The 143,585-nt window shown below is 43.8% G+C and overlaps 1 protein-coding gene and 3 long non-coding RNA genes across 15 annotated transcripts in view; all 4 read left to right on the forward strand.

The window, feature by feature from the left end:
• Window positions 1-6,735, forward strand: part of CPS1 (carbamoyl-phosphate synthase 1) — a 113,463-nt gene extending 106,728 nt beyond the window's left edge. For 11 of the 12 annotated variants that reach the window (XM_035331112.1, XM_035331113.1, XM_035331118.1 and 8 more), the window contains 4 exons: window positions 1,743-1,802; window positions 2,746-2,858; window positions 3,421-3,550; window positions 4,802-6,735. In XM_035331112.1, coding sequence (XP_035187003.1) covers window positions 1,743-1,802; window positions 2,746-2,858; window positions 3,421-3,550; window positions 4,802-4,900 — 402 coding nt within the window. In that variant the 3' untranslated portion in view covers window positions 4,901-6,735. Of the gene's footprint in view, window positions 1-260; window positions 1,535-1,742; window positions 1,803-2,745; window positions 2,859-3,420; window positions 3,551-4,801 lie in introns of those variants that run through there. The other variant, XM_035331121.1, reaches the window with a different exon arrangement.
• Window positions 6,736-21,545: 14,810 nt separating this feature from the next.
• LOC118170270 lies at window positions 21,546-51,165 on the forward strand. Its single transcript, XR_004752613.1, has 6 exons — window positions 21,546-21,668; window positions 23,472-23,716; window positions 25,136-25,334; window positions 32,867-33,057; window positions 44,229-44,338; window positions 50,497-51,165. It is a non-coding gene; the product is annotated as an uncharacterized LOC118170270 (long non-coding RNA).
• Window positions 51,166-52,054: 889 nt separating this feature from the next.
• Window positions 52,055-95,917, forward strand: LOC118170271. The gene is made up of 5 exons (XR_004752614.1): window positions 52,055-52,118; window positions 53,261-53,422; window positions 65,837-65,842; window positions 80,676-80,796; window positions 95,663-95,917. It is a non-coding gene; the product is annotated as an uncharacterized LOC118170271 (long non-coding RNA).
• A 12,310-nt stretch (window positions 95,918-108,227) lies between these two features.
• Window positions 108,228-143,585, forward strand: part of LOC118170269 — a 70,045-nt gene continuing 34,687 nt past the window's right edge. The window contains exons 1-4 of the long non-coding RNA XR_004752612.1: window positions 108,228-108,410; window positions 117,019-117,088; window positions 126,214-126,346; window positions 138,045-138,129. This is a non-coding gene — a long non-coding RNA (uncharacterized LOC118170269). The remainder of the gene's footprint in view (window positions 108,411-117,018; window positions 117,089-126,213; window positions 126,347-138,044; window positions 138,130-143,585) is intronic.

Below are 143,585 nucleotides of genomic sequence, written 5' to 3' on the forward strand. Positions count from 1 at the left end.
ACAATTCGGAGAAATCTGTGATGCTAAAACCCTGAGTCTGCCATCAAATAATTTATATTTTATGCAAGAGGAGTTGAAAAGCTCATTTTATTTTCTTTCCTGATTGGGCTATTCAGCGCTGTCTCTGGGAGGGAGTGCATCTGTCTTACATCTGTGCTGGTGACCACGAGATGCGGAAAACACTAATGGAGTATTTTATTTTTAAATCCCAGCACTCCGAGTCTGTTGTTTCAAGGTAACCTTCTCCCTTGGTTCCTTAGGTACGGAAAGCGTAGCATGCTCCACAGTGGATTTGGATACAGAATTAAAGATGAGCACAGAAAATGAGCTGGCTTCATTTTGAGCCTGATCTTAGTGAGAACTGGCGTAATGGTGTTTAAAGAACTGAGGATGTAGCCCTCTACAAATAGCAAGGCATGCTAGCAAACACGAGAGAGAAGTTATAGCAGAACTTTTGCTATAATGGAAAAAGAATACAATTCTTCTGCAATAAATATTTTCCCACTAAATAAATCTGCTTGTACTTTTCACCTTTAGTAACTAATGGCTTCTTACACAAGTTCTCTCAGTCAGCTTGTAAATCTGAGGCTGCTCGGATGCAAGCTGACAGCTGTAATTTCTTTTCATGGAGAGGCTGTTTTATGTGTCACAAGTGTTCAGTACATGTTTGATGTAAGTTTATAATACTGTTGTGAAAGCCAGCCCCCTGACCAGAAGGCAGAACGGTTCTCTCTGACTGGGAAGCTGCCAGCCCTGTCACATTGTATATTTATATTCTCCAGTTAGTGTAGAAAGCAGGATGGCTTCAGAACGAGGTTCTTTCCAAAGCCTGTACTGCTCAAAAAAACCCTGTTGACTCCTTTTCTTTGTAGAAAATAGTTCACCCTTCAGAATGTTGCACTCAGCCATAAAGGTTAAGCCATGAGTAGCTTGAGAGGGGAGCTTGCAGTAATCTGACTTGCAAAATGGTCAGATGAGGCTAAAGTTATAAGCGAGGTTCAGCCAGGCTTGGCAGTGAGTAGGGCGTGTGCTGCTGCTGATCTTTTCATGTCTGGACATTGAAGGTACAGCAAAAAGTTATGCTGGGATCAAATGTTTGCTCATCAGTTGCTCTAAAGTGGCTTGTTCATGTGCAGGTGTCTACAGGAGGTCGTCTTATCTCTATTTCTTCTCAATGATGTTAGGTCTAGGTGTGCAGCCTGAATCTTCCATGGGTGCCCTAAGTGCATGGCATTCACGTCCTCATGAGAACAGGGTGTTCCTGTCTCCTGAGTGGTTTTGTGTTTGCCATTTCCGTGTGGCCATGGGAGTTAAAAATGAACTTGTGTATATATAGGCTCTTTGTTGTGGGAATCTGCAGAGCACCCACAGGCAGCCCAATGCCTATTCATGCTGTTTGCCAGACCAGAAGGCCCAATGCTTGAGCAGTGTTAGGAAAGATGTTTAATTAAGAGTAGAAGAGCCTCTGGTTGGTGTACTTGAGAAGACAATTGCTCTAATATTTCATATACAGGGCAGTTTTGTAATTGCAGTAGAAATCAATATGGGAACACCCTGGTGTTGTAATGAAATATGTCTCAGCTGGGAGTGACTCTGGGCTTTGGGATCCAGACAGTTTCCTTGGAATGGTACTGAAAGGTGTATTTGTCTCTGCACAGGCTGAAGGAACTCTGCATTGGCATACAAAATCCTGTTTCTAAAGTCTAGCTTTGATACTTTATCTAATTATTTTCCTTTTTCAGAAGTCCTTCCGCCCCAAATTCCTCAGCGTAGCAGAACTGCTGTGTGAGGAGGGCTTCAAGGTAGGTGGTTTCAGTTATTGAGAGCTAGAGAGTTTTCAAAATTTGAAACACACTCAGCCTGCCATAGGAATGGGAGAACTTTGGAGTTTATTTGGAGACAAAAAAAAAAAAAGGAAATTTTCAAAGTACAACAGGGATTTTTGGCTGAGTGATCTGTCAAGTCAGTAGGTATCACCTAGCTAAAAGTTTTCATGGTCGTTTAATTGAACAAGCAGGCCTAAGTCATGAGTCGTGGCAAGAACAACCCTGGCTCTGCTATCAGCCAGCAGCCAGGATGTCACACTATACAAATAAGTTTTCCAAGAAACAAACAAAAAAAGCCAGGAGGAGGAAGAAAGACTTTCTTGTTATATGGAGAGAAAGTCTTCACAGTGCTTCATCTTCAGTGATGCTCACAAGCTGCGGACGTAGGAAATTTGAGGTGTTTACATCCCCTTTATACTTCTTGCATCATTTTGAATCCACATACTTACTGAAAGTTAACAACATGATCTCAGAAGATTGGGGAGAGGTTTATGGTATTAAGTATTTAAGCTCTATTTTCCTCAGGGGCATTAGTGTAACTACTGGATTTACAGTTTTGCCTTTCAAAACTTAGTGCCAGGCAGAAGAAAAAGGGGCAAAAAAAAATCATAACTGGTTGAACGTAAGCCCTATTGAAATTCAGAGGGATTTAGGTTTTTCTAAGCCACTTAACAGTTTCTGGATGTGTTACTACTATTCACTGACTGTCATCCATCAGCAGACTATAGATAACAGAAAGTTGGGAAAGTCATGCTCGTCTGTGTGTGTCTCTTTACGTGGAGAGTCGCCCTTGTGATGAAAAATGCCATCTGAAATCACCTCTGACAACAAGATTTGTGTGTTGGGTCATGCTCACATGAGTTAAATGAAATGTTTCCATATATGAGGCACACAGTAACCTTTTATTTTCCTTCAACAGCTTTATGCCACAGAAGCAACCTCTGACTGGCTCAATGCAAACAGTATCCCAGCAAACCCCGTGGCATGGCCATCGCAGGAGAGCCAGAATCCGAGCCTCCCTTCCATCAGGAGGTAGGAGTGATGCTCACCTTGTTGAAATTGCATTAGCATTCAGGTTATCAAATACAAGGGGCAGATTTCTGGTCATGTTGGGATCACTAATAGTGATTTAATGGGACTTCAGGAGTCAGTGCAAAAATCTGATCTGATTGTGCCCAGAATTGCAACAGCAGGAAGGTTTTAGTTTAATTAATGGACATCTCACTGAACAGTCCTATTTAATACAGCATGGATGTATTGCTCCATGTTACATTTTCATGCAAGATTATGTGGGATCTGGATATGTAGCCTGTAATAACAGTCCATCACACCTTTAACAGAGTTATGCTGAGCTGTATGAAGACTGAATATTGCTTTGTATCAATGAATAGAACAGAAATAAAGCCCAAATTCTCAAGTACTAGCTGAGTGCCTGATCCTCTCAACACTCCCTTCTTGGGATGTAAGACTTGACATCAAAAACCAAATGCAAATGAAAACTTTCAGTGTTGTTTACCTGCTTGCCTTTGTATTCACTGTAGTTTTTCATTAAGCAAGATGAACTGTGATACTATCATGTGCATTGTTTCTTCAGGCTGATAAGGGATGGGAAAATAGATCTGGTGATTAACCTGCCCAACAGCAACACCAAGTTTGTCCATGATAATTACGTGATCCGGAGGATGGCTATTGACAGTGGTATTGCTCTACTCACTAACTTCCAGGTACTTTCCATATTGTTCTTAGTCACAGGAACTTTCAGAGCTTTGAAGCACTTCCAACCAAGCACTAGGTTTCACTGTGTTTGGACCCTCATTATTCCTGATAAATAATATTGTGCCAGAAACTTATGGCAACACAATTGTTTGAGTATATTTTCCTTTTGTTATTATGCAAAATAACTTTGCTCAAAATGGAATATAGAAGAAAGAATTATCTTGGGTCCTGTAATGCAGCTGAAATTGTTGCTGTATCATTTTCAATTCAGAGCGAACTCTGCACAGGATTCCCTGCATCATGTTTAAATTATGCACAGAAAGAATTTTTTAGTGGGTTGTTTTTCTAGTTCATGGTTCTTAAAGCTTCAAGCAGGATGTAGTTGAGCTTTCTTGAATGACCTATGGGTCAATCCAGTTCCAGAGTACCATCCAAACGGAATTGCTGCCTGTGTATTTAGTCCAGTTGTGGTCCCCAGTTGCAAGCTGTTCTGTGTTTGTAGCTCCTGACAAAGCCCATTCTCATACTGATCGGGGAAGGGATATTTAGAAATGAAAGTGGGACTCCTGCTGCCAGGGGTAGCTGGACTTCCTTTGCAAGTGGCTTCAACTGTCACAAAAGGGCCTCATCTGGCTCTCATTAAACACAGCAGCCAAATTCCCCTTGATTTCACTGGGCACTGATGTAGAACCCAGTGACTTGAGCTGGTGTCCAGCTGTGCAAAATCTTCTGCTGTGATTGGAGTGAGTGGAGAGCCGAGAGAGTGCCAAGCTCTAAGTTCCTAGACAGGATGATGCCAAACATAATTAGCAGGAGCGGGGAATTGAAGACCCATCCTCTGCCTCCTAGCAAAACACACACTGACAGCCAGAGCAGGGCTCCTAGCCAAAATTTATTACCACACCTGCTAAATGCAGGTGAGCACTTTTGATTGCAGAGTTTGAATTTGAGAAGAACAGCACTGTGTTCTCTTAAAGGCTTGGGTGGTAGGGGGAACAACAGCTTTCACGGGACAGAACTGTCTTGCCAAAGCAGCCCAGCAGCTCTGCATCCTTCCAGATGGGCAGGAGGGCTCCAGTGTGCTGAAGCCACCAGCTATGTGAAGCCACCTTGAAATTGGTATTGATATGGGTGGACATAGAGGTATGGACCTGCACAGGGCAGTTCCAGGGTGACAGTGTAGAAGTCTGGAGCCTGCTCTCTTAGCCTTCTGCAGAAGGCTTTGCAATGCTCAGTCCTCTTCTGCTTTGTATTGACAGGTGACAAAGGTTTTTGCTGAAGCTGTCAAATACTCTGGGAAATTGGACTCCAAGAGTCTCTTCCACTACAGACAGTTTGACAATGGAGATGCTGCATAGAAGAGCTATGTCCAGCCTGCTGTCTTACTGCTTCTGGCACCATGGGAGAGGGGATCTCAGATCATCCACCTAACGGTGCATTTTATAGCATCTGCACTGTTTGTCTTTCCAGCTTACACAAACTAATTCCCAGTGAATACTTCTGATTGTTCATTGGAAACCCATCCTCTCCTCAGCCTCTCCACCATCTTGCCTCCATTTCCACTTAGGAACAAATATTACTTACTAGAGGGGTAGATCTGGACACCAGCATAGCAGAGGAGATGGAAGGAGATACAAACGGTCCTATATGGGAGTAGCTCCTTGTTTTGATGACCAAGCCTGTTCCTTAGAAAGACCTTTTTGGGTCCATACTCCCAGCTATTCTCATGCTGAACTGCTACAGCCTGCCCCCAGACTTCCATAGCAGGATGTGTAGCTCCTTTATATAACATATTAGAAATATTCCTGCTCAACTTATACCATGGACACCTGTCATGGTACAGAACTGCTGAGGGTGTTGGGGTGTGATAGAAGCTCTTTAAAGATAAAGGAATGCAAATTCCCCACGATTCCCTGCAGTAGCTAAGGGGCATGATTCGCCTACTTTTGTTTGTTTTATTAACCCTGGCTAAGCATCTTCTGCAGCCTGCAGATCTGATGAGAGACAGAGGCTACGTGTGCATACTGGAATTTCTTCCACATTTTGCTCAGTCCTTCAGGCTTTTATTAATACTATTTGAAAAATTCTGGCTCATCATTCTGAATTCAAGCTGCCATCACTGTATTGTAAAAACTCTCAGCTTTGTGTCTGGCTTCAAAAGTAGGGAACTCCCCGAAGACATCTTTGTACTGTGATTGTGGGCATTAAAATTGAATCTTCTCAGAATGAGGTGAAAGTGTTGCAGTGCTTTAATCCTTCCAGCTAAGCGACCCCTTCACTTTCACTCCAGCCTTCTCTGCTGCTTTTTCAGCTCTAGCAATGGCTGCAGATGCTGCCCCCAGAGCAGACTCCCGCTGTGCCATGTGTTGCACATTATCATGTACTGGTAGCACAACAGAAGGCTTTAGCAGCTCCATGGCCAACAGTGCTTCATCCTATATATGTATGCAGCAGACACTGTACCTGCCCCTCAGTGTTTACCAGCTAGGGACCACACGTTTGTCTTTTTTCCCCCATGTTGCAGTATGTGCACAGTATACCCTGGAGCTGGAAGATTCAAAGTTGGACTAATGCTAAAACATTTCAGGAAGGTTATTAAATCAGATGAGAGCTGTTATTGAAAGGTGCAAAGGAAGGGACAGAGGCTGTGATGACTTTGGGTACCCTGGGGATCTCCGAACAATTGATGCTGAGTGCCAGGACCAAGTTTAGAGCTAGGTGTAGACTTTATTTCTGATCTGGTTGATGTTCCAAGTGCTCTTATTGGGGGCTTGTCATCAGGACTAACTTCTGCGTTGAACACAATCCTGCCTGCTGTGCACAGGGAGAGCTTTTGCACTTTTAGAGTAGAAATGTTATTAAACAAACAAACAAAAACAAAATCAAAAACCAAAACCACCAATCCAGAAGAGGCCAGAGCCATCAACTGTTCACCCATTCAGCTGTGAAAGGAATGACTAATGGTGCTTAATGAAGCAGTACTCTCTAAATGCATCCTGCACTTTTTTTTTTTCCAGTGGCAAAAATCCCATTAACAACTGGTGTCATCACACATCTTCCCAGCCTGCCTTTACCTCTAGTACTGAACAAAGCGACATCTTCAAATGTCTGTATTTTCTTGTTCTTCTTTTTCTATTTTGTAACTTTCCTCATGAGCTGAAAATGAAATAAATGCCCTGGATTTTCACAGCCACTCATTCTTGATATCCTCATTTTTTAATAATAATAAAGAAAAAAGTTTGTTGTTTTTTAAGCACTGATGACAAAGCTCTACGTGTACATCTATCTATACAGTCCTGTTATTTATTGCAGCAGCTGCAGGTACTTAAACCACAGCTTCTTTGGTGTCCACAGACTCTCATAAAATTAGAGTGGAATTTAGTAGAGAAACACACCAGGGCTGAATATATGCTGAGTACTCTGTAATTTTGCATTAGGCTTAACATTTTACTGTTGGTGCTAAACACCAGTCCCTTCCCTGCTCCTCCAAAGCAGGTGTCACTAATACGCTCCCCACTTAAGCAGACCCATACATCATCCTGAGCTGTGCTTTCCTACATCTCCTTTTGGTGCCTCTTTTCCTTCCCCTGCTGAAGAAAAAAGTTCTTGTTTCCCCCAGCTGATGTAAGATAAACTGTACCTCGTACAAAGGTCAGGAGGAGCCAGGAAGTCATCCCCAAGCTTACCTCGTGCCAACGCTGAATGCTATTTTTTCTCTATGTCCTTTTCTTCTTTGCAGTAACAAAGGGGCCGACGCTATAGGAAAATTTTTAAATACTTACAGTTGTTGGAATCAATGCAGATGTGTAAAAAAAAAGTTACAATTAGTATCTTTTCTACCTTGCTTATCTCTGCTTTCAACAGATTCTGCCTTATAAATGTCTGTCTTATTAATCTTGTGGAGAGTGACAATGACTGATGAAAGAAGATACTGTTCAGAGCAAGAAAAGGCCATTTGCTAATCTATGAGCTGTCAAATCGTTTTATGCTTTTTTAGTGTCTTCAAAAAAGGGTTGATAAAGAGACACATGAAGGTATAAGAGACTGTGAAGCACAACTTCTGAGATCAGCGCAAGAAAAGGTGGCAAGAGTCATGCTGAAATATGAAGGAACCTAATTTTAATAACAGAGATGTGTTTTTCTCAGGAGTCCTGAGTTGTTCCCTGGAGCTGTATCTCTCCAAGGAGGCTAAGTGCTAGGAAGCTCTGGAGGCTTGACTTAGGGAGGTCAGGGTTATCACCCAGTTGTTCACCTCCCTGGATTTACTCCTCTGCAGCTGGCATCATTTAAATCACTTGGAGATTGGAGCAAAGATAGTTTGGCGTATTGAAAGAAAGAACAAAAGAATGTAAGAGAGGGAAGACAACTCAGTGCTATTACTTTCTGCTTTCTTGGCAGAGGTCTTAGAACACAGGGAAAGGAAGGTGTTCGCTTTATGTAAGTGAAACAAGCAGTGGAAAGCTTGAGAAACTTATTTGCTCCATTTGTAACTATCAATATCAGGTTTCTGAAAGTCATAGGAAGTACACAAGTAGGAAAGACTTCATGATCTGAAAAAGCGCGCAGAGCAATGCCTTGTTTGGCTTGCAGGTTTTGCTGGGCTGGATGTTGGGTTAAAAAGCCTGTTTGTGCATGGGTTCTCTGTGCTTGCATCAGAGGCATCTAGCAGTCTGGCTGGGAGCTTACTACCTCTGTGTCTGTATGGTAAAGTGATTCATAAAAGCAGGGAAGGGATTGTTAGCACTACACCAAAACCCACAGCTGCCGCGTGCAGTGTCAGCAACTCGGTGCGTGCCTTCTGCCCATACCCCAGCCAGATGGAAACAACCACGAGCAGGAAGTTGGGCTCATGCAACAGCTGAGGTGAGGTGGTAAAAAGAAAGAGCACCTCTGTATCGTCCTGTTTATAGCATTTATAACACCAAATCATAGTCGGAGCAGCCCTTGACCTTGGGAAGCTTTCAGCAGACATAATTACTGCTGTTGTCTCTGCAAGAACAGGAGGCACTGCAATGCCATATAAAGCATGCGAGTGCTACTGCTGTAGCCATCTGCAGGACGTTGAGATCTGCTGCCAAATATTACCCAAAGCTTCTGGTTTTGTTCCTACTGCATTTTAATATGTAACACTGCATAATGCAATTTATAGGGAATAATCTAGTTACAGTGGAACATTTGTTTCACTCTTACAGTTGAATAGAATTTAAATACGAACCTTTTAATTTGTCCTAATTAAATGGAGAACATGATATTTTGTCATTAGCTAGGTAGGCTAAACTCTACCTTATCCTCATAATTAAAATATATTGAATTCAGCAGAGTGATAACACCAGTTGAGATAAACTCTTTTTATTCAGGGAAGTTTACAAAGATGAAACTGAGAGACATTAGCATTTGTTGCAAATTATGTTCGAGCGTTATGATAATGTACTTTGGGAAAATGACAAATATTTGTTAGGGAGTAAACTAGTGCTTTGGGGTTATCACAATCTTGGATGAATGCTCTGGTTCATCTAAACCAGTATCCAAGAGCAGCAAGTGCCAGCTGTTTTACAGGGAGCTGCAAGGAGTGCTGAGAGTTTGTAGTTCTGGCACAACTCATTTTACCAGGGTAAGTTTCTTGTTATTAAAGGTCAAGGTTTTACTCCTGAAGCATGAAATTTCTTAAACACTCCAGATCTGGTTTCTGTCAGTCTCTACTGAGTTGCTAACACTAGTGCAAAGCCAGCATAATGTGCTGATTTTACGCTGCTTTTAGCCTCTGGTGTAAATGATTGCCCAAGTTATTTATTAAAGAGAATCAGATGCTTTTTTCAGGAAAAAAAAAACATTTGCTCTTCCAGTTCTAGACAATCTTGTTCTTTTTTCTGACTTCCTGAGCATTACTAAATACTGCCGAGCTCTTGTACTCCAAAATCTCTTATAGTAATGAGACCTCATTAGAGCTTAAAATGGCCCTCTGCTATTCACCATCTCTGAGAGAGGCATTGCAGTCCATCCCCTTATGACAGAAGCATCTTAGAGCAACTTTTGGAAAAGTGGGTTATGTTTTGACGAAGCACCATGTGGCATGGGATGAAATGGTTGCTGCCTTTCAGGATTTATTGGAGACAGAATGGTGAAGATGGGAAATAAGATGACATGGCCAAAAGCTGACCTTTGCTGAGGATCAAACCTGAGCCCTTAGTCAAATTTAAAATGTATTGATGTGGCCAGCTGAAAGCAAATACACAGTGTATTCTTACTGCAGGTAGGTCTGAGTTCTTCATGGATCCTAAAATAAGTGTTAAAGTCTTTCGTAGTGCTTCCAGCAGCTAGAAGGGTACCAGTGTTTATCTGTTTTGCAGCTTAGTCTGTTAATCCTGAACTGAATGCCTCAGCAATGCTGTATCATTGACATCTCCTTCTAAGATGCTACATGGACACCCTGCACATAGTGCCTCAGTAACACAGGGACTCTCTCCTGTGCACTGCTGATGGGGACAACAAAATATGGCTGTTAGATCTTGGCAGAGGTAAGCAAAGAAGTTCTGTAAAGGGGAAGAAGAGCAGGTATGTGCCCATGTTGTCATGGACACCTGTAACGTGTAGTACAGTAATTAACTATCTGAACACCATGCAGGCAGACAGAGAAAATACAGACTCCTAAGGGCACGTAGGCACAGGTCCCAGAGGGCATAGATAAAGAGTACTGGGGAGAAGGACTGACGTTTAAGCTACTGGGCAGATTCCAGGTTTGTTAGCTTACATTCATTAGTAAATGCTTTTAAGTCATTTCTGATAGACACCTTAGCATTACAGGTTGTTAGCCTTTGAAAGGTCTGGAAGATGCCTCAAGTGCAAGAGAAGTCTGGCTCTATAGGGATGTGGGAGAAAAAAAGAGTGGAACATCAAAATGAGACATAGCAGAGTTTAACTGATGGTCCTTCTCCATCCTCGTGCAGTTCAGACTGGGTGAGAGGAGATGTGCTGCTAGACTGAAGGGGAAATAGTTTATTTGAAACTTCTCAGTGGCATCAGGTCCAGGGAAAGTGTGAATGTGGGCCACAGCCCTGTCACCCCAGAGCAGGAGCTGCTTGGTTGTGCTGTGTTCCGGACTAGCAGCACTGTTAACTCCCCAACCAGAGCTCTCCTACAGCTCCCAAATGAGTGCATGACGAAAAAACACTTGCAATTTCTGTTCTTACTAGCATGAATGTAGCTGAAATGAAGCTGGAGACATCCAGCTGTTCTGAGATGGGAGGAGAGTACCTCTGAACATATAATAAAGATCTGAAACCTCGGCAGAAAGGAAAATGCCAATTATATGAAAGCATATCCAAGAGCTGAGTTGCTCAAAGATTGTTTTTTCTGTCCTGTGTAAATGTGAGTGCAGTAGGACCATTTCAGGTATTGGTGCAAGCATAGGCATCCTTAACTAAAAGATGATTTTTTTTAATTAACTGCAGGAAAACAGCCTCAACAAATTCTGTTCGCTATCTGCCATCAAGAAAAGCCTATTAACAATAATTGTTGGGTTTTTAGTTTTCAAAGAACCCATAATTAAATTTTATTGTCTCATAAATGATTAGAATTAATTGCTTCCACACGAGCTCTGGTGCTCATTATCTGCTTTAAACTGGGAGTGGCTTTTTGCAGGATTCCTTCATTTACCACAATGCCTTTCCGTTATGTTCCTCACAGAGTAAATCCATTGCTCTACGGAGTTACAAAAAAGTGGCAGGTGTTGATTTATCGTCTTCAACAGACCACAATTAACTGGACAGAGCAGCTTCTCCCAGTGTTTAAATAGAAATATTTTGTTTTACGGAGAAGGTGATGGAGAAATCCGCTGCCACATGGGTTAGACTTTCAAACTCATCCATTAGGACTGAATGCCGAATTTGAAGTCTCTTTTAAGTGATTTTTGTGGTGCTAATCTGTGGATTAATCCTGTGTAGGGGAGAGGAGGTTTGACACATTTGCTCATGAGCTGCAGTGTAGTAGTTGGCTTTAGCTGCTGTTGCACTGATGTCAGACCCCTTTCTCACTAGTTTGCTGGGCTTGACTCTGCCCTTCCAATCCTTAGAGCTGTGCTTTTTATTAAACTTGATTTTGGATGCTGGGTGGGACTCGCAAATCCTCCAGCCCTCCAGCGGCACCAGAGTGTGCCTTGGCAGAGACCAGCCACATCTCACTCTGTCCGTACTCACCCTTTGCCTGTTGGGGTTTACCTAAGCTCCCATTGCCCCTTGATTTGCAGTGTCCAGGGCCATTCTAGCCAGCACAAAGGGATCAGGGTGTAATTCCTGGTCTTCCCCTGTTGCATGGCATTCGTTTCACTGCTTGTGTTCCCATCTGGTAACTATTTATATTGGAAGGTGTCTGGAGAAGGAACTTGCTTTTATCCTACATTAGCTCTCTCAAACACTATCTGGGCAGGCCAGGGTCCCAAGCCTCTCAGCCAAGAGTCTCTAACCCATGTAAGCAGCTTCCAGGAGCCGCAGGCTGAGGGTAGTGCTCACAGCAGCGCTCCTGGGGCTCAGCTGAAGAGCAGGGCTCCTCATCCTCATGCTTCTTCGTGGGTTGCTCTCCAAAGCACACATCCTGCAGCCTTTCCCTCCACGAACGGTGGAACTGTTTTGGCATACATCTCTGATATTAAAGTTCAGCAACAGGGAGCTGTATCAAATCCATTTAAACAGAGAACCCAGGGCTACTCACATGTGGTTCTCCACTGCAGAGAAGACAACTTAAGGATGCCTGAACCATTAGAGGGCACTGCGTAAGGCATCTGGTGAAGGGGGTTGTGTAAGAATGGTATAAAATAGAATATTACCATGTTTAATACAGTGTGACTTCACTCTTAGACTGTATTTTTAGAGGGTTAGAGTGCTTTAGAGGATGAATTTAGAAGGAGATGTTTTCTCTCAATCCAGGATGCTGCTCTTATGGAAAAATGCTACACAATTTTCATACACTTGTCATTATAGGAATTATATGGGCTCTTTGTTACAGACAAGGAAAATACAGCAATGACTTCCTTCCTCTGAATTGTGGTAACTTCTGGAATTGAATAGATTTAATTTTATTATCTGTCCTGTAGAAAGTTATCCCTGTCTATTCAGCTCCAGGACACAGCAGAAGGTACGAGTGATTTGCTCTGTAGAAATGGGAGTATGAGGGGGTAAGTCGTGTAGTCACACAGAATTTATGTGGACAGCTTCCAGTCCAGCTGAATTACTTATGTGAAAATATTAATAAAACTGTTTTCATTATGTGTAAGAGGCAGCGAGGAGTGCCCTCAATTGCTCATTTCAGCCACTGATCTGTCTTCAGGGGCTTGGGTAAGAAGGAGCCTCAGGAAGACCAGGAGGTGATGTTCTGTAGGGAACCTTGCAAGGCTGTATGCAGAACATATATTTACAGCACTTTGTGATTTAGCAGCATCACACAATCACTTTGATCGCTGCAGGAGGGGAAAGAACAATAACCTGGAGCCCCTCCACAAGGAGCTGAGGTCTGCAGAAGTTACCAGGTGTCAGCTGGAGACAACCTGGCCTTTGTTGCAGTGCAGCAGCTGACAGAGTGTGTGTGCATTGCCCATTGAAGTGCCAAGGAAAAGGAGCCAGCTTCATTGACTGATGCCTTTGGGGAACACCCTGGCTGCTGGGACATGGCTCACGCTCAGTGTCCTCAAGGCCACTTACGGCTCAGGGCCAGCTCAGGGTAACTCCAAGCTCACTCCCTGGTGACTGCCCATCCCTTTTCCATGCCCCCACCTTTTTTTTTCCCCCCCAGGTCTGTCGGTTGTGCCACCAACAGCAATTCACTTTTCACTTCCCTACATGGTTGATAGTCGGCTGAATATGAGCCAGCAGTGTGCTCAGGTGGCCAAGAAGGCCAACAGCATCCTAGCCTGTATAAGAAACAGTGTGGCCAGCAGGGCCAGGGAGGTGATCGTCCCCCTGTACTCGGCTCTGGTGAGGCCGCACCTTGAGTACTGTGTTCAGTTTTGGGCCCCTCGCTACAAGAAGGACATGGAGGTGCTTGAGCGAGTCCAGAGAAGGGCTACGAAGCTGGTGAGGGGCCTGGAGAACAAGTCTTACGAGGAGCGGCTGAGGGAGCTGGGCTTGTTCAGCCTGGAGAAAAGGAGGCTCAGGGGTGACCTTATCGCTCTCTACAGGTACCTGAAGGGAGGCTGTAGCGAGGTGGGGGTTGGTCTGTTCTCCCATGTGCCTGGTGACAGGACGAGGGGGAATGGGCTTAAGCTGCGCCAGGGGAGTTTTAGGTTGGATGTTAGGAAGAACTTCTTTACCGAAAGGGTTGTTAGACACTGGAATAGGCTGCCCAGGGAAGTGGTTGAGTCACCATCCCTGGAGGTCTTTAAAAGACGTTTAGATATAGAGCTTAGGGATATGGTTTAGTGGGGACTGTTAGTGTTAGGTCAGAGGTTGGACTTGATGATCTTGAGGTCTCTTCCAACCTAGAAAATTCTGTGATTCTGTGAGACCTTGCTGCAGGCAAGTGAGTGCTAGCATCAGCTGGAAGAGCGACGTGCAGTTCCTAGGGCAGCAGGTACAGCCCGGCAGCTTGGCTGCCAAGAGGGGGCTATCTCTTTGATGACTTCATTACCTTAAGCAGGTCAAACATTTCAATTCGTACCTGGGGTCACAGGGATCTTTATTACCCCAGAGCGAAGCTGTTTTTCTGTTTTGCTGGCTGGATCCCAGGCACCCAGGGCACGTCTCTGTGGTCTTTCCTCTAGGCTGTGGTGCTGGCACGCCACAGCAGGCTCTGATCGGGGGAAAAGGATTCACACAGAAACCTTAACTCCTTCCAATGATTGTCTTTTTTTTTTCCTCCAGTGTCTCTGTTTTTAAAGAAGACAAGAAAACCAGGAAAATATTTAAGTCATCTTTTGAGGATCGTTTTTGTTTACATTTGTCTTAAAAACATAAAGAAGGAAGCTCCTAAAACCAGGCTCTTCACAGCAAAATGGGTAGCAAATAGTGCCACTTTAGTAAATGTTGCCATTCATTTTTCAATAAATTACCAATCTATACTTCTGAATGTGGTAATAAAAAGAGATAAAAGGCCAGAAGAAGGAGGAAAAACTTGGGAGGTTTATGTTTACTGCCAAGCATTTGGTTTTATGTTTATCTCATGGAAAGTAACTCCATATATCATGATAATTGACTTCACCAAGTACCTTTGGGGGGGGATGAAAAAACAAACCTGCTACAAAACAACATCTTGTGTGAGAGGAGACCGTGCATGGTTTTTCCACTAAGTAAAACATTCTCCTTTGAATCAATAGTTTAAGCTTTTTACAATGTTCCTATTTTGTGGTTCATTTGCCCAGTTGGTGGCTGAGAACAAGCAAGGTCATGGCATAAATATAAGCAAAATGTTTATAGTTCCCTTAAACCCCAAACAAATCATCGCTTATCTACCATCACTCCAGACTAATTGATTCCTGAGAACTTTATGAAGCGAAGGCATTTTCCCCCCACTGCTTGCTTCCAGCAATTTGCTTGTTCCCATTTCAGCTGCAGTGATTTGCAGGCAGCTCTTCAGTGCTCCCGACCAGGAATTTCAGACCAGAGTTGGCGGGGGCCACTCAATTTCTCCTTGGTGTCATGGGGCTGGAAACGAGAATTGTTGAGCAGCTGAGACTCTGAATTTTTCCATTGCTCAACACCACAAAAGCAAGATTCATTGCTGAGCTATTTTGGAAACAACAATTGTGGCAGCTCCTCTCAGAGTCAGGCAGGAGAGCAAGAGGATGGGATTGTGGCAGGTAATAAAAAATCCCTGCTGCTCCAGTAAGGACTTTAATTACTCACCTCGTTACAGGTGAGACCAAGGAAGGCTGGCAGCAATGCCAGCTCCAGCACAGCTGTGGAGGATTTATTTTTCTCAATGATGAGTGGAAAAGGCTGTAAAAATACTGTACAAGGTTGGCTAATAAACTGTATTTTATTAGCCATACTTATTATGAGTGTTTATGGGCTAGTGTGCTGATAGGCATTTTGATGAGGTAGTACTCCTTAATTGCAATCATTCTGGGAGTGCAAAACAAAGGCTGGAAAGCCAGAAAGCTGGAAAACATAGCACATGCATATGTCAGGTCAAGATTTATAGCCAGATAGTGAATAGCTAGCTTGGCAGCAGGTGTTTTAAATTGTTACAGCATTGGCTTCGTCAAGTCATTTGTGGCTTGTTTAAAGCAGATTGATGGTGCTGATGGGCAGATCTGTGTGATTGCAAGGCAAATGCATTTATCTGTGGGTCTCCTTGGAGCATCCTCTGGGGTCTTGAAGCAGACCAGTGAGCTGATAATGCTCCCTTGTTTGACTTCTGTCGTGTTCCTGGTTTCCCTTGGTGTTGTTGGGGAATGCAGGCAAAGAAAGGAAAGCCCTGGGCAGCCTCCCAGCCCACTTGATGCAATGAACCCCTTGCAAAGTTGAGAGTTAATTTTTTTGTTGTTGTTGTTCCTAGTCCAACACCACTGAGTTCTACCCTGCTTTTCCTTGTCTGGATTTATGGTACCATTTAGCTCTCTTAATTCCTGCTAGTGAGCTGGCCTCTGGCAGGTTGGAAGTGTTTTTTAGAGTGCTTCCAGCCCGTAATAGCAGCGAGCTTCCTGGAAGCACCGCTTGGTGAGGGGCTGTGGTGTCCTCACGTGCTGGCAGCGTTTTGTCTCAGGCTATGATACACCAATAGCAACAGTCCTCTAATCAAAGTAATGACGAGCTAGTGGGAAATGAAGATTAATCTGAGAAGAGGCTCTGTGAAAACACCTTCCTGCTTATTGTCTTTGGCTCTCTGCTTATTGCCTCTCAGTCACTCAACCAAAAATGCGCTCTGCTTGCAAGCACAGAGGTTTTACTGATTTTTTTCTCATTGTACATCCTTCATGCCCTCCCTCTTTGCTGGCAGTCCTGCAAATCCAACCTGAGCTGCCAGGCTCCTGCTGGTTTCTTTACTCTTTATTCCTAATCTTTGGTAGTAAATGTCCTGCAGGCAAGTGGCGCCCTCGGTGGCATCTCTGCAAGCCCATCGCAGGCTGACGATTCACCCAGTGCCCCCGCGTGGTGCTTAGGGACGAGCTGTGAGCTGTGCGGCCAAGGAGCAGCTCCCTGCTGCTGTCTTGGCCAAGGCAGTCCTGTGCTTCTGACAGCTGGCCAGGGAAAAGCGCTGCGGGAGCAGATAGCATTGGGGGCACTAGTCACCAAGGACCACGATTTTAAAGAAATGAGGTTTCTAAAGATGCAGATTGGTGGAAGTTGCATACTTTTGTAAATCCTAATTTGTATCAAAAGCTATTTTGGGTTTCTTAATCCCATTCAGATCTGTCTTTTCATCTCTGCTTCTCCCTGATAAAGAGGAAAAAGCAGGTATTCCCTGTTCTGCTGAAGAGTGCATCTGTGAGTATCTGTACTGGGGATGGAGTTTCTGACCTGAAGCCCAGTAAATCCCTGTGGAAGATTTTCCATTAATTTATTTGGGTTTGATGGGGATCTCAGAGGGAGACCTCCCCAGATATGAAGGGATCAAACAGATTTACAGCTTCTCTTCTCTCCTTGAGCTGATACTCCTTTCACTGTTTGCACCTGGGAAAAGAAGCAAGAACACATATATACATATTTATATACATATGTCCTAATATTTTAGGATGTAAGCAGTGGCTTTAGGCTGTCATGGGGATGAGCTGCATTCATGAATGGTGTAGTATGTGCTCAGCGTACTTTGCTGTGAAGCACATAGCACAGATGAGGTACTCATCCAGGTAAAGATGTGGCCATGCTACCAAACATCTCTGTGCTATGAGAGGACAGGCAGCACCCAATTTCTGGGTGAGCTTGTGAGGAAGTTTGCATGGGGTGTAATTATGCTAAGCAGATTTTCACCAGAAACACTTCTGCAGTGTTCAAGTGGCTGATCGATAGGATTTGTGTTGTGAAGGCTTTTTTGTGTGTCTAGTTTTGGCAACATCTTAGAGATTGCATGTGACTACTCTTACTTGGAAAAGAAATTGCTGTTCTCATTAAACTTCAGAAAGTGGTCTGGGAAGTGGGTTTGGTTTTACAAACGCAGCAGAAAAGTTCTCAAATCTCTTAGTAAGAGTGCTGCAAGATGGACTATTTTGAAAGCTGACAAATTAAGGAAAATTTTCAATAGCTTTATTAAAATTATTTCTTTTGTCCCTGCACTTTAGCATCAGATCCTCAAACAGTACAAATAAGCAGAAGAGCTGGACCATCTCATTGCGACTGTACCAAAACCAACCTCTTTCCTCCAGTCAGCTGCAGAATGGGCTATTGTTCCTCATTAACTCTGAAGGGGAAGGAGACACTTTATTGAATCATTGATATTCCATCTTTTCTTAAAGGTCACCTATCAAAGTATGGAGTAAGTACAACCTTGTGTATTTGTAGGGCAGCTGGAAGTTATTTTTTTGTGAGAACAATTCATAAAAAAAAGAAATCCAGCAGAACTGTCTGCATTTCTCACAAATCAGATGGATGCTCTTTTCCAAATGGACAGTCGTCGTGCTTCTCTTTTCAGTTCAGAGAGTGCAGCGGTCATTTGTCTAGCTGAACAGAGAAGGAAAATAACAAGAAGGGGAATTAGGGTTAGGTCTGTCAGCCTGGAAGTACTCTAAAACTTGAAGTTACGAGTGACTTGGTTTTGCTTGTTTGATGAGCATGAGAGGATAGTGGTCATATGTGTTAACATCTGCATGGGAAGATCAAGGACTAATCAAGCTGAATGAATGAGACTCATACACGTACAACTCCATCTCCCTCTGTATGCTGTGAGCAAACTTGCAAGTGGCCGTTATGTAGGATGTGCAGTAAGACTCAGTGATCTGCAGAGAAAGGGTTTGTTGGACTTTACATTTGAGAGTAGGAAAAGATTGAGACAAAACATCCAAAAATATAGATACCTTGTGGGGAAGGGGATGTTGCATGTCCGTGGAGTATGCTGTACTATATCTTGTGGTTTTTAGCACTGTTGACGGCAAGGGAAAAGAAGGAAAAAGTCTGCGTGGCCAAACTTCAGAGGGAGCTTGTCCTTTGCCTAGAGGAGGTTGTGCTGCTCTATGAGGTTCACATATGTGTAGTAAGTTGGAGATTTATAGTCCATAGTCCTAGAAACCATGGCACCCAAGTATGTGTCTGACTTCACTGAACTGCTTAAAACCTCAGCAGAACTCTCCCCATAAGGTCTCAAACCTGTCAAACTGAGCTGAGCTCTCCTAGTAGGCCACATTCTTTATGACCCAGCCTGTGCCTGAGAATTCACAATGGTAGTGCTAAAAATATCATGCCTCTTTCTAGAATGTATTGTCTTAAGGAAAAATAATACTGTTGAAGCCATGCTAGGATGTGTGCAGTGAAGGCAGGTATCTAAGATAAAACTTCCTGAGTGTAGCTTGCAGTCATTCACAATCGTTTTCAGCAAGATATAAAAGAGGAATTTGACTGGGAATCTGCAGTGCTTTGAGGCTACAAGTGGAGTAGAGATATTGAGAGACTGAATCTTGGGGCTGCTAGGAGTTATTACAGAGATGTCACGGTTGACATTGGCCTAGTGGGACAAACTGTGGTGTAACGGGACAGATTTCTTCTTCAAAGTGTATGTGACCTCCACGACAGTGAACGTGTGAGGACAGGACTTTGCCTCTATGAAAAAAGGTTATATACCAAACAGCAAGGGATGCACTGTTACAAACACTGAGGATTTGGAGAAAGTACAGAGAGGTCAGAGTGTGGCCCCTAGGCTGCAGCAGCCTTCTCTCTCTTTTTCTCTGTCACTCCAGCTTTCAGAAGAGTCTTGGGGCTACGGAGAAATTTTGAAGCTGGTGGTCTGATGAGCTTGAAATCCCTCCCCCAGCAGTGTCCCTGCTTACAATTCCTAGCTATCCAACAGCTACTTCCTCACAGATTATTGGCTTTTCGTGTTGCTTAAGTGCAGCCTTTTCATCAGATCGCATATGTTCTGATCACTTTCTGGCAGTTTTTCTTATTGTAAATAGAGCCCATTCAGTCACGGTTTATGTAACCACCATCCAGATAATACCCTCCTAATGACCACTTTCCCCAGAGAAACACAATTATATCTCTTTCCCCCTTTCTGCCAATTGCATGTGAGTTTGCCACAGAGCCAGACATGGCCCCACTATTGTCCTAGTGCAGGTGGGTGGGAGCCACAAAAGCCCCAGCTGGAAAATTCCCAATCTCTGGGCAAGAGCATTGGTTTCCTTCTTTCCCCTTTTGGGGTTCCCACTGAAAGAGCTGGACAGAAAAACCCTTCTGTACTTTCAGATTTCCTCACATGCTTGAAGGGACATGATTTCGGGGGGGTGGAAAATCGGAAGGCTTGTGTGTGGTCAGCATGCAAATAGGAAGCATACCCCAACGTCTGATGCTGTTTACGTGGACTGCGGGCTTGCTTTTGCCATAGGTATGCACTGCTTGCTTTGAAGACGGCTGCCAAATTCCTTGCCTGTAGATTTGGCTGCTTCAGAAGGGAGGTGAAATACTCCTGGGACTTCTGCTGAAACCTGTGTGATCTCAGGTCACCCAGAAGGCAGTGATAATTAGCCAAAATATCAAAAGAGGTGCGAAAATTTAGTTCTGTAACTTTCATGTGCAGCCAGGAAAATTGAGGGAGGAGGGCCAGAAAAGTCTCAGCGAGGGTGGTGCCTTCCCACGAGCAGTGCTGGGTGTGCTGGTACTGGTCTAATGCCATCCTTGCACAGGTAAATGACATTTGGCTGGTTTTAGAACAGGCACAGTGGCCTTTTGTCTGCTTGCAAAGGGTGATACAAATATTTTCAAAGAATGAAAATGCACGTATGCAGATACAAACACGTGATCGTGGACATTCAGAAAGTGAAGTGCCTCTCAGAGGAATACTGATGTGTTTAGATGTTATTTTGGTTTTAGAGAAGCAAGGCAAATTGGGCATTTTTTCCCCTCTCAAGTCGCTAAATGTCCCTGCTTAGAAAGTGCAGAGGCAAGCTCTCAGATAAAGCAGAACAGAAAGGAAGCGGGGGGAACCCAAAATGTCTTTCAAATGCCTTCATGTCAATCAGACAGTTAATTATCCTTCTCTCATTTTCTGGTGGGAATAACTTCTTTGCTACCTTTTTGTGTCTTTTTTCTTGTCTGCATGACCCCTTGCAGACAGTGCTTGTTGTCCTTGCTAGAAGAGCACAGATCGCTCGTTGCAGCAGGAAGCACGTGGACGAGGTGGAGCTCTTTGCCTCAGCCTGTGGATGCATGGCCCGAGGCTCTCTGTTTTGGCAGGGGGGGGCCAGGAACCATGGTACGACAAGGACTGACAGCCTGGCTGGAAGTAACTCACGACAGAGGTTTCCAATTAGCCAGTGAGAGAGACAAAGGGGAATCACATCTTGATGTCTTCACCAGTTGTTCATCACGAGTGCCCACTCTTCCTCTGCTGCTCCTCCTCGTGTTTGTTTCTTAGCACCCCATTGCAAGTACCATGCTGCGTGCCATGCCTGTGCCCCTGGGGAGGATCATTACTGCCCGCAACACGTGGGCAATCTGGAAATTACATTACCAGACAAATGTTCCCCCAAACCGAGCAAAGCGATTCACCTATCGACTGCTTTAGGCTGCAGCAGGAAGCTCGCAAATTGTCACCAATGAATTTTAATGTGAAATATTTATAAATTCTTTTATATCTTTAATATTCTGTGGAGATGTGGCTGATGCTGCAGTTCTTAAAATTGCACTGAAACGTGATATGTGGCATACACAATGGTCCAGAATATTTCACTGTGTCTCTCCGAGTCACTGCCAGCATGCTGGGGATGTTTTCAAGGTAAGTCTGTATGGGAAAAGCACTGCTGGCTCGGTGGTGCAAGTGTCAATGCCAAGCCTTGTGACATTGGATCACAGCTCTCATTGCTTCCAAATGTCCTGTTTCTGCTTTGTTCCATTGCCAGTGATGCCCCTGTGAAGAGAAATCAAGCCTGTGGCTCCTTCTTGGGCCAGATGGCCACTCAGACCTGAAGGTCAGGCTCTGATCTCAGTGCCACCAAGGCTGGATCCACCGTGGTGTCACGTCACCCTTTGTCTTGCTCGAGTCCCTCAGCTGATGCAGGTAGGTGACAGAGAGCCCCAGGTTTGGCTAAATGATCAATGAGGCCTTTGTGGGTTGCTGCAAAGCTTTAAATCCCTCTGTGGGTCTTGCAGTGAATAAAACCCTGGCAGGAATTAGCCCCAAATGAGTAATAGCAGCTGGCTCAGACAAAGGAGTCGGCAGCACTCGGACTCGCAGAGAAACAGCAGCAGGTTTCTGGTCCAGAAAAAAAAAAAAAAAAAAAAAAAAAAAGGAAAGTGAACCACAGGGCTCTGAGTAACAGGCTGGCAGAGAAAATATATCCCCAACAGCAAATGATTTAAACAGGCGCACTGATTTTGCTGCTCTCCTGTGTCAGCGTCATCTATCTGTTGCTTTAGTTATTTATTTATAAGGAAGGGGTTTGCAGGATAGCAGCCAAGTTGTAGAAGCTCCTGAAGCCCAGGGGATTGATTTTTATACTGCAATGGTTGCTCCCGGCAGTGGGTCCCCCCAGTTGGATCAGACTTCAGCCAGCAAGCTCCTGAGTAGTGTAAGCAGGATCTGACCTCAGGTTAGCTGGGCTGCAGCATCTCGCTCTGGGATTATGGCTTGGTTCCCAGTATCTGCCCCAAATTTCAGATTTAAGTGGAGGTAAGAGAAGTTCTGAGCCCTTATGTTGGTGGACAGATGCCCCTGCTCGAGGCTGTCCCTACCCAGGTGACTTTGGCGCAGTCACAGCTTTGTGCAGTGGCTCCCCAGGTTTGGGTGGAAGATGCTGGGCAGTGCTTTCCAAACTTTTCCAGAGTTTTCAGATCCTGTTCTGCACTCACATGGCTCTATGGCAGAATCACCCTATCTGGTCCTCTTCCAGCCATCCCCAAGCTGGCTGTAACAAACCAGCTTCACATGTTGCTACCAGTTAACACAGCAGCCCTGGAACTGCTAGAATGAGGTTTAACCTTAATTTACCCTTTATTTGTTAAAGTTTTACCTCTCACTGTAGTCAGAGTACAAAGCCCTGAGTACAACACCTCCAATAAATCCTGTTTAAGATAGGCACCTCTTCCCAGCCCAGCTCTGGCTGTAAGAGAAACAGGTGATGATGAAGCCTTGTGTTTGTTCAGCCCTGTTTGGAATTTACAGCACCATGTAAATGATTTATTGCAGCTGTAAATAATTGATGCCTCTGGAAATGGATTCCTGTCAACAATACATTCAGACCCAGGCCTTCATTTCAGCCTCATGGTGGCAATATGCATTTAATGGGGAAATTGGCCTGGTTGCTTTAGGTTCTTATTTATGCCTTGAGATGTAGTGCGGATAGAGCTGGTGGTGGTTCTGTCTGCTGTAAAAGGCAAGCTGTGGGGTGGGTGAACAGAGCCTGGGATGTCCCGTGGGTCATGGCCTGCTTTGTGGTGGCCTGACACAACTGCTGTGTGGGCTTCTGGCTGTTCTGTGAACCTGAAAAGTGGAGTCTTCCCCGGAAAGAGCAACCCCAGAAAGTCCTGACGGATGGGGGTGCACATAATCAGGGGAAATCCTTAAAGAAAATCTTTGCCTCTCTTCTTATTTCCACTCAGCCTGCCTAAGCTTGAGGTAGAAACTCCTTTACTTGCATTTCCCCTAAAAACTTCTAGTTTTGAGACTGTTTCATATTTGTCTTTTGTTTTGGTCATCTCGTGTTAAGGACGTTGGAGAAACATCTACTGTGTAGACCACGGCATGTCAGTGAGAGCTTCTGGACAGGAGTCTTTGTCGTGCAGGCCCAGAACTGTTGCCTTGTTACTAGATTTGGTTCCTATCTGCTTCTTGTGGTGCCAGCAACTTCTCGTCTGTTGACAGGCACTGGATGCTTCCTGCCAGTGTGCACCCAGGACCCTTGAGGACTGTGGAGGAGCTGGCTGTTCCCCTCTAGGGCAGCCACAGTCACTCCCACCAAGGAAGACATCAGCGTGGAAAATACAGGGATGTTGAACTCCTTAAGGAGTGGGCATTCATCTGCCAACTCCCCACCACCATGCGAACTGACCGCAGAGGAGGAATTCAAGGAAGGAAAGGTTCGTGGCCAGGAAGCACTGATGTGCTGGGTAAGTTTGGGTTTTGGTACTTACATTGCCAGCCACATTGAGCTGTGGTCTCAGCTGTGGCAGTAAGTGTAGTTCTGTGAAGTGAAACACACTGCTTATGTATTTTGGAAGCTAGTATAAAAAGCTTGTACGGATGTATAAATAAACGTAATATAAAAATAATTCAACTTATCCTCTGGAGTCAATAATCCCAAATAGCCAGAGGTTAGGCGTTTCACCTAGTGCCTGATTCCTATTTGCAATCATCTCATTAAATGCCTGGTTCTGCGGTGACTGCAACACATTATCTCCAAGGGGATTAGCACACTGAATACAGAGCAACTGAGGCCTTGCGATCATTCTATCACAAATATCAATGGAAGGAAGGAAAAACTTATTTTTTTTTTTTAAATAAGTTGCTTCAAGGGAAGGAATTGCCTTCCAAAAATAGAAGCCAACACTTTCAGAAGACACTTGCGATTTTAAGATGTCACTGTTTGATACATAAATTGGTACATCTTAAGGGCCGCAGATTTTAGAGAAGTGATGCCAGTTTTCACTGTGCTATTTACTGAGTTGCATGTAGGGACCAGCAAACAGTGCAGAGGGAATGTAAACTTCAAATTCTCTGATCCAAGGGCCCAGTTGGGAAGGGATGAAGTCTTCCCTGAGTGTGCCCCTGGAACGTGCCCTTGGACAAGCTGGCCTGGCCTTCTGAGATAGCACAATACCTTTTCTGGAGTTGTCTGAAACAAGGCAGAACAGACTTGATGCTCCAGATGGCTTTTTTGCTTTCTTCTTATCCACTCCAGAAGAGAGGATTTTTTTTTTTTTTTTAACTTCATTTTGCTTGCGGCTCAAAGCAAAGCCACCTTTGAGCCCAAAGCACGAATAGATCAGGTGAGATTGATCTGCTGGAGACTATTCTCCAAACACTTAGCCCTCCTTTTCCTTTGGGTAATTTTCTGGCTGACCAAGATCAAGTTTTCATTATTTTCTGTCATATGCATCATGCTGGTGGGTTTGTCTTTATTACAAGTCTTTCTTCTTGACCTCTAGGAACACTAAGGCACAGCAAAATGCTGCTAAAGTCTCTGCTAATCATATCATGCCTACAGCACAAGCTGAAAATCCCTCCAAATGCTAGCAAGAAGAGTCAAAGGGAATTCAGTACATTACCCCAATCCTAGCTGCAAAACAAGCAGGGTAAGCAATGCCTCAATAATTCAAGCATAAACAAAGCCGGACATTTGATGGCATTGTCACCCATGCAGCCTGCTTCTGACAGCTCACAGCCTTGCTGTTGTGTTTTGCTGTTTGCTGTGGTGTTTTTTTTTTTGTTTGTTTGTTTTTATTTCCAGAGATAGCTATGTAATTGTAAGCCTGTGGTTCCCCTGGGTGTTAGGTGCTCACACGTGTGTTCCTTGCTCCTATCTGCAGTGAGAAGACAGTCATGCCAGTCTCAGCAGACAGCTCCATGCAAGTATGGGGTGAACATGAAGCAAATCCATGAACGAAGCTTCCCCGAGTGGTGCTGGTAGTTCAGTGACTGCAGCTTGGAGCCACCGTGCTGCTGATAGCTTGGTGACAGTTTCACAGGCTGTCAGTGACCGTTGTGCCTGAGCGGGCCAGCTGAAGGGTAATGGGATTTAATTGCTCTTTGGAGCAGAGGAGAGAGGGATTTTTCTTTCTTTCTTCCTTTTTTTTTTTTTTTTTTTTTTTTTTAAGTTTTGGCTCTGTGGGATGCATTTAAAAGACTCTTAATGAGGTGAGGTTGGAAGGGGAGAGGGAGTGGAAATGGAGATAGGCCTTTGTGGAGTGGGATGGAGAAGCTTCAGAAAGCAAAGAGAATTTCTTCGATGCATTTGTAAGTGGCTTTGTGGACTGCAGGACTGGTGTTCAGCTGATGCAATTGGACCTGGAGAGTGGAGCAAGGCGGGTTTGTCCTGCTGAGAATCTGCCCCTCTTCTCTCTGCATGCCCCCTCCTTTTCACTCCCCGTGGCTCCCGGGAACCAGGCTTTCACCATGGGCACTGCATCAAGGCTGCAGGGGCCCTGCTGCCTTTGGGCTCCTGACTGGTTTGACATCTGGGGGACTCCGTGGGCCTGTTTTACACAGGTCCCACAGACCGTCTGTGCAAACCAAAGAAACCACATGGTAATTTAATTTGACTCCATGTCATGTGGTTTGGGTCTGTGTGCAGGCAGGAAACGCTGAGGGCATTGGCAAGGCAGCGCAGAAGTGAATCCGACCCAGCGGTAGCACGGAGCCCCTGTCTATGCGGAGTCTGGCACCAGCACAAGCTTTCAGCCTGCCCCTTAAAATTTCAAATCGAGGAAATAAAAAGAGATGTCTTGGCTCCTTTCTCCCCCAGCAAGCATGCTGGCAATGCAGAAAGGTCAGTAAGGGTTTTCCCTTCCCTTCGTCTTTCCTGTTCTTTTTGTTTGGCACAAGCAGCCCTGGCAAATTCAGTTTATTTTTTCATTTTTCATTCTTGGTGTTGCAGTTGAAGCACTAACTACTGCCATGGGAAACGAGCAGTGGTAGAAGCCTGTGAGGACCTGGGGCCACTGACAGATTGTGCAAGTCAGGAGAGTAAAGGAGCAACACTTTACATATTTAAAGGTACCACAAAACACACAGCTTGGGATGAAAACATCCACAGAGGTTTCTCATTGGAGAAATGTTCATCTTTGTGATGAATATTCTTGCTTCTGTGTTTTTCAAAACCCTTGCAATTTCCCTTTTTTAAGAGTGGGGTTAAAAGAAATTCATTATCGGTGTTTTAATATTTCTTCTAAAAGCACCTTTTGAAATGCAGGGCTGCATTTAGCTTTACCCCCTGGCTTCTAGGTAATGGTTGTATTGTGTTTTGTTTTGTGCTTGTAAAAAAAAAAAATCTACCAAATTAATCTCTCATGTTTCCATCTAGGCAGGAGATAACGAACTTGTATGATGGTCTTTTATGGTGTCTGTTAAATACTATTTTTGAAGCAAACTGTGCTAATGACACGGGTAATTAAACCTCACGCATCAGGATATAAGATGACTGGTGGCAGGCTCTGGATGGCTTTATTCCCACTGTCCCTGGGCCAGCGTGGCTATGCACGGATGCCTGGAGCCAGTGTATGGAGAAATGTCATCTTCCTCTGGAGCAGTGAGCTTTAGAAGAAAGTCTAGGGTTAACAGGGGCTAAGACATACCCCTGATCTGTCCCCATGTGCCAGATGCCATGACTTTTGGTTTCCTGAAAAGTCAGTCTGGGTCCTGGCAAGGGGATGCTCCTGCCTGGAGCAATTCCTGCACGCTTTACTGCCACGAAGCATCTTTGGCAGGGCCTTGAAATTAAAGGGTGGCTCTTTCCATGTGAATATTAAAGTCATCAGCTCTATTAGTCTATAGTAGCTGAAACAGTCTCCTTGGCCAGAATTAATGTTCACAGCCATACAGGCAGTGACAGGCACCAGGAGCATCCCTGCGCAGGTCAGGGATCAGTTGGCCCTTTGCTATCAAGAGCAGAGGGATGACAGTAATGAGAACTGGTGGAAAAATCTCACCCTGGATCTTCTGTTTTCTAGCTTCTTTGTCTGTAAAAAAGTGGAGCTCACTTTTTTTTTTTTTTTTTTTTTTTTTTTTTTTTTTTTACTGCCTAGTAAATAGACCAGATTAATTCCCATCCCACAAAAGACAGAGCTTCAGCTTAAGAGAAGAGCAAGCAGATCATGAGCTGCTAGAGATGGGATACATGACTTGTTGGGGAAAGTGATAATATTTCTTCCTTGACCATTTGCACACTTTCCTCCTACCCCCAGCCTTCCTCCCCCCAGATAGTTAAGACTGTTTAAGGGCAATTTGTGTCACCCATGTATGTCATTGACCCATGCTTGCTAGCACTGTGGGGCATCTATATATAACACATGCATGGGGCATATATATACAAGCTTATTTTACGCAATTCAGACTAACACCAGTCTGGCTGGGGGTATCTGTATCAAGTGGGCACTAACGATAGCATCATTTAATTGTCTGGAGCAAAGAGAAAAGCAATGAAAAAAGCAACCCAAGGGAAAAGATAAACTGTAGATAAGTTTGTATTTTCTATTCTGAACAGTAGATCAGAGACCTTCTGTAACAACTACATCAGCATTTATTGTGTCTCTGATCCAAAAGCAGTCTGATAAATTCTAGCTAATTTCCAGACTTGCTTTAGAATGAAGCAGCAATCTCTTCTGAACCTCTTTTATATGCTCATTTTTATTGTAAAGCTGTAAAGTAATTTCTTTTAAATTATTTTTATGATTTGCCTTCTAATGTCCTCCATCATTATGCCTTTGCCCATCGCATTAACTGCCACCCCGGGCTGCCACCCTGCAGCGTACTCTTCTATACTGAAAGGCAGCACCAGGCAGTGCCTCGGGAGTCACAGGGCTGATGGAAGCTGTCACCCCTGCACTACAGAAGGTGTGTAACCCTGATCCCCTCATTCTCTGCAGGGCTGGATGGCAGGCTTTCCCTGGCAAGGCCGTTCTGGCTTTATCTTTGAAGATACTGGCTGGAGTGGGAATTAGGCATGTAGATACCTTGAGGCGTAATGTTCTTTCCTTTGTAATTGAGTCCTGCCCCAGCTGAAGCTGCTAGACACTGTCCTCGTAAGAACTCAATAATATTTTCCAATAAAAATAGCTGTGGTTTTATCTTGTCATTATTTTATTACAAGTACTTGCAGCAAGCATTTTTAGACCATATTCTGCTTTTTTTGCAAGAATTTATTATTAATGTTGGGTATTAACTCTTGCTATGTATTCCCTTAAAATACTTTGCTTTTCGTAGTTATATCCCCTACACCTTTAAACTGCCACCGTGCTTTCAGTCAACAAATCTAACCAAACCCTGCCTGCTGGTTGTGAGTCTTGTGCATCCGCCCCTGCTTCAGGAGCCAAGGGGGTTTGAGAGCTGTAGTGTGAGGCAAACCCAAAGCCCCAGAGGCATGGATGGGTGCAAACTTGCATCCTACCTGAGAATGAGGTGGTAGGATCAGCTCTTCCTTGTCCTGCCAGGCAGAAAGATGGGATGTAGAAAGGAAAGACTTACCGAGTATGGAAGCCAGGGACAGACATGAGCCTCCTCTGAAACGAACCAGTGGGTTGTGGCCTTCTTTCTAAGCCCCAAACCTGCAAACTGAACATTGGCAATGCTGTGTTAACCACCTCTGAAGGGCTGAAGTCTAAAAACCCAGTCCTCCCACTCCCACACAGTCTCTGAATACTTTTACAGGAGATTCTTCAGTACTGGGGGGGAAAAAAGGAAAAAAAGAAGGAGCCCTTTCAAGGACTTTGTTAATGGCCCAGGGACTGAGCTATGCCCCAGGAGACAGAGCTGTCGTTTTTACACAAGAGCTGCAAAGGCTTCTGGAAAAGCACATGTACCCAAGAATAAATTCATTATGGCTTTATTATGCTCTGTGCTCATATGCTGAAAGGTAAGGACAGAGTTGTACTAGTTGTGATTTCTTATCCCTTGTCTCCCCTTCCTCTCACCTGTTTTTCCACATTGTAATCTGGAGTTCCTGGTGCCCACCAGCCTGGTGAACTTTAGAAAGTAGAAAAAGTGATCCTGTGTCAAACAGAAAAAATCACCTTCCCCCCAGTGGGAACTGCTGAGGATCTCCTGTCAGAGTGTATGTTCAGTGAAGAAATAGCCCCCGTGGTTTTGTAATATTTTGCTGGGAGAAGGGGGAACCACCCCAATGACACATCTCTAAAGATATGCAGCCTAATTAACTCCACGTCTTTCATGCCATCTGCTGAGCTGCAAAGGCACTGAAGCATTTTTAATCCCCCCCTCATGTTGCTTTGCAGAGTCATGGAGCCCCTTTGAACCGGGTGCTCTCTGGTGCTGGGGGCTGGCAGTATGATAGCACAAGCATCCACCTTATGGCTGCAAGCCTGGGGAGAGGTGTGTGATAGTTTTCTTCAGCTGTGTAAGTAAGAGATAAGTTATATATAAGAAAATCAGAGTGCTGGATGTTGTGAAGGATCATCCTTCGCATGTGGAGGTGGTGTCACTTTGTGATGAGTAGAAGCTTCCTCAGTTCTCACCAACAAAGAGCAGACGTTCACATCTCAATCTCGTTATAAACCATCTCTGATCGGATCAGAGGCCTGTGGCCAAGTGTCTCAGAGACGCAGTATATAATTAGAAAACACTTTTCTTCCCTTTATTGTGCTGGCTAATCAGTATAGCAAAAGGAGAAGCAGTTTGAAATGCTTTAGGCTGTTTTGTCATCATCAGTGGTGGCTATAAGATACCTACTAGGAAAAAAAAATGGATTAGGGGGACACTAAAAAGCCACGTGGTAGAGCAGGGGAGGGTTTCTCTTTTGAAGCATGGTAGTTTGGCCCCAGTGCCACGTCCCTAGGCTCAGGAGGATAAGGCTTAGAGACTTGCTATTTATCGTTGTGTGTCTCATGAGCATTTTTAAGTAGAATTAGTGCTGTCTGCTTCCAACGATGGGTCTTGGTTGCGTGGAGCTATGTGTGGGATGGGAGCTCCAGTTTTGGGGATGCAGTCTTATTTCCAGCTGAAGTTTAGGAAGCAGAGTGTGTTTCCTGAAGCTGTTACTTCCATAGATAATGACCAGGTCTCACCCAACTGAAACCTCCTCGTGCCTCAGCAACTGCCTTCCCTTCCTGGGAAATGATGAATTGAGTAATCTGTGTTGCTGTGCTGCTGGCTGCGAGGTCGTAAATCGCACGCGTGCGCTCCCAGAAATATGAGATCCCACACTGGTTTTTAAAGAACTGCCGCAACAGTAACGCTGATAAAATCTGCCTCTCGCGGGGAGCGCGCGCTGAGCCAGTCTGTGCTCAGACAGGCCCATGCATCAGCGGGTGACGAGCACACGCGTCCGACGGCAGACGCTTCCCTTTAAGGGCTGCTGAGCCGAGTGAAATATCTCTCCCCGAGACATTCTGCGGTAGGTTGGCGTGTTACTGTACGTGAACTATCGCCAAGGCGGTTGCAGGCAAACAGGAGCCATTTAGAAATGAAATGGGAATGAAACAAATCATCGAAACAAAGGCTTTCCAATTCAAAAGGATGCCTTCGTCTCTCGGCCCTGAGCGTCACCGCGGATCGAGTCGGTAGCTGCTGCCTTGTCCATCTTCTTGCTTGGCTTGGCACCAGTCGAGACCCGAGGTCAGAAATTCACATCAGCAAAGCCGTAGACGTAGCAGTGCAAGAGCAGCAAGCTCATTTTTATCACCCTCAGCAGCGACTTAGTGGGAAGTCGGCAATGTCTGCCTGGCAAGGCAGAGGCCCAGCCTCTGAACGGGTGCCTCGTGCTGACTGCTGGGCTTCTCTGGCAGAAAAAGTGAGCCTTGCTGCCTCCCACTTGTCCTCCAGGGGCCATGCTGTCCACTCATAACAGCTCAGTGATGAGGGGTGGGGGCATTTCAGTGACTTCCAAAGGTGTGTTATTTTTGTTTCATTGTTCTGGTTGGAGAAAACCCTGCAAGATGTTGTTCTGGTATAACTGGGGGGACTGGGAAGGGTTTGCCATGTCATCCTAGTGCCAGAAAGAGGACTAAATACTGACTCGAGCCCAAATGGAAAACACAAGGAGTGCTTAGCCCTGTAAGCCTCTCTCCAGGGATGGGCAGCTGCCTGTGTGCTGCCTTGCAGTAGCCCATTTCTGATGGAAGTGCTCTCTATCTGAAATGAGCTCCTCTTCCAGAGTCACCCATTTGGGTTTTTTGTTCACGGCTCCATCCGATTTTGTCGATGTGCTTGGTCTCCTAGATGCTAAATGCCCTGTGCCTGCGGTCTAGCCAGGGCAGATTCCTGTTCCAGAGGGAAGCGAAAGGCAGCAGTAACCCAAAAGTGGGGATGCCATTTCACTCTTGTTGGGCTGACAGAACTGTATTTGAGAGCTACTCACCTAGAAGAGAGCCCATTTCCATGTTGGAGGCTTGCAGGAGCGCTGACCTGGGCTCTGCTTCTGCTGGAGATGGTGTTGTGGGCTGGCAGCTGTAACGGGGCACACCTGGCAGCAGGGGGAAAGGTCCCCTCCTGGCACTCATTTCTGAAGAAAGGCTTTTCAGAAATGGAAAAATAAAGCAGCAGCAATGAGAATTGGCCCCAGCCTAGCTCAGTCACCACAAAGCTCTTTGTAGCTGGGATGCAGCTTAGGGATGAGAATGGGACCTGGACTAACAGGGAAAGGAAGGTGACACCGTATTCTGGAGGCTGCACGGTGTTGTTGCTTGGGCTGGAGGCTTGGCCTCACCTCATTTCTTCTGGGAATCATGTGATTTTGAACAAGGCCTCCCAGAGGTTGGCTGTCACCACCCAAGCATGGCTGGAGTCCTGCTCTGTCAGTCCCCTGAGGAGAAGCCCAGGCAGCCTCTTAAATGCTGATTTGGCAATACAGTCCGGAGGGGGACTGAAGGAGCCCAACAAACCCCTTGCCTGCAGTAGCAGCGCAGGGCGGAGCCTGGCAGCAGCCTGTGCCTGCTCTCAAACCACCACCGCCCCATCTGACGGCTGGAGAAGCCGCCGTAGCACTGCTAGAGGGAAAAGTGACAAAGCCCCCATCGAAATGTGGCTTTTTCGAGCTCTCTGAATGACAGAAAACACCTGACATCTTGCGCTGGGGAAGGCTGCCTCACTCTTTCAGCATTCTGACAGGGGCATTAAAATGTATTTATAACAGCTGGGGATGGCTTGCCCTGAGGAGTGAACTTAATTCTTAGTCTGCCAGGCACTCCATTGTGAGTGACAGTGATTTGTCCCCTGTGTGTTCATTCTCCTCCTTGCCCTCTTGCGTTCCCCTCGCGTTTTATGAAGCCGTATTTGACAGTCTAATTTCATATAACTAATAACATTATGTAGTGAAATGAGCTTGAATGTCCGTTTCTCTGTTCAGCACTGAACTACTTGATGAACACTGGTTTTCCCACCTCTCCTGTAGAGTCATTGCCATTGTTAAGTTTTCTGATCTCCCCTTAAAACAAATATTTGGATGAAAAAAGCACTTCGACTTCTTTCTTCCGCGCGACTGAACCAGGGATGTGCCTCACACAGCTGAGAGAGGCGTGAGCTTTGGTGACAAGCTGCAACAAGTAACTAAACGCAAAGCAAACCTAAAATTGGTTATTTTAATTTTTCAGGTAGAAATCTTGACAGTACATCACAACCCTAGTAGATCTCGACATGTGAACAGAATAAATGCAGAAATCCACTGAAAGCAGAGAGGGGGCTGATGCTGGCTTTGACAGGCAGCAGGCTGTGCCTCTGCAGCTTCTGGTCGTTCCTGGTCACCCCATCCTGCAGCCACAGAGATCTGGAGTGTTTTACCCAGGTGAGAGTGACCTTTCTTTACTTGGATGTGTGGTGTTACAGCCCCTGGGGAGCACAGGAACAGCTGCGGCAATGCAGAGCTTCAGGTTGGTGTGGGATGCCTGAGACAACTGACACTTCTGGTTGCCTAATTTAGAGGGATTTTCTTAATAAGACTCACCAGGAGGTTTGTTGCTGAGGATATATATTCCACACAGGCTCTAACTGCAGAGAAATGAGTAATGGTTTTTGTAACGGCTTTTTAAAAAGATTTTGCTCTTGGCCACCAAAATACCTTGGGGCAGTCCATTCCACTGACTGAGTCTATGGGGAGAAATTTTCTTTCAGTAGCTCATCTTAATATAGCAGGGAGATGAATCTCCTTCGTATAGTATGGAAAAGGTGCTAGCAGGAGCATATGTGTCATCTTCAACTTCTTTATCCTGCTCTTGATGCTCTAAACCTCAATCATTCCCTTATCGTCCTCTTTAGAAATCCCATCTGCATCCACAGTCCCTGCAAGGAAGTTTCAAATGCAGGTCACTTCTGAGGAATCAGAACTTGCCAGACCCATTTTGAAGCTAATGCTTTTAAAATCCACCCCTTCCCCCCCTTTTTTTGAATCCCCGAATCTTTACTTTTCTCATCACATTGCACCTATGAATAATTTGTTTTGATCAAATCTTCCTTCAAATTCTTTTTAGCTAGGTGCAACAAAGCTATTTGAGTGAAAAATGCCTTTTTTACAATGTAACCTTGGCCCCTGGCCTCATGGTTTCCCAGCCTGGCTTAGACATGGTTTCTGAATGTTAGCATGGATTTTCCTGACAAAATACAGAGAGGAAGCACAGCTCAAAGTTGGCAGCCTCACAGCCCTCTTCCATTCAACAGAGCAGGGCAAATGACTCTGCTTATTACCTGTTTTGCAGGATATCGTGGCACATCCTTCAGAAGTGGGTGAAAGATATCTTTTTCTACTCATTGCCTGTACCTTGCCATGAGAACACAAAGGGCTGTGGCTGGTAACTGTGCAGCGTGCCTTGCTCAGCTGTCCCATCTCAGCATGTGCAGGCACACTTGGATATCCACACTTGTATATACGAGGTGGGTTAGCCCTACGCTTTGTGCAACATGTGATAAAGAGAATTAAAAGCATGGAGGAGGGGATAGATGGGAGCACCCCAGCTGCAAAGCCGTTTGCCCTCTGCCTTGGCCTTTGCTCCTTGTCCATGTGGGCTGAGACTCAGAGAGAAGTGGTGGTCCCATCTGATGTCTTCAGCCACCCCTGCTCTCTGGCTTGTTTATAACCACAAAGGGTGTGAAATGAATATGGGATATAGCTGCAGGCACCAGCACTGGTTTCTCCTGAGCCACTGGATGTTTCCTGCTCATTGAGCGATTGGTGGGGATGGGAATGATAGCTCCTCAGTGGAATTTGGGCATGATCTGCCTGTATGTTGTCCATCCTCTGCAATGCAATAAAATGGCTTTAGCTGAGAAAGAAGATCCCATTTGCTAGGCATGCTCTAAACAAGTACCTGCTCCTGCACCTGGAGATTTACAAGTAGCCCAGGGACAGAAGGGGGAAAAACTACCCCAGCTTATGGTGAGGAAGCAGAATCCTAGCAAGAACAAATGTTATTTTTAATAATAAATATAGCCATGTGGAGTAATTATAAAGATGGCAAGTGCTAGACTGTGAAGAGGTTACTTTCTGATGTTTCCACTGACATCAGTTCTTTTGGCTGGCCTCAAAATCACAGTTTATATGGCCTAAATTAGCAGAATTGAGCTGCAAAACTGAGAAAAGCTGCAGATTTTTTTTTCCCATTCTAGCATTCTCTGTAAAGTTGGCTCAATGGTTTTTTCCTCTCACATTCATTAATATACAACCTAAATGCTTAATTTAGAAACAGACACAGTCCTTGATCACCGTCCTGTTTACATTTCGACATTGCACTCAGAGCAAAGGGACCCCTCTTGTACTTCTTCTCCCTCCTCCCCTCTCCAAGCTTTGTCACCCTCCTTCGGGATCTCTTTTCAAAAGATCAAGAGTAGAGAAAAGGCTTCAGATGCCATAAATATTGCAGGAACCAGTGTTCATCAGAGAACGGCCTCCTTCAAGATCAATATGTCTTCCTGAGGGGGCATTCAGTCCTTCAAAGTAAACAAGCTGGGAACATTAATTCAAATGCTTTTATACTAAATACATATACATGAATTAGCCTGTGTGGCTGTGATAAATAAGTGTTATATAAGTGAGGTACAAAGCAAACCACACGTGCGAAAAAAAGCAGACTCTGCAAATTCACTAGGCAAAGCCAATTTCTACTGTAGATCCGATGACCGAGATAATTTTGTTAAGGGGCTAAAGAGAAGTTCTCTTAACCCTTGTGAATAGATTGATCTGGGCTATCAGAATCTTTTCCTGAGAGGAGGAAAGCCATTATGCTGACGTGGAAGTCAGGATATTTGGCAAAATGTGCAGAATCTGCATTTTGCAGTCTGTCATTGTCTGTGTTTGGCAATGTGGTTGTTTCTTGGAGTGAGGATGGAGATGGGGTTATCTCAAGGAGGGAAGGAAGAGCCTATGTGTCTTTATTTCTTTCTGTGCCACAAATGGAAGACTGGCTCAGACTGAAGTCAGGATTTTTGAGCAGGTTTTTAGGCTGCCAGTCCTCCTGTGTGACTGCCCTGTGATCAGAACAGGAGACAGGAGCCTGGCATAAAGACTTGGCTTGAAGTGGAGTTGGGCTGTATCTTTTGATCCTTTCATGAATGTAATAGCAACTTCCCTCCTCCTGGGGTCACAAAATCCCAGGACAAACAAACCTCATTGGAGAAGGCTTCCATGGAAATTCAGGAAAATCAGAATGATCCTGAATGGACTTCTTGGGCCTGTTTGTGTTCAGGGTGGTGCATGTCCCTCAGTGAAACCCTGGTCTCCGGCAGCTCTGGAGGAGGTAAGTGTTCTTAGGCTCTGTGTAATTAACCCTAGATAATTGTTTCAAGAAAGTGCCTCCCTTCTAAAGTATTGCGGGGAGAAAACAAAGAGAAATGTTTTGGTAGGGACAATAGGTCAGTCAGAAAAAAAAATGTTATTAATTATGACACATTAAAAAACCAAACATTTTAGACATGAATCTAAATGAGTATGGGAATTAGCAGGAAAATAGCCTTGTGGCCATTACTTCAGATCAGGCACAGCTGTTTATTAACAAAACCTCACTTCATGTGTTAGAAAACATGCTGGCTGGTGGCTACAGCATTGGGCAAGAGGGGTATTTGTTGTTGTTGTTGCTGTTTTTTTTTTTTTTTTTTTTTTTTTTTTTTTTTTTTTTTACTGCTGTAGTCTGAGCCTGTTTTGGCACCCCTAGATTTACTTAATGAGCCACTAACATGGGAGTTTCAATTCATCTTAACTCTACCTTTAAACTAATAGGCTGAAATCTCCAAGAAGCTTTCTTCTGGTGTTTCCAGTTTGGGGCTGTAACTCTCTGAAAGGACGCCTAAGTGGATGAGGAGCTGCTAGCCAGGAGAGTCAGTTTTCATGTGGACATTCTGGTCCAGACATGCAACAGATACAATTCAAAGGAATTTCATACAGGAGGGATAGAGAAACAAGCGGTAAATCCAGCAGGTCTGGTAAAGCTGCTGTGAGTTATTCTTTGGCCTTGGGCAGCTCCACAATATAGATGTGCGTTTCGTTCATGGCCTTCCATCTCACAGATCCATCTGCGCTGCCTGCTGCGATGGGGATAATAAAGGCTCCTCAGACATTTCCCAGGGTCTGTGATACAAAAAGGCAAACACTCCTTCTCTCCATCAGCCTCGTTCGACACCAGTTTGTTGGAACTGGTCTGTTTGTTTAGGACTGTGTCCACTCCCTGCTTCTGAAAATGTCTGACAGTAGTGTTTCTCTGAAGACTGTAGGAACAGCCGCGTGTGCAGAATATGTGGAGGAGTATCAATTCAGACTAAAATCGGTATAATTACATATATTTCAATCAAGAACTCAGAAAATATTTGCAGTGTTGTAAAGAAGTGGGAGGGCATATTTGACTAGCTTTTGGACTTACTGAATGGACAGTATAATGGACATAGAGAGTATTTTACACTCTCTATGTGCATCTCTGGGAGATTGCTTGCTGAATTTACATCGTTCTCCTGCAAATAAACCTTGAGACAAATTAAAATAAAGTAAAAGCATCCAAACAACCTGGAAGGGAGGTGTCTACTGTACAACTTACTGTGCAGGATAAGCATACATGTCTCGCCAAGCAGTGCACCATCATTTGTTCTTTTGTTAACTCTAGCACTTATTCTGTAATCACTGTTTTACTTTAATGAAAGCCCTTGATAGCTGCAATTCTTCCTTCCCAAATCAAATTTTGATCCAAAGCCTCCTGCAGTCAATGCAAAAACTCTTGCTGACTTCAAGGGTTTTGAGTCAGACCATAGTGAGTTTTCTAGACAGAGAAAAGCAGTTACAGCTTCTCCATCCCACTCTTCTCCCATTATTTCTCTTGGCTTTCATGGTGATGAGCCTGCAGGTGCTTTTCTGATGTGATTTTTTTTTTTTATTTTCAGTGGATGAATTCCCTGTGCTCCATCCAAGGACAAAGAAACATGACATGTCCGTATGGTCAGTGCTGGCATGGAAAGCCAACTCTACCTGAGCGATGGGCTAATAAAATGCAAGCCACCTGCCTGGAAGCTGTGAAACAGGTTAGGCTGGGTTTGTGCCCAAGTGATTTAATTTGCTGCTAAAAATCTGTTTCTCAGGTTTAGCAGAGCAATGGGTTACTGGTACCAGTCCAGCAGGGAGCACATCAGGCTGCTGAAGGCAAAACGAGGCTTTGGAGAGCCTGAAAGCTTGATGACAACAGGCCAGATCACCACCTGGATTAGCTCTGCACAAAGCTACCCTCAAAAGTTAGTTTTGTCTTTTCAGTTTGGGATTTTCAGTCTATAGAGAGCTGAGCTCACCCAGTCCTCTGAGGCTATGTAAGCCAGGGCATTGCTTGGCAAATGGGACAGAGGAAATAAAAATGCAGCAAAGGGTTTCCTGGAACTTCACATTCTTTTGTAGTTCTGGTTTCTTCAGTTGGCTCCTGCTACGTCAGCGCTGTGACTACCGGTGTGGGAGACACAAGCAGGCAGGCTGCAATTTCAAAGGTTAGCTGCAGAAAGAGGTGCTGGTGTATGGACAAGCAGAAGCCAACACTAAAAAAGGTCAGCTATTTAAATGGCCTGATTTAAATAAGGCACACGTCAGGCTGTACTGCCCCCAGAGGAGATTCCTTGTGTGGGTTTATGAACTCTGGGAAAGGGGCCAAGTTAGCCCTAATTATATTTTGTTTAATCAGCTCTTTAAATAGCGAACTGTTTTCTTGGCTCTCTTCCCCCAGCGAGATCACATCTTTATACTCTTGACCTTTTTATTTTATGCAAGAGGCTCTCTTGTTGGTTTGGACCATATTTCTGAATCCAGACAAGTCAGCTGCACTTAGCTTGCTCTTATATCACCTTTCTTCTTGGAGGAGAGAAAGCCCAAGGTTATTTATTTCCCATGTTCTCACTATTCAAAAATACAGAATTTCATTTTTTTCCCATTTTCACTATGTAAACTCAGGAAGGCCCTCTGGATTAAAGGGCAGTATGTCTAAAGTTGTAAGATAAGTAGATTTCCAAACAATACCAGGAACATCTCCTATCTTTTGCTTTGAGCATTATTTGGAGAAAACCACAGCTCAGCTATGTTCAAATTAAGTATTACGCCTCCCTTCCAAAGCTTCATCCAGCTGTGAAGAAATGACAGAAGAGCAAAGGAATGAACTCTCTGAGACGTCCATGCAGTGTGCTTCATGGGAGTGTTCTCCATCATGAATACCGAGTTCCACCCAAATTCGGCAGGGTCTAGAGATATACTGGTTGAAGAATGGAAGACAGAAGTGACGTTCTTGCCTTTTCCACTCCCTGGTTTGGAAAGAAGTCAGACCTGGGCCCTGTGTAACTTTCTTTCCAAAGAGCTTAATAGTGCAGGTTTTATTCTGGAACCCACCCACTGGTGGATACAGATCTTCATGTTATATCTTCATGTTACATCTTCACGTTTGGAAGGTGGAGACAGTCCTATCACTGTTGTTGTAATCTCCTTCAGAGTATTTCTAAGCATTTCATTTACTTCTTAAGAGCTTGGAACACGATAACAATCGTGGATTTAACAAGAACAAGGAACTACAGAACAGCAGCCAGGTGGATTTTAATATGGTCTTTCAATTTATCTTATAGCTGGACTCTTGCTTAGCAATTGGAAGTGTTAGCAACGGCCTTTTAGATCTTTTGTCCTTGGCTGGGAGCAGTTCGTCTGGCTTTCCCTCTCTAAAAGACACATCCTTACAACAATTTAGTCCTCAAACCACCCAAAGAGATCTTTGCTATCTTACCTCTGTTATGATGTACTTCTGGTTACAGAAATTTTGAAAGTAGAGATGTCAGAAAAAGCCAACAGCTACCATCGATGCTGTGGAAACATGTCCAGCCAAACTCGGTGCCCTCTCTCTGCTGCCCTCTCTGCATTGCATGGTGTCGGGGAGGTCAGGCTGGTCTCTGGGAAGGCCACCACTCAGAGCGCTGTTCTCTCTGTGAGCTCCACGCCGGACTCAGCAGCTCACGTGCATTAAATCCTCCCCTCCGCAGTGCTGTAGGATGCTGAGTGGGGCGGTTTAGCCTCTGCTCTGGCAGCAGGGTGGGATCCTGCTTGCTCAGAAAGGGAGGCCACGGCTTGCTTGTGCACCAAAGCGATGCATGGCCTGAGAAGTAAGCAGGCTTTTGAGGAGGAATGAGCATCGCCATTTTAAGGTCAGGACACTGAGGTGCTCGTGGTACAAGTGCTGCTTTCTCAGCTAAGAGATCTAGGGTCTGCCATACAGAACAGCCAGTGAGACACCTGGGAGCAGAGGAGCCATACATGCCTGGCGCTTGGCCAAAAGGCCCTGATTTCCCCCTGTGCTTCCAAGGGGGAGCAGAAAGCTGAGAAGAGCAGCAGTGGCCTCCGAAGGCAGTCACTGCCACTGCCTTTCTTCTCCTTTCTCCCTGCCCTTCCTCTCGTGCTGATGTGCACCTTTGGGAGGCATCTCAGGGAAAGGCAGCATTATTTCCATAGGATTGGTAAATGCAGCTTTCCTAAGGGAGATGTCTGTAATTCTTCAGTACCAGGTGCCCCCGTCCCCTTGCCTGCACACATCCCATTTGCACTCTGCTCCTGAGGGGACAGACGGGCTGAATGGAAGGGACAAAGCAGCACCAATCTGTACTTCAGCAAGAACAGTGGAAAACAAAACCAGCCTGCACTGAAGGGGTCTCCAGGCAGGGGAGGAAAGTATTAGTAAAAACCATCAGCTTTGGAAAACAGCAGAGCTCCCCCTGCACTGCACATTCCTTTCCCTGTGTCTCCGTGTCCCAGAGGAAAGCGGCTCCACGAGGCTGAACCTGACTGCACCAGACCGTCCTCTCTCTCCTCAGCAAGGCAGGGCAGGCTCCAGGATTAGTTATGCATCTGACTGTGCCTCTAATAAACTAAATGTAATTAAAAAGTAGAGCAGGGCCATTGCATTTTAACAGCTTGGAGCTTTCCCTGTGGAAGGATCAGCAAACAGTGAAGGAATATGAAGATTCAGCTCCCTGGCACCTGCTGGGCAGCCTCTGTCAAGATTAACAGCATCTCGCCAGGTTATTAGAGTGAACATGAATACTTTGGAGGCTCTGTGGGTAGTTATGGTATCACGTTTTATTATCTTCCACTGAAATGAAATTACTTATTGTAATTGCTTGTCAGTCACAGGCCAACAAATCTGACAAAGGGAAGCTTTTGTGAGCGGGGAGCAGGAGACAGAAGGGAGAAGGTGGACTGAGCCAAATTCTGCTCTCATTTTTTTTTTTTTGTGGAAAGTGGGGAGAAAATATAACCAGGGAGGGAGGGAAAGGGGGTCTGTTCTGTTCCTTTCTTTACATAGTGAGCTGAGACGATTCTGACCAAATGACCTAAATCGAGCAAGCATCTGTGGGAGCTGGGAAGGGAAAGAGCAAGCTAACCCTGGGCTGTGCGTTAGGTTGGGTGGGAGCGGCTGCTTTGTGGGGAGTTCATCAGCCACAGCAGCCCAGCAGAGTTTCTTGATAACATCAAATGTTGTGTCTCTTGGAGGCACTGCTGCGGTTCGATGCTGGGGGAACACCAGGCAGCAGGAGGTGTACGCCTCGCACGTTGCAGAAATCCGAGTCAGACAAGAAAATGATCCGTTTGGATTTGCTTTTGGATGGCTCAGTCCATCCAATTAGACTTAAAGGAGGGAGCAGCAACTGGGAGCAAAGGTATTGGAGGCAAAGGGGAGAGCCAGGGAGCGCTGCAGCTATTTGGGAGTGAAGATTGCTGCTCCAGCAGATCCATGCGCTCCTTTGAAAATAGCTCAGGGAGCCAAGACTGCAGGAGCCCAATAATCACGCATTATCTGTTATGGTGCAAGGGAGAGATGCGATCATTTTAGCTGCAGGCAGTCAGCAGTTCCAGCCCTTCCTGGAGAGCAGAACTTGCCACAGCTGTCGAGGCAGCAGTCACCTCTGCCACGTGAAAAGCATCTCCAGTACTTGCCCCAGCAGAAGGCAAAGACCTCAAGGTGCAGTTGGGATGAAAATGTGCTGCTGTCAAGGCTGGTGGCCACAGTGCTAGCCATTTGCCAAGAAATTGCATAAATCTGCCAAGTAAGTAACCATGGTATTCCAGCCTTTTGAAATCGTTATAGTGAATTCTGACGTGTTGTAACAAAACAAAACAAAAAAATAAATATATATAGAGAGAGATTTGGAGGGACATAATAAAGGCAGGCCCTCCCTCCAAATCTCTAAATAAAAGGGTGGCCTTAGGAGGGCCCTGTGCCTTGTGTGCCAGCAGTAGCCACAGAAAAGGGTTAGGCCACAGGAACAAGGCAGTCATTTAGTATTTCCTGAGTCTTCGTGCTGTTTTTTTGCCACTTGCAGCTCCGACTTCCAAGTCAGAAGTACTATGTTTTTGTATTGATGATGCTGATATACCACCCCTTTATCCAGTCACTGTTGGAATGGGTTTCGGTTGTAGGATCTGTAGCTTTCTGCAGTATTTGAAGTACATGTCTCTGTTTATTCTAAGCTTGTTACTTCCTGACTTCATTTGATGCCTTTTAATTCCTTCTGCTGTGGCTCATGCTACTCTCAAAAGTAGCAATGGTCACCTAACTTTTGAACCAGTGAGATCAAACCAGTTTTAACCATGGGAAATGGCTGCTTCTGGCTTCACATGCACAGAAGCAAAACATAGCAGTGCACCTCACAGACTGTTGGAAGACCAGCATCATGCAGATCACCAGCCCCGATGGTTCTTCTGTGCCCCAGCTGAAGGATACAGGCCTGCATTTACAGAAATGTAAATGTACTAGATGCTGTTCTAGAAGCAATGTTCCAGAAGCTCTTTAATTATTGTTTTGTCTACTGTATTTAATTTCCTAGTACATGAATCCCTGTCTTGAGATAGTTTTTGTTATGTAATTGCTGTTAACGATTAGAGCTCAGCATTAATTAAACAGATCAGTTTTCATTCTCAGACATTTTAGTTAAGATGCCTTAAGGCTATTAGACTGGGAGGGGGTTCTTTTTTTTTTTTTTTTTTTTTTTTTTTAAGCATGTCTTCATTAGAGCTTATGTTTCTTTTATCTGCAGATGAGGCTTCTCTGCTTTGCACTGCAACATCAATCAGAGTACTATCACATCCTCCCTCCCCGCCCCCCCCCAGCAGAAAGCAGAAACTAAGCTCCAGTATTTTATTAGAGGCATAAAGGGTGCCTAGTGATACAGTTACAGCTCATACCTTTGTTATTTTGGTTCCTGTCCTACTGGCTGATTTTTGAATCATGAATGATAGTAGGATATCGACATACCAATTTTACATCTTAATCTTAAAACTAGCTGTATGACATGCACAGGTGTCTTCAGCTGAGCTCTGTTGTTTAACAACATCACTTCCTCCTTTAAAGTTTATTCTGTGATAAAGCCTCTAAATGGACTGCGTATCGTAACAATTGCAATTTTTCTTTAAATAAAAACCAAGGAAGTCATTGCATATGTTTGGATGTCATGTATAACACAGTATGAAAAATGTCATTTGATAACTCCTACTTGCTGCATGTGACTTGCATGTGAGCTACAGCAGGCCCTGATGAAAGTCATCCAATTCTGATATAAAGTGGTGGGAAATCCATCACATTCCTATGTTCCTGTAGTTAATTATTTTCATCGCTGAAATTGTGAATCTTATTTTGAATCAGAGACTATATGTTTTCAGATTTTTGGTCCCTGAATCTTTTTCTCTGTCTGATGTATGTAAAGTTCCCTATCCTAATGGAAATCTTCACTATCAGAAATAATTGTAGGTGCTCAAGTGTTATGCCCAATTTGAATTTCAAAATAGAAGTGATTAAAACTCTGTATGGGGAGGTTTGAATGTTCTAGAATTTCATGATTTTAGTAGGTAGGACATGATTTTAGAAGGTGGATTGCTTCTGGAATGAGATAAATGGTACAATCTTTAAAGGGCAGGAGTTGGCTCTGTAAGTGTACGATCAGAGGATCTCACTGAATGAGCAGGGCCAGGCTGATTACATGTCCTATGCTGTTTACACCATGCTTTTCCAGGAATGTAGGCTGTTATCTTCCTATTTCCTATTTTGTTGCTCATATTATTTTCCTATTTTATTTTTATTTCCTATTGATCTTTGGGGTAAAGATGATAAGGTTTGATGGATCATTTTGTGCTGGATAAAGTATATATAGCAATGTGGACATCTTGTTAACTGGGTATTGTGCTTTATAAGGTGATCTGATAGCCTGTTTGGTGTGAACTTGCTGACCATACTGTGCATGGCTGCTTAGAGTCTTGCCTTAAGTTGACTTTGAAGAAACTACTAAGAGCTTGGGTGTGGCTGTGAGTGTAGAAATGGGTCCAGATTTTCTGCTCTTTGCAGCAATATTTATCCTAAGAGTTCTCCAGCTGACACCAGATTCCCCAAAGTGCCTTAGCTCTTGTGGCTCATAGGGTATTGGGAAAGAAAAAAAATATAAAAGCAGCAACAAAATACAACCTTTCCTTGGTTTTCTGAATATCAGGTGACAGAGGCCACCAGCAAGAAACAAATAAGAGAGCTGACAAAGTACTCCTGAATGCCACTGTCCAGCCAGTTCCAAAAGTGAAGCATTGTCCTTGGCATTACACGTTTGTAAGTACTTTGTCTTCCTTTGGATGGCTGTAAATCATTTGGCAAAATTTTCCATTTCCTTACTGATTACTGATAAGACAGTTGGACTAGGTGATCTTTGGAGGTCCTTTACAATTGAACTGTTCCATTCCATTCCATTCCATTCCATTCCATTCCATTCCATTCCATTCCATTCCATCCTCCTTTTAGTCATGTTACATAATACAAATTACAATTTATCTCTTTTTAGTTTCAGTCCACTGCATCCTGCTACAACACGCAGAGCTTGGTCAGGTAGTGCCCCTATTCACCTCCTAAACACTGATGGCTACTTGTAGCTGTGCATATTTTTAACCTTCTCTTTAATATCCCCTCATGCACTGGTCTTTATCTCATAGAGGAGATTGTGTCAGAGTCATTAGCTAAATGTTGGGTTTATTTTTGTTTGTGTGGGACAAATACCCACACTACAAGGCTGGGTTACAATTTCATCTCTCTCATTACCAGTCTTGATGTTCACACTTTCTTCATTAGCTAACAGGCATGTGGTATAGTGAAGTTGAAAACGAGCTGAACTGGGATTCTGGTCCTCGCTTTGCCCAAATGCCATAACCAGGGCAGCCTTCACCGTCATGGTCTAACCCCAGGGGCCTTTTTTAAGGCTCAATTAAGTCAACTGGGACCATTGATCTAAAGTGATGAATTGGCTTTTCATTGCTCTTGTGGGTAAGGTTATTCAACTGCTTTGCAAAATAAAGTCCTCTGGATGGAAGTAATGGCCAGGAAGATAATCTCATCCTGATTCCCCGGTATCTCTTTCCTTATTTGAAAAGATTTATGTATGTGATTTTTTTTTTTCTTAATATCATTTCCCTCAGAAATGAAATTGTAACCAAATACATTGTGATACAGGTTTCAAGGCTCATTTCCTTGGTGAATAATCTTAAATCTCTATTGCTTTAATTCTTTAACACTTTCAGAGTCAGTAAATTACAATTTGGTGACAGCAGTTTTTGCTTTTTTTTTTTTTTTTTTTTTTTTACTGTAAGGTGTCTTCATAATGAGGGGACTGCAATGATAAAATAGTTATCTGGTATTTTAAAATGATCACTTATATGTGTTTTACCACATATTCAAATGAATTGATATAAACAGTGTTCTCTGTTTAAAAGGAGATATTTAAAGCTCTTAGGAGCACAGCTGGCTTTCTTTTTTTTTCTACCTAATCAGATTAAGTGTAATATACAATGCTTTTCTGTAAAGAAAATTGGAATGTACTTCTCATCAATTTAAGAGGAGCCTGTGGCAATGTTTAAAAAAATTAATTAAAAGTTGTTCTGTTTTGAGGAGCCAGCCTGAAGCATGGATCCTCCTACACACGTTTACATTTCTAAAGCTTGCCTGTGAGACAAGCAAGTACTTCTCTGAAATGCTGCAATCCTGTTCATTCACACCAGTGGTTTGCACTGTTGGCAGAGCAACTGAGAGTAGTGGGGGACTGGCCATACTTGAGAACACTCCAATGTTACTGATTTGGTATTTATTATAAGGCTGCATGTTGAGTTCCCCTCTTGGATCAGGAAATTTCATCAGGGGAAATCAGAGCATTTGTAATTAAGCCTCTTTAATGAGATCCATTGCAGGGGTTTCTAGGTGTTTGCTGTATCACAAAAGCAAACCAAACAGTAGACCAGGCAGAAGAACCAGAGAGGAAAAGGCCAGTCCAAAGAACAATGCAAGTTGCATGTACCTTTGGAAAATCAACTGGGACTTTGAAGATCTGCATTTCTAGTCTCAGTGCTTCTAGGACATGGGCAAAACATTTGATCCCACTGCTTTCAGTAGTACCTGTGTCACTGAAGATTGTGAGAAGCCATTGCTACCCTGTCAGCTGACCATTTGGTGGCCAGAAAAAAAAAGGGGCGGGGGGGGGGAAATAAAAAAGTTGTTCGTAAGGGCACAAAAGGAACTACTGCTCTCACAGGTAGTCAATGGTTATTAAGAAACAACATCTCTAATTTTTTATAGGGCTTGATGCTCTTTACTTGCCTGAAGACTTTTCCTTCCTTCCTTTTTATCCCAAGGAGTGATTGTGTAGTTGAAATGTGTGATGTCTTGCTGAGAGCAAGGGGACTAGACTATGTTTTCATGCAGACAATGCAAAGAATGCATGAAATGAGAAATCAAATAGGTGCTCTGACTAAATTCTGTAGGTCTAGTGAAGGATACTTCTTGAAGAGCAGTAGGTGAGGCAACAAAGTAAGAGCCAAAGAAATTGAGCAGCCTTGAAATTGCTCTACTCTCCTCTTCATGTTCCTGGGGCTAAGGACACTACATTTACACTGAGCAGTGTTCTCTCTAAAAGAAAACTAAATGGGGCATGAACAGCAATTCAAGTCCCCGGGGAAATATAAGGAAACTAAATCAGATTGAGCATGTAGGAAAGAATTGTCAAAACCATCCCAGGTGATAGAGTTATGGGAGAACAAGGAAGGACATAGACAAATGTGGAAAGGAGAAATAAATGTTGGGTGCTGGGAAGACTCCTGTGTCAATCCAATTGGTACCAAGGGCATCCTGACCTTCCAACGCAGGAAGAAAGTTGTTGGAGAGACTTGTGGCTCCTTGTCCTCAGCATCTTCAAAAAGCAAAGCTGAAAAAGAAGTAGGTAGTTAAAAATGAGAGCTAGGTAATTCTGACTGCTTACTAAATGAATGTCCTAGTCCATGATTTGCATGTGCCAGGTGAAGAAGCAGATGAGTGTATTTTCTGGTTACTGTGGAATGAGATGTTATGTGATGTCACACTGGCCATTGGCAATATGTGTGTGTACTCAGGTCAAGTAAACCCAGCCAAAACAGACTCACTCCTCTGCAGTCATTTCTGGTTTAGAACAAGGAATATTTTATGTTCCAGACAGGGGTCTCAGTTAAGGACTTCCTACTCATATGCTATCCACAGATCCAGAGATAGAAATCAGTGCATCATTTGTAGCTATGATTGTGAGCAAGTTAGACTGCACAACTGTAAGAAAAGAATTCTTTGTCAGTGAAGTGTATCCCTTTCTACTGGGCTATCTCAAGACCTGTATCTCATCTAAGTGCCACCTGTCTTTTGGCCTTTGCCAGTGGTGTGATTTTTCCAACAAATGCAGCTGTGAGTATTATAACTGAGAAAAAAAAAATACTTTCTGGGGAATGAGAAATCTCCCAGATGGATGACAATAGGTAGTCTGTTTTGTGGGAAGAGCATCACTAAATCATAAGGGAAACCTTTAAATGGTATCTTTGGATGAGAGGAATGTTGGGAACAAAAGCAGCTATGCCCTCCTTGTGAGGCTACTTAGAGATGGCATTTTGAAGAAAACTGCCTATAATTGAAAGAGACATAAGAGAATGATCATGAAAAAGGAGCACCCTGTATGTGTAAGCAAGCGGGTGCAAAAATGAGAGTGGCAAATTCCTCCTCCCCTTCTCTGCTCCTCTATCCACAAATAAGTTAAAAGATAAATTGTTTAGAAGGGAATAATGGACATGATGAATTAAAATTGAAGTAACAAAGATTAGAGAAACAGGGCACAGAGAGAAAAAATAAATTAAAAATACAGCTGACTGCCATTGTGTGAAGATCAAGATCCATCATCTAATTGTGTACTCTCTAATAAGTAGAAGGAGTCGTATTGCAGATGGGTCTCCAAGTTACCGTGTGATTATGTTCAGAGCTGGCTGCAAGCTGAGAAACCCCTCTTGCAACCAAGTCCATCTACAATGAGTTTGCATGGGATAGGTAAGTTTTTCTTTTCCATCTGAACTTGAATACATTATCTGACCTGTTATTGAAATGGAAAGGGAATTCCATTCCATTCCAAAAAGAAGCATCTAATCATCTTGGATGAACTGCAGTGACAGTTTACAGCTTTATGGTTCTCTTTCCGTTTCATGTCTCTAGGCAGTGTATAAGCAAGCCTTCTCCAGAATGTGCTTCTGCTACAGAAGGACTGGTTTTGTTCCCCACAGGAAATGGGAGAGTGGGGAAAAAAATAGTTACATTTGGAAGGGAAAAAGAAAAAAAAAAAAAAAAGAAAAAAAAAAAAAAAAAAAAAAAGGAAACTCTTGTTTTTCTCTGGTCAGGACACAGCATGGAATGGAAAAGGTACAAAAAAGGCAAAGAATATATACAATTCCTGCAGGATAAAGGTCTTGTCTCAGGCAACATTTACTCTCTGGATGAAGGAGATGAAATCATCCCAAATGTACACAGTGCTCTGTCTCTTCTTTATACCCTTTCCCAGAGGTGCAGTCTGAGGTGTTTCAATCCACAATGGTGGTATTAAATTGCAGAGTACAAGGATTTTCCTGTGCTTCCTTCTCTGGTGGAGAACAGTAGGCCACTGAGTAGGTTTTAGCAGCATGGATGAGCTCTTCAGTATCTTCACACAGCACTCTGAAAAAGGGGTTAGAAGAGGGAGAATCACTTCAATTGTGTTCCTTGTCTCAGATGGTTGATTGATTTACAAACACAGCAGATCACATCTGCCAGTGCCAGCCCAACAAGCAGTTGGTCCAGTTAGATGTAGAAGTGGCTCAAAATTACCAGTCTTCATGTTTACACTGATCGGTTTCGTTAAATATTTATGTCCAAGATGCTGTCCTCCTCCAGAAAAAAAAAAATAATAATAATAATAAAAATCAGCTGTCATTTTGATTGAAAATAGCGGGGGACTACTGTGTTTAACTGATGATTTGGCTAAGCAAATTTAGCAGTAAAGATTTTTATAATACTTCAACTTTTCATTAAAAAGTGGCAAATTAAAGGTGATGAAATCCTGCTGAACTTCTCCCCAGCTTTGCTGCTGTATTGCTTGGTTCTAGGAATTGCAGCGAAGTTAGCTCTAGGCCATAAAGCCCTCACACCACAGGGCTGGTGCAGGGCTTGTGTGTTCACCACTTGCCTTGTGTAATATAACTGCTGAATTCAAAGTCATGGAAGCATGTTTAGAAAAAATAACTTTGATATGTTTAGCATAAATCTGTGAACCAAATAGCCTTTCAGCTACATGTTGTCCAGGTATTTTAATGCTTTCATTGTATTTGAACTTGCAATGCAGTGCTTTGCTGCTTCTCTGTTGCTGTAGCTGTCTTGAAGGAAGAATTCAATCCAGCCTAAATTCTTGCTGTTGGTACATTGCTGATTTCTAAAAGGAGAGAGCAAAGGTTGTTTTCAGAGAGGTTTCAGAGGAGCGTGTTTATTACATGTATTTCAAGCAGATATTTGCAGCCAGTAATGCACCTGCTTACCATAAATACTGAAGTAACAAGATGTCCATAAGGCAGCATGATTTTTTTGTCCATAGTATTGTATAATCATAGAATGGTTTGGCTTGGAATGGACTGTAAAGATCATCTAGTTCCAACTCCCCTGCCATTGGCAGGGATACCCTCCACTAGATCAGATTGCCCAAAGCCCCATCCAACCTGGCCTTGAACAATTCCAGGGGTGGAAGTGTTCTCCTAGACTATGACTGTAACAGTACAAAATTGGCTGGCCTGGTGTTTGGGTAAGAACAGTATTTCAGCAAACGGTTTTCCTGAAAGCCCCAGCATTATATATTTAGTCCCTATCAAATCTCTGAGATTTTGTATATGCACAGATGCCTTTTAAAAAAAATAATCCCCCGAAACTGTCTAAATATTTCCCATGCTTGCTGCTTCCTGCATCCAGCCAGCCACTAATGCGCTCTCCTGCACATCGCCATGTTTATTGCAGCCAGTCTCCAGACTTCATCCAGAGAGAACATGCTGAGAACAGGCTGAAATATTTTGGAATGTGTACAGAGGCATGAATTAGATCGAACCAGACTACACAATAGGAATGACCCTTCCCTTAGAGAAGAGGGCTAACTGCTGTCTGTGCTGAGATCAAACAGCAAGAAGAGGGGTTAAGAAAGCTGAATTTTGAAGTAATGGGGTAATAGGAAAATATATTCAGAATTAATGTATTCATATAAATATTGTACAGTAAATTATTTGCCAAATAGCATTCATTACTCTGCAGCAGAGGTCAAATAATGGAGAAAATGTATTTGTGAATAAATTATTCAACAATTAATGCAAAATATAGTGGCTAAATTATTCACAGAGACTAATTCAAACAGTTCTAATTCATTTCCATTTTGAAAGCGTTTCTAGGTACATCTACATGAGCATTTCAGCTGGGGTCATGAGTGCTTTTATGAAGCATGCAGTTCCAGCACGTGTCACTGCATGGCCTCAGATCTGGATTTGGGGCAAGGTGGATTGGAAGATGCCCTGTTTTACCCACCCCAGCACGGTGAGCCCAAGTGATGGGAAGAGAGTTTGAATGGGAGCCACTGTCTGGAGCACTGCTGTGGTATCAACCCATGGCTCCTGCAGCCAGCAGAAGCCATTACTCCTGCCTCTGCATACTGCAGATTGCTGAATTTCATTCACTAAGACCTGCATGGAGCCTGATAACTTTTGTTTAACTACATAAATCCATAAAAGTGTTTATTCTTGACTTGAAGACACAAATAACCTATTGCTTTCCTGGGCCATTTCTCCTAGTGTTTGACTAGCTTGGTATTGAAAAAGAAATCTGCATATTATTCTTAAATTGAATTTTCTTTCAGGAATAGCTTCACTGGAAGTCATTATGCTCCTTCTTGTGAACCAATTTTTTTTTTTATTTTTTTTTTAGTGAACCAAGCCCTCTCTGCTTGTGGGTCTTAATATACCTTTGCAGTTGAGTAAGTGGTTTGACCTGTCAGCTTCAGCCTGCCGGATCATTTCTTGGTCCCCAAAATTATGGATCCTCTTTGCTTGGTGTGTTAGAAGGTAAGCAGACCTCCACAGGGTATTTAATTGTCAGTTTGACTGATAACATAGACCTGGAGTAGTGGCACTCCTTCTATTCTATATAGCCTCTTTGTTTTTTTCTAAGGTGGGGAATCCTCAGCCCCATTTGGATGATGTTGTAGCCAATCCCTTCACACAGAGCCCCCTGACTTCAGGTTGATTTTTAGGGGTTGGTGGAGAAATGCATGTCTGAAGGACTGCGGGAGGAGTGAGGATTCCCTGGTGCTGCTGTGATGTCAGTCAAGTTAATAGGATTGCAAGATGGAGATAAGAATTACATGTGTATTAAGGAGGTTAAGACATGTCAGTAAAGATGACTTAAAAAATGTCATTTTCCACAGTTAATTGCAGTTTATAGTAACAAGAAGCAGTTCGTGCTTCCTTGAGGTAAAATGTGAAGGCAGAGGAACACAAAAGACAAGCATTTTGTATTCACACATTTCAACACCCTGTTCCCCTTGGTAGCAGTGAGCAGGCTGTCCCACCAGCTATGCCCACAGCTCATAGGCACACAGCCGACATGGGGCACTGGTGGACTCTGGCTTGAGGCCATTTTTTGGTTTGAATTTTGTTGTGGTGAGTCAAGGTTTCTGGGCACCCTGCTGAGGATTTGGGCTCAGAAGGGATTTGCACACAGGTAGGCCCCACCACAAGGCTGGCGGCCATTTTGTGCTCCGCGCAGGGGCAGGCTGCATGCCGGGCCTGTTTGAGGAGGGGGGGACATGAGCAAGGCACTCCTGAGGTAAATGGGTGCCTTGGGCAGCCCATGCTCCATCTGCAGCTGCAGTGGGGTTGTTGTAGGGCTGATGGAAAGAAATAGAGTGAGACGTGACAGGTTATCTAATGCTGTGTATTAAAACACAGAGCTCTGCAAGATCCGGGAGCAGGCTGCCGTCTAAGGCATGAGGAAAATGGTGTCGGAAGAGGTAAATTTATTTCTGTTTGTGGTGGTTTCCTTCCTCAGGAAATCATCAGCAACCTGTGATTTATGGTGTCTGCCATCAACAAGCTTTGTTTTCCTTTGAAATCTGCCTACTAACACTGTTTCCAAGTGTTAAATACTCCTAAAACCCCAACATTTTAAAACCAGACATTTTGCCAGAACCACATATGCATGTTCAGAAGGGCCTGGAAACCAGAATCTTTGTGAATTTTTGGCCAACAGCACAACGTTGTGAGCATTTGTTGATAGCTTCTTCCAACACAGACAGGGCCTGGTGAGTATCATCAAAATACCCTGGCTTTCAGGAACTGAATCTGTGGTATTTATTTGGATTTACTTTTGGGATATGGGATTTAACATAGTCTTTGTTTGATATAGTAGGAGTCTTACCTGAAGTGCATGAACAATTTTATCTTATTCTCTGTTTCAAGGGCATACCATTTTAAAATGGCTGCAGTCTTTCAATTTTCCTTAATAGATATATTTTTAATTTCTTCCATACATCATAACAGAAATTTGGAACAGGTCACTTGTTCCATTGACACAATTTCTTATTCCCACTGAACTAGAATCCCCAAATTTGCAGTATTCATTTAGGCCTTCATTATGTGCCACTGAAGTATAATGAATACACGGATGCCTCAGCAGCAGACCCAGATGCCTTGCAAAATAATCATGGAAATTAACCAGCCCAGGCAGGAAATCTACTCTTGCCCTTACCATGATCCTACTGGTATTAATCAGGGGGAAAAGAAGCTATCAACTGGCTCACAAAGAGTATGAAAGAAATTATTCATTTCCAGTGAGTGAGGTGCTAGAGTTTTCACTAGAAATCTGTGTTCTACAGTCTCAGAAGAACTACAGTTTGTGCTGCTGCCCATACCCTTCTCCCACGGCCACTGTGGGCCTGGGGTGAAGTTTTTCAGCAGGAAAGCCTGAGGACAGGGTCTTGGCACTCAGTGGCACGGGGACACGAGCACCTGCTCGGGATGTGCTGCTTTGTTCAATGCTTCTACAGGAAACTTAGCGTCAACTTTTACATGAAGAAAATGCGTTAGGCTTTGTAGCATTTCATACTGCATTTTTCAGAGGTTTCCGAGCACTAAATCTGCTTTTGTGTTGCAGGTATCGGGAGTAACTGCTGAAGTCTCTAGTGCTACAGCAATGAAATACTGAAATTGGGTGTCTGGAAGAAAAGAAATCTGTTTCAACTGAGCTCTGGCTCAAAAGCGGGTTACCATGGCTTAATGAATTATCCGGTGTTCGCTGAACAACATGTGTCCTTACGTGAAAGGTGAGATAAAGCTACGTTAGAGAAAGTCTCTTTCATTAAGGTTTAAAACAGCTAACCTGTGTTTGCCACATTCTGAGTGTATGTCTGACTGCATTTGGGTGTCTGCCTGGTGATCAACAAGAGATGGCAGTGTTTCTGTGCGGTGACAGCGATTCTATTGCTGGATCTTCATTTACCACAGTGTCTGACAGAAGGGTGCTCTGACTACACAGAAATATACTTTTTATAATCAACTCTAAGAATATTATGACAGACCATTAATAATCTGACAGCAAAGTAACTATTTTTAATGGCTTTAACTGAACACTTTATTTCATCTTTGAACCAATCCTCCCTGTAATCCCATTACTGCAATAAAGGTTTGGGTAGCAGAATACGTACTGCCTTGCTCTGCCTGCAGTGCCTTGATGAGACCTGTGCTGGCAGGAGTAACGTGTTCAGCACTGACACAAAAGCCTCAGGGTAGAATTGACCTGCTGGATCACTTCAAAATTTATTTGAGGTGGTTCAGAATTTATTCTTTATACTTTTACCTTTACTGCTGAAATTTGGCAAGTGTGTCAGCAACTTAGTTAATGACGTCTTAATTAGCCTTGAAGCAATGTCTGTTTCGTTTGGTGATTTTTGTTTGTCGATGCCAGAGGTGTGAGGATGTACACCTGATTTTTAAATGGGGACAGTGAGATGTACACAGTTTGCTCCAGAGTACTGTTTTTTTTCTGTTACTCAAGATATAAAATTTCATGCAGATTCTGCTGACTGAATGTAAATAGTTAGCAAAGTGAATGTGAAGCATTCCCAGCAACTTCTGTGAGCTTTAGATGTGATTTTGCGTAGCCAAAACCATTGGTAAAAAACATTGGTAAATAAGCATTCTTGGTAAGGCGTCTTCTACTAGTCTGACCACTGGTATAGGCTTCTTTACTCCTGGTTTCCGCAGTTTTCACTTGAGAATCTAAAACCAAGTCCAGGGGAAACTTGTATTCTGATCCTTAGATAGAGCTTTTGAAAAATCATAAACAAAGTCACTCCTTGTCTTTAGAGACCTGTGTACCTTTCAGCTAAAACTATGGCACTTTAGCAAGAGGCTGAACTCTACAATAAATCCTTTTTTTTTTTTTCCTGTACCGTGTGCCAGCATATAATGTGTGTATTTGAAGGGGCGGGGGGGAGGGTAATGGAATATTTTGAATGATCATTGGTAAATGTTACATTGTACATGGCTTAAATCTAGAATGTGACAGATACTGCAGCTGGCTGTGATTCAGGTAAGGAACATGAATGATTCACGAGGTTGGTAGAAGTGGAGTAGGTAATTCTTTCATCTTGATCATTTTTTCCCTGAAGCCAAATATCTAGCATACAGTGACAGCTTTGTAAAATAGTGTGATGGCCAGTAAGGATAGGGGGAGCTTAGAAGAGACCTGCTAAAACAGATTTGATTTGGATATAAGAGATAAAGCCTGTCTCTCTTTGTCTTGCTCTTTTTTTTTTTTTCTTTTCTTTATTTTTCCTTTTTTTTTTCTCCCCTCTCCCAGCATTCTCACTGGGCACGCAGGGAATTGTTAGGAAGGAAAGGTAGCTGGCCTCGAATGCTAATATCTCCACTTTGATAAGTCTGAGAGATGTTTTAATTAGGAAGAGGATGCAAAGACTTAGAAGAATGTTGTTACTCATGTAATTTGAAAACCCTGGAAACAATCCTGAGGGGCAATAGCCTGAGGAATAAATACAGTTTATTTATCTGGCAAAATGTAGCCAGACGTAACATATATGTGGGGGTGGCTTGATAGGAAAATAACCTGTGTGATTCTCTTTCATTTGGCTGTTTTCCAGACAGAAGAGCCCTAAAATGCACTTAGCATGTTTTTAACTGCTGCTGCCCTGAACCTTCTCACTTGCTTTAACAATGCAGATAAAAAGCATCTTTTTAAGCTGAGCAAAGCCCATAATCTAGCAGACATGAGATGTAATCCATGCAGGAGTCCATGTGGTTAGCTGGAGGAGAGGGGATCACTTGTTATGTGGCTGAACATCAATACAATTCATTGCTGGAAGCCGAATCTTGCCAGAGAGGCTTCTTGATGCCAAACCTGGCCATACAGGCCCACCAGGGGATTGCCGGTCACATCAAGAAAGAAGGACTGTCTATGTGCCAGCCTTAGTGTAAATGGCATGTTTGGTTAAAGGTTCTGACGTCAGAGGCATCTTGTTTTTGTGATCACCTCGAAATTGCTGCCAGACTCACTACTCTTGATAGGATGATTTAACAGGACTTAAAATTTACCTCAATCTCTGTCTTCACCTCCTTTTTCTTTGCTTCTCTTTTTCTTCCTAAGTCACCCCTCCTTCTTCTACTGTTTTGTTTTGTTTTATTCTCCTGTCCCAAGTTTTCCTTAGATCTAACCTCAGGTCATCAGCACAAGGCTTTCCCCAGGTCACCTTCTTTGCATCAGAAAGAGGAGCTTCATGAGCCAGTGCAAGGAAGGCATTGTTGCCTTCCCTCTTGCCTGCAGTGAGCTCCTCAATACAATGATAAAGTACTTGTATTAAACAAGAGAATAAGAATTTTGAGGCAATAAATAAATCATCTCCCTGCAGAGCAAATCGGTAAACGTGAACAGGGTAAGCTTTAAGCACTTCCAACCTCAGGAACCACAGTGCGCATAAGGATTTGATCCAACCCTGCTGAAGTCAGTGGAAAGAATCCTGCAGGCTTCTGGGAGCTTTGGATGGGGATTTGTGATTTTTGGAGAAATGTGGACTATCAGTGTTCTTATTCCCCCAGCTGCCTCCTACAAAAAGCTAAGCAAATCTCGCATGGTCTGGTTTCCCTCTGATCCCCAACTGGCACTCTGATCCTGCAGTGGCAGTAGGGCGAGTGGCAAGGTGGATGTTTGCAAATACCAGTAATACCACTTCTCCCTCTTTCCAAATGTTCAGTGTGTTTGAAATATTTTGCTTTCTGCTGCTTGTTAAGTTTTACATTTTGGCAATTTACATTTTGACAATTACTTTCAGTGACAGCACTTCAATCAATAACGTTTACTGTAATTATGAGCTTTGTGAGCCTGTAATACACAATTTTGCTTTTATTCCACCAGACGTTTGTTGGTCATGTCATTTATAAAGATGATCAGAAACTAGGGTTTTCTTTTGGACAGGGAAAAAACTAGCAGAGGTATTTTGAGAGCTTTGGCCTTTAAGGTTACCTTACTCTATCTCCTTTATTGGCTCTGGTCACAGAACTTTTGTAGTGGGATGAAAGCAGACCTTACTAGAGGGAAAGGCATGTTTCTCAGCAAATCCACTTGCAAGAAAGCTCAAAAGCAATTACACTAGGTAAACAAGAAAGGGTGTTGTAGATCTTGTCCCTTTTTCTAGCTGGGTTCTAAATGCAAAGCTGATGGGATTATTTGATTTCGCCCTTCCAAATCCTACTGTGTGTTATCTTTGCAGAATGACTTCTATGTAATCTTTAGTGTGCATAAATACATATTAACAAAACTGATGCAATGAAAGCAAAATGGCAAGCATTGAAAGCAAAGCATTATCATGCAAACATCATGATTTATTTTTTCCTTTGAAGGCTAAGCCTATTGGCTTGTGTACTGCAGGAATTTATTATGTTCTTTCTCCAGAGTGCAGATTCATAAGAAATCTATTGTGATACAGAAGCTGAACACATATTATTGGTTTAAAGGAATGAAGAAAGCTTTGTGTGGTTGTGATCATGATTTTCACCTGATCTAGTTGCATTCGTTCTCCTGATTTCTGTCAGATGTTAATCATAGAGCAGACTGGAGGGATTCCCTGCTTTGAGAGCTCCACCTCTGTTTTCTTGCATGTGTCAGTCCTTGTGAGTCTTGCGGCCAACAGATACCATAAATTTCCCCACCCAGTAACAAAATGCATGCCGTGTATTAGAAGGCATGGTGAGGACTTTCATCGGAGCTTCCCATGGGACAAAATGGGAGTCTATCTGCTTTCTTCAGGGGAGTTCCTAGCAATCAGCAGGAGGAGGAGGAAACGCAAAGAGCTGTGTAGCAACCATGATGACTCTTCATTGCATCCCAACTGCCATGCAGAGGGGCTGTAGTCCCTCATTTTACATACCAGATGTTGCCATGGCTTCTGGCCTGGAGTTTTTTACCTCTTTAACTCCGGAGTGTAACATTTTGGAAGGAAGCAAACAACATCCTCTAGAATCAAATATACAAGAGGAAATTTACTACGTCTCTCATTTCTGCATGCAAAGTAAAGCAAAAATGCTCCAGGAATTAAAAAACTGGGCTACAAATGCTGATTCCATGCTAGTACCAGTCAAGTGCATTACTGACTGAATGAGCATGCCACTTTCTACTGTGTCCAGCTTCTGCCTGTGACTTGTACTGTGGGCATGCAACAACCTCTCCATATCTGTTGTTCAGGTACCAGCATTGGCCTCACCTTCCTTACCCAATTGAGATGAGGCCCCAAAGTCTTATCTAGGGAATGAGAGCTTTACTTCCATGTAAAAGTTGAGGGAATAATGCCTTACATGATTTGTGTCTTACGTTTCTAATTGTGGGTTTGCTTTTAGGTTGGTGGAATATATTGAGGTTTAAAGGCTTGAAAAATGCCCTCTCCTCTGGATTCGCTGGCACATTCATTGCCCACCACCTCGTGGTATGCAGTTTGCTGTATGGAGTAGCAGTAGTGCTATCAGTAATATCTAGTGTAATTAGCATTTCAAGATAGGAACTCGGGATTCAGGCCAAGCCACTCCAATTTTGCATCGTGGCAGTGATAAACATGAAAACTGCACACTCATGACATAATTTCACCTTAGGCTTGGGCAGCTTTCTAATTCCAGCATGATGGACCTTCTGCTGTCAGGGTGGATGAGGGGTGCAGGTCCACATCATGGGCAGGAAACATACCACGAGTACCTCACTGCAGCAACGGCATCTCCATTCTCACGTCATTCATAACTCTGCTGTCCAACTGCATTTCAGTTCAGCCCCGTTTGACATTTAAACATCTCACAATAGTAAATTCTATAAGGTGCCCGCATGCTGCATAAAGTGGCGTCTTTCATTTGTTTGACTCTTGCACGCTGGTAATTTTATTGCTTGAACTCCTGCTCTCGTATTATGAATCAGAAGAAAAAAGGAGAGATGGATCATTTCCATATTATGCCCTTCATAATCATAAATACTTTAATAAAATTGCTTCTAACTGTACTATAAAGTGAGAATGCAGATTTAACAGTGATTTACAAAAGAATTGAACAAAAAAGACCGTGTCTTTCTTTTTTTTCAAATTCTTTATGATGGTTAGAGCACAGGAGAAAGGATTGGAGATGTAATGTTTTTTAACTTAATTGTAGCTGGAATGGAGTTAGAGAGAACACTGTGGGTAAAATAACAATTCAGTCAAAATGTTATTGTATCAAAGCTGGAGGGTTTTGCAAAGGCATATTTATTTCTAGGATCTTCTTGCTGGGGACTCTTGGGTCTGCGACAGAAAGCAGCGTTTTTCACGCTGATCTCAGATGCAGAGAACTTGTGTTGAAATTATTTTTTTAGGATGAAGGAAAAATAAGAGAAGAAAAAAGGGCCTTTTAATTTGCAGTCCTGGAACTTTGGACCTGGGATTTTTGCACTGCAGATGTTCACACGTGTTATTTTAGAAAAACAGGCAAACGTATGTGTCCTCTCGTCTGGCAGGAAGGCACATTTTGGCATCTTACCTCTCACCTGGAAATAGCCATTACTGCCTTCTGCTCTGAGCCTTTCATCTTCTCTGGCTGTGCTGGGGAAGTCTGGGGAGCTCTGGGGGATGGCTGCAGAGGATTCCCAGTACCTGAGGGGTTCAGTCAGTTGTTTAGGAAAGATTTCTGTTGGTATTTGGTTTAAGGTATGGCCTAGGGGACCGGTCACAATTTGGATTCTGTGGTGCGGAAAGGAGGGCTCTTTCCCTGAGGAACCTGAGTCGTAAAGTAGGTGAGGCAGAAAGTGCTTGGGAGGAGGGAAATGCTCTCCTGGTTTTATAGAGGGGAAATGGAGATGCAGAGATATATAACGATCACCTCGAGCTTGACGGGAGCCTGCAGCTGAGTCAGAACTGCAGGTCTAAAATTGGCCAAGGCTCAGAGGAGTCCTTCAGCTCCTTCTCAAGTCTGGGGAGCTCCTCTGCCTGCCCCTCCAGAGACAGCCAGGAAGTCTGGGGGCAGTAGATGCTCCTTTTATGTTTACTGGTTTATTTCCTTATGCCAAATGGAGGTAAGCCATGCTGACTGTCCTAAGGCTCCTGATGAAATATACCCCCCAGGTACTAGCTGTGACACCATGCAGATCAAGAGCCAAGGGTCTTATGTCTGTGCCAGCTGAGGATGGGGTTTCAGAGAAGTGGAGGACAGGGCAGAGTCCTCCCCTCTTCTTGCCTGGGAGAGCACAAGGCAAAGTAGCATGCTGAATCCAAACTATGAAATGCAGAAGTCTTGGCTTAGCCCTTCTCAAAACGATTGTAGGGAGTCCTTTGTAGGCAAGTGCCAGAGAGTAGTGCTGAGTATAGTAGGCTATTATTAGTATGATCGTAAACTATGAATATAATGCAAATTATATTTCATATAATAAAATGACTGAATAACGGAATAGAAAGTAAAGACACAAGCATGAATCCTCAGCCTGTTTTCACCCCCAGGTATTGGTACAATTAGGTATTTACTAACACCCGCAGCCCACCAGAGCATACATCTGACTATGAGCCCCCTTTCAGTGGGCTCGACAGTTGGCACCAGAAGGACTTTGGACTTCTCCTCTCAGCTCAGCAAGAGTTTGCACTGACTTCACTGCAGCCAAGACTGCAGCTGGCACTGGTGGTTTGTGTCACTGTCAGAAATCCTTAAGCTGGGTCCAGAAGTGCCATGCCAGCACCACAGCGCTTCCAGGTCAGGGACAAGGATTATGACACAGGATGACGCCAAGTAAGGGGGCTCTTTGTGCTTTGACAAAGAGTGGGGAGAGCAGCAGCTATTTATTTGTTACTGATGCGTTATCCCCAGATCTGAGTGTTGATGGAGGGGGGAGGACTTTACTGCCCCTTCATTGCATTTGCATTCTGCTCACATTGCCTGGCAGGAAATTCAGCTCTGCTGCAGTTCATGAGGCTGTTACCACTGATAATAAGATTTCACCCCTGGTACTTTCAGGGTGGCCAAGGTTTGTGTTTGGTTTCCATGCAGAGATTTGAAGGACACAGGAGCTAGAAAGTAGGCCCGTAGCTCACTTTCCTTTTCCTTTCTGCAGGGCTTAAGAGAAACAGCTCCTCCTCAAAACACCAGCTCTTCAGATTGTTTGGCTCTTTGCTTACCGTAAAATAGTCTTGATTTAAGGGACATTGAAGCAGCTGGAGTCGGGTTGATTTTAGACCTTTCTGAATTGTTTCCTAAATGTAATGTAAGTTGCAGGGAGAAATTTACAGCTGTATGAGAACAGGCATTTCAAAATGTCAGATTGTGTCTGTAAATTGCCATCTCTGGTAATAAACCCAACTGTCAAGTAACTGGCAATCGTAGCCTACTGGTGAATCTGATTTTGCTGTATGCCGTTTCTTGAATGAGTCGCAGACAGAGCAAAACTAGCAATTCTTTCTCATATTCTCGACAAATTTTTGGAAATTCAGGTGAGAGAGCAAAACTGGAGCTATTAAGTTAAATTCCCCAACTGCAACTCTAGGGAAGTAAAATTATAAAGCTATACCGTTAAGCAGTTAAATCAGAAACTCTTTAAAGCAAGATTTATTCTTCAAACCATCTTCTTAGCCTGGTTGTATGCATAAGAAACAGTAGCCTACAAAATCGCCCTTTAAATATTTGGTTCGCCCTGGATTATTATTTTTCCTGAGCATTTTGAGCACACACATGCAGTGTGATGTCAGATGGGCTTTAATTCTTTCAGCTCAACCATCTGATCTGAAGAGGGAAGCAAAATTATAGCCATAAAACTGTACCCTCTGATTCACCTTCCTGTTCTATTTATGATTTTTGCAAGTGGGATGAATAAACTCCGTAGTCAGCTTTCAGATGGGCGGGTGCATGGTGAGCTCATTTCTCTGCACGTGTCCTCCAAACAGAATAGTAAATCTGCCTATTTTTGAAAACACTTCACTGCAATATTGTAATTATAATTCTTTTGGCATGTTTGTGTTTAAATGTGGTATGCTGGAGGTGAATGAGACTGAAGGGCACTCCTGGAGTGGTACCCGTGAAGGTCGTGTGTAAGTTAATTAGAAGTCAATTACATTAAAACACTGAAAAGACAGCAGAGGTGCAAATCCTCTGCATTGGTAATTATCCAAATCTGCTACTGGCTTTTCTTCGTCTCACCAGCATACCCCAAAAAAAGGTAACCAGGAGAATTTGCAATGTGATGTGTTTTTTAAAAGAGCAACAATATCCCCCTCCAAAATGGTTGACTTGCACAGAGAGCATGCCTGTCTCTCTGCTTTAGTGGTTGCTGGAGCATCTGCCGCCTAAATTGAATATATATATATATATCTATATATCTTGACCCTGAAATTTTGCCAGCATCCTAAAAAAAAATCTACAACTTGCCCAGATAGGTGGATATTTTTTTGCTAGTTTTGTTATTTATGATTTATTTATTTATTTAGCAAGTATTCAAGCTCGAGCATTGTCACTGCTTCCTTGGCAAGGAAAACCAGAGCAAAAGCATTGTCCCGGGATGTGCGTGCTACTGCCTGCATGTCAGGTACCAGCAGCCAGGGGGGGTCAGCTCCATGCTTTGTCCTCTTCGAGGCTTCACCTGACTGGTGAATCTTAAAGTGTATATACCAGTAAGTGGTAAAAAGTGTAATACCAGTAAGTGGTGGAGACTCTGATGACATGCAAGGATTTATCTTCTTAATAATAATTTGTTTCAGCCTATCTCAGTCCTGGAGACTTCCTGCAGAATTGTGTGACTTCATTATTGATTTTAGCCTCCAACCACCCCTTGGACGGTGATACTTTCTAGAGCTCTTCAAATTTCCATCAATAACTCTGTGGTAAAATCTTTGTATGGAAAGTGAGAAAAGATATGTTTTCTTTATGCCTTTGCATCAGATTTGGAAGGAAAACTGCTGTCTAACTGTACTTCTCAGGTTTTCCCCACTAAAGTTCAGGGGGATCCTGCAGTGCTGTTGCTCCTCTTGTGCAGTGGAGGAAACTGAGCCAGGGGAACTGAGCACATACAGGAAGCCAGGGAGGTCTCTGAGCTGTGAGCCACTTGTCAGCCCTATCCAGGTGCTCCCCTTTTGGACATTCATTTGGGCAGAAGGAACATCAAGATGTAGCAAATAATACACAAAACGGGGGCTGAGGGATTTAACCAGATAGCATCTTGTATAATCACTAATTACAATATATCCACAGCCTAATAAAGAACCAGATTGAACAGAATTGGGAGACACGCCAGCTCGGTGCTGTGCCAAAAATCAGCCTGGCATTTTAAACCCCATTTCGGTCATTCTTTTCCACTCAACAAAGCACTTTTACATGTGTTTACAAAATGCTTTGTTGCTGTGGGACGTTAAATATCCGTGCCTGTGGTATGCTCCTATCTGCTCTCCTATACACGGTGCTTCACCTGCTGTGGTGTGCTGGGGGACTGTTTTAGCACAGTTGTATTGCTGCAGAAAATGATAAATCTGGCCTCTTTAGGGGTGTTATAAAAGCACTTATACAGATGACATTCCTGAAGCTCAGTAATAGCACAAATGTATTGAGAATGTTTCTCGAGTATTTAGTGATCTCAGAGATCCCCCTCCTCCATCTCTTCTCTCACCCTCTACTTGTAACTTCTGGCAGTGGAGATGGCTGCGACAAAAGAAAATAGATTTTTCCCTATTCATGATAGAGCATGAAAATCCAACTCACCCAAGGGAACCTATGAAATCACATAAGCTTCAGACATCTAAAGATGCTACAGGTTTTACTGAGAATGCAAATGCTCTGGTGAAGCTGTTTTAGATGTTCATAACAGCAGCTTAATTCAATTAGCAGAGCTGGGAAATGCTGCCACAGCTGAAGAATGCTCCTAACAGGCATGCTGCCATTTCTTATGGGAAACCTAGTGGGCTGGGGATAAAGGAGAGCAAATATTTTAGGGAGTTCCTCTAGGAAAGTTGCTGATCTACCACATACCTTTGTCCCTTGTTTGCAGCCCAGCCTGAGAGGCTGTCGGCTAGCAAGTTGTCTGGGTAGTGAGAAAGGAAAGGTCGGGGAATGGCATTTGTACTGGCAGTGAGCCTAGAGAATATCCTAAATCTAGCAGCGTGCATTTGCTAGTGCCCCTCTTCAGAGCCACAAAGGTGTGCCTGGTAGACGCACTTGACGTGGTATGTATATATAATAAACCCGAACACATGCTGGCAGGTGTGTTTGCTAGACACTCACGCGGCTGTGCATGCACAACAAAATAGATAACGTCCTTAAGCTGTTTGTAGCAGTAGGGCTGTAAAGAATGAAATAAGTTCTTCTCTTTTAAGTGACTCCACTTTAATCCAGCTGTGAAACAATAGCAGGCTTTATTGGTGCAAAGGGACTTCCCTTGCTCCTCGCCTGTGTAGTTCCTGTTCTACAAATCAATAAGAGACTGCAATCTTTATGTGACATCTTGAAGTCCTCTATACAAAAGCTCACTCCAACAACAAATGTTTGAAAATTCCCTCCACTTTATGACCATTAGAGCCTTCAGCTGGGAAATGTCAGGAAAGGACTCCTCAGCTAAAACATGACCTGCAGTTTTTCTTGAATGAAAGAGACATTGATGTTGCTAAGTATTGATGCCCTCAGAACGATGTAGTTAAAGAGCATTTTTATTTACTTCACAATGTCAGCCTCTGTGCCAAGTGAGTGCCCACAAATTAAGTCATCGTTGACTAATGACTCTAACACAGAAATAACCAGTTCCCGCACCAATTCTCACCTCTAGGATTTGGGGAAGATCTCCACTGGAATAGCACTGAGAAAACAGAAGGCTGGTTTATGTGGGTCTTCTTGATAAAGACCTAGATTTACTAAAGCTGTGCCATACATTCTTGGTAAGGTTCTTCTTTTGGTCATCTGCTGTGTCTGTTACCCAATTCCCACTGTTTAATTTCTCTTGTAGATTAATATTAACTAGTGCTGATTCCATTTTTTATTGAGACATTCCCAGAAAAGAGGGGGTTGAAATCCCGTCCTGCCCTCATATCTTGCACTTAACTTAGACCTTTAATTCTAGTATTGTTATGTGTTTTTAGACCTAGATCAGAACCAGCAATTAGTGAGTGAAATACAGCTATCGCAGAAGAGAGATGTAATATTCCTGTTTGCTCTTTTGCAAATGCTGTGGCATCTCAATTAAAGATGGTGGTGTTTTTTCAAAAGCTGCTGAACAGACTATTTTTAGATCCAGAATCTGGCACAGCCCACTTATGAGAAATTTGTTTCTTGCTGCTGCTATCCATGGCCTTTTTTTTTTTTTTTTTCCTCAAAACTTTGTTTAAAAGCCAAGTAAGTAAATATTGCTGGGCTCTTGCCTTTTTAATCTGAATATCAAATCATTCCCATGAGGAGCTTCTGTGTCTTCTTGTACAGCTGTACTCCTTAATAATCAAGGGCCAGCATTTTAAAGTGACTGTTGCTTCTACGTGTTCTAAAATCTGGGTGCTTAGTTTGATGTGTTTTAAAGGGCTTTTCAGATTAAAGGGATTTTCAGAAAGTCCCAAGCCACCCACTATTGAAAAATGAGGTTCTGACTGCACAAAATTCCTAGCCAAACACTGCTGCTTTTTGTTGTTGTTGTTGTCTTATTCCATTTTCTCTCTTCTCAAGCATACCAATCAGATAAACTTGCATATATATATATTTTTTTTTTCTGCTCTGCTACTGTAGAGAGGCTGTAGAGATACTTCTACCATGCCCAGAAGCTTGGCAGAAGTGAACCCCAAACTGCCACTGAGCAAGAGGCAGTCACAGCAAAACTCATTTCTGAGGGCAGAACATTCTGGGGTCAGGGTATGGCCCTGCCAGTCTCTGCCAGTTTTGCCATTACCTTCTGAGGCATCTGGCAACGCCTTCAGTGGAGCAGAACTGCTTTCAGCTGGCTGATGTGGTTTCCTGGGCACCTTTCTTTGCAAATCATAAAAATATCTGCAGCACGAGGACACTTCCCACCAGATTTTCACCCCAAGTAAATCCCTGCACCCCCATGAAAGTCAGCAGAGCTGTGCTGATTAATGCCAGCTAAGCATCTGACCTTTACGGTACAACCTGCCGAATTCCTGGGCAGCGCCTTGATGCTGAGGGGACATTCAGCAGCTGCAGGAGATGAGGGATATGGCTAATGGGCTGTCGTAAAGACTCCAAAGCTTTCCAGAGAAAAGTGCTTAATTTCAATCACTCTCATGTTTAATACTGCATAATGGAGACAGTATCACCTTTTTACTAGTCTGCTGCTGTTTCAGTGCTAAAGAAAGTATGGCTTGTAGAAAGAGGCTTCTGCTGATTTTTCAGACTGTATGTGTTAAGAACAGCTTTTGATTTGTCGTGGAATTAGTCATTTAAAATAGATGGTTTCGTAGTTAAGTGGCCTTACTCAGCATGGATCACTGTGTGAAAAGCCACACAGAGCCAGCCTCGCTTGGTGCTCCATGTGAATCTGGAGCAACACTTCATCAAAGTCAGTAAATTTAATTTAAATAAAGTAAATCCAACATGAACGAGTCTGGAATCGAGGCTCATGTTTTCAGACATCTGTGGTGGTTTCAGACCCGGCTGGAGGCAGCTGAGAGACTGCCACTGGGTGATTTTAATGGCCCACAGGAGAGCACATCTATAAAAATGATGGAGTGGCACTACTCATTATCTGCAAGCTCTGAAGGTGAAATAGATAAACTTCACAGCAAAAAAAGAAGAGCGGGGCTGCGAGCTGTTTGTAGGACGTGTTTGATGCAAGGGGAGGTCTCCCAGGTACTCCACCCTGGGTACAGCATGGCCCTGCCCTGGCCTCATGGTCTGGAAGGTTTATGTGGGTACCACAAGGGTCCTAACCCAAGTGCATGGGCCCCATTCCTAAGGGGAGTGGGAAGAAAGCGAGAAAAGCAGCTGGTTATCCAAGCAAGAGGTCACTTCAAAAATTTGTGTATGCGTTTGAAAATGTCTGTTACCGCCTTTTCTCTGCATAGCTCCTGCTGCCTGGCCAGATGGCAAGTTGATTAGTAGCCCAAGCAGCTCTGATGGCTTTTGCCAAGAGCTCAGGAGCGAAGCGGTGCTGTGGTTTAGCATTCCTTTTTTTCCTGCCCTCACTGGATGCAGTAGCAGAGAGCTGATAGCAAGGCAAAGCAAAGCGCATTCATATGTTCTCTTTTCTGTGAGCAAAACTGTGTTGCCAATTTGTTGGAGGATTTCTGATTAGCAGATGCTGGCTAGAATGACTTGGACCTTGGAATACAATTTGGGGCCTTGTGTGCAAGTGGAGAGGTGTGGAAAACCATGATGGCATTCAGTTCTGTTGATTTAAATTTAACCTTTATTAATTTTTTGTAAGCGATGCCCATTTACTGCGGAGGAGCAGAGCCTGAATTGCCTTAGCATTCTGGGCTAGGTATAAATCAGCTTGCAACCCTGACAGCTAATATCCACCAGCCAAGGATCTGGCACATGCTGCTTTATTTCCTTCTGACTCTCCTGTGATAGAACCTGCACGAGCAGCAAGCTCTCCGGTGGGCTCAGGCAAAGCAGGTCCTTCAGGAAACATTGCTTGGCAGGTGATGCCTAGCACAGTTCTTCCCCAGCATTCCCTGTGCTGACCCTACAAGTGCTCCAGGTGGGGTTGCCGGGATGGATGGAGCTGCTGCTGGTTCTTTTGTGGCCAGCAGAGACCTCAAAACCCTCCATGACTCTGGAAAACAATGAGGTGTTGTTGTGCATTCCCAGCACTGGATGCAGCTTCTGCTGGCAATGTGGCTGTTACCTCTCAGCACTGTGAGTTAATGACGGGGGGCCAGAGAGTGAGGTTTGCTAGTCTTGTCCCCATTACTGGTGGTAACCATGCTGTGGAGACCCTTCTTCAGGCCCTGGCCAGTCATCCGGACAGAGGGTGCAAAGGTACAAGTTGTCTTCTCCTCATACATGACTGTTTCTCAGCACAGAAGTTCAAACCTTGCACGCCTGGGTGCCTGGTGATTCCAGTGAGTAATCGATGAGCGGTGAGGGTTGGCTGCTGCCCTTGCATCGTCCACTGCTTTTTCAGTCTCAGTGTTGAAGGCGTGGTGCTAAGGTAAGCAGCTCCAGGGAAATAACTGTTCCCTATTTTCTTCCCTCTCACTTATAAAATTAAAAGGCTCTTGAAGCTTCTGATCCTGCAAATGAGAGCACTGCTGGGAATTTGAGTGCATCATTGGCTTTATTAGAGCTAGTCCTGAAAGTAAATTTACTTAGGTGGAGTTAGTGTTTGCAAAGGGAGGTTTTGCTCCTGTAAACTGTCACGCAGGGGGAAGAGGACTTGGGAAACCTTTTGAGGTAGAAATGAGTCCACAACAAGTGCACCTCTAAGTCATCTAGAAGCTCGTAGCCTTCCTTAAAGGCTAGCACACCTTCAGAGCAGCGAGCTTCCCCCGCACCGTGTTGACCAGCACCTAGTGTGGGGCCCAGGTAACTGTGGCAGGGAGGCGCTGGCTGGAAGCATTGGCTCGAAAACTGCAAATGCTGCGTTCAGTCTGGGTATTGCTGACATAAATACGGCTGATGAGCATCTCTGCAGCTGCCTGTGCATTTACCCCAAATCCGCAAAGCCAGCGTGACAGGGCTGCGTCTGGTGTCTGGCCTGAGTCATGTTGCTTCATCTTTTCATGTTTTCTTTTCATTTTGTTGTAGGTTAGTGTGCCAAACGTTTCAGCACGTGTAATTTATTCAAAAAAACACACACACAAAAAAAAAACAAAAACCAACAGTACTTGGATGATGAAGATGTGGTCCTAACTGATTTTGAAGTGTGAGGTATAGCAAAAACAGGGTAGTCAGTGACTGTGATTCTTCTGACTCTACTGGGTCACTGTGGCATTTCTCGGGAGTTGTATGCGGGCTGAAATAAAGCAGGTGTTTAGTCCATTTTCATAAGGAAATGTCAGCTTCAGCCTGTGACAGACAATGAAATCAATAAGCTCCACAAAGCACTGAGACGAGGAGCTGGCCGAATAAGCAGAGGTCTGAATCCCACAGCTCCACTTGCGCCATCGCAGCCGCTCTCTGCCACTGCGAGGGCGAGGCGATGCGCTGGGTGCTGGAGAGGGGCTGCGGGACACCGGGTGCCGCTGCAGCGCACAGCCCTGGGTGGGCTGGCCTGGGGCAGCTCCAGCTGGGCTGGAACAGACCTCTGGAGCTCAGATGTTTCTTCAAAGCTAGCGCAAACTTCAAGGCACTCAGGGCGGTTCTGTGTGGGAGGATGGCAGGAGTGCTTCGCAGACGTCTGCTGCGAGGCCTTTGTGTCCCTCGAAAGCCAGGAAGCACGTAGGCTTTTAAAGTGGGATCTTTTCAGGGGTTTTTGACTATGTTCATTAAAGCTTCCTAGTAAAATTCACAGGTTGGATTTTTTTTTTTTTTTTAGTCACTTTGAGTCAGTTATACAATGAAAATCAGGTATCTATCTTTTCCTTAGTTCTCCCTTCTTAGCATTTTCCCCACTGCCTTTTCTTTCCAGCACTCTGTAGCTTTGGGGGCGTGGGGTGGGACAGAGGGAATCCCCGGTTTTGCCAGCCTCATGAATCTGGTGGAGTCAGGGCACTTTTTCTGTTCTGCTCCTGTGCTGCACGTATCAATGGAGCAATGGGCAGTGACCATTAGTCTCTCCAGCTGCTCCTGCCCTTGCAAGGGGACACGACTGAGTTCTCATCTCCAAATCTTCCCAAGGGTGGCACATCTCAGGGTGCGAGCAAGGGCAAGGCCAGCTCTGAGGATCAGTGAAGATCAGTGAAGATCATTTTAAAGTTCAAGGGAAAGGATTTGTTCATCTGCTGTGCATGGCTGGTGCCCCTGCCTTTGCTGTGTCCTCCATTCTTCTTCCTTTGATAAAACCACTGGGTGGGTGGACTCTTAGCCGTGTCCTGTTCTCCTGCTCATGAGATTCACACTCTTCTTACTCCGTGGGTGCCAGTAGCATTGCTCTGGTTCACCCTCTTGAGCTGGGAACAAAATAAAGCCTTTTATCTAAGGCAAGGCTGTGGACTCCTTTCAAAATAATCTATTTATTTTCTATTAAATTGCTGTCCAGGGCCAAATGCTGGGATTACTTTTCCCCTTTTTCTTTCTTGCTGGCCCTAGGGTCAGAGGGTACTGTCTGAGTGGCGCCTCTTGAAACAGCAGCCTCTGGTGAGTGGCTACTGCTGTCTGCATGGAGGGCACTCAGCAGTGCCTCTCCTGATACTGAGTGGTCTCCTCTTTGAAACCTCCACCTCACAGGTCAGTGCCCAGGCAAGCACGTGTGCAGCGCCACCAGGCCCTGGGGAACCACTGCCTACAACAGCACCTCTGCTGAATTTACTGATAGGTAGAAATGCTGCAGCGGCGTGCGGTGTCCTTCGTATTGACCGGCTGATGGATGCGTGTACACACGTGTGTACAGGGCTTGGGGCCAGCCAGCCTGCCAGTGCTAGAAGCACAAACACCTGGAGTTTCATGTTTTTCATAGGAAGAACAGGTTTCATACAGGGTCATCTTAGTTTCTGCTTCTTATGTTCCCTGTTCCGTGGGAGTGTGTGCAGTTTTATTAAATGTAGCGTTTCATCTGTTGTTCCACATGTGATGCGTCCACATGCCCACAGAAGTGCTGTGCTCATGGCAGGCTTATGAAATGCGGCCGAGCAGATTAGATGCCTCAGTGTTCATGTGATGCAAAGTCTGCTTTCCTTCCAGCTCTGTGGCTGCTGTGGGGGACTCCAAAGAAATTTCCTGGCTTGCTTCCTACTCTCTCATCTATCTTAGGGTGGGTTTTGTTTGTTTGTTTTCTATTTACTAGCCATTGTTCCTTTCAGCAGGACTGTCTGAGGCTGGATGAAATAATACTGAGGACTCAATATCAGGAAGTATTACAGTTCCAGAATTATTTTCTGACACTAAATAATGTGTTAGAACCTCATTTTAATTTAGTTCCACCTTCTTCTCTTTTCTCTTTCCCCTTCCCACCCTCCTCCCCCTGCTTATAATCTCCAGTATTCTCCTTACACAGCAAAATGTGTGTGAGCCTGTCACAAAACTAATTTCTTCTTTTTGGACAATAGAATAGTAAGATTTCCTTCTGCATCTGCAATAATAACAATTAAATAAAGTAATAATCATAATTCTGGTGTTTTGCTGTAATAATACGACGGCCATTGCTAGTGTGATCAGTATGGAGATGTCTCACTGCTAGTAAATATTTGCGATTAGCATGGAGCTCTGTGATTCTTTGTGCTGTTTTGTTGTTTTTTTGTTTACCCACTTTTTTATTTATTTATTTATTTTAAATGCTATTTCAAAGAAATATAGAAAGGGCCACCGGAAAACTTCCTATACCTGAAACTTCATTACCCACATTACTCAACCTGTGAAAATTGAATTCCAGCCAGGTTCCTTCTGTCTGTCATACTTCCTGGCTGTTCGTGGACCTTTGTGGCTTGAGGTCTTAGGCATCAACATGCTGAAATTTGTAATGAACAGCCATTACTTATGGATGGCCTGGATGTTTTTCTCACACCAGAAGGCTTCAGTCATTCATGTTTCACATCCTTCTCCAGGGACGATGGGCTGGAGTGACCTCAGGCAGTGTGTACTCTTTGCTGCCGGAAAGGTAATTAAAAATGAGAGCTGGTAAACAGGGCTGTGGCTGGCTCTCAGTTGCACAGGAAGGCAGCCACCACTCCTGTATTGGATTTCTTCCTGGCTAGGGTGAATGTGCACGAGTGGGAGCTTAGCATGTTCTGCTAACTCCTCACAGATCATCAGCAAAAGTCCTCTCCTTGCTGTCTGCTGAGATGGGGAGTGAGGCGGTAGGACACAGGAGCATGCCTGTCTTCCGTTTCAGCTCATCCAGCAGCAAAAAGCAGTACACATTTGAGCTAATATCTGTGTCAGGCTTTTGTTTAGTCTTTTATCTGTTGTTGTCTGAGCTGGAAGGAGTCAGACGGGGACAGCGTTTCCCAGAAGCTCTTCTGGCACAGTCTAATTAAGTAATAATGCAAAAGGTATGGAAAGGAAATAATGGGCATTGCTCCCACTAGGGCTTGCGGTGAAGATGAAGCACTCTCAGCATTTGTGCTAGCTGGGTACCGAGCTGCTGCTGTTAGTGGGAACATGCAAGGTGAATGGGGGCTTGGACACTGCTTGGGTGATGAGGTGCATGGCCTGCAGCTGGGGCCTCAGGGCAGGAGAGAACAGGCACATTTTGGCTGCCATTGTCCTTGTGCAATTTGTTCACCTATTGACTTATTAACTTGCAAAATATGTGTTTTGTGTCACTGGTTTTTGCTTGGAAAGAGGCACAGCCAAGACTGCTTCTGCTCCAAAATTTTGCAGCTCCTTTCAGCTCCCACAGAAACAGCAGGAGCCCGGTACCACTCTGCTCGGAGGTACTTCAGTTGTAAGTGTGTCCACCTAGCTTTGATTCCTGGAGATGCTGAATCTCCAGGTTCAGGTTCCCAGAAACCCCCCGAGTGCTTTTGTGGCTCGGCATCCTTTCAGAAAAAGCCAACACAGGGACAAACAGCCTGTGTGTTGTTTTCTCTCCCATCATGCAGGCGAGCTGCACTGCAGAGTGGGAGGGGAAGCACATATCTCAGCAGGGCAGTGGGAGCAGGCAGCAGCCTGGCACCCCCTTCCTCCTGCCCCAGCACCCACCAGAGTGCCGGTGCTGTGGAAGCGTCTCTCTGGCCCCATAATTAAACCTCAGCAACTGCCCGGTGTTCAAGAGCCCGTCCTCCCAGCCCATCAAAAACCCATCACTCAAGAGGGATCCTATTAATTGCCTGTGGAGATAAGCAAGAGGCATATGTGGTAAGGCTTGTCGAGATTGCTGCTCCCAACCCACTGAAATTTGCTTCCAGAAGGCTGCATTTAGTGAAACCGATGTGTGGGGCCAGCGAGGACTCGCAGCTGTAACTTGCACCGCCTAGCCTGAGTCAATGATGATGGGATGAAATGTTACGGCAGGGTATTGACCTCTCGCTGCCACAGTTGCTCTGGCGTTTGGAGTAAACAAATGTTAACGTGGAGGTGGTGATTCTCTCATAAACAGGCAGCAGGGATGCTCGGATGCTGTTTTGTGACAATGAATAGATCACGCTGAAAACAACAGATGCTGATTTCAATAAAATAATAGCATTTTCAGGCAATGGTTTTCTGCAACTTCAAAGTGCTTTGCAGGCCAGAATTAATAAGCTGATGTTACTGAGGGTTGTTGCTGCACAGCACAGCAATAGACCTGTTTCATTGCTCACTTCCAGCTTAGCCCCTGTTCCTTACTTCAGCTAACATAAACTACTTTGCACTAAGGTGGTTTAAAAAACCCGTTGTACTGGCTTTTATGAATGGGCAGAACTCTGAATGACAGGGGTTCCAGATGCATTATCGTATCGGTTATTTAGCAATCAGGCTGATGGACAGCCCAACGTGGTACTGAGCACAATGTATGATCTGCAATTAATAGAGAGGTCCTTTTCAAGTCCTTGCAGTTGGAGAATGCTGATTGTTCCAGCCTCTGGCTTGAGCTGCAATCTCGGCGCTGCTCTCAGCTGGGTGAATTTGTGTACTAAAATTGCTCCCTGCCCTGATTCACTATTCCAAGATCTCTGAATCTCAGACATTCCCTGAAGAGCAACAAAAAGCTAAAATGCAAAATTGAACAGGACAGTAGGCTGGAGAATACAGAATGAGAATTTTCTTTTTCCTGGTAGCAACATGGCAGCAGATATCTCTGTCTCTGTTTTCCTATTACACTGGGGAAGGAAGAGAAAAGCCATTCTTTTGGGGTTACACTGTAAACACACTGCAGATTGAACAATTGTTTGGTAAGTAATTTGGTACAGAAGTCTGGTGGAAGACAAACAATTTAAAGTTGTGTATCACTGCACAAAAGAAAAGCATCAGTAAATGTTTCTTTTTCCATCCACCATGTAACTTTTCTCAGGGGTCTGGGAGCCCTCTATCCTCACTGCCAATCATTTCCCAATACTCACACCTCCTGGTTAGTGAGTCTTCATTTTCTGGGAAGTGCCTTTTCCTCCCAAATCTGTTCTGCAACATAAACATTGCATGTAATTGAATAAAGGAGCCTGGGAGAGGTTTTGGATCAACAAGTAAAACCTTCTTGTAATACAAGCTCTGTGTTTTGCAGTCCCTTTTCCTGGCAGTGAGGTGGATTTCCTGACCCTCCCTGTGGGAGGTTGTTCCAGATCCTTGCTGCTCCAAGGACTGGAGATGCTTTTCCCTTCTTCCTAAGCAGGTGCTAAGTCCTCCCTTCCATAAATGCAGCTGGGCAGGTAGAGCCATAGTGAAGTTGTGACCTGTGAGATGGTCTGAGGTCAAAATTAACTTGTTACTTCAGTGCTTTGAAGGGTCTCATGCTCATTGTGGAGTGGCATCTCTCTTTCCTTGTTTCATTTTTTGTTGTTGTTGCTGAAAGTTCTTTCATTATTTATCTACACTTCCTCTAGAAGATGTGCCCAGGTTTATTGGTTGGACAGCCTGGGCTCTGTATGGGGGGAGCACTCCTGCCCTGCAGCAACTACAGCTTTATTGGCTTTTGAAATAGAAAAGGCTCAAATGTTTTCGGAGACCTGCAGATGGCACTGCCTTATTGGGCTATTTTAGCGCCGGTCGCATGTCCCTCTGATGGGCTGTGTAATCTTCAGTCAAAACGGCTCTTCTTGCAGCTGAAGTAAATAGTTCAAAAGCTCTGGCTGTGGGATGTTTTTCGTTAACAATGAAAAATAACATGGAAATTGCTAGGCACCTTTCCCCTTCCTCTTCTTCAGGTGGTTTTGTTTTCTGGACTTCTGTTCTTTTTGAGGTTTATCTTCAAAGGGTTTTCAACAACTTCTCTGCACAGCTATTTTTTCTCCTCCTGACATTTCCCTGTGCCAATTAAGTACCAAACTGGCTGTGGAGTTATAACCTCTCCCTAGGAGGACCCTGCTAGCACGGATCATGGGAGGGAGATTTTTTGTTATCAGTGGTTCCTGGAAGATTCCCTCCACCCGAGGCAGAAATGCCCTCCTTGAAATGGCAACATCAAGGCAGAGTGGCAGGGATTCATCTCACGTTGCTGGTGCCTGTTTCCTACCGCTGTAATTGCTTTGTTTGCACACATTATTTGGTTCCCGCAGCTTTTCCTGCAGGTTTGCTAGGTTTTGGGGCCATGCACGAAGGGCGTCCCCAGTACACAAGGACAGAGCACTGCTGGCCTTGTGCTTGCAGCTCCCTGACCACCATGCAGCAGCACCCTGGTGATACACGTTGGTTTCCTGGGGTGCTTACCCAGCCTGCGCGAAGCTGCTGGCTGTGGTGCTTGGTTCCCCACAGGGCATTCCTGCACCCTCCAGGACGCTTATCCCAGTGCCTCCCAGCCCATTTTGATGTTGCCTTGTGTCCTTCACCATTTGCAACACGGAGAGACCGTGACTTGCTCAAAAAATGCTGATATTGCTAAAGTCTGACAAGCAAATGGAGGTCTATTTTCTGATTGCTCTCTCTGGGATTTCATGGCGGCCAAAATGATTTGTTTGCTGTTGCAGCATTTAACAGAGGCAGCAGCTATCACATGTGAGGGATCTGCCATATTTCCCGAGAGTCAAAATAAAATTCATCCATGGTGAGGTGTTCTTGGTTGCTCTCCGTGCATAAATCCTCCACTACCTTGCTTCAAGGTCAATCGGGTATTTCATGCCTCATAAGTGGTTTGCTTTGTCAAGCAACTGGGAAGTAATGCTGCCCAGACATATCAAATCTCTGATTTCAGTGCTTATATTTCTTCTGAATGGAAACACTTGAATTCTGCTTTGCTTCATCACCGATATGACTAATAACATATGCACACGAGCGGCTCTGGACAAGCTGCTTTCGGGATGACGGCCCCGCAGCCGTTTATAGGGAACTCCATTTTGTGATTGCAGGTGGAGAGCTGCTGCCTGCATATATCCAGTTTTTTCATGTCTAGCTGTCTGGTGTGGAATAAATGTTTGAAATGCACTGGGGCTCTATTAGCACTCCTCACTTGGAGGATTTGAAAGGGAAGTTTCATTTCTGTGCTGCCAACAAACTCAGTGGAGTTGGCTGTTATGCTGAAAAGTTTAACCTGCAGCATGAAAGGAAACTTTCCACTTTTGATGCTTTAATGATTTTCTTGATTTCTAAATATATTTAGTGTGGTTTTGTACGTTTGTACGTGCAAACTTAGGTTTGAGATTTTTTGCAAATCTCAGCGCCTGGAGACAAGTGATCAATGTGCAAACATCAGGTTCAGAACAAAAGGAGACTAAATCCCTGGGCTGTGAAGAAAAGCCTGAAAGCCAACAAATGGTTCAAGATCCAGAAGGCAGTCATCGGTAAACGCAGAAGTAATATTTTGGTGTTACAGTATCGGCAACATCAAGTTGTTGAAAATTTTTCATTTGGACATGGCTTTCTTAGGTAGCCAGTCATTTTCATGACTGCCACGAGTTATAAGTTAGGTCACTATTAAATAACGGTGTTTTATTTCAAAGATTTCTTGTATCTTTGCCAAATTTAGGTGGGCGGTAAGCTGTACACCCTTGCCACAGTGTCTGCAGGATATCAAATCCACATTCTTGCTATGACGATGACAGAATTTTCTGCAGGCGAAAGAACCATCTCCAAACTCATCACTGTTATTTTTTAATCTTTAAAACAGTTTTCCCCCCTTGCTTTATTTTGGGAATAGCTAAACGGTTACAACTGAAATCCCCTCTCTTCCTCCAGCTAAAAATGCTGCCTTGCACAGCACCTGTCACAGAAGGCTTCAGTCTGAATGGGAGTAGACGAACAGAGCTAATAACGAAATCAGGACATTGTAATATAATGGGAAAATTTTCCATAACAGTAGTAATCAGTGAACTTTGCCTTCAGTTGGATGGGGTCAAGCATTAAAATATTATTAGTTACTTGAGCCTTTCAAAAAAAGCCCTTCACGTAATTTTGTCATCTTATTTTTGAGTGCTAGAATGCAGAATTACAGAGAGGAGTAGGTGAAAGACATCCAGAAACGCAAGCATGTGTAAATACATGTTTAGGGGCTCGATGCCTTTATTTCTGTCTCTCTTCTGCTGTTAACCTCGCTTGTTCCATCTTTATGTAGTCAAGACCTGGGGCACAGATCTTTTATCTATTCTGCTCAGTGTGTACACTTAAACGTGTAGAAATTTAAGGTGGGAACAACAACCACAAAATTCTCATCTTCCCACTGCTTCCTCATTGTCCTTTCTTTTTTTTCTGAGGCATGCAGAAAGGCTCAGCACTGAGCAGTCTGCTGCTTCAGCAGCCGGTGACCCTCCTGCAATGCTGCTTCCCATCATAGCTACTGCACAGGTAAACTGACCTGGCGAAGGAGTTGGGAGGCAGAGGGCTGTTTCTTCCTGGAGGTCTCCTTACAACCACCAGGGAACTTCCCCCAAGGAATGGTAAATAGAGATGCTGGTGTGCAAGGAGTGTTTCTTGCTGTGCTCCTGTGAAATTCAAGACTTCTGCCTGTGAATATTTTCTCGGAGTCATCTAATTGTATATGAACGTGCAAGGAGGGGGATGACACTGCTCCACCCTCCTTCACAAGGCCTGGGCTCCTGCACCTGGAGGCTTGGAAGACTTGGGGTGAATAACACAGACTTCTAAGAGCACCACGTAAGAAATGCTGTAGCTTCAAGGCTTGGGGTGACCCACAGGGTCTCCTTCCCAGCAAGCACAAGTGAGCACAGCTGCAGCAGGGTGACACCACCCTGCCCACAGCCCAGCAGAAGATAGCTACCCTCAGCTTAGGGTAGCGAAGGCCATGGCACAGCTGCAGGAATGGCTTGCCTTGGAGGATTTTCATTGTAATGCTTTGGGAAATTCCTGATTTGGGAGAAATTTTGGAGGGCTGCAAGTGATAAGAAGATGCCAACAACATTAGCATGTTTTCTCTCCTGGCTTTAAGCTAAAGTCAACAACAAATATTGTTTGGAAGGGCCATGCTTGAATTTTATATCTGCTTAAAATCTTGACTTACAAATGGGTTCCTGTTATATGCTTCTCTAAAAATTAGATTAAAAAAAAAAAAAAACTACCTTTTGAAGTTATTGACTTGCCAACCCTGTCACTAAAGCCGAATTGAATCTAGCACCTCCTGATTGTTATCAACTGTTTTTGGTTGGCTACAGTGCATGATTGGTATCGATCTTGTGGGAATAAAACTAACAATGCTTTTGTTTTTGGATCCGGAGAGATATTTATCTTTTCATCTGTGACTATCATTTTCTATAAAAGAACAAATTCAGGTCTGTAAATTCACACTGCAGTTATACATTTTATTATTTTCTACCAATGATTTTCACTGGAAGTATTGAGCAAGATGCTGTTTTTTTGTTGTACAACTTTCCACTCTGTTTTTGTCTGGTAATGTTCCCGAGAGCTAATGGATATCGATATGTAGGATTCTGGGAGATGGAGAAGGGTGAAATCCTTTTAAAGCCTTGGTCTTCATCATCTATCAGAACTATATAATGATGTAGTTTTTATTGCATATATGTTTTATTTGTATGTAGTATTTAGGTCAAATGCACAGCTCTTTAATGAGTGTATTGATTATCAGGTTTATGAACCTATCAAAAGGGGAGAAGAGACATAAATGTAATAAATAAGCATTACTCTTAGTTCATCCTTTCCCATCATGCCTATTCAGAGGGCTTTTCTGCATCAAGCTCCATCTGAAAAGGGGGAAAGTGGTCAGACCCCTACTTTTTGCTCATTCCCCACAAAGTGCCAGGGCAGGAGGTCCCTGGGAAATGGAGGGAATGGAGCAACTGCAGGTGACCAGATCCCTCCATCTGCCACATTTCCCCCTGTTACACCTAGCAATCCCAAACTGCAGGACACTTCATGAGTACCGTGTCACTTCGGTGGGATGAGACAAAAGGAGACATCCCCCCTGTTCTCCTTAGCTGTTTGTTTGCTGCCAGCCTGGGGGAGTTTGTTGCCTGGACAAGGCTGCTGCTCTCCACGTAGAAGCCTTCACCTCCCTGAGTTTGGTCCTTCCTTAGGAGCACATTGCTGGACCAGGGCAGTAAAGTCCTGCCTGGAGCCCGAAAAGAAGCCAGAAGGTAGTGCGCTGAGCATACAGATCACTTCAGTCTAATGATGTTGTCTATGCTGTAGAATGAAAAAAAGTTTGTTTTCCTTTCAGGCTGGGTGTGGAAATTACCAAAGATAATTTGTTGTATCATTTATTGTAGTATCTGTTGCTCTGCACTCTTGAAGCATCAGTTTGAGTTTCATTTAAAATAGTTCAAGAGGAGCCCATGTCATGGAGCAAACTGAACTTTCCGTGAAATATATCGATGTAATGGGGTCAGTTGGATTTACTTTCCTTTCATTAAGATGTGCTCTGCCCAATATGGCTTAATGGTTATTTACATATTAGGAAACAATATGTTATTTCTAAATTGATTCATGTCATTTCTCAATTCATGCATGTGTAATAATAACTTTTAACTCATTTTATGTCAATGCCAGTGAATAGGAATTTAAACACTGCCTCCCAAGAGGCCAGTGCAATTTTGCTCGTTGACCTAAATGCTGTACATAGGGAGGAGGTGTAGCCAGCGGTTTTCTGAGACATTTTTTTTTCCATCAAAATGAACTTTTCTAAATATTTTTTCTGGGAAGGTATTGGACCACAAAATTATCCCTGAAGTGCCACTGTCCTGGAAAGATGGCTTTTTGATAGCACATTATGAAAAAATATTATCAAGCGAACTTCATGTGGCACCAAATGAAAGCACCTTGAAAATGTTGTGCTATTTTGTGGTTCAGGTGAACACCTGTAAAATTGTCAGCAGGTCAGGAATTGACTGGAAGCGTCCTCTGAATTCTTACTACCGAAGGGAGAGTAACAATGGAAAATAAAGGCTGTGCTCACAGTGCAACGGTGTACCTTTTTACACTGCATAATGCCATAAGAGACTGAACGATAGGCAAATCTGAGGGGGGGGGGGGGGGAGGGAAAAACCGCCTGGAGGAGGCTGCGATAACAGTTTCAAAACACCTCTCTGAATTCTGCATTGCTAATTTCCTCGGTTTGTTTGTATGCACAGAGAGAGCTGGTAAAACAAGACAGAATAATCTGAATAATTGCTGTGAATGGAAAAACATGCAGTGAGAAGATATAATGAGAGATAGATGGTACATTAATGTGTGAGTTGCAAATGTTATCAAAAGGTTATCTTCAGTTGCTGGTGCAAGCAGACAATGGGAACAGCAGTAGTGTCTCTGAAAGGAGGGCTCGTGAAGGAGAAGAAATTAAAAGAAATTCTGAGTTCCTGGTTTTCCGAGCGTTGCATATAGACTTTGGGAATTCAGACAGCTTTCCCCATGTGAAAGGTCTGAATGATCAGGAGGAGATAAGGAGTCGATCTTGCAGGCTGCTAGGAGAAATTCTGGAGTGGTAATATTGTGCTCTCTGCTGCAAGTACACAAAGGTCGTTAGTTGGTAAGTGCCGTGAACATTTAAAGACGTAACTTGATGTTAGTTTCATTGCCTTTTGGTGGAGGAATGGGTTCTTGGGATATGAGATAATTACACTTCCAGGTTTTCCTTCATCATCACGGATGTTTGAAACTACCTTTTAATGAAAATGTAATTTCCTAATCCTGTGAGTCTAGGAGCTGAGGTTTCCAAACTGTTTTGAGAGCCAGCATTAAGTTTGTAGCAATCAGGAGTGCTGACTAGTAACTGTGGTCATTTTGTGCCTCTTCAGCCCTTATAAAAAGCAACCTTCCCTGTAAGAGAACTGTGCATAACTCATAGTACAGTCTGATAAACCAAAGTCTGTCCCTGCCTTGAAAACATGTATGTCTCAGGCAGCAAAAAAGTGGCTGGAAATAAGGCAGTAGAAGAAGCCAGAAGAAAAAAGGGGCATAACTGGTGTTTGGCATAATGCCAGTTCTTTAATGTTTTTCCTTTTCTATTTCCTTCCACCAAGGAAAACCATACTGTCTGAGTCGTGTGGTTACAGCTGAGGACCAAGGCTGCTGTAACAGCAGTGACAGATTTGTGAACAAAAGTTCCAAAGAAATTGAAACTTCAGAGGAGGCTGTTTGCAGGTACCTTGATGTTCTGGTCTCCCAAGTCCACTTGGTTGTGGCTATACATGCCTGTGTTTCCTCATTCCCTCAGCATTGCCTTCTCCCATATATATATTTTTTTTTTCTACTGATTGTCATCAGTAGATTAACTTCCCCCGTCACAGAATCACAGAGTGTTAGGCATTGGAAGGGACCTTGAAAGATCATCTAGACCAATCCCCCTGCTAGAGCAGGAAAGAAGCAGAACTTTTAGTTCTGCCAGTTTGGGACTGTTTAAGACAGGCAGGGAGCTATATTTTGGGGCAAATGTTAAGTGCAATTTCAGTCAACCTGAAGCTGAGTTTGGGTTTATTTTTCTTTGAACTAGATACACAAAATTCTAGAGCAAATAACCTGCTGGGAAGTTTAGCAGTTAACATATTTACTCAGTCTCAGCAAGTCTCAGGTTGGTTTCTAGCTTGCTGTGAATCCTCCTTTTCCTGTCCCTACCAGAGGAATTCATTTTCCTAGGGCAAAGTGTCCTCGCTCTGTCTCTTTGGCGTTGTTTCCTCAGTAAATCAGTGGGCAGTCATTGCAGTCGGTGCATTCAGCGACGTGTCCTATTCACAGTGCAGCGAGTCCTTCCCATGCCCTCTCTCTCTCCACGCTTTGTTCCATCACACTGACCAGCACGGTGGCCAGAGGTGGTGGAGAAGACTCTCTCCAGTGGCCCCTTGCAGAAGAGGGCTGTCATTCACACAGTGGTTAAAACAGCCAGGCGAAAGGCAGGCTCCCGGCCTTAAATCAGGCAGCAGGTTTCCCTGATCCACTTTATTAAAGTTAGTATTGCCTTTCCTTTACACGCAAGCACGCAGAACAAAACATTTCATTTCCGAGCAAACGGAATGTCAAGTGAAATGATGTGGTGGGGGGATTCAGTTCTGCAGAGATAAAATAAATAAATAAAGTTCGATCCAGGGCTGTTTAATTTTTTATTTTCTCTCTGTATTTCTCTGGTTCAGCATCTGAACCAAAGAGCCAATTCATCCTACAGCCATTGCGTTGAGGAGGAATACAGATGCAACAACAACCATATCATTTTAATCTGAGCTTGTGATTTAGAGGTGGCAGTGGCAACTTTTGTGATGTATGCAGATGTCTAAATGCTATTTTAAAGAGTGTGATAGAAACATGAGTATTTGACTATTTGTCGTTGGTTCATAGGTTAATTGCCTAGAAAAATCCAGGCAGAGAGTTGTACATTTTAAAATTTCTGGCATTTGAATGTGGAAATTTAAATTAGTTTCACAGACTCCGTTATCTGACTTGCTTGTGATCACACGCATGGCTTGACCCACACGGCACCACGGTAAATTGGGTGTTTTGGTAGCGGTGATTTACAGTCTGTTTTGAAGCAGTTTGTTCCCTCTGGATGGGAGACTGCAGCCCTCGTCCTGAGGGCTCGTCCTCATGCAGTGTGTCCCTGGAGAAGGCTGCTCTGCTCCACGTGTGGCAGCAGCGCCCAGCCCTGGGCAGGTCACTTCTGCCCCCTCATGCCTCAAGTCTCGGTCTGTGAAATGGGCTTGTAGCTAGCTCCCTGGTACACTAGGTGAGAAATCCAGTAGCCCCTCAAATATACATAAAGTGGCCTGCTTCTTTGGGTTTAAGGCAAAACTGTTTTATTAGTTGTTCTGCATTTACAGCAAGGAGTGGGGACATCCTGCCTCCCTGGCCTTGCTGCGTGCCTCGGGGCAAGGCAGGGGGCTCCCTGCAGGGCCCAACCATTTGTCCTGCCTGCGGGCCTGTTTGGAGATTGGGTGACATTGTGTAACTGCTGCTGGCTCCTTTTCAGCCATCAGGCTACTCTGTAATTCAGCCTAATTCTTGGTTTTTATTTTTATTTTTTTAACAATTATTGTTGCAGGAAGGCATTATGGCACTCCAGAAAAAGAGGATAGGTGGCCTGGGGATTGTTAGCCTATGTCTGTAAATCCAAGTTAAATACAAGGTTGTAAGAGACTGAAATCATGTGCTTCTGCAGAATATGCTGTGATTTAGCTCTGTTCAGCAAATGGAGCGCAGAGGCCGAGCAGGGATCTGGACCCTGCAAACTATGTTTGTGACCAGAAGTGGGACCCTGGCCAGGTTAAGGATGAGGGTGTCGAGGCAGCTGCTTAGGTGGGATTCCGGGGAGGAAAGAAGCACAAAAAAATATTGTGTTGTGGGTAAGGGGAAAACTGAGGCTGGGAGCAGGGTGGGATTGTAGATTAGGGATAGAGTTGGAGCCGTCGGGAGTTCCCCAAGTGCTGTTAAGAGGCTGGTAAGTTTTTGAGAGAGGATCAGGGTTGGCCTTGTATAGATTTTGCTGTTAGTTTCATAATTGTTCTGTAATTATTACAAAGAAGCTGTAATATTCATTTGTAAAAGCCTTGTAACCTGAAGAGCTAAGTGATGCAGCCTTGCAGCAACCCTGGAGCAGTGAGAGTCAAGAGTTATTGATCCAGACATCCCAGAGGCATTGCTCCTGTTTTAATCAATGACAACTTGATTTCACAGGGTCCGTGGCTTCGTTGCAAATGCACAGATGTTTGGCCCTCTTTTACAGCTGCTTTGTGACCAGTTTAGAGTCTCTTCTCTTTAGGTTTATCATGTAATCTGTGGAGAGAGCGTCCTCCAGAAGGCAATCTGGGGCTGTGAGTCATCCCAGAATGAAGCTCGTTTCTGTCCGCCAGCGATGGAGGCAGCCCAGGGGATAGCACTGAGTCAGGCTGAGTGAGTGCTCCCCAAAGCAACCTTCTCTTGCTCCTTGCTTCGTTATTTTCCCATGAACTTTCATGAACAGTTTTACCAGTACAGGATGGAGCAGGCTAAGCAGGCGTTCCATCAATATATTTGGTATTTTTTGTAGTTTTGTTGAATGTTTTGCTGCCAGGGAATTCTTCACATTCCATTTTGGTTGAGATGTAGTCTAAACCATAACATCCCTCCCTTCATCCTGATATCAATGACCTCTGCCAGTCCTGACAACTTATTTGGGCTTCTGGGAGCAGTCTGTAAGTGTTGCAGGCTGGTCCCAGAGATGCTGGAAACTGAGATCTATCCTCAGTCCCTTCTCGTGTTTATCGAGCACCTATATCCAGTGGCCAGTTGGTGGCCAACTTCAGACAGCTGTCACAGCTAAAAGCACTTCTGCAGGTGCCTGCAGTGGTGTGGGCACTGGGTGTCCGTCCCGGGCTGCTCTGGGCTCAGTTAAACTTCACGCTCTTCTCTGCCAGGAAGTGGACACTTCAGCAAGTAAGGGAGCATCTGGAAGCTTGGTTCTTGTTTTCTTGGCATTTTCCAGCTGCAGTTGAGCTATGTCTGAGGAAAGCATGTAGCTCTCTGCTATTTTCTGAGGTGGCTGGGCTTTAGCCAATGGCTTGTCACAGAAGCAAAGCCAAGTTAAATTTTTCTTATGAGTCCAGAAATTCTTGTTTAATTAAATATTCCAAAGCAATTACTGAAATCTTTAAAGGCAATTCCTGTTTCTAAGACATACTTAGTGCAGTATAGTATTCCCAACTATGGGAAAACTCACTGTAGGCAGCTCTTCTGTAACTTCTAAAAGGGTCTTGTTCCTTCTAAAAACCTTCCATTACTGTCTAACTGCACTGAGAAATTCTCACTCTTCAAAATTATTTGCAGTGTATTTCAGAAGAATACTATGTCATTTATAATCCAATGAAAGACCTACTATTGACTGGGGGGTAGTCTCCATTAAAATATTAAATTATAGAACCTGTCTAAAAAATCACCAGGAGAGATGCATTAACTCCGACTATTTCGATAGGTCAGTGTGACTCTAGTTACAGTGGTGGGGCACTGCAGTCCCGATGCCATCCCACGGCTCTTAGTGACAGCAGTCCTGCTCCCACACAAACGAAAAGTAAAATCTCAGCATTTCCAAAACTTGGAGCCCTTGGGAATTTTACCGGGCTCAGTGAGTTCAGAAGTTGGCATCTGTTGTTCCTAATTATTTCCATAATAATTAGTGATGCAAATCCCACTTGGGGAGGATCTTCCCTGTGCTTTTAGAAACTAACAACAGAAGACAGAGCCCTTGGAGCCGAAGTTCAATGCTCAGTGAGGTGATTATGCAGTTATGTTAGTAAGGAATAGAAAGAGTGAGCCAGCTGCCTCTGCTGCTCCTGATAACACAGAGAATGATATTTTCTACTTGTTGTGACTTCAAGACAAAATGCAAAGTAATATCTGATGCATCAGAGATTTACAGCGAGAAAGTCTATGTAGACTTCATCATTTTTAAATACCCATCTCCCTCCCCCCCCCCCCAAAAAATGCTAGCTACATTAACACAGATGAATATTAGGATGATTTCAGATGAAAATAATTTCCACTATGTTGACAAAATCATTCCAGTAATTCTGTTCTTGATGATCTTATTTCAGATTATGTCTGTCAAGCCTTACCATGAGAGAAGATTTGGGCCCTCCAATTCAAGTCTTTTCAGTAAATGTTTATCTCAACTTTAACATTCCAGTAAGATACAAAATTATATCTTTATTGTGGAGTTACAGTAATTACAGTATATCTCAAGAGATGGCAAATTGATCCAAAGAGGACACATGCTGTCTGAACAACAGTTATCCTTAGTGCAGGGTCAGAATAGCCTGGGTAACACTGGAGGACCATGCAATTTGGATCATCAGGCTAACTCTTGTTTCTGCTCTGCAACTCTCTGTTCTTCACCAGATATTTCATTCAGTATCTGAGGAATCCAGACCATAATGAACACTGTTCAAACTTTTAGCAGTAAGTAACAGATGCAATTTCAATGAGTCAACATTTTCTGACAGAAGTAAGATGTGATCAGGAAATCCCTGACCTGATCTAAACCTTACTGAAGTTTTGTTCGGTGTGTAAATTTTCTTTATTGCAGAGTTGTAAATCATCATTTTACTACAGACATTGACAAATTCTGCTCTCCTGATGCAGAAACAGTGTTGCCATCTCTTCCAATTAATTTTCATCATCTTTCTCATAGTAATTGTTGTTTTAAATCTCCTTCACCTAAATTCCTCTGAATATTGCCTTGGGGTTTGTTTGGTTTTGATTGTTTGTCTGTTTGGGGAGTTATTTTCTTTTGTTTTAAGCATGTTTTCTACCCATAAAAGAGAAAAACTTTAAAGCCCAGTTGAACTGTAAGAAGCAAAAACCAAAGCGTAAAAGAAAAGAACAAATACCAATGCTCCCCCTCCGTTTTTTCAGCCAATTTCAGCTAGCTTTAAAACATTTCCGTGTAGATGCTGGTATCCTCATACCTCCTGTTGGGAGTCAGTGTAGGAGTCGGGGGATAGCACACTATGTATGTCATCTGCATCATCTACCTCTTACTAGACTGATGTTTTATTTCCCATGTAAGTACTGTGATGTTCTCCCTCTCTTCCCTATTTTTGCTTGCTACTGGCTGTTTTGGTTATGTAATTAATTGCAGAGGTATTTATTAAAAGAGGGTTTTTCTTTCAAGATACTTGGCCAACCTTTGCTCTCCCCTGCTGTTGTCACAGTAAAGCGCACTTCCACAATTAACCATTAAGTGGGGATGTAAATTAAGCTGCTGGACTTGCAGATAAATGAAACTGTCACATGGATAATTGCTAGGCAAAGTGGCTACAATTTTAGCCATTTTCATTGGCCTATTATTGCAGTTTCCTATTGCTAAAATAATAAATCATTGTTTCGAAAGAGGTATGTTCCATATGAGAGAGAGGGAGAGATCTATTGCATATGCAATAAGGTAGGATGTTGGGAGATTTTTAAGCAGCGCTTTTGTATAAGAGAGCTTTGGCAAGGCCCCAGGCCCATTGTAAGTTAGAAAATTATTGTTTCAATGGGATGCAGTGCTGTGCTGGGTGCTCTGCCAGGGTGCTTGAGGGAGATGCGGAGAGCAAGCATGGTGTGTAGACAGGCTGGGGAGGCACCGGGCTCATGCTCTACCAACGTCTCCTCCCAGTTGGTGCCCAGGCTGGGTCTGTAGCTCCACATAAAGTGTCCCTCGGTCTTCTCTGCTCAACCGTGAGCCTCCTTCAGGGTCTGGATCTTACCACACGCCTGTGTCCTAGTTCATTTCGTGATTTGCATTGGGACATATGGCAGCACTGTGGTATAAAGCACAGCAAATGACTTTAAAAAGTCCTGGCAAGCTTTCATTTTTCCCCCCAAAGTAATTCTTCCATAAGGTTTGTTTCCGCTTGAAAGCAAGTGTGGGTGTATTTGATCATTTCCTTTCTTATGCGACATCCAAGAGACTTATTCATATGCCAGGTGACTAGAACATATCTTTCACTAAGAAGTGAAATGGGAACAGTTTGGTACCTGCTTTTGATGCCTTTTTCAGACCACTCTGTGTAACTTTAGCCTCTCTGTTACTGTGCAGGTATTTGGAGCACTCGGTAGTGCTTTCCTCGGTATATCAACTGGATGTTTTGATTAGTTAAAACTTCCATTTGAGGAAAACCCGAGATTAGAAATTCAAGTTTCATTAACTGTGCCTACAGCAGAAAGTCATCAGAGTTTCAAATAGGTCTCAGGAGCACAAGAAGCTATAAATCATTCAAGCTCGTTAGAAAGTTGTTTAAGCTCTTTTGTTTACTATCCTAAAATTCTCTATTATGTAGTATTTTATCCTCTATGTAAGATCCCTGAAACTCCACATTATTATGAAAAACAAATGCAGGTCTTTGTAATTATTCGATCTGTTTCATGGGGGAAACCGTTGAGATGTCATATGAAAGACCTATATTGCACATTTAAAAAAAAAAAAAAAAAAAAAAAAGTCATAGGCAGTTTTTGGCAAAATTACTGAGGATATTCGATCCCTCAAAGAGAGAGATGTTAGGCAAGTGATGGAAGCCACTTCTTTAGAAAATTATGCCACTTTAAGGAGTCTCCAGGGGGTCACTCCAGCATAGTGTTTGCTTCTAAAAGTACTGGCCTTAGTGCCTCTGTTCACCCTAAAACTAAAATTTAAACCCTAAACCTTACCAGTAGTATTGATAAAGGAACCCGATCCCAGACTGCAATTCCTACTTAATTGGGGAATATTACATCCTATAGGCTCTGAATAGGTCCAATGCAGTTGCAGGTCCAATTCGATATGTGAAGTGTTTGGTCTTTCTGCAATTTTCCAATATTGCAATTTTCCCAGAAATACTAACAGATAAAGATAAAGCAATTTTAGCTATTCCTCAGTGGCATTCTCTGTACTGATTTCAGGCTCTTCTTGAAATGCTAATATATCATCCTCACTGCTGTACTCTTGCAGCCTGTTCCCCGAAGGGGATTCGGATTGCCTTCTTAGTAGCAGATTATTTCCTGATCACATTTCTCATATCAGGGAACCCATGTATTCAGCAAGAGACTGAAGCGCAGTGATCATCTTACAATTTAGCTTTATCTAGTCATCTATTAGCAAGTCATATGATATTTCAAGTCTTTTTAGCTTTGATGAGGAAAAGAGCTCACCAAGACATTAATCACTCAGTAGTTTGTATACAAAGCAAATCAGTGCCTCAAAGCATCTGAATAAACTACTGTCTCTTTGCCTAAAAAACAGATATTCTTTCTATCAAGGGCACTGGAGGATGTTAACAGATGCCTTCATGTGTCTACTTTGCTGGACCATTTAATGCTAATCTAGTGTTAGATTACCTTTCTGAAACTGCTAATAAAATCTGTTACATTACTGTGTTTAGCTGAGACCCCAGGGCTTCGGAGATGAGATTACTATCCACTGACAAATCATGGCTGGGTGAAAACTCAGAACAGATACTTTTCTGCATCAGGTGTGAAACACACTCGCATCCTAATCCTCCCAAATGATACGGTAATGGAGAGATGTATAAAACGTTTGTTTATTCCACAGAAAAGATTTGATGTGGGGATGGGGGCAGGGGAATACATATCCTTGAGCTATATGCAATTGCAGGAAGGCCAAAGTGGATGTGAAATGCTTTCTTTCTGGTATGTTAGTGCTTGGCACCCAGGCAATGCAGATTTTAAGGTCCATATACCATACGAAATGGTAAAAGCTCAGACCCTATTTGTTTTTCCAGTCCTGCTGGTCTCACTGGTGCAAGCAGTCCAGGGAATTCAAAAACACCAAATAGAAGAGGATCTTGGTAAGAGATTTTCAACTGCCATAAAGCACTCTCATGCCTCAGTGTAATTATGGCTGTTAAACTTTTGGGGCAAGTACTGCAAGAGTCAGTAAGTAAAATGGACCCTGGAGAACATCTCTCCATATGGCAGCACGACTGGAAGACTGAGATTTTTCCAAGACTAATGTGACCCATCAGAGCTTCGTGCTCACGTTATTGATGGAGTTACTGTATTGCATTAACTGCTAAAATGTCTTCCTGCTTAACAAATGACAAACTGCGTTTTACAATATTGGTATTCTTGGACGATTCCCCTGGAAAACATCTCAGATTCCTTCGTGCAGGGTGCCTTTGGGGGTCTTTAATGTTTTGGATGGCTAGTGCTGGCAACAGCCCAACAGGAATGCAATTTGGAAGGAAGCTCCCGAGTTTGATTTTTCATAGCGTTGTGCCTTGTGCAGCCCTTTAAACCTGGGTTCTGAGAGCAGGAAACAAAACACCTCACAGGCAGAAAGTCAGGACACCATGCTGCCTTTGTTCACTGTGTGCCTTTGGAGTGCCACCTGAAACTAGAGACCAGCAGGAAGGAAAGGCTGCTCTTTCTGCTTTCCGAGCAATGCACCCAGTTTCTTCTACTTCAGATGGCAGCAGATGAGCTAGTCATCCTGACTTTCTTTATAATCTCTGCTAAGAAACAGGCATTTCTACAGCATGATTCATCTGATCTGCCTCAGATGCCTGCACTAGGAGGAGGTGGGACACACTGCTTCCCCCTGCCACCTGTGAAGGGAAGCTCTGCATGCCGAGTTCAGAGGTAGGCGTCTACTCTCCTCTGACAGAGATCTTATCCCATATGTTCAGCCCCTTCCCCTCACTATCTTGCTTGGCCCTTTCAGAGAAAAAGGCCTTTTCTGAGTCAGACTGTACGTGTGGTTTTTGGCAGCCGAGCACTCCAAAACACAGAGCCCAGTGCAGGGTCCTCAGACTTAGAAGAAGAAATTCCCAAATTAAAACCTACATTTCTAAGGCTTGCTTCTTTCGGAGGAGATGTGCCTATCCCGGTGGCACCAAGGATCCTGGCTGATGTTCAGTGATGCTCTTCCAGCAGAAGCTCTGAGCTCTGCTGTGGGTGAATTGTCCCCAACAAAGCGGGACACCACACCTGGTGGGATGTCGGTTCCCACTGGGTGCTTCCACAAGGAGACAGCAACTTCCTTTCAGAAGCGCATGTGATAAGTATGGCTGTGTGCTTGATTCCCTATTGTCTGCCCGTGTTGCAGCAAGGATCAATTCTACACATGGCAGTTTTCTGCCAGACATTTTGCTTCAGCAGCCCAACCCTCTCTCGGGATGGTTTGCCTGGGTGGCCAGGCTTTCAGCTGGTTGGCAGACTTGCCCTTTGCTGTGACTGTAATGGGAGAAAAATGAAGAATGACTCAAAGGCACCCGCTGAAATAAAGAGCCAAATAGCTTTGTTTATAGAGGGGGAAGGAAATTAAGGGTTGGTGTGAAAAAAGGCTGGGAAATGAAGTGAAGATAAACTAGAAAAAGGCAAGCAATCAGTAGACTGGACGGTCTTTTTTTGTTCTTGAAAAGTCTTTGCTCTTATGAATACCGGTGACCCTTGAAGGATCTCTCTGATTGATGGGACAACTCCAGCTAAGTGGGGAACACAGCTGTACATTTTTCATAGATCCTAGAGACAGGCCTGCTAGCAAAGGCTCAGTAGCAGCTTGGATGGCTCTTTTCTAACCCTTTTGCACTGCTAATAGACGTTCTGCAGGCTGCCAAAGGAGGGATAATGAAAATCAAGCCAAGGGAGGTCTAAAAACCTCACTCCATCAAGGACAGTGTCTGCTGTGTGAATTGTCAGGAAAGGTTTAGATATTGGCACACACTGCTCTCCTGGAGGCAGGACAGTCAGGCAACTGAATTCTCCATAAATTTTCCTGTCATTCATCTGCCAGGAGTATTTTTCAGAAAGGCTGCTGTTCCATCCAGGTACTCCCCTTTTGTAATCGAATGATGATTTATTATCCAAGCAATGAAGAAAAATATATTGCCTTGGAATTTATGAATGCGTAATGATATGTAAGCCATGATAATGAATCACTCCTTTCCCTCCCCTCCCTTCCCCATGTATATTTGGATGTTTATTTCCATATAAATTTTCATTTATTTATGTCCTCCTAAGTTCTCCTTCACAAAGGGGAATTCCCAAGTTAAGGTGCTGGAGAGTTTGAGATACCCGAGTTAAAGAACAAACAAACTGCATGCCTGCCAGCTTTCTACTTCGCTCTGTGCTTTTCTCCCAGTTCCTGATCCTCATCTGAGCCATTGCTGTCTTGTGTCTCCCTGGCAGATGTCATTTTGACTCATGCAACTATGTTTTGCAGGTGTGGAGTATTGTCCAAGTGTGAGCGCAGGCTGAGGCGAGTCATGCTCCTTGACCACTTGGCTGCTGTTGCATGGTCCAGCAAGGACCAGCACAGGCACAGCCAAGTGCTGGATTCCCCGCAGGCTGTCCTGGCGAGAGGTGCCTATCGTGTGTGCCCTCTATGTCACAGTGTCCCATGCCTTAAAGGCTGTCTAGTCCAGAGTCTTAGGTACTGCTTGTACTTGTAGCAAGACTGAAGGAGCCAAGAGCCTAACATAGCCCAGGATGTGAAGACTAATAGAAAAAACCTCGTCTAGCACCCTCAAGGGAGCAGCGTTTAAGAGAAACTGAAGCTTGCCGTGAAGTGGTATGACCCTGGTGATGTGACTCAAAGTAACTCCAAATTACAGGCTGTATTCAGGTGTTGAACTCAGCTGTCGTGAAGCCTAGCCTTCAATGCAGGGTTATTTTTTCCACTTTAATGCATTATTCCATCTGGACCCATTTTGGAAGACAAGGCAGTGTTCAATGGCAGAGCCATTATGAAAGAAGGAATCTATCTGAACTAGGTTGAAAATTGAGGAAGTCGATTCAGTGCAATGGCCTTGGCCAATGCTGTGCTCCACAAGATGGGGTACATCAGAGTAATTCCATGATGCGGAGAAGTGACACTGGTGAAAGCACACCTGATTTCCCCTCTGCACACACTCGCCAACCTCTGCTACTGTTTGCCAGGGAAATTTCTAGCTAGGCTGACTCTTGTGTTTATTTTCTAGAGTTATTTTTGCAAACTTTTGTGTGCTATTTACAAGCAACCCCAGTTGGTTACTGTTATGCTGGGCTTGCAATTTAGTTAGCAAAATATATTCTTTTATGCTGGAGATGTCAAAAGAGCTTCATGGAGGTTAGAGACTGAGATCTACCAAAATTCAGAAGGAGCTGGGTAGCTAGCACAGAGAAATTTCATTGGCAATCCTGGTTAGGCCATTTTGTTATAGTTGTATATTCAGAACAAATCACGGAAAAAACTGTTGCCCATAAGAGCTGTAGGGAACAATCCCACAGTTTTGGCTGCTCTGTTAAAGTCTCATAAGGCAGGATAGACAATGCAGCAAGCTTCACCCCTGGGGGGCTACAACATGTGGTTCTGAAGGGATTAATAAACCCACTGTATTTCAATGAGTGCTGTAACAAGACGGTATTGCAAAAGTGTCTCAAATACTGAGCAGGACTTTGGCCAGAGGCAGGCTCTTCAGTGTCTGGAAGCGCACACACACAGGCGCTCTTAGCTCGCTCAAGACCAAGTTGGTCTTTAGCAAAATGAAGACGTTACTGGAAAAACATAAAACTTTTTCCATCCTTGCAGGCTGCATTTGCATTTGAATGCTTTTTATTCTTTTTATGCTCATAAAAAGTGTTATATTAAATATTAATATGGTATTTTTCTTGTGTTACTGTACACTTTCCGCACACCTGGAAATTAACTCCATTGTAACCACAATAACCTCCCAAAAGAAGACAAAAAAAACTGTTTATACTAGTGGAAAAATATTGCAAAAGCAGACTGAAGAGTTTCGTTTTTCCACCGGCCTGCCAAATTCCTTGACTGACATTACTAAAGATATAGGCATGACTATCTCTATGTTCCTTTATTATTAAAATGCAGCAGAACAACAGGGCAGGTGGCGCTTGGTAAAGTACAGCGATAGGACTCCTAAAAACCTGCTTAACAGCCTTATCTCATCTCCAGGAGCTTCGCTTTCTGGATGTAAGCCCAAATGAGCATGAAAGTTTTGAGTCGTGCTGCAGGGTACCTTGACTCTGGCTTTTCTGCAGGCCTGGGACCTGTGCATGTGTGAGATAGGACAGGGACCACGTGAATTTGCTGGCTGGCATGCTGGAGGCACACCAGACATCCTCGTTTATGCTGCCATGATCTTCATGGCAGGCAGTTGCTGTTGGTTCTGGTGTGGTGCCTTTTGTGCTTATGCTGGCTTGAGCAGAATTTGGTGCACTTTGCTCCCCATAGCAATACCAGTGCTCTGATTGTTTCCAAGTTTTTCAGCAATAGATTCTCGTATTTCCAAGCAAGGCATGAATATGTACATTTAAACTTGAATTTGGAGCAGCACGGAAAATGAAGAAGGTAATTTTCCATAGGTATAACGGACTTTAGACACATGGTATCTAAAAGTACAGTAATTGCATTTTCATGCTCTCATTTTAAAATCTACCAAGGTATCTCAGGTGTCGTCCCTCATTAAAGCGCTATTTTATCTGAATGTTGGCCATGGAAACTCCATGTCAAGCTTTAGACCTGTGGATGAAGCCTTTCTTCTTCTCAGGAAAGGACTGATTTGTTTAGGCTTGCTACACTTCTGTTATATAAAAGTCTTCCTGCCAATTTTGCACCGATTAAATAAAAATAGGGAAAAGATTCTCTTGAGTGGTCCTGGTTTGCAATTTATACATTGCATACCGGCTGACTGGTCTTGTTGGGCTGACCTCAGAGAAGGGAAAAGCTGAAACAATCAAGACTATCCCTGCCTGATAAGAGAGGAACTGCTGACTCGGCTCAGCCACATGTTTGAATTGCACATGCTAAGCTAACAGACTATAGTATTTACATGACTTCACTAAACACTTAAATCTATTTTGTGGACAAAAGGATTTTAAGTTAATTTATTTTGTTGAGAGAATAATTTAAGCAAGTTAGCATTTTGTTGACAGAATTATGATGAAATTCATTTTGTCTACATAACTGATTGGACAGTTAGCAGAATGCATTTTCTCCACAGAATCCAGTATGTGCCAGGACTGTCAAATACGATTTCCTCCATGATTTCAAGTTGTTCTGTCAACAGAATGAATACAAAATCCTTTTGTCTACAAAATGAACTTAGGTGTTAATTGTTTGTCAATAAGGAGTGCAAAGCCAAATGATCCTCTGTTGAACACTGATAAAAATGTACAGGGGTGTGTGTGCGGGGCTGTGTGTGCGTGCAGATATGCACAGCTGTGCCCCTCGCTTTGTTGTCAGAGTCCAAATGTCACAAAGCAAGAGCCTGGCAAGGAACGGCATCTGATCCGTGCTGGGGCTAGGCATAGTCTGGGTATCACAGTCGTGTTGGGAGCATCATGTGAAATTAAGTAGTGTAGAAATGCAGAACACGGGGGCTGGAGAGTTGTCAGTATTGTTTCTAGCAGGGATTCAAACCCTCTCTCTGTGAGCGTTGATTCTGGTTCTTCTTGGTACGGTACAGCACATGCGGGATGCAGAGGTTTTCCTACCTGGAAGAATTGTATCACAAATAGATGTGGCTGATGAGGAGCAGGGAGAGGATGTGTTGTATTCAGATCATGCTGGCTGGGAGCTGAGGCTTAATGAAATGAACTCATTAGTTTGAAGTCCTATGGGTAAAAACCTCTTAGGGACCATGAATTGATTTGAATCCTGTTGACTGCACAAACCATCCTCTCTTTCTGGACAGACACAAATTAAGGAGGTACACCATGAACTTTGTGCCCATAAAAGATGGAAATTTCACTTAAACCCTGATGTTAAACGCAGTTGGGCTCATCTTAAGCCCACTGATGGCTTTCATTTTATTTTTGCCATTTTATTTTTTTCTTAGTTTTGAAGACACACTGTGTTAGCAAGTATTCATATACTCAGTTTTGAAGGTGCCATCTGGGATGTCAGCTCTCAGCACCTCTTGGGTAGACCAGGGAACATAATGGAGAAAATGTTGTGTGGTTTTCTCTGAAAATATTTTATTTTTGGAGCAGCCTGCCTAGCAATAAAAATCTGGAAAGGAGCAAGAAAAAAAAAAAAAAAAGGAAAAAAAAAAAAGATTCCCTCATTAAAAGTATCATAAAAATTGCACAAAATTATTTTTTTTTTCCTTCCCCTCTCCTCCTTTGTGCTTTTAAGAGGGTTAAAGTTAATGGAGGGTAGAAAAAATATGAAATAAAGCTATGAAGAAATATGACAGTGTCATAGTGCGACATCAAAGTTCAGCCCTCTAATATGTTTTCATGTTCAATCAGGAGAAAACAACCAACTAATCCCCAAGTTCATTTATACTGCTTAAAGTACCCTGGCTTTCAGCTCTGCTAATTGTCAGAAAAGCCAAAAGGAAAGAAAAGCAGTCCCCTTTCAGCTGTGTTTGGTCTAAATATTCTAGTCACTGCCAGGGTTTTGAGGTTGAGAGGTACATCGGGTATGGAGAGGCGAGGTTAAAGGCATGAAGGTTGTTTCTCCTAATGAGGTTTGTCATTTACAAGGGCATAATCATCTCTGTTTTCTGCAAGGGAACATTTATGTCAAGAGCACTATGCGAGAGACCGTTTTCACGTTCTTTTGCAGAATGTGACCTTTCAGAGAAATGCAGCCCCGTACCTGACAGTTTAGGGCTGCTCAGGCACGGCACACGTTGCAGCAGCGCTGGCGGGGGCTCAGCTGACAGTGGGACCTTCCAGCTAACGTTGGACACAAAGAGCAACTGACCTCACATCTCAAGGTGACGACTCCAGTGGGGCTCAAGTGCCCACTGCTATTTATTAGGTGTATTTTTTACAGAGCTTCCAGAACGTTTTGTTACTGGCTTTTGCCTTTTGTGCCCTGGTGTGAACTGGTCTGTGGGGCTGAGCAGGGGCAACAGTTGGGGTTTTGCAGTTTGATTATACCATTTACTCACACTTCTTCGGTTGAGTGCATTATGCTGTGTCCTGCAAAGAGGCACAATTGCTCTTGCTGCGGAAGGTAAAGCAAATCAGACGTGTCAGTCTCCCTTGTTGCTCAACACAGCCACTAATGACTGCAGCATATGTTGCTGCTTCCCAGGCCACTAGGGGCTCGATGCATCTGTTACTCCTGCAGGAGCAAAGCCCTGATTGTCAATACCATCATCCCCATGCTCTTTAGTCAGCAGAACCATGGTGATGTTAGCCCTTGTGTTAGCTGGTCCCAGAGTGGCCGCTCAATAAGGATTGTGTTGGAGAGGGAGCACTGGGAAACCCATGGAGTATTAGGTAGCAGCTGGGGACCACGACACGCTCATCTGTAATACACAAATGATGTAAGCACCTCGCAGAAATCCCAGCCCAGAAATAAAAAGGTTGCAAATTGCAGATGTTATATTAACATGGGTTTGCAAAGCACTCACTGGGGGCTGCAGGCATAAACTGTCCAGGTAATAAAAAAAAAACAGTGCTAGTGTTGAGGGACCTCTTGCAAGCCAGGATTTTCAAAACCATGTTGCACCTGTCACGTGGGGTATCTGTAAATCCGGTCAGTGTGCTATGGACTTAACACTGCAAGACCACATGCTTAAAATGGCCCGTTCAATACAAAATGATGAAAAGGGCTTTAGTCACCTTTGTATTTCACATACCTCCTCGCTACTCACCGACTCACGTATTTGCATACTTCCCAGCAGATCACACTGCATTTCCTTTTTGCCCTGAGGTCAGGTCTGCAGTATAGGCAAAGTCACACCTATTCATAATAGTGATTTTGCAGCCTGATAACTCTTCAGGGAGAATGGGATTTTAATGCAGGCAAAAGCAGGATACTTGGAAAAATAATAAAAAAAATCTGTACAATGTGCTATAAAGAGAAGGGAGTACTTGCTATTAAACTTAAGTTATACCTTATAATGAAAACAAAATTTAATCCACTAGAAAGGGCAAACACTGCTCTCTCTTGCCTACATGAATTTTTGCTAGTGGCTCCAGCATAATCATCTCCTAAATGACTTGGCCTACATTACATCTCGCTTTCTAGGTGAAAACGTAAGTGTCACTTTTGTGTGTTGAGGTGATGTAACAGACTCCTCAGTATATAAATTATTACCAGCTTCTTTTAAGGCCCTAATAACTAAGTGCATGAATGACTACAGCTTCTTAGCAAGGTCTACCTGCTAAGGTCATGTAGCATTATTTTGAGTGTAAACCACAGAAGTGGTTCCTGGAAAGGCTGTGTGGTATTTTGATATGAGGAACATAAATGGCAGTAGTTATTCCACGTGTATCAGAAAGAATGGCAATGCATGTGGTTAACAGCTTTGTGTGCAGCAGAGTGGTTAGATCACCCTGGCTGCATGCAGGCCACCAGTGGTTTCTGCTTTTCAGGGCATTTGCTCTTGTTTTGTCCGACAGCATCCCAAACTAATGGAGCTGTCACTGTAATCTGACAGGTAGCTAACATAAAAAGGGGGCAAGATACATGACTCAGAGAAGCACTCGGTTGGAGCTATCTCATTATTCACATGCAGGAAATCAATCAGAGGGTGGTGTAATTCAAAGGAAAATAAAATAATATATATATACTTCACAGTCTATACAGGTGAGCATTTTAAACCTGTGCTGGAGAGCTTTTCTTGCTCTGAGGCAATTTTTTCTGGTGTTACCACAGGGAATACCACAGGTTCCACTTACCTGGAGCTGTGTGCCTGCCAGGGCCATCTCTCCATTAGACACTCACAGCACCCTCACAAAGCAGCCGATTTCCTCTCTGGACTGCTCAGCAGCAGACAAAGGTCCTGCCACCAGCTCCCTGTGTTTGAAAGGTAGTGGGTGCACACCTGGCAACCGAGGGGCTGGAAATGTACCACATCAAATTCTTCTTAAGGCAAATCACATTTTCAAGCTCACCTTTAGCCTGATTGAGGCCCCATTATACCCACTTCTGGGAACGTTTTTCATTCTTAATGACCAAAAAAAATATCCTACCTTTCTTTTTTTTTTTGGCAAAGAGGGCTCAATTATTTCAGTGAGAGGGGCAGCATCAGCAGTGTTAGCTTTCTTCTCTTTTTATAGCCTAATGAAAAAGCGTAAGAATGATGCTTAGAAACAATAGGGTTGACTCATAAGGGATGACTGTATGTGACTCATAAGATGTGAAATTATTCCAGAAACTTGAAGTATATGTACATGTGCTGAGACTTGGACTTGGAGGGGGGTTATTTTTTGGAAGAAGAATATTTGCTGTGTATTTTGAGATTAGCCTAACATACAGTAACATGTTCTGCACAATTGTATATGTGACTAATAAGATTCAGTGGCCTTTCTACGATATTCCCAGTCCTTGAGGAAACTGAGCATTAATGATGCTTTCCACATCCTTTGCTTTAACTTAGAAGTTAACTTAGAAGACTACTGCAGATGGCTGGTACAGGGGGGACTGTAAGTTTCTAAAGTAACTTCTTTTGATGCGGATAGCATGAGAAGGAAGTTCCCAAACCAAGGGTTAACCTAGGAGGATCCACAGAATTGTCCTAGGGTTTTTGCACTGATTGGCGCCAGCTTTGCCAGTTTTCTTTGAAAGCTAGGAAAGCCTGACTGAGATGTCTGTGCAAGGGAAGTCACACCCTGAGGGTTAACTGCTGATCCCTTTAAGCAGCACAATTAAGCACCAAGCATCCTCGAGTGACAAAGATACCTTTTCACTGTTGCAGCCTAACAAACCCTTGTGATCCATTAATTGTCTCATTCGATTAGAAAAGAAAGATGCCACTTGCTTTCCCTCTGCCGAGCATGTCCTTGCGGTCAGTTGGGTGCAGGCACTTCCCTGCAACCTCGTGCACATCCTCGTAGCAAGGCTTGGGGTCTGTGCTGGACAAGCACTTACTCAGGGAGCTTCATTGGTTTTCCAGCCCAGAGAAGGCATTTGCAGCTCTTCATTACCATGTGTTGGCAAGAAAATGGCATTAGATAGATTAATGAAATGAGCCTGCTATAATGGGGCTACTAAACTATCAATCAGTTTTCCCCATACTTGCTTGGTTTTCCTGGGTCATAACTGAAGCTACTTTTTCCTTAAAATGAAGAAAGCTCATGGGATTACATCTGCCAACATTATTTTCAAATACTGTGACATGTAGTGGCATCTTGTCCAATTAATTTGCAACTTGGAGAACATAAAGATGTTACAAGAATAGGTCATGGTAAAAGGGGATAGTTCATAACACATCAGAATTTCGGGGACCTGTTATTCCACTCCTCTCAGCTTGATGGTTTCCTTTATTTGGCTGCATGTGACACGAACAGCAGCTTTTCCTCATGTGCATATGGGTCCTTACTCACTGTCCTTGGACTCTGTGCCAAGGTCCTGTTATCGAGGTGCACAAGCAACCTAACCTAAGGGAGCATGTCTTTGGTATGGTTTTGATCTAAAATTAATGTTGTTTAATGTGGGCTGTGGGGTTGCCATCTGAGAAAACCAACCAGCTTTGCAGTTAACGCAAGCAGCTGAGTTACCTTCTCTCCTTTTTTGAAGAGTAATCATGTGGGCTGGGAGGGAGACCATCGATGAAACTCATGTGGGTCTTTAGGCCACATCCCAGGTGACAGTCATTTCCAAGATGCCCTTTGTATGTTGGGCTGTGCACATGCTTGTGTGGGAGGAGGGCACACAGTATTTTCCTGCAGTGCCAGATGAGCTGATGTGAAATCATAGGTTGGAGGATTTTATTGGGAAAGTTGCACCCTGTGCCTGCCCAAAGAGCCCCAGCCTGGCTGACGTGGTTCCCAGCATGCCACGGATGTGTGTTCAAACACTGGTCACCTCTTCTCTCTGTACTCCACTTGCAATTGCTTATCAAAAGGAACATGAAGAGGCTGTCGCAGTAGCATGCCATGCTATAAATAATGGCTTTGCTGTGCCGAATATGAGCCTTTCAGTGACTGGAGCAGAGACAGCTGCTGACAGAAGGCTGAATTGTTCAGCAACAGCAGACACCAGGATTAAGTGTGAGATTTGGAAACTGCCTCATAACTTGCACAGGAACGTTAATGTGTGACATCAAAGATTATCCGTGTTGTCAGGCATGCATTCTCACAGTGAACTTGCTGTAGGTAGGATTTTCCTCCTGGAAAAAAAAATAACACAGATTTGTGTAACTCTTTCCAAGTTCCTAGCCTATTTTAAAGTTATGGTCTGTTGCTCCCCTTTACTGCATGCAGCCCTTAACCCAGCTCTAGTCTGGCTCCATGCAGCAATGCTTATGATCAGGTGGGCACATACCCAATGAAGATGGTGTTTTAAAGAGTGAGGTGTCTTCTGAAAAATCCTCATGCTATAAATTGACCCTCTCAGTTAAGTGTGTGTCTAGCACTTGATTTGTCCACCAAATGCATGTCATATACAGAAACCTGTGCTCACGATGGGATTTAGCCTGCATTGGAGAGCTCAGGACACCTAGACTTGCACTTTGAGGTATGGACAGCTGGGGCACAAGAAGGGGGGAACCTGGCAGCCCTGCTCTTGGCAAGGAAACTGCCCCAGGCACTATCCAGGGTGATTTGCTCCAAGGCATCCAGCCTGCAAGGTACAAGTCCCAGCATGGCTACTGCTGTTCTGCTCAGTGGCCCTGAAGTGCTCAGGGCACCTTAAGCTGGGTGTGTGACATCCTCATTTACTAAGGAAAGTGACTCTGATGTTAACGACACCAGCTATTGTAACCGACTGTGTAGATCTGCTTAGATGGGAGAGGGTGGGATGTGACATGAAAACACCAATTTCCTTGGTGCTGGTTTGTGGGTGGGGGGGTTGGTGGTGTTTTGCTTTTTACAAATACCAAATCTAATGTCTTGGAGACTTGGCAGGGCATAAAAATAGCTTTCTGTGGTAACTTGTTTAGAAAAAGTGACCAGTGTTAGATCCCCATGGCAGAAAGTGCAGCAGTCCAACAGCTTGATACAGTGCTTACAACCACAGGTTTGTCCCTTCTCGCCTGTACCAAAATCTATAAACAAAGTCTATATCAACAGCATAAAAGAGATTTGGCAGCAGATCCAGCAGGATTTAAAACATTGGCAGGAGTTTAAAACCATTCAAAGCGAATCCACATTATTTTTTTTTCAGGAAGGCTTTCATTTGAATTGTGTCTCAACATACATTTGTACATGTATGGTGGGGGAAAAAAATGTTATCCTCCATTTTCCCTTGCCTAATTCCAGCCCATTATTCATCATAAGCATTGATTAAAAAAAAAAAAAAAAAAAAAAAAAAAAAAAAGTTATTTATTTCAGGGAATTTGTTGAAAATACAGTCATGCTATTCATTTTTTTTTTTTTTTTAAAAAAAAAAAAGGCTTAGCAGCATCAGATTTGGTGAAATATTTTGTTGAAGTTTTAAACAAGCAGTTACTCTAATTGATGATGGGCTTTGTAACCTCGTCACCTTCCTTCCCTCCTCTTCACCAGAGGCTTTTAGGAAGCACTTAACTGTCCCTACAGCCTAATTTCTCTGCAGGTTTCCCTGAAGACTGTCCTCTCCAGGGACAACTTTCACAGACCAGCCACTTCCCCACACAGGGGCCTCCACCATCATTACGGCAGGTAGCACCAGGTTTATTTTCAGGTGCCGCAATTCACTGGATACTCAAAACAAGAGCCTTCAAAGGCCTCGCACCGGGTGGGTTTACGGATTTAGACGCGAGCCCTTGGCTGCAGCAGGCTTCGCAGCCCTGAGGGCAGGGCTCGCCTCAGGGCCGCCATTTGGGAGCGCTCACGCGCCTCTCCTCAGGGGCGGCAGGGCGGGAAGGCGCGGCCCCTGCTGGCCACCGCCGGTCCTGGAAGGTTCTGGAAGGTTTTGAACAGTTCTGGACAGTTTGGGGCAATTCTGGGCGGTTCTGTCCAGTTCTAGGCAGCTTGGGGCAATTCTGGGCAGTTTGGGGCAATTATGGGCGGTTCTGTCCAGTTCTGGGTACTTCCAGGTGGTTCTGTGTGGTCCCAGCCAGCTGCAGAGTGCTGGCTGACACCTCTGGAAAAAGGTCTTGAAGAAAGGGCAAAAAAAAAAAAGCCACCCAAACCAGCAGGAAACAGCCAAGGGAACATGAAGATCAGTGGAGCAGGTGCTCCAGGTGCTGGAGAGTCCACTGTGGAGCTGGGGGAGAGCGTGAGGAGGAAGGAGCAGCAGAGGGGAGCTGGGAGGCGCTGGCCACAGCCCCATGCCCTGTTCTGAGGCGCAGGTATGGGTGACACTGCACCTGGGATAAGGGGGTGTGAGGGGAAGGTGGCCTTTCAGTGCTGGTTTAGTTTCTTGCTCTGCAAATCTGTTTCAACTGGCAACTAATTTTCACTCAGTCTAGTCTGTTTTGCCCCTGATGGTGGTTGGTAAGTGATCTCCTTGTCTTTGTCCCAGCCTGTGAACTGGTGGGCCCTGGAGTGGGCTCCCCAGGGTGCTGATTGCAGCCCCAATACTGGTGGAGCTTAAGTGTTTGAGCAACACTCTCAGACACATGGTCTGATTTTGGGTGGTCCTGTGTGGAGCCGGGAGGTGGGCTTGAGGTTCCTTGTAGGATTCTTCTGAGTCGGGATGTTCTGTGCTTTTACTGTCTCCCCTGTCCTGTTTGAAGAGGGAGGGCAAGGCAGCAGCAGGGGGTGGCTGGCAGCCAGTAGGGCAGTGTGGACATCACAAAAATACAGGGGGCTGTAGTGTTCAGGAGGGGGTCACCCTGCTTGCGGTGTGACAATACAATGGAGGGACCATTTTCTCCTCTCCTGGTGCATGGACGGCATCTGGGGTCTGCTTGTTTCTGCCATGGTAGAGGACTGTGCCTGACAGAAACTCAGCAGTTAGTTTTCAAGGTCTTCCTAAAGTCCTTGTGCTTGTCCAGGATCAAAATCGACCTGTTGGACTATGAACACTTGTTCTGTGGCTGATGCTTGGCTTTGGGGTTTTTCTTTCTGTCTGTGAGGAACCTTGAAGGGCTTTGAAGTTCAAAGTTGTGTCACGTTCACTGGGGTGCAGACTGCATATTGACACTTTAAAAGCTGTAGATAAAGAAATATCAATGAGGAATAAGCTATGTGGGTTGAGGGTGGGCTGTTTCTGTGTTAGATTTCTGCAGCACTTCAAAAGGCCTGAGAGAGAAGAAGAATGCCTAGGGGTTTCAGAAACGAGTAACTATTGTTTTAGGGATGAAATCTTATTTTTCACATGAAGCTGGGAAGCAGAGGCACATGTCTTTGGGGATCTCACAGATACAAAGAGCGTTCTGTTCATGAAGTGCCCTGGCCTGCACTGGACATAGTCCTGTAGGGAGGGACATCAAAGCCTACCTTTGCTTACTCAATATTTAAAGCAGTCCATAGTAGTTTAACAGCATAGCAAGCCATGAATCTACCATCTACATACAATTCACATTTTGCATGTATAAAATGATGTATGTGCCTCTTTATAAAAGTATGAAAATATTGTCAAACCATTGCAATGTTCCTTTCCCTTCCTAGCATCTGGCTATGCCTCCAGATAATTTAATGATGTATTTATCATCTTAGCATAAATGAGTAGAAGATCCTAATAATAAAGGGTGGAATTGAGGTGAAAATTGAACAGACAAGTTTTTTTGGGGGGGGTGGGGGGGAGGGGAGGAATGGGGGGGGTGGATGACTGCAGGTGTTTTTAATCACAGGTGGCACTGAAGGCCTTGCCAGGTGTGCCTGGTCCCAGTTATGAGTGTCTGGTCTCAGCACAGTGGAAGGGAATAAACAGCAGGGAAGAAGTGATTTCATTCAGGTGGGATCTGACCATGCAATGAGCAAGAGGAGGGTGCAGAGCCGTGGAAGAAAGCCTGGATGAGAAGTGACCCACAGCTAATTCCAGGGCTCCTGCCTCCACTCGCGGAGTCAAGCTAAATGTTGCTGATCCTGTGCAGGGCCTGACCTTGGTAAGAGAGGAGTGGAGCTGCAATTCATTAAGGATTTGTCTCCTGCTTTTTACAAGGGGTACAGTTTTTTTTGTTTTGTATATACATACATATTTTTAAAGTGCGATGGATGAGGGAAAGGGTTAGGCTGTTCCTTAGGCAGTGGCATAGCCTGGGATGCTGGAGGGGCCAAGAAACATGTTGAGATGTTACTTACTGCGGGGCATGGAGGAGGGGATCGTTGCCTGCCACCCCGCAGGGAGAAGTACATGCTTCCCTCATAGCTCTCCTTTCCCCTACTCTGAGTTTTGAGGATAATTTCTCAATTTAAGGGGATTCAACTGCCACTTGTGTCAGGGAAGGGAAGACTGAATCTACATGTTATGTATATCAAGTATCTTACCTGTAAGGGAAATGTTGTCTTGTTTTCATGCCAAAATGAGAAAGACACAGATAAGTGTGGAAGTAAGAAAACTTTCATAGGCAAAAATAGGTTTGGTATTTATCCAGTGTGGGCAGAACACTGGGAACAACTGCATGTGAATTACAATAGATGTGTCAGTGCTTTCTTCGCTGTGGTTTCCTGGAACTCACAAGCTGTTTTTAGTTGGTGGTAATTTTGCCAGACTTTAATTGCTTGGGTTGATCTTTTCTACAAACACAGCCATAGGTTGGTATTCTAAAATTCCTATTATTTTAGTCAAGGCTGTTCACCTGTTTTTAAAAACAGGGCATTGAGAATACTGCTCTGAGCTACTGCACATCCTGCAAGATTCTGGAAGCTGTTTTCTGAGCACCTTGGCTGGTGGTGGCTGTGGTATCCAGTGTGTGGCTTTCTGCTTTGCTGTGCAAAGTTAGACTAAGCTTGATGAAATGTTAGGGGAATAAAGTTTGCGTGAGGTGGAAAGACCTGTTGATTTTAACAAGGAAAAGCCTCTGAAGAGTCGAAACCCTAGGAGCACGTGCCATCCCTTTCCATCTGTAAGCAGTACCTGCGGGTGCAGGGTTCGCTGCCACCAAGTGACTGCCTGGCCCAGGGCTACAGCGCTCAGTCAGGGTCTGAAAATGCTGCAGCTGCCTGTACCAGGAGACACCTTCAGTGCCCTGTGGGTCTGCATGTCTGGGTCCTGCTTGTTTTTGCATAGTTCCAATGCAGAGTGGAGGGGGGGCAAATAAAACTAGGCCTTAGTGCAGGTGTGCTGTGACCTCAGAGTGCATAATATTGCAGTACTAATAGTGATAGTTACGGTGATCCCGAGCTTGTGCACAGAGTTGCACTGGGGTCAGCTTTCAGCAAAGCTGCTCTGGTGCTGAAGTTCCTTTTTAAGATAGCTTGGACTGGAAAAGGGTCAGTCACTCACAGCTTCAGTACAGCATTTCACTCTCAGAAGGGTTCACTTGTGCTGTATCAAATAGGAAAACAGTTTGAAATATGCAGTGGATTTTGAATTATAGATGTCCAAAGCCTGCAGAAACCACTGAACCCCTCTCACTTATCATTTATAGCATCAGATCAGAATGATTCGATTCCCCAGAGAAGGTCCTGAACATATCATGCTTAAAATTTAAAGGCATCAGGAAGGTGTCCAGAGTCTCTATCTTCTTGCTTATGTTCGTTATTGATTTGCTTGTTAACGCTGGAGATGGATTGAACCAAACCCAAACACACTTGCGCTGTGTGCCCCGGCGTAGGATGGGTGTGCTAATTGCTGTCATGGGCTCCTGGCTGCCATCTCCTACTGGGCTGGTTGTTCCAGATCAGCTTGAGCAGAGCGGTGCCAGCGCCACTTCTGCAGCTGGAAAAGCTCCTGAAAGCAGGAATATGAAAACCAGCGCCAGGACCAGAAAAGATCCTCTGTAGAGCAGTAGGACTTTGTCTCAGATAGTGTTCCCCATATCTGTGGGTTCACTTGCCAGGGTTCTTGACTGCAGGCTTGTGGCTAGCTGGGTGGCCTCTCAGGGCACGTATTTCTATAAAGGGAGCAGATGAGAGAAAACTTAACCTAGCTTTTTCCTCTTCTGAGGAGGGGGAGAGTGAATTGCTTTCTGGAAAGTATGCAGAATGGAGGTGCTGACCTGACATTACGCATCCTAAAGCTCTGAACAACCTCATTGCACATCTGTGATGACCCTGCTTTTGAGAGCTCCCGAGGTCCCTCCTACCCTAAATGATCCTATGATGCTGTATGACTCCCAGAAGTTTCTGTTCGACATCACTCACCCTTTCTGCCACAGGCTTTGCATACTGAGTGGGACTGGTACCGAGGAGAGCTGGAAATGCAGGCAGGGTGTGAGGGACTTTCACCAGGTCGTGGGTGTCCTGGCACCCAGACCCACGGGAGCGTCCCATAGCCTGTTTTTCCCTCTGTAGGGCTGGGTTTATAGCAGGGGTCGATAATGAGAAGTTCCTTTGCTTCTCAGAGCCCTAGGAGGGAATGGGTTTCCTCTTTTCTACAGCTCCTCTTTGCTTTCCCTCCCAGGTGCTTGGTCTGATATTGGCAATGCAGCTGTAGTAAGGCCTGCATGCTGTGATTATTACCTGCGATTAAACCCTGAAGGAAAAGGACAGCTTTTCCACATGGGATGCTGGTATCATCTGCTGTGAACAAAAGGCAAAAGTCAACCTGTTCAGGAGCAAATCAGTCTGGATATTTGTCACCCTTCCTGAATTCTAAATTCTGTCTTTGTGCCTTCAGTTTATTCATTCCTTTAGTCCCTATTCATCTTCCCTCCTTCCCCCTTTTTAAAACTATTTTTCAGATGCCTAAATGAGCGGCTTTGCAAAACACCCTGTGTTTTCCTTATGTTTTTGCCCAGTCTAAGAATAAATTATAGCTTAAACTTGGGAATGCTACATCTGTCACTGGTTGTAAAGCGGCCTTGAAGAATTTTGCCTTGGCAAGCCATAATTGCTGATAACTGCTCCTTTTATGCAAATCTTGGTGTGTGTGGGACTGCTAATGTGGTGGGCTCAGCAGAGACACGCAGCTGCAGCAGGCAGGACAGCTTTGCGGGCGCTGCTCTGCATTGCAATGGGATGCTCCAGGAAGCTGGTTTTTAAATGACTGTTAGGTTAGATATCTGTAAACAAGCTCTGTGATGTTGAATCCAACCCAGAAAAGCTGACTTGTTTAAGTTCCTCCTCATCCCTAAATTGGTATTCTGCTTCTTTTTAAAAGGCAAGGAAATTACCTTTTGAGCGGTGGTTGCTTTTATTGCCTGGCTCCCTTGCCTTTGGTGGTAAGTACGACTGCAGTACGATCACACTGCCTGCCAGCTCGGCTTGTGGAGCTCTTACTGAATTACTACTCCCATCTTACCTGCTGCTCCCTCATTGTGGGAGCGCTTACTGCTTGGCAGAAGCCAGAGGTGTTAAGTTGTAAGGCTGCCAGTCCTATGCTTGGCCTCCAGATGAGGTTACGGTGCGGAGCGTGTGGCCTCGCAGCCTCTGAGCTCAGTAACCCCTGCATTCCCTGCAAGAAATAAGGTGATTCACCCTCTTTCTGCTCCTTCAGCAAAAGAATGACTGCTTAAGGGGTGGTACCTGGGAAGAACATTAAGATAAGGCTGTGGGCTTTGCAGAGCGTCCTTTAGAGCAGTCTCTTCTTGCTTTCATGCTTTGCTGAAGCATGTTGCTGGGAACCTGATCACACAGTTAGCAGGCTCAGAGACAGGTCCTGTCACAGTAACATCTCTGAGGATCCTGTGCAAACCATCAGCTAGCTGGCATCTAGCTGCCAAAGTCTGCACTACCAAAACTGGAGTGATTACAGAGCACAGGGGGGCTCAGTGCAGTGCATGAAGCATATGTTCAATGCTACATAGCTAATAGTACAAACTGTAAAACCTGACTTAACTGGAAGGGTCAGCAAGCAAGGCAGCTGGGCAGCTGCCTGGCAGTTGTGTGGCTGTGTCCAGCACGTGGATGCTCTGCTGGGGCTGGCACTTTACAGACTTCTCCCCTTCCTCTTGCAGGGTAAAACAGAGGTCCTGGTTGCCAGCGCAGGCTGTGATGCAGAGGTGTAAACCCAGCAGGAGAAAACAGCTCAGGTTTGGAAAGTCTTTGTTCTCGGTTTGTTAACCAGGGAATGACTGAGTGGGTATTGTTGTTCATGCCGCAGTGGCACTTCCCTGGGTGCTGCTGTGGGGGGCTCCTCGTGCTGGAGGTGGGATGCTGAGCATGGATGTGCCTTGCATGTGAGAGCCAGGCACGTGGTCTCAGGGAAGGAGAGGGCTCTGCATCGTCAGCTTGGGAACGTATCCTACAGCGTGGCCCTGCTAGGAAGGCTGCTGAGTGAAACTCCTGCCCCTTTACAACCACTTGTAACCTGGAGTATGACAGAAAACATTCTGCTGCAAATCTGTGTGGAGTGGTTGCCACAGGGAGGGAGGTGGGGAGCTCTCAGAGGAAGCCTGAAACTAGGCATCACCCAGATGTCCTGAATGAATCCAAGCCATGTGGTAAGTAAGCCGTTTAAAAATACTTCAGGAGAGAGAGGCTATCGTTCCTTTTTAGGTGTGATGGGGTTGTTTTGCTTGGAAAGTGTGGTGGCACTCTGGGACACAAGGTAGCACTGACCAGGAGCTGCTCAGTGGGTGCATCTGCTGTACAGGGAGACATGTTACCAGTTTGTACCTCTGGGACTTCTGTCAGCTGGCTCCATTTGCATTACCAGCAGCTCTCAAGAGCAGAGGTGATATTTTGTTTCTGTAGTTGAGTTTGGCAGGTACAGTTATCAATGCCACCATGTCTGTGTCTTCTCATTTATCTGTTCATGGCCAGGCTCCTCCTACTTTGTCAGTTTTCAATCGGTGAAGAAGAAATAGGGTCTTGATTGTACTCCAGTGTCTGCAGGGAGCATACCAGCCTGGGTAGTTCCTGCTGGCTCCTGCTCTGTTTCCATCGCCTGTGCTGCAGCAAGCCTGTTTGCTGGCACACGTTTGGTGATGCCACTGAGCTGGGGTACAAAGGCCACAGTAAAACACAAATAGCACACCTTACTTATTCCTGGCTCTTTACATCCATCTGGGGGGTGGTTTTCATCCATCTGTTTACAGCACAGCTCCATGAAAACTTTGGGGCAGCATTGCTGTACAGCAGCATGACATGTGGGGCAAGGATGGAGGATTAAGATTAAATTAGGATGTTACCCCCATCTGGTCCTCGTTATACCTGTAGTGCTTTCAGGGTTTGGGCCACTAACTTAGCTCTTGCCTGTGAAATTGAAAGAAGGTGCAGGTCTTATCACTGTGCTGTTGCATCTGTCAGACTTCATACAGTGTGTCTGGGCTTCTTTGGAGGCCAGATGCACACAGTTTGAACCATGCCTTTGCAAAACAGAAAGCAAAGGTGACATTGGGGTCATCCTTGTGAACCCTACTAACAAACTGATGACTGCCTTTCTGGTATCTAGAATAGCAATGGCAGGAAAAAAACTCTGTTTAAAAATCCCTTGAAGGCAGGGTTTTCACAGGAAAGCCTCAATATGAGGTGAAATAAATTTTACTGTGATTCTCTCCACTTGTTCTAGACATATGAATATTGTATAGGTAGCCCATATTAATTACTTAGGGGTCTTCAGTATAGTATGAGGAGACCAGGAATAGTTGGTAGGATTATGCCCGTTAAGGAATGATTATACTCATTCTACAGATGGGCCATATAGATTCACAAAGGGAATAATTTTGCTTAACAAAAGTTGTGACGTTATGGTAATTTGGAGTCCTTGCTCTTTCCAGCAATATCTCCCTAGCACAAGAATGCACCAAGCATTTTGCTTGGAGAGTAAAGAAGAGCATGAAGGGAAAAGGAGTATTTAAGCTTGCCAACCAGAAATGGTGTCTCACATACCTGACAGAAGTCAGTGCCATCAGATGTCTTGGCTGGCAAGCACACAGCAAGATAAAGAGAAGAATCAGATCTTTATGTTGTTAACAAAACGGTCAGTAGTGAAAGGGGGAGGACTTGGGGGAATTTTGGAGTGACAACCCTCACAGTTAAGGCTACCAAACAGCTTGCAGAGGAAGAACGTTCCTTTGTAAGGAGGAAATTTCCCCTCAGCAGCTTTTTCTGCAGCACTCCTTTCTCTTCTTTTGCTCTGGAGAAGCAGGTGTGTGTGCTATTTCCACCAGTGTTTGTTCTGAGTCACACTGGTATTCCTTGGGCCTGACGTTTCAAAGCCTTGCACTGCTGCCTTTACAGCACATGATAGATTTGCCTGGAGGAGAACGTTTCATGGGCATACACTGAAGTGTGACTCCAAAATGCTGCATTTAATATTGTCTAAGACCCTTGCAAAATATAATGAGAGCAGATAGCACATCTAGTCTGATCTCCTGATAACCACATATTCTTCAACTAGCAGTAGCTCTGAGGCAGGTTACTGCAGGATGATGAAATTAAATAGTTTAAAATTTCTGACTTTTCTGACTAAAATTGACTTTTCCTGTTGAGACAGTCCTGGTTTAGACCAGGAGACAAGGGAGGTGGGAGCCTTTGTGAGCTCCCGTGGCAATCAGCAGAGCAGCTGGGGCACCTGTGTGGAAGTGGCGGTTATATCTGAGCCTGGAGGATCACCACAGACCTTACTGGGAGCTCAGTCCTGTTGCCCACGCTGTGTTCAGTGAAGAGGCTCGCTCAAGCAAGACAGAGGAAAAGATGCTCTTGATGGTCCAGCTCCCTGATTACAGTAGTGCATGTAATTATCTGGAAATAAATAGGACTGTAGATACCTCCCATAGTCACAGGCAATATTGAACAAGTGGTCTGCTTAACGGGGGCTGTACATACAAAACCATCAGCCTATTCAGCTACGTGGATGACTGGGCCCTTTTTATGTATATAAATCTGCAAATATGTAGTAGGTTGTAAAATTTATGAGCACTTCAGCCCTTATAAATTTTTATCAAGTGTGGCCTTTAAAACCAAAGGTTTTTATTAGTATTACATGCACATTTTCATTATTGTTAACCCTCTGCTCACTCTTTGCATTACGCAGGGAGTGAGAGTAGGGAGAGAAAATAAACCCTAAAGAAAAGGTAAAGAGAAGATTTAGATCATTGGATGAAAGTAGTGTAACCACGTTCAGGCCCGCAGATTGGTGGACTAAGGCCTGTTAGTAAAGATTATATAATCCAGATGGGAAGAGTTTGGAGGAGGACGTTCCCATTAAATTTTAACTGCCCAATATAGGGTCACTAAAATAAAATGTGTATCAAATAAATCATTGTTTACTACAGCTAAATGGAAATCTAATGCTTTTTTTTTTTTTTTTTTTTTTTTTGGCCAGAATTTAACTCAATAAAGAATGTAAGACATGGTGATGTTGAAATATGCTGGGCTGACGTTTTGAGGAAGGGAGTGGTAACGTAAGCCTTAATTCTGCATCTTGCTGCTCCTTCTTCCCTTTATCTGTGACTTGGATGTCACCCAAAGGAGTCCAGCCAAAGCATGTGCAGGGCTGGGGGGTGCCTGAGACCAGGTGAGGACGAAGCAATGGGCTGCAGGGCAGAGTCACTGCAGATCTCCAGGGACCATGGGGAGAGTCACGGGGGTACACAGGACATTGGATTCTCACAGACTTGTTGATGGGCCACAGAACCTTATGCCAGTGCAGTGAGAGGATATCCATGCTCTGATGCAGGCTTTGGATCAGTCTTCATTCCCAGGAGTGAAATTCATAGAATCATGGAGTGCATCATATCATAAAAGTTCATCATATGTTCTCATGTCTCTATTTGCCTCTCTTCCCATGCTTGCTTTTTCTTCTGTGGAGTCCTGGAGTCTTTTTTTTTTTTTTGTAAAGGAAAAACTGCTAGGATTATGTCCTATTACTTAAAGTGCTTGTTCTGCTACATGTACACGTAAATTTAATTATATTGGCCGTATGAAAGATGCATGAATGTTTGGTTTTGGGAAGTATGCCAAGGATATCTTCTGCATGTGTAGCTGTTTGATGTAGGCTTGTGCATGGTAATTGAATTACTGATCAAGTACTGTATCAATGAAATAATCTTGGTAAATTCTGTGTACTTAAGTAACTATAGCCTTGAGGCTGTAATAATGGGAGTAACCCTGTTACTAATTTTTGTTGTTGTTGAACATGCGTATTTCATACCTTTTAATAAGAATGCCATTTTCTATCTGTTTCCTTGTCCTTCAGAACTCAGGTTTTTCTTTCAGTCACTTGTGAAGGGTTTTCTTGTCACTGCTTATACTGGGGAACTTCTCAGATGTCCTTCTCACAGCCTGCTCCTGCCTTCCTCCTCAGCCACAGGGAATTCTGCTTCAATGCTGCTCCGGTTAAACACTCTCTCTGCTTTCCCCTCCCCATCCCACGGCCCTTGTGGGACAGGAAAAGCAGGACATTCTCTTTTTCTTCCCACTGCTTTCCATACAAAAAGTCCTCGCTCTAATTCTGCAGGGGTTTGTGGGAAAGTCCATTTACATCTCCATTCTTTCTGTCCTTATCTATCCTTCATATTGTCAGGGAGACTTCCTGTTACAGGACAGGGACATGGCAGTTGCAAATATAATCTGTGCTCAATGTGTCCCTGGTGAATTATTCCAGGCCAGAAGCGTGTGTTGTACCAGATGCGGGCTCACAGAAAAGTGTGTAACTCCTTACTTCATCTCTAAGAGACAAATGGGACCAGGAGAAGTGAGTCCCTGAAGATACTGTTATTATTATTATTATGGTTTCAAAAGTAATTAGTTTGTCTTCCCCCTCCTTTCTTGCATGTTATTTCACTCCCCTCCACTAGGCTGCTTAGGTAGGCTCTGGTCCAAGGGGCAGCTAAACTGATTTTCTCACAGTGTCACTAACTGCAGAAAAAAAACATCTGAAGAAACAGTGAGCGTCATCCTGGGATCACTTTCTGCAAACTGTTGTTGAAGATGCTCCCAGACAGCATAGGATGGCAAATGTAGTAGCTCATGACAGTAGATCCATGTAGATAAGATGCAGCCCACTTCCATGTGAGGAAATGCATGGCATGCAGTGGATAGACTTGGGTAGAAGTTATTTTGCAGGCCTTCATTATGGAGTTGGTCCAAATCCCAAAGTGAGGTCTGAGCGCTTACTTTTCACTTTTCTTAGAGCAAAGCTGTTTACTTCACCCTTGTCAGTAATAGACACGACTTATAGTATAAATGGCAATTAACTAAATGACTGATAAAGGTCATTCAAACTCAGTTTTGGACATAGGCATTATACATGAACTCCAATGGTATGCCATTGGCAAGAAAAGTGGTCTTAGAAATGGACCCAGAACTCCTGTCTTGAAATGCATGATTTATGAAATACACTTAGTTGATTCCTTTTGGTATTTTAGAGACTGAAGATTTTAAAGAAAATGTCTGACTCCTTGAAATCATTCATGGTTCATTGCATTATGCATTGTATTGTTAAAAGTTGGATCTGATGCACTCCTTTAGCAGCTATAGTCCTTGGTGGCACGTTCCAGCAATTTCTTCATGCTTTCAGGTTTTCCAGTAAAACTGAAGCTCAGCATCGTACTCAAGAGATGTGGTGTGCAGAACCTGCCTTTGCTCAGCTGGAGCAACAGAGCTTGGGGACATATGAAGAATTTCTCTTGGATGCAGCCGATGCATGGGGAATTGAGTGACCCCTCCTCAGGTTTCATGAAGAAGAGCTTGCATCTGGATGAGAGCTGCCTGATCCCTGATCACTGAAATAAATACTTCAGTGATTGGCGTCTCCTGGCAAGAGCTGAGCAGGTCTTGGACTGCACAGCCTGGCTTGGGAGGGAGGAAGAACATCAGGGATATGTGGTGAGACCTCAGCATAGCATTGTGCTGCCCCGTCCAGGGGAGAATCGCACGCTTCACTTTGCATGTTGCTAATGGGTCTTTTTCAGCAGTTGCAGCTGCCAAAGCCAGAGGGTCGGATTTTATTCTTTCTCTGGGATCTTGTTGCTTTTGTGTTCTTCGATTTTTTTTTTTTTTTCAATTTAAATAAAAGAGGAAAAAGAAAAATCAAAATAAGCAATTACCAGACACTAGTATGCTTCCACTTGCTGCTTCTGTCCACATTTTTGAGAACTCAGATGCAAATCCCCTGCTAGCAAGAAGAATCCACTGTTAGTTCTTTGATCCCTATTAAGGCTGATGCATGAAACAAAAGAGGGAGGAATGTTTGATTTTCTTAAACTTGGATGACCCTATAAAAGAGACACTAGAAACAATCTCTTCACTAATAAACTGAACAAATGTGATGTAAATACTTCCAAACAACAGTTTCTAGATACTGATCTAGCAAACTGAACACTGCAACTGTTTGTTCTTTGAGGTGAGAAAAGCCAATTGTCTGACATCACATTCATAAAAATAACATCCTGTTTCTTGTCAATTATAGTAGGTGGTGCAGGAACTTAAATTTCAAACTGTTTTTTTTTTTTTTCCACCTTTTCTTTCCCAAACTACTTTTTGAGGCATTCCACCTTGATGCAATCAAACTATAGTTTCATTCACTTCATTTTAATGTTTCATATGAAATAGAGCAGCCAAGGGAGGAAAACAGCTGTCTGAGGCTGTAGTGTATTGTTCTTGGTCCACTCCTTTAAGTCCCTGTTTTTTCAAATCTTCAGAATATTTAATTGCGTTGTCAGGACAGAACCTGTAGTGGTAGCTTGAGCGTGGAGGACACTGCACCTGACGGGACATCTTGCCTTCCTTAATAAGGGTGCAGGCGTGAGCCTCCCAAGCATCCATCAGCATTTGCCCTTTCCCTGCTTCCACAGACTTGGAGCACGTCTCACTTTTCTCCTGCTGCTTGTGTCTCCCAAATGTAAATGAACACAAATTTCTTGAGACGGAGCGAGTGCTGCACAGGCCTGCTGCATCACCAGCATCTCTGACTGCTGTGAGGATGCCTGACCTCAGAGGAGCATGTTGACTCAGAGCAGCTGGGGGCACAACCTAGCTATCTGCGCTTTCTTTGTCTGCTGTATTAACTTGATTCAGAGTGGCAAGGATTATGGTTGGGGGACTGCTACCTAAACACCAGGCAGAAGGCAGTAGCAAAGATGCATTTATAGTTATTTTTACACAGTTCCATGGCCAATGAAAATTTCTGAAGCCTGTATAATGCTTTTCACCCAGGGTCACTGATGTACAGATTCTGCTAGACCTTTAAAATCAGCAGTGCCTCGGGCTTAGTGGTGCTGTCACTTCCCTTTACCCCTGGCTTTTTCCCAGTCTCGTACAGTTCAATACTTGCATCTCCCTCACCACTGCTGTGCAATTTGGCTCCAGTTGCACTAAAGCCCTGAGGCCAATTCTTTATAAAAATCAGCCAGTAGTACCACTGGGTACTGTTAGTTAAAATGCAGCTTTGGCTAGCTTTTTGCCACAAGAAAACATCCCTGTATGACCCAGGCCTGGGAAGGGGTTGTTGTGCAGCTTCCCCTGGACTTCTGTGCCATCTGGGAAAGGGGAGTGAGACTATGCCAGACTCGTGCCCTCTTCGTTGCCCCTGTCCTCTTGCTTGGAAGAGGGGTGGTGCCCCATGCAGGTAGGCAATCTTGCTCCTGCAACAGGGAAATACATTTTCTCAGTGCTAATCAGATTTTGAGTCCCTTTCATGTCATAGGATGTAATTTTAATAGTACCCAATTATCTGTTTTTAAAGATACCTTTTGAACTATGCTTTCCCAAGAGGTTTTAAAGAGGCCGCCTAAAAGGCTGTGTTTTTTATTTTTAATAAATTGAAAGTTACCTAACACTCCTGAAAATGCTCTGATTTCCTATTGCCTCCCACCTAGAGAAGATAGAGAAGAGATGCCCATGGTGAAGGACTGGGTAGAGCTGGTGCTGCTGGAGCACCCCTGTGCTGGCCTGTGGGGAAAGTGTCTGTGTCCTGCGGTGGCCGGGCCACAGGGGCAGTGGAGATGGGCTGGTGTTAGACTGCTCTCAAATTACAGTGTACCTGATTATTATTTGCAAGGTTTCTTGAAGAGTCAGGATGTTTCCAGTGCACAGAACTGTCGCTGAAGATGTGTTAACTTCACTAACTCTTTGCAGAGATTCATGGCAGGTGTTTTGAAAAAAAGGGAAAGAGATGGCAAAAATAACCAGTAATAAAGGAAAGAAAAAGGAACGGAAGAAGAGACTCCCCCTCCACCCAAGAAGTTAAATTGTTGTCGCAGAGCTATGAACAGATTTCAGGGAATTGCCAGTTCGAGGGATCTGCTTTATTCTGAGATTAGAAAAAGCAGTAAATGAGTTTGTTAAATTTCTTGGAGATTCTGTTGTTGTTCTAGATGTTAATTTCAATTTCTAATCTAATTAAAGTATTTAATTTAAAAGTGCCATAAAAGGAATTACTGAAATGCTTTCCAAGGCATATTTAAACATTAAAGAAAGCAAAAGGACAAACCTTGTGATGCAGTGTGTCAGATATGTTGTCTCCGAAGGAGTATTTCAAATAAGCGATCATGTTTAGAAACCTATCTGAACAGCACCCTTCAAAAGCCTGTGGTAGAAAGGTAGTCCATGGAGATTGCTACTATAGAAAATACTGTGCTGCTGACGCTTACTTACACTTTCCTCAGCAAAATGAGCTAATGAGACTGCTTCAGCTTCCTGTGCTCTTATGAATGCTAACTTCATTGTTTAAAACGTAAATAAGAGTGGGAGTGTTATTAAATAAACATGGTAAACAGTTTGGCTGTCCCTTAGGGAGTGGTTGCTACTGCAGTGTCCAAGTGGAGGTAATGGGCAGGTTTAGTGAAGGGAAGCTATCATTAGTGGTTTCATTTCACATGGAGATTAATAACCATACTTTCTATTCCTTTCTCGTTACATTAAAATTTAGTTACAAAAGCAAATCTGTTTTTATGGGATAAAAAAAACAGGAGAATAGAAGCTTAGGAGCAACTGTCTTGGGGTAATGTGCAGAAGGACACAGTTCCTAATGCAGATAGAGGAAAACATTTATTGGTTTCTTGACACTAGAGCTGACTCAGTAGAAAAGTCTCAGCTAAATACGTGCTTGTTTGGGTGTATGTGCTCTTAATAAAATCTTTTCTGATTCTATTCTCCTTGCAGTTGTGGACTGAAGATCACTGATAAAATGAAGGTCAACAATTTAACAGCTTCTTGCAGAACAGATTTTGAGGTGAGTGAAATTAACAGTTATCTGAATTAGATATTTTGCCCATGAGGAGCTGAAAGCTCAAAAACTCTAATGTCACCCATAGGCACAGTCAGGATTTTCCAGAGTAGCAGAATTCATAATTCTGGGAACAAACAGAGGAACTGGGAGCTCTGTGACTCTCATGGAGCCTCTCTGTGAGCTCTCATGGAGATCTGAACTGATATAGGGGCCAGTTGTGCGAGATCATGCTCTAGCCTGAAAGCTTTTGGCTCTAGTCTCTGATTTACCAGGGAGATCAACTGATTGAAGTGCCAAATGATTTTCTTTCTATTCAGCGGATGTGAAATACTTAGAGCTAAGCTAAGTTTCAGATCCTGCTGGCTCTGAGGGTACAGGGACAAAAAGTGGGAGATAGTAACATCAGCTGGACTGGGACAGATCAGAGGTACCCCGGGAAGACCCGGGTAATTACAGAGCGGTGAGCTTCACCTCTGTGCCTGGGCAGATCCTCCTGCAAGCAGTGTTAAGGCGCATGTAGGACAAGGAGGTGACCTGAGATAGCCAGCATGGCTTCACCAAGAGCAAATTGTGCCTGACCAATCTCATAGCCTTTTATGATGGAACAACTGCATCAGTTGTCAAGGGCAGACTGACTGATGTCATCTCCCTAGACTTCTGTAAGGCTTTTGATACTATCCCACATGGCATCCTGATCTCTAAATTGGAAAGACAGGGACTTGAAGGGTGGGCCATTTGGTGGATAAGGAATTGGCTTGCAGGCAGCACCCAGAGAGGGGTGGACAATGGTTCTGTGTCCAACTGGGGGCCGGTGATGAGTGGTGTCCCTCAGGGGGCTGTCCTGGGACCAGTACTGTTTAATATCTATCAACAACATAAGCAGTGGGATTGAGCGCACCCTCAGCAAGTTTGCAGATGACACCAAGCTGAGTGGTGCAGTTGATACAATAGAAGGAAGGGATGCCATCCAAAGGGACCTGGACAAGCAGGAGAAGTGGGCCTGTGTGAACCTAATGAGGTTCAACAAGTCCAAATGCAAGGTGCTGCACCTGGACTGGGGCAATCCCAGACATGAGCACAGACTGGGTGAAGAATTCCTTGAGAGCAGCCCTGCAGAGAAGGACTTGCGGGTTCTTGTGGACAAAAAGCTTGACATGAGCCATCAGGGCATGCATGCTGGGGTTGTTCAGCCTGAGGAAGAGAAGGCTCTGGGGTGATCACATTGCAGCCTTTCAGTACTTAAAGGAGGGCTTATAGGAAAGATGAAGAACTTACACAGGCAGACAGTGATTGGACAAGAGGAAATTACTTCAAACTAAAAACGGGGAGATTTACATTAGACGTTACAAGGAAATTCTTCACTCAGAGGGTCATGAGGCCCTGGCACAGGTTTCCCAGAGAAGCTGTGGGTGCCCCATCCCTGGAGGTGTTCAAGGCCAGGCTGGATGGGGCCCTGGGCAACCTGGTCTGGTGAGAGGTGTCCTTGCCCACAGCCTGGGGTTGGAACTGGGTGGGCTTTAAGGGTCCTTCCAACCCAAGATATTCTGTAATTCTCTAATGCCTGTCTGAGCTGCCACTGTCAGGGGTCAGAGCTAGAGGGCATGCAGTAAACTTGACTTTGGGGAAGGTCACAAGTGGGAGACTCGCTACCGAAGTCTATCTTGCTGACTACAGGCTGCAGAATTTGAGTGATGCTTCATCCATCTGGGACAAAAATTGTTACTGGAAAAAAAATATATTACCTGTACAAAAGCAGTGTCTTGCTGAGTATACTAAAGGCAAGTGTTAAACTGGTTTAACATGTGACACAAGATAGTTAGCAGGAGAGAGTTTTGTGTGAGGCAAGGACTGGGGAGCAGACACTAAAGGTGTAAGCTGCTCCAGTCTGGGACTTGGTCTCTGACCCCAGACAGTCACCCAAAGGTGACTCCTCCAGCTCTGTGGCTGCAGCTCCCCACTCGCACTTGCTCAGACTGTCATCTGGTACTGTAAGCTGCTTTTTGGGAAAGAGAGGAAACAAGAGAGGAAACAAATTCTTCAAATGAAAAAGAAAGCAGAAATGTCCTGCGGCTTCCAAACATTTGTGCTGTGCCGTATAGGATTAGTGCTGTCTGGGTGTATGCCACCAACTGGTGTTTTTACTTTGTTTTTACATTTGTTTTTCTGAGTGTGTGAGCAGGCTGTGACTCCTGGGAAGCAGTGCTGCTATGTTGGCTTTGGGTTACAGCTTTGAGAGATACAGGCCTGTGTGAACAGCAGGAGTGCTGCTTGTTCTGGCTGTAGTTTGTTTTTAAGATGAGGTTATCCCAGGAGAGGCAAACACTCTTATGGACTGAAGTTTCTTCAAAGAAAGACTGGCTCGTATGTGGTTGGAAATGTGGGTTGGTGTAGTCGTGTAGCATGTTTGTGTGTGAGGAGTCTGCTCTGCTGTATCTGTGTTTGGGGAACTGTGTCTGCTATCAGCTGGATGACAGGCAGCATTTGTAACACAAGAAGGTGCCTTAAACTGAGGTGGCTCTTAACCCATAAACTCGGATATGAATTAAAAGCCAAACTTGGAGTATTTTAGGATGGTCAGGCCTATGGCTTTACTAAGAATTTTAGGACTGCTGTAATAGAGACAACAAGGGGCTAGATTTTCAAGAAGTGCTTTCAATGTGTCCTCTCAGTTTCATTATTTAAAAACTTCTGTGTTTAAAAAGCTTCTTTAATGAGGGTCTCAAAATTTTTGAAAAAAATTTCAAAGTAGCAAAATTCTCAGTTATGTTTTCATCATTTTAGGCAACTCCAGATCTCAGGGGTATTATAGTCACTGCTCTGGTCTAGGTCCAAGCACTGATTATCTGGATTCGGTAACTGCTGATCAATACAGCATGTGTCTCTTGCACATTATTGTACTGAAAAATAACACTTCATAATCTGTATAGCTCAGTTCTCTATTTTGTGGCTCTAAAAATTAATACAGCTTTCTGCTCAGTAAATGCTATCATCACCTAGTTGTCAGAGTAGTTTATCTGCTACTAGAGTAGGATACATGCAGAAATGTTATTAAAAATCTGGCATCTTCAAAGAGAACCACGGAACAAATGTAATGGCAGTCATAAGCATTTGATACTTTCAATACAGCCTTCACAAATAAGCTGCTCAAACACCATTTTGCTGCAAAACTGTAAACTGTTATGAAGTGCAAACGTTCCATCTCTAAGTAATGAAATGAAAAAAAGAGAAAAGAAGCTAATCAGATCCAGCAACGCATAGGAGGTAAAACATTAAAAGGCTTAAACATCACCTGTATAGTAAATCCTATTTATCAAAGTCTTTAGATAAGTAGTCTGGCCCAATATGGGCTAAGTGGGGTATTAAAATACATCTGAAGTTTTTTTTTTTTTTTTTTTTTTTTCCCATCTATACGACCCTTAATGGGAGTGCAGCTGCTTTTTATAAATGTGACTCAGAGGGCTATCAGTAAAGACAGTGAGAGGGGTACAATATTCTATTGTAGTTGCTGGGTCCCTAAACCCACCATAACATCATCTACCGCTGTCTACCATGTGCCTTGCTTGCCTGCAGAGTCCCTTAGTCATTCATGACTTCAGTGGGAGGGATTCCTCACCTGCAGCGGGCTTATTCCTAGTGCAGACCTGGGAGCCCCATTCTGTACTAGGTCACAAAGCTACAGCCAAGGAAAGTTGAGTTTGAATTTGTTCAGATTTGGATCACAGCAGACTGGAGGAAACAAAAATCCCTGTCTGCAGAAAGCATGAGGCTGAGCAAATGGTCTTTACAGACTCTTGTAGCCTTTCTTCATGGTTTCAAGCTTGAAAATCAGCATAAAACGTTATTTCAGTGTGAAGTAAGAGAGAGCATTTCCATTGTGGTTTGCATATCTGTTAGCTTCATACAAAATGCTAGGTGCAAGTCTGTAAGCCTAGTGGGAAGGGTTTACTACTGAAAGGTTGTAAAAATAAAAGGATTCGTAAAGATTCTGTCCTCTCATGTGAATTCACAGGCTTTGTGATCGATGTGCTTTACTTCCACAGCATGCTGTAGTGATTTGTAAACATTGGGATTGCTCATTGGACCAGGGCCCATCAGTTTTTGCCAGATGAAATGAGAACTGAGCAGGTTTTGGCCAGTCCTTGTGAAAAGATGAAGGTGGTTCTCAGTGCACTCCTGTTACCTAGCCGGGCAGAGGGTTGAAGTTGTAGGACTTGGTCCTGCCTCCCACAAGACGGGAGCAGCCAAAGGCCCTCTGCGAGGAGCTCTGTTAGCTAATTAATTTCCCTCTCCCAGTAAATTACTGGGAGAAAGAGAAATGACAAGAGCCGCCTGATGTTTAACTGTAACCTAACCAGCTAGGAAGCCCGCTGTCAGTCTGTCCTACTTTCTCCATGTATTTTCTTGATTGCTTTATCTGGTGATGCTTAGTATTCTGCATTCCTCTGTCATCTGATCTGTTGGATGATACTAGCAGACATCAAAAGTGAGGATTTTCTCTCAGAAAGCCTATCGAGGACAGCACTGGCTTGATGTGGCAGAAGCAATAAGCTCTGCATCTGCTGGCGCACCATGAGAACTCTCTTATCAATTAGTCTGTCACTTGCAGCTTTGTGGCGGCTTCCTAGCCCTGCGGCATGTGCTGGTAATAGCAAAGTAACGATGGAGATAACTCTGCTTTCTGCACTGGTAAGGTTGTTTTGCTGTAACTTTCTCCCCCCTCTGTATTTCTCTGCATCTGTTTTCTCATCATCGGTACAGCTCTTTGGACAAGGACCATCTTAGAATTGCACAGAGGGCGGTGGTCATAGCTAAGAGCTGGGTGAAAATCACCTCAGTGGAGCTTAAGTGTTGACATGCCCGTGGCTTCTGGCAAATCAAGTAGTCCTGGTCCCTCCTTGTTTAGCACACCACCCAGTACAAACAGTCTTAATCTCCCATTTAACATGCAGCACAGGTCTTGGTTCTCTTTCTGATGGAAATGACCATGTCCAAATACACAACACAGCTGCACCAGAGGCCAGGCAGGTGTCCCTCTGAGAGTTTCTGCCTGGAGGAAGGCAGGACAGGGGTTGGCTGTGTTGTGCCGCTGCATGAGGTGCTTGGAGAGGGCGACAAGCTGCCAGCGCATCCCCGGCAGTGTTTTCCAGCCCCACTGTTGCAGGACCAAAAGCCCTTCCCCAGGCGTTAGGGACTTGGGGTGAGGGAAACCATCTCCCTGCTCCTCCCTACGAGCACCCCACATTGGAAGGGCTCAGGGGGTATTGGGTGGCTGTGTGGCAGGGAAGAGCATTCATTAATCCCAACTGTAACAATAGCATCTGTTTCTATTTTGAGAAAACAGATATATTGAAAATTGATTTTTTCAGCTTTTAGAAAATTGGCCAGTTTTCTGACCTGTCCCTTGACAGTTACAACCTAGTAGCTGTTTTTTGTGGCCTTCTTAGAAGTAGCCTGGTCCTACCCCTGGTTTCACTCCTGGGCAGCTGAAAACCGTGGCTGTCAGCATTGCTGCATGTGAGAAAAGGATTTCTTCTTAACTGAAAACAAGGGGCTGGAGGCCTGGGACTACAAACTGGCCTACTTAGAGTGTGTACTGAGCTCCCTGAAAAACAGTGTTTTATAGAGTTGGTCAATAATAAAAAAAGCCCCAGCATAACACTATTAACTGCCGCTTGGAACTGAGCATTATGGGTTGCAGTCTAGACAAGCTCGCAGACTTCCCCAGATCAATCCCATTCAATTCCATGCTGTTTTACAATGATTCTTGTAGTTCCCACAGATTTATGTGTTTAAATCCTTTTTCAAAACACATTAAAAGCTGAGCTCAGCCTGGGTGAAGGTAGACAGTTCCCACTGGAGTTTTTAGTAAGTACATTGCTTTGGCTTACGGGCCTGTCTGCAGGGAAGTTCTGCAGAGCATTTAGCCTCATGTGTGTAATACTAAAAATGCCATGAACAGGGTTCTCACAATATAAACATGCGTGTCTTGGGATGGTTATCCTCTTCTTCCAGGTAGAAAGCCAATCAGGTCAGCATACTGCTTGTTTTCTTCTTTATACCGGCAAGCGTTGGCACAATGTGGTCTTCTTGTAGGCTGGCAGGGGTCATCCCTGCTGTGTGGTGGGGAAGCTCAGGCTGCCTGCACACAGGTCACTGTTGCATCCCCTGTACAGCTTTGTTTTAAGGACATTGATGCTGGCTAAACGTGTCCAGTGGAGTGCTGGATGTTACTGTAACGATCACCAGGATTTACAGGATCCTTTCTAGAACACCTGCATTTAGTTCTTAAATATAATACAATTCTAGTAATGCATCTTTCTCTCTTTTTTGTTTTATTTGCCTATTCTGCACTGGTAACGCTATTTTGGTTCTCAAAGCAACAGGGTGGCCAGCTCTCTATATTAGAAAAGCAGGTGTTTGAGGAAAAGCCCTTTGTTCACTGGCTGCCCTGTGCCCCTGGCAATTCAGCCCATACTCCTGGCCAGCCTCTGGCCAAAGTTAATCCAGCTCCTCCACTAGCTGCTGCAAACTTGCTGACAAGGGAGCTGAGGTGAGGGCAGTCCTCCCAGAGAGTATTCCCTGGGACTGCATCAGTGTCTTGTCTTGTCCCATCTGTACCAGCGCTGTCCTATTGCATTGTGTGGATGTCTGCTGCACTAATTACTGGAGACCAGAGCTCCTATAAAGGTCCTCATTTGCTTTGGGACTGGTAAAACGTCTCTCTGGGATACAGTGCAAAGCACTGCCTCAAAGACAAGCATGTTATTTCAAGATGGAGAGGCTCAAAGCCTCCTGCGAACTCAGATGGCCACGTTCTGTTCATTGGAAAGTAAAGTGGGAGAGGGGAAGAGAGAGACTGGTTGGCAGCTTTGAATGTCTCAGCTTAAAGCTGAGGAGTCCTGCTAATGAAATGGGTGGCATCTGTTGGCGTGGAAAATAAGAATTTTATTTTTGAACTAGCATTCTTTGACTAACATTACATGTGCTTCCAAACCTTTTTTTCTGAATAGCCAAATAATGTGACATTTCCCAGGAACAAGTGTGACTTTCTCAAAGTTTTCATGTTCTTCATATTTTCAGCCTATTTCCCCTTTCAGGCCTGTATTATTTGTCAGACTTGTCTTGAAGCCTTTCTCTATCTCAGATTCTTTGTGCACTAGTGGTACAGTTATTTTAACAAGCATGGTATTTGTGTGCGAAGCTAGAGTGCTTTCCTGGCATGGGTAAAGCTCTGCCCCGAGGAGTTCAAAGACTAAGAAGGCTGGACTATGAAGATAATAGGCGGTTAGTCATTTTGGTATTACAGCCTCGCTCAGGTGACCAGATTAAATTCTCCGTGCAGCTGCAACCCCCTGCTTGACCTTGGACAGGCGATGCAGATCCAAATTGTCACAGATAGGCAGACAGCAGTGATGTGGGCATTACATAGCCCCACTCATCCCTGTAAGAGGGCTCTGCTCCCACCTTCTTGGAGCTCTTCAGAAATAAAGAGGTTGCATATGGCCAGAACTCCAGATACTGTAGCAACAAGGAACAGATGAACTGAATTAGCGGGCATCAGGGAAAGGGAATCTCCTGTGCAAAAGACCATCATTTGTTGCAAGCTGGAATTAATTTTTAAAACACAAGAGAGGTGGTTATGCTGAGAGCTCCTTCACAAAGCAAATTGGCATGTATTGAACCTCTGCTGGCACAGCTGAACAGCTTCCTCAGCCCGACTTTCCTCTCTGTGCTGACGGATTATCCCTTGCAGACAGTGCAGGGGTTTAGTACCACATCGGCAGACCAGACAGAAAGAGGAGATTGCAAAATAAGCATCAGAGGTATGAAGCAGAGAAGTTCAGATAAGACATGAATATTTACAAGACATGCTAAGGAGGGAGACGAAAAGGTGACCAGTAACTTTAATCCATGAAGAAGCTTTGTGAGGTGTTCAAGTATGTAGTCCATGCTGTATATTCAGCAGAGGTAAAATATTTTTCTGCAACACTCTATCCTTCAGTGGTTGCCTCACTGAATTTGGGTGCATGTACTGCTGTGTTCCCTGCCAGCCAGCCTGGAATTGGCCATCTATCCAGTGGAAAATGACCACCAAGCAACAGCATTGTCTTTCCAAACTAGGGGGACTGCCTGGGCTTCGAATTTGTGTGGCAGGTAAGATGCCCATTTCTTAATCAGGCAGCCTCAGTTCAGAAGGAATAGGGTTAAAATGAAGGCCAAACATATGGGAGTGAATATGTTCCTTTCCTGTAATACAGCCTGTGCTGCAAATCTCTTGGGGTGAATGATAGACAAAACTGGCAACATAATAGAGTAGTAAGGGACTACTTAGCCCAAGTAAAGTGGCAGAGCAAATAAGTCCAGGGCTAATGCTCTGCGTTTTGTATCTATACTGAGAATCATACCCTCAGGACTAGCAGGAATAGCATCAGTATGACAGTGTTCCTTTGAGCATCCAAAGACTGACATGCATTGACCACACAGCTGGGTAGATGCTGGCCATGGTGAGCAGGCTGGGGAGGGCTGTAGAAGTTGCCATTGACAATTGGTATTTACAGTTCACTGTTCCTTCTTGTCTTCTGTTCAACAGCTCTGAGAATTAAATGGTTCTAAGTAATGACCTGGTCTGTAGCAATTGATTAAGCATTTATTAAAACATCTATTAAGCATGTGTTACCTCTTCCTAAACCATTTATTAAAGGACTGTATGTGCACTGTGTGAGTGTGTTACTGTTGCTATCCATATACTCCAGCGGAGTTCTTTTGGGCGTAAAGAAGCACAGATGATAAAACATCTCATTATATATTAGCCACATACATCTGGGTTGTTTCTTCTACAAGGAAGACAAGTAGCAGAACAGAGTGGTTCAAGGAAAATGTGCCTGTAGCAAGCTGTCTCAGAGAACATTTTCTGTGAAAGGGGCCTTCAGTTTTCATTTTAGTGCAGTATACGTATGCAGTGAATGAAATAAAACTTCGGGGAATGGTCCATTTTAAAGAGTTAAAAAGGACTAGAAGGTCAAACTAATTTTTAGGTGACATATATTGGGTTTCTACCTCATGTTATTTAATTATGTATTTGTGTAATGCCACTGTATCCTCTTTAACTACAATTTACTTGGTTATAGGAACCTTTGAAACATCTGCTGGCAAAATCTGATGAGAAGACAGTAGCGTGCTTGAAACAGAAATTCCAAGAATGAAACTGTAGCCATTTCCAAGAGATGATAAGAAGATGCAGCTCTCCGCAGGGAGGAACAAGTAGGTAATAGGCTGTTTGTGAGGGCTGATTGTTACTGCTTTAAGATACAGGTCCAATGCCAGCATTGCATAAGCCATGATCTCTGCAGCCTGATGAAAGCAGTGACCCCTTCACACATCTTTAGCCTCTGGGAGTCCTCTGCTTCTGTTGGCACCACAGAGTGGGTCAGTTTGAAGTGCTTCTTTTTCTCAGAGTTTGGTTGTGACTAACAGCATAATATTAACTGATGTCTCCTCTGTAGAAGCTGTGATTTTTGTTGTGATGAGTATTTGTACATGGAAATGGCCAGAGTACCCCTCAACAGAAGGTTTTCTATGCATCTGATGGTCAAAATGTGCTCCAGTGGCAGGAATACTCATTCATTCCTGGATGAGACCCTGGAGCCTACCAAGTATGCCTTCCCTTAGGGTCCTCTGGTGCTCCATTGCCTTTCTACTCTTACATCCCCTGGTGACTGCCTGCAGTAGGCTCTGACTCACTCCCTGTCTTTGCCCTTCTCCATGAAAAAACACACCTCTAGGAGTCACAGGGTTGATCCTTGGCTGCCGTGTAATGTTAGTGATTTCAGAGGGGCAGCTGTACACCACCATGGGCCCTCTGTGTCCTGTTGCATGGGGGCATGGTCATACCAACTGGGCTGAGGTCTGAAGCACATTTTCTCTCTCGTACTATCCCAGCTGCTGACAGGCTGTTGCAGAGGGAGCTAACCTAAGGAAACAAGGAAAAACATGTTGCTTGCTCCCTCAGAATTTTATCTTAACCCTTCACAGAGACTAGACTAAGCCCGGACATTCTGTGTGAAGTGATTGCTGTAATGGGGAATATTCTCCATAACCACCCAGAAGCTCTGTGTTGGTGTTAACACTGTGTCAGTCTATTAAAGTTAAAAACAAAACAAAAAACTGCTAATGTGGACAGACTTGTGCAGTAGTGTTGCCCAGCCTTCACACAGCATGGAACCACAGGTCAGCTTAGCTCTCCATGCCACGCAGCCTCTGCAAGGGTGTGGTATGCCTGGCAAGGTGGAGGTGGAAAGCAACTCATGGTGTTTGTCCATCCTGCATGGGCTGGGGCTGTCAGGAGCCATCCCTCTCTTCTGTTGGGCAAGAAGGGAATCTCTCTCTGTCATATTTAGATCCTCATTAGCCCTTGGCACAGCAGAACTTGATGTATTCCTTGTGGAAGCATCTGAATTTGCACGGGGGGGGGGGGGGGGTCTTAAACTTCACTTCGACTTTACACCTATCTTACTGTCTGAAAGTCTTCCACAAAGATACGGCAGAAATCTGGAAGATTCTGTTTTCAAGTAAATAGCAATATAAGGTGTTAGAGTGCTGAATGCACTCTGTGATGAGGCCAGCAGTGCATGTTCATAGGTTTCAGATATTTCCATTTGAATCCTTATTCAGGCGGCTTTGAGGGAACCATCCATAATGTGCCTAAATTTCCAGTACAGCCTAAATAAAAGAGGAAAATAAGTTGGAAGCTGATGTAATTGAAGTGATAGTTAGGCCCACACTGAAGGAAGTGTGGGGTGCAGAAAGTCATGTGCCTTTTTTATTTTTGGGGGAATTTTCCTTTTGTTGCTTTCTTTCAAGTGATTTCAAAGGCTTTTCAAAGGCAAGGTAAGTGCTGTTCCTGAGTTACCCTCCAAGTTAGGGCAGTTGTGGGGGATTTGTTTCACCTGGAGCTCCTTGCCCAGCCTCCCAGGGCTCAGGCCCTCTGCCTCAAAACCTGCTGCCCACTGGGGTGTCCATCCATGGCACGAATGCTGCTGTCTCTGTCTCCCTACTGTCAGGGTCAAAAGCAAAGACAGCAAATCTCTCTCTCTCTTCTTGCCTCTTTGAAAGGAAGCTGAAAACAAGTTTATTATTGCCTTTTATGTTTTCGAATCATAGATCCAACATCCTCCTCTGACCTCTTCCTTTTGCCTGCTGTGCAATAGGCTTTGCTAAGTAGTAGCTGGCACCCTTCAAAAAAATGCAGAACAATATTCCCCTTGGCTTCCTCACTGGGTCTGGTAGTGCTGGGGCTTAAAGCATGGCAGTCACAGGGGAGAGGAAAGAGACTGAAATGTTTCTTGGGCTTTAGGACTCACTGTGCTCTCAAGGAAAAAAAAAAAAAAAAGCATCAGCAAAGCAGGAAGAACAGTTAATAGAATTTGTAGGGGAGGCTTACGGAGTACAAATTAGCCATTGCGCCAAATATCTCATTTGATTGTTTTGTCATGCACTAGTTTTTAGTATTGCTGTCGCTGGTACCAAGCAGGAAATAAATGAAAACAAAGATGCAAAAGGAACATTTGTGTGTGAATTAATTCAGTTGTCTCCAAAGCTACGTCTGTTCTTGTATTTCAAAAGCTGCAAAAAGTGCCTGAATATTTCTTTCCCCCTCCCCTACTTCTACAAGGTCATTCAGGCTTCCCACTTTCTTGTTTCCTACCCCATTTGTATGAGTGAGCAGTGCTTGGTCAATATGTGGGAGTGCAGCTCTTACTGGAGACAACTGGAAAGAAGCTGGTATGTTTTTTTTTTTTGTTTTTTTTTTCCCTGCAGCCAAACACTTGGCATTGAACTGACATCATTTTACCAGTTTTTGATGCCAAAGAAATGAAGAAGTAATTAGGGGAAAAACCACAAAACCTTTTGCAGCCTCTCAAGCCATTGAGCTCAAAAAAGTATGAACTGAAATGAATAGAAGCTCATCATTTCTTTCTCAATGAGGTGTCAGTGCCTCCACACGTTCCTGCAGGACCTGTGCGCAGAGACTCGTATGGGAAAGGCAGCCTGCGGTGGATGTTAACATTAGGGTAGGGATGGAGGGGTGACGGGCACCAGAGTGAGTGTGGGTGGTGATTTTTTTTTTCTTTTTGCTTGGAGGAGGAGGAAGAGAGGCAGATAATCACCTCATTCCTGTTTTTGTTAATGATATTCTAGAGTCAAAGACATCAGTCCAGAAAAACAACCAAGCAGATAATAATAGCTCATGTTGATGGTGGCAGGAGTATTTGTTTACTGTGAAGTTGAGCATGGGCTTGTCTCGCTGGCTGTATTCAGGCTCACTTTAAAATGTAAAGCATGTGCAAGTAAAGTTTTACAGAGCTTCTGCTGAGGAAAGGTTGGGAGCTGAACCAGAAAGCTTAGAATTTTGTCTTTTATTTATTTATTGTATGTTTTTTAGGTAGTCATACATTACTTTGTGTCATAGCATAATAGAATTGATGTATTTTTATTTTCAGCTCTCTGCAGAGAGTTGGAATTTAGTGATGATTGAAGTATTTAAGTAGTAGCTGCCAAAAATTGTTTTAAAGAGAATGATTTAAATAGAGTATCATTTCATTCCAGTAAAACATGCCAGTAAAGGCCATGTATATTTTGTAGAATGCACGTATAAATACAGAAGTGAAGGAGAAGCATGTTATTCTGAAACTCATAGTCTTTGGATGCGTTTGTTTTCAATCTGTATGGGAAAGAAAGGAAATGTTGACATATCCAGATACTCTGCAGACCAGAAATCCTATCATCTAGCCAAGTCTACTGGTTAAAAGGAAAAGAACAGTGAAAGACAAAAAGTAGAAAGCAAACTTTACTGAGAAAAAAACAAAGTCTGAGGAAAGATGAGAGAGAAGTAACAGAGCTTTTTTAAAAATTAATATTCAGCGTTAGGCAAAACAGTCTGTGAAAGAACAGCATGGTATTTCCAGAAGGAATCAAGAGAAGTTCAGTTCCGCATATTGTACCTATTCATATCATAGTCAAAGCAGATATTTACCATATATATTTATTTTTTATTAATAAATGATGGCTGGATCCTGCCACTTCACTTGCACCAGGTGAACAGTTTTACTGAAGTTGCTTCTCACTGACGGTAAGGTCTGTTTACATCAACCCAGGAGACTGTAGCAGCCCTCAAAGTTACTCAGATCTGCACCATATGGGTGAGGAGAGCAACTTCAGATCTAGTTCAACCAAGATGTTCTCTACTTCTGCCTGGCAGAGTGTAAAATAGCATTAAGGGGAGGAATTCGGTGCCCAGGATGGGTGTTTGTGGATCCACACATCTCGAGGTCTCTCACTCTCAAAATGTCCCCAAGAGAGGTTGCTGTCAGCCTTCACACAGGGCAGTGTTGGAAGAGCAGAGCCCGTTTCAGCAAGTCACCCTTTGCAGTTCAGGTCACTGGTGGGACTCACAGAAGTACATGTTAAAAGAAACATTACTGATCTGTTGAATTCCAGACTTCCAAATGAAAGTTGAGGTCAGTTATGAATTAGCTTGGTTGCTTGTGTCCAGTTTTGTTCCTCCAGGAGAAACAAATGGCTCTCAGCACTGGGGGCTTTCTTTCTGCTCAGTGAAAGTCGCCTGTCCCTGGTAGAGGTACAGATGCAGTGCAGGGTCTTAATCTGAGTCTGTTTGGCCCCATTGGAGGAATGCCCACAGGTACTTTTCCTACCACTGAGTGTTCAAAGGCCACATATGTGTATATGAATACACTTGGGTCGAACCTAAGGCTCCCGTCCTTGCTCCACTAATGCATAGTCACACCCTGGTGATAATGGCACTGTTTATTAAGGTACGGTGTAAATGCTCAGAGCAGGTATTGCTGGAGGAGAGGGCAGAGGCACTGAACGGTGATATTGCTCGGGATGGTGTGTAGTGATCCAGGATGAGAGCTCCTGCCTAGAAATCTCAGTGATATGTGCTTCTGCTGCCTTGGAGTACTCAAGTTTGAACTGTGTTATTAGAGGAAGGGGTGGAAACCCTTCTCTCGGTAGTATTGACAGTGCTGATTACTCTGAATGCAGGTTAAATAGACAAGTACTCCCTCCCTATTCAGAGCTCCATTCCTTGCTTTTCTTTCTTTGTCCCTGTTTCTCTCTCTCTGCCTCCTGACTGAGGCTGGTGTTAGAGAAGCGCTTTGATTGAACAGCCATGCAGTTTGTGAAGAACAGTGGGGTTTCTGAACATCTTTCTTCTTGGAACATTACAAATTAATCACCACAAGATTCAATGATTTCAGCTGAACTTCACATCTTTCCACTTAATGGGTAGCAAATAATGGATAGCAAATAGCATAATAGCAAATGGTCAAAACAGGAATAAAAAGATTAGTTTGACTCTCACTGAAGTTTCTCCTACATTCCTTCACCTAGAATTTAATCAGGGACCTGACTGAAAACTCAGTGAGCTGACATGAAACACTGACTTCATTTGAGTTGTCCTCAAGCCCTGGCAGTATTACACCCTTGGAAGTGAAATTGGAAGCCTGAGTTTGAGGACAAACAGGAGGAGCACCATAGAAATTGGAGAGGTAGGCCAATTACTGTCTGTGCCATTATTACTTGTTATGACAATGTTTATGGTTTCCCTTCATTCCTGTAGTCTTAGTTAACTCACCCACACTTTCTTCTGTATGTTATTACCCCTTTCTGCCCCCAGATTTAATTTTTTTTTCAGTTGTTCTTTTGGTCTGAAGGTAGGGTTGATAGTCAGACATCATTCATCCAGGGAAGAGACAGACATTGAAGGCTACAGAGAGCTCCAAACATCTGTCTCTCTCTGCAGAAGTACAGATACACTGCACCTCTATGTTGTGTGGCTCGGAGATCTCAAAGTCCGTGTTTCCATTCTTTACAGCCCGTTTTTTTGCCATGCCTTTCTCTTGCCCTTCAATGTCACCTGGGGCCTCCTGCCTGCTCCTGGGAGTGCACAGGAAAATGCTGTGGGCTCAGTCTTGGATGTGGTTGCTGCCAGGCAGCTAGGTGGGGTCTGCGGGGTGATGGAGCACCCTGGGAAAACTTTTGTGGTTCGTGCTTACTCAGGGAGGGATGAGGTGCTTGTTTCTCCTGGGGCAGGCCCCATATCCCCCATCCTTTCCTTCTCTGCGGGCCCAAAGTCAGCGTAGCTGCAACAAATGCGAGTTTTATCAGCTGCAGCCAGCTGGAAGCCTGGCCTTGTACCGGATAACCATGATATAACTCAGACTGCTTTCCATTCTCCCCTGCCTCTCCCTCCGTGAATTAGTAGCCATAAAGCACAGCTATGGGCAGCAGCAAATCTTTCCATAATTTCTGCCTTCCAAAGCCAGGTAACAGTCCAGGTTTCTCATCCCCTTTCTCTCTCCCTCTTTCCTGCTCTCTTTTAGGGACAGGTAACAATAATACTACACATTACATGTCCTCCTTACAGCTAGATAACTAATGATTGCCATTATATCTCTGTCAGAACTAGGTAACTGCAATACTCTTCATTATATATCTGTCTTAAAGCCAGTAACAGCAGTACTCTAAATTATGTACCTTTCTTCCTTTTTCTCTGTCAGGCAGGTAATTGTTATGCTCATCTTTATGTGTCTTTCCTGGAGCTGTAATAGTTTTCATTGTATCTCCTCAGAGCTTATTATGGTAATGTTCCTTACTGTATATTTTGGAGTTAGAAGCTGATATTTTTTAGAGTCACCTCTGTAGTATTTTGCCTTCTGTATTTCTTACAATTTGAGTAATTAAAATACTACTTTAACAACTTTGAGAAGGATTCTGCTTTTCCTTTCAGGATCTCTCTAGGGACTGTCTTGCAGTTGGAGAAATGTCCAATAAAGTAAAGTGGTGTCTGCCCCCTCTTGATCTCAGGGCTGGGCAGTGCCTTTACCCCTTTGGATTTCAGCAGTGCCAAGTTGCTGGGACTGGGAGTTCAGCCATGGAAGATGCCGAAAAGGCTTGGCATCCCCTGGCACCTGGGGACCACCCTTGGACATTGTCATCTCACCTCTCCACATTTCCATGCCCAGTATTTTGTAAATTGAGATGCTGAGTTCTCTGAGGAACAGGTTGCTCCTCTACAGTGCCTACCACAGTTCCTCCTGATTTTGATTTCAGACTTCTTTCTTATGTCATAATATAAAACCTGCTATGCATGGCTAACTGACACAAATTTCACAAACTTGGCTATGACTCCTTGATTATTATTAAGAATTTTCTTTCTGGGATTTCAGTGTTTGCTCTTCATTTTTCTTCTGACAGTATGATGTCTCCTGTGAGGACCTGATGGAGCAGAAATAATACTGTGTGTTTTAGGAGATCTTTCTCCTTGTAGCATGTATACTAAATAGGTTAATAAACCAGTAGCTGGTGATCAATTTATGTAAAATAACTCTAAGCAGCAAGCCCAATCTGAAAATCATTTGATAAACAATTCAGTAAATGTATCTGCATAAATAACACACAGGAATAAATTGGAACCAGTTTGAGAGCATAAAAGGAGGGCTACATTTGCAGCATGGTTCAGAGACTGTAAATCAAATCAAACCAATTTTGTCTCCTGTTCCACCTTTTATTAGATAATCAAAATTCAGATCAGTCTCATGAAAAGATTTCCTTGTACTGCTTGAATCTCATAAGTAAGCCTGGCTCTACTTGCAAGTGAGCACCACCTCTAAAAGAGTGGAAACACTGCCTGCTCACATCCCAAGTGTGAAATAGCTGGAAAGTAAAATACATTTCAAGAAACATTTTGTTTGAATTTTGAGATGAACTGGAGTAGAAGGTGCTTGGCAAAGTGATGGGAAGTGGCTTCGTGTTAGAGGCATAACACATGGAGAGCTCTTAAACTTCATGGGAAATTAACAGGTGTAGCTGAAGTGGGTAATTCCAAGAATGCAGCCCTAGGAGTTGATGCAGACCTGTGAATAACATTGCATCCAAGAACTGTGTTATTAAAATTAAAACATTATTGACTAGCATGGAAAAAAAAATGACAGAGGAAATCCATCAGCAGCATGGAGGTCTGATCATGACAGGCCGGCTCAAATGGTGGGCGTTGTGCAACTTGGAAAGAAGCTGCAGGATCTCGGGGATGGCTTGGAGAAAAGAGCTGCTGCAGAAGAAACAAGTTCACTGCAAAGAGCACTGCACTTAGGAGAAGGGCCTCTAGCAGAGGCAATCTAGTGAAGCCGACTTCAGCTTAGACAAGAAAGATGTACTGGCAATATTTTGGTCTTAGAGAAGCAAATTGAATTCTTACCCAGAATAAGGAGAAAAATAATTGGAATCTAGTGTGATTGTGAAATTCCCTGTGTGGTAATCCGGTCTGGAGATAATCAGCCAGGGACGGCTTTATCTGTCATTGCCTGACAAGCAGAATTTCCAAAGCAAAATTTCCAAAGGAGCCAGCAGAGATTGCTGTTAGCAGCAGAAGTCCATCAGCTGTTGTAAGGGCAAAGCCAAGCACCTCCTGTGGCAACTGTTCACGCATAAACTCATGTCGTTGGGACATAAAGGTGTTTGCTGTAAATTGCTGTTGGTTTCACCGGGAATAAAGCCAACCCTTATAAAGTTGCTAATAGACCTCACGTTGACCAGCTGTAACTTCCTTGGCTCTTTTTGCTTACACCATCCGCTGAAGACTCTGCATTAGGCAAATTTTAATATGAAGTGGCCAGGTGCGATCTCTAGGGGACAGGGCTGTAGATGTGATGAGCTTGAAACTATGATAACTACGTGCTGCCCAAGATGCTGCACTTGTCTGTGCCTCTCTTTCTTGAATGAGATGTTTCAATGTCTTATTTGCCCATCGGTAGAACAGGAATGCAGGCACTCCTGTTGTGGAGTGATTGGCAGTGAGAGGCTGCCTGCTTGCAACAGAACTTTCTATGTGATATGCTCAATTTATCAGACTGAATCAGTGTGTGAGTGATAGGAAGTATCTGCAATACAGTTCTGCACAGTGCTCTGCACAGCCCATACCAGGCCAGTTTTATGCTCCCCAGAAACTAAACCGGCCATGAGTTCACCAGGCCTGGGGGCTCCTAGGATCTGTGATACACAGCACCAAACAAGGAGGTTCCCTGCCTCAGACGAAGCCCTTTTATGTTACAAAAACAAAAAAACAAAAAAACAACAAAAAAAAAAAACACCTGCTTAGCACTTGTTACGTTACATTGATTACGTTAAAGGAATGATTTATAGGCACAAAGAAAAAAAAAAGGCAAAGTGTGTGTCCTAACAGGGTCTACCAAGGTTAAAAATTCTGATAAAAAGGAATCATTTACATTGAGGCATTTTTTTAATTTATTTCAGGTGAGGTCAAATCTTTGATTCTTTCTTTAAATAACTGGGAAGTTTTTACAGATTCCATAATGTGTTCAAGGTAGGTTATGCTTTTGCAAGAGAGCTGCTTTCAGAGAGCTGCAAATACTCATATTCTGATGGAGGTGGTACTAAACAAAGAATAGTTACATAAATGCCTTGTAGCATAGGCTTCATGTGTTAGGAATATTAAAAATAACTCCTCAATGCTCACAGGGTCTTATTTCACTAAAGCGTGCTATGTTTTCCATCCTTTTATGCATGACTTCAACTACAAAACCTTTATGGAATTGAAATGTATCTGAATATCCAATCTACAATGCCCCTTGGCAAAACCCAAGTGAAAATAAGAGGTCTAAAGAGGGAAAATGCATTTAATATTCATATACGGATCGACTATATAGTCAATACACTGGCTTGCCTTGTTGCTTAGTCTTCAATTAAGTGTAACCGTTTTGTGTCCAATGTCCATAAAGCATCAATGAAGCAGCAGACAAAAAATGACATTTTCCTAAACAGAGAAGTGGTTCCAAATGTAAATGTGACTTCTCATGTTTTTGATCAGCAAGATCCATGGTTTGAGGCTTTCTATTATGAGACCAGGCCCAGCTTCGAACACCTGGATGCAGTCTTCCTAAGGATTCAGGGAGGGTCTTGAAGTCAAGCTCTCTTAACTCTGCTTTCCAATTTTATATGAAATCATAGCAAATCTCTTCCTGCCTTTTTAGCCTGGATTCTCATTTAAAATCCCTGTGTGTATGACAGAGTCTGTCCTTCCTTGCACGATAACTTTTGAAGTGCTCCACTTTCAGTGACATTTCTCCAGGAATCAGAAGCCTCAAAACATAATATTCTTATAAGCATAATGAATATAAGCAGCTGGATGAAGAAAGAAGTGTCCTCCACTGCAAAAAACGGTTGCAGTACAAACTCCTCATAGGCAACCATGAGAAAAGTTCAAGATAGAGCCCTTTTATTCATAGACATCAAAAATTTTAACCACAAGACATGGATTTATAGTAAAATAGGCTGTTATACAGCTGTATGGCATCTTTTACCTGTTTTCTTCTCTAGTCTGGGAAAATATTTTTCAGGTTTCAGCATAAGATTTGCTTCTATCTGAGACAAGCAAAGAGGATTTGCCAGGGTGGGTTAGGAACCCCGTACCTTTGAAGATTAATGTGCATATGCAAACCAATTCCTCAAAAACTCAATAGACACTTGATTCACAGAGCATGCAGGAGTAATTGCAGCTGGATCGTAGTCCTGAAGAAAATGAAATAATTCTGTTGAAGAGTTAGGTTTTGCTTTTTTGTTTTTCTGATATATGTATTTTAAATCTAATTAATTGGGAGGAAGAGAATGGAGAAAGATCTCTCGGGGCCTTTCGGCCCTGTCTGGAGAAGAAGAACAAAACCTAAGCACATAAAAAATCTTGACTATTAAAGACATTTTTAGGAGTTGCTGGAAAATTTTAATACCACAAATTACTTATGGGCAACACAAATTCCCATGGTTTTGTATTCACAAAGGCCTTAAAACTAAGACAGAAAACTTAATTTTTCTTAATCTCACATACAGTGTATAAATCAAATACTTTTAACCGGAAAACTGTTTTTTGGACATAAAAGCCTCTGAGAACTTCTGACTGTTTAAAATCTCCCAGGTGTACATACCTGTGCTTCCTGTTATCTTTCTCCTCTGCATGGCAAGCACTGGGTGGAGGCTTCCAGTTTTCATCAGACATCTCTGAGCCAAAATACACTGGGCTGGTGTCAGCGTAGATGGTTGGCTCTCGTTTAACATTGCAGCAGAATATGTAATTATATTAGTCTGAAGTTTTAGGAACAAGGCAGTGTTAATAGGTGTTTTGTCGTAATTGCTGCCAGGACATGAGAAAGGATGAAAAATATTGGGGGAAGGAGTAGCTTTCGGACAGTTGTGGAGGTAGCACTTGGCTGACGTAGTTTATGCCATTCAAGCTGGATTTCAGTAAAAGGTTTCCAGTTCTGTTAAATAGGTCCAGCAACCAAAAGTAAGGCTGAATCTGTGTAAGGGGAAATCTCTTAAGATTAGTGTTGCAGTGGAAAGTAAATCATCAAGATATTTCAGATTAGGAGTATGGTAAATTTATGATTCCAGAAGGGAAGGAATGGAGAGAGTAGTTTTCTTCTGAATCTGTCAGCCCACAGCAAGGAGAGACAAGCTTTTTCTAAAGTTATGGCAGACACTTGTTTTCCATGTGTCCCTCGTGGTAAGGCTAGGGTTTCTAAGAGAAAGAAATGAGGAAAAAAAATGTGAATAATTTTTTTCTGTGACCCTAAAAGCTAAGCTGAGAAATGGCACTTTTGAGAGAGAATGGCTTTATATGAAGTAAATTGTCAAACAGGACTGTTCACTTAGGTGCAATTTACCTAGTGTTAAGGTCTTGGGTAGGATTTCTAAAAGAAAACAGCACGTTTTTATCCCATATATGTATGTTTGTACTTCTATATGGAATTCTCTCTCTATATATTTCAAGCATACATAAATATATATTTATAGGTATGCATTTAGTCTTTAAAGTTGTGATGAGAAGGGCCATTTTTCTGGAACATTTTTCTTGCTGTTGTTTCAGAGGCTGTCTGTCATGGTATAGTAGAAGATAAGAATGAAGAGGAGAGTTGCTCCTCCAGCAAGGCACACAAGGAGTGCTGCTAGAGGTGAGTTTACCACCTGTGAAGATAGCACAAAAAAAACACGCTTATGGAAGGAAAAGACTTCTTAGACGTTTTTGTAGAGGCGATGCCAACCCAGATTTTTTTTTTTTTTCCTAGGGTTATGGTTAGGGATTTAGAATGAAAGAAGATGAGATCATTGTTTACAGATCCTGTTGTCACCAAATAAGATCAAATAGTTTTCTGTTGGTTTAGATACAGATATTGCTATTGTGAATACATTTTTCACTGTAATTAGAAATAAGGTTTTTAAAATAATGTGATGTGCGGAGCAGTTTTCATCCATGCATGGTACAATTTAGAGGGAGAGCACTCCTTGTAGAATTAAATACATTTATATTGTTTTTTGTGGGGGCACTCCTTACCTGGATCTGTTTTTTGGCAGGGATTTAGAAGGAAAGCAATGAGGTGTGAAGTTTCCTACTGATTATTTTATGGCCCATGGAATTAGGGAGAAAAATGGTGTTTGGTAGGAGCAAGCAGCCTCAGATTAGTTTTGATGCAGGGACTGCATAACTGAGTATGGTTTTCTTTGGGATTGCAGAGACAGGTGGAGTGCAGCTTTCTGAGAGAAAGGTGATCCTCCGTGACTTCTGCTGTGCCCAGGAGTGGGTTTTGTACGAGCTCTGCTGACACAGGGTAGGGGTTTCCAAAGGGGAGCGGTCAGGAGAGCATTTTCTTCTGACACTGTTGGAATTGGAGCAAGAGCGCTTCTAGGAGCCAGTGATGAATTGCTCTGGTGCTTAGAGAGAGGAGCGAAAGGGACAGATGCAGGAATGGTTTCATCATTGTGCTGGGGCTAAACTGTTGTGGTTTTGGATTGCTTGGCTTGCATTAGCTTTCTGGTCTTAGAAAAGGACCTCTTAGCTGTAGCAAGTGCTTGAAAATTCTTTCATGATCTATATAGATTCATAAACAAGGAAAATGTCTGTAGGAGTGTGTGGCTTTGTATTTGTATTGGTGTAGGCACTGTTTAGTTTAGGTTTGCTTTCATTAAGTTTCACACACATCAGGTTAGGGTTTCAGAAAGGAATCATCATGCAATTTTCCTCTTACATTTTTCTGTACTGTGGTTGTTAGAATATAGAGCAATGCTTTGTAGGGTTGAATAGATATTCTTTCTTTATTATGTATACTATCAAAGCAGGTATATTTTGGTCAAACTTCAGGATAGACGTCAGGTTTCAGAAAGAATCAGTTAGGAGAATGGTTCTCTACTGATACTGTTTGACCCACAGCAGGTACCAGTTCTGAACAAGGTGATGAGCTGTATTTTTTGCAAACTGTAGTTACCTGAGTTCTGTTTTCCTCAGGATTTAGGTTACGTGCATTAACACTATGAAAAGCAAATATTAAAGGAAGATGATCGGAATGAAAAATTGTATTGGAAGAAATGAATAGCTTTGATTCAGCGCTGTGAGTGATACTTTATATGCTGAATTTATGATTGACATTGGAATTTCAGAAAGGGAGCACGGAAGACTTCATTTTCTTAGAGTTGAGCGTTCCACCCAGTTCAGATAAGGACCACTGTTCACATGGTAAATGGCATTTACTTCATTTGAAGTAAATATCAGCCAGCCAGGTTTAAAAGTATCATAGGATCTAGGTCCTAGAAACAAGAAAAGAAAACCCTGGTTTCCTGCTGCTTCTTGTATTGGATAGGCTGTCTGGTAGAAAGCTTATCCCAGTGCATTCTCTTGAATATATGCTTGAGGATTTGGGGTTATTTCATAGCAGAACAGGACTAAGGGAGCACATAATTTTTTTAAAGTCTCATTACTGCACTGCAATTTGTGGCACCCTCCATCTGACTGAAGCAGATTACCTTTGAGAGAAAAGGCAAGAGGAGGCAAACCAGGCCGGTGTGTTTCCAAGGAAAGCCATAGTGCTTGAGACTTTCAGGCATCTCTAAAGACTGGGCAGCCAAGGCACGTGGAGAACCAGGAGCATTGGGCCAGAGAATGATCTCTCCTCCCCAGAAAGCCAAGTCGTACTCTAAGTGAGATCCAGGGGTCAGATTCAGTTTGTTTGCCCCGTGTCTTTCTTAAAACTGTCTGGAGGATGCATTGGGGTGGGGGTTGCCTTTCTATCGTGGAGTCCTAAAGTGACAGAAAAGCAGGTGAGCTCTGTGTGGCCCCGCAAGCTCAGTGGCATGATGAAGGCTGGTAGGAGCATGCAGCATCCAGAAACATAGTGTGCAGAGACGAGGTTATGAAGAGTCACTAAGAAGTTGCTCTGTAAGCTAAAGGCAAAGCCCAGAGAATGGAAAGGTGCAAATACGATAGCATTGTGGCATGGTTGTCCCCAGGGGCTGATTCCAGGACATTTACTAGATTGTTAATTGGCTCTAGGATTATTAATGTGGGTAGTGTGGCTTAGTAACTCCTAACACACTTAAGCAGGGACTGTGTGAGACCTTGCAAACCATGTTGCCATCATAGCTATGCTTAAAAGCTTAAAGGCAGTAAAGCTTCCACGTTGGCAGCAGATTTCTGAAAGTCCATCAATGAACAAAGCCAGTGTAACAGCTGAGTTCACCCCTGTCCTAATCCCCGTGATTACAGCAGAGTAGCACCGAGATGTGCTGGAGTGAAATGAGATCATTAAAAAAATAGCAGTAACTGAGCAGCAGCAGATGTGTCAGCCCAGGGAGGTAGCAAGAGCTACAGCAAGGAACGGCAGGGTGGTCTGGGGACAAAGCCCATGATATCCAGAGCTCTCACAAATTCTAGTCAGTTTTTAATGGAAGCTGCTGGAGCTCAGCAGCACTAGAGCCTGTCATTTCAAAAATAAACGTTGTAAAGGTAATGTTATGCCCTGTTTCAGAAGGAAATGACAACAGTTTCCCCTTTGGAAGACTTCCCAGAGCCAAGCTGATGACTGAGTTTTGCATGAATTAAAGCATATACAGATTCATTCAGAGGGGCAGTGAAGGTGAGAAATAAATGCCTCAGAGACAGAAAAAAGCAGAGACAGATGTGGTGTGTGTGAGATTGGCAGCCCTACACAATGCAGCAGTGTAGGCACGTGGCCTGCCCAGAAACGTAGAGACTGAGTCAGAGAGCTATCAGAGCAGTCCTCGTCATCCCTTGGAGGTCAGAGAGACTATAAGGATGGAGCTAAGCAGCGGACTTGCCTGCCAGCTACATCCTGCTATACTACAACAGCTGGCAGGAGGCAAATAGCATTGCAAAATTATCTCTGAAGGGGAACCATCTGAGAAAGAAGTTTAGAGATGAAGTGTTGGACATATAGGCCCGGTCTGAAAGAGCCCTAGCCCCCTTTTGCATTACACTGGGTCACATTCCTGTTAGAAGTAGCCCTATGGTGGATCTGTTAGGTATTGCAAAAAATGCTGAATACATCCGCAGCCTTTACTGCAACAAAGTTCTCTTAATCTTTTTATCTTTTTTTCCAGTTGGATGTTATTTTGGGTGCTTGATTGGTGTTATTTTGCTTTTGAGCCTGGCCAGGGTTTTGTAAACTCATACCTGTGTGAAAGGAAGTCCCTCCTTTAAGGCTGAGAAGGGCTGAACAATGATGGAAGAAAAGAGCTTTATGATTTTATTTTTTCCACAGATCTGGAAAGCACCTTGTGCTTTTCTAAGTGGAAAGCTCTTATAAGAGCAGTGCTTTGGGGACAAAAGGCAAGCCTGGAGGGCAGTGACCCAGCAGCCCTGCTTGCTGCTCCAGGGGCTGGTGAACTCCACGGGGAGCCTTCCCTGAGCAAAGCTGTTCACTGTCCCCAGTACAGGGCACTCGGGGACACTTCACCTCCCCCTGTTCCCCACACTGTACTTAGTCTTTTTGCACCATTCCTTCTTCAGGGCACACACAGATGAGGCTCTATTTTGTTAGCAGTGCCACATCCTGCTTTGGCATGTGCCATCTGACCACATCTTTGTGGAGGGGTGAATATATTTTATTTCTGGATGGAGAACTCTTTTAGATGTTTCTTGAATTACTGGAAGGTACTGCTTACCTGTAACAAAATGCATTAGTCATATGTACAGCCAGTTCTGCTTCAGAGGTTTCTCATTTGGCTATGATCATTTGGGTAAGTGATCTGTGATAGGTACCTGAAGAGTCCTAGAAAATCTTTTACTGGCAAATAAGACATAGCTCTGACCTTCAGCAATTGGGAAAAATAGGGAAATGGAACTTAACAAATATATATGTGTTTTTACAGTGGCTCTCTTTTTATTAACTCAGTGAAGCCATTTTCAAAATTACATTTCAGAGCTTTTAAATGACCGTAGTCTCTGGACATGTCATTATTTTTTGGCTTTTCAGTACATATGTACTGTATTTTCTCCACAATACACTTTTTTTTTTTTTTCCTTGTTGGGAGAAATATTGATTTATTCAATGAAAGCCAATTAATTTAGGAAAAAAAACATGTCATCCACAAGGGAAGAACAGTAAGCAGGAGTATTTGGGCAGTGCACGTTTAATAGAAATCATTCTTTGTGTAGTTGATTACATTGAGGTTAAAGGGAATAGAATGTGGACATCAATTTGATCGCTGACTGAGGATAAGGTTTCCTGAGTCTTTCTACACACCAGCAGCTGTATGGACATTGAAACGCTGCTGGTCTTCTGACACCAATCTGTGTGTTAGGGTACGGTCACAAACGCACTATACTGTATTTGTGCGTTTGGTGCCCACAATGTGTTTCATGCAGGATTTCAGCAAATGTCTTGAGAAGGAAAAGAGTGAAGAAATCTCTCCCATGATATGCAAAACTCCTGGCATGATGAGCTCCCCATGCTTGGTCCGGGGTAAGAGATCTGCCACTCTTGTGCTCATTGCAGCCACCCAAGCCCCCTTGTGTGGTCCTGCCTCTTGCAGGTTGAGTGCTGGTCTGAGGTTGGTTATTTTTTGGGTCTTTGTGCCTTCTAGTGGTTTGGGGTGTCAATGAGGCAGGCAGGGAGGTGCTGGGAAGGGGGGTTGACTGCAGCCAGTCGGCTGCACTGTGCAGAGGGGTCAGGAAGTGCTGCTGAGCTGCAGTGCTTTGGAGTTTGTATTCCCCTCTTTGGGCTGGAAATGGCTGTAGCACTCACAAGAATTTGGTTCTGAGTATTGAAATAAATATTCTGTTCTATACGATCCTCTTCCTGGGGGCCAGACAGATTTTTTATCACCCATGATGACTTGTTTCCCCTTGCTCTGCTGTGCTATGAGTTGTGAAGCTGTGCTATGAACTAGACCACTGAAACGTTCTGGGTGAAAAGACAACCTCCTTGCCTGAACCTCCTTTTGTGGTTCATGTTGTTGCCGTTGACGTGGGTGTAGACAGCAGACTTTTGAAGGCAGTGAGGTGTTACTGCTCTGAATTACTGATAATACACAATACAACAAGAATTTTACTGGTTAGTTTGTGTGTATGTATTCTAATACACACATATAATTTATATGTGTATTCCTAGATTTGCAT

The sequence above is a fragment of the Oxyura jamaicensis genome, chromosome 7 (genome assembly GCF_011077185.1).
Source record: "Oxyura jamaicensis isolate SHBP4307 breed ruddy duck chromosome 7, BPBGC_Ojam_1.0, whole genome shotgun sequence".
NCBI lineage: Eukaryota > Metazoa > Chordata > Aves > Anseriformes > Anatidae > Oxyura > Oxyura jamaicensis.